Source organism: Leptodactylus fuscus, chromosome 4 (genome assembly GCF_031893055.1).
Source record: "Leptodactylus fuscus isolate aLepFus1 chromosome 4, aLepFus1.hap2, whole genome shotgun sequence".
Classification (NCBI taxonomy): Eukaryota; Metazoa; Chordata; class Amphibia; order Anura; family Leptodactylidae; genus Leptodactylus; species Leptodactylus fuscus.
The window spans coordinates 74,399,624-74,533,339 of NC_134268.1; the positions used below are offsets into that span (position 1 = coordinate 74,399,624).

Below are 133,716 nucleotides of genomic sequence, written 5' to 3' on the forward strand. Positions count from 1 at the left end.
TCAATCCAGGCCCTGACAAGAAACACGCCGACTATAGGAACGGTGAGCTACAGCGAGCCGGAGGGACAAACTTTCTGCAGCGTCCGGCGGCTATCTAGTAGCATTCATTGCTCAAGATTTACGGTGAGGCCTATTACAGGGAGAGGGTACGGGGCAGATGTAAGAAGAGCTGGGGGGCAGCACTGGAAGGAAGAGGAGGATGAGGGCATCGATCGATGTACTGCCTACTACACACAAGCACAGCCTCTATCATCGGGCCAGCATCGGCTTAGTCATGTGGCGGGGAGAGGGTACGGGGTAGATGTAAGGAGAGCTGGGGGGCAGCACTGGAAGGAGGAGGAGATGGAGGGGGGGTCATTGATGTACTGGCTACTGGGCACAAGCATCGGGCCAGCAGTCCTCGGATGTCATTGTAATTCCCGCTGCTGAACTGAACTGCTGTCCCGAAAGCTGGTGCTGAAATGCGCTGCTGCTGGCCCGATAACGGAATAGTACCTATATATATATTATAATAAAATATTCATCTCTTCTACAATTTTTGTGTGTGTCTATGGTATATATTTATGATTGAAGTTTTGCTTATATACTGTACAGTATATGTATTGGTAGCCCAATTTTTTTTATAGGTTATTCTCCAAAAAAAGGAATCAGTCAAGTTATCCCCAACTGCTCAATCGTTATCTCCCCAACATCTGCTATCTGTGGCCATTCAGGAGCGCCTCCCAATACACATTCAATAAGCGCGTATGGCCCTGTGTATTCCTGTAGTGAAATGTCATGTATGGAGTAAAGGAGGGAGTTACCAATCGGATTACATTACTCTTCTCTCCGGATTTCTATACAGTAGATTACGTGCTATGTATGCAGCACAGCTGTGCTACCAGGAGCAGACACAAGGGGGCACTGGTGTGGCAGCTGGCACACGTCAGGCTGGGTGACAGACAGCAGCGTTTGCAGATTTGCAGGAACATTAGGGCGAGGAGGTGTCAGGAAGGAGCCGGCTGAGGAGCTGATGGATACAGGGATGTTGCTTGCGGTGGATATTGTACGTGAGTGCTGAGCCGGGCTAACCGTGCGGGTGACACAGGGTGGCTGGATTAGGGGCGGGCAGAGAGTGCGGCAGGCTGGGGGCTGTGAGGAGCAGTGCATGCAGTAGAATGGTTGCAGGTGGCAGTGAGCTGCAGGAGAAGTGATGAGAAGCTGCGCTGGGACTGTGCTCGGAAGCTGTAGTGCTGTTGTTGTGGCCCAGCCAGGATAGCCAGTGGGCAGGAGGGGGTCCTGTCCTGCAGCATCATATGGAGACTGTCAACCCTGAGCCCAGGCTGCTGCAGAGCCTCGCCGAGAAGAAGCGACTGAACAGGGCACCTTCCCCGGCCAGACCCTTCCTGAAAGACTCCCACCCCAGGGCGCCCCCTGCTAAGCCGTCAGTGCTACCACCCAAGTCCCCCAGTCCTGGAATCAGGCACCACTCCTCTGGGCTCCTTGTTACCCAGAACCGCTTATCCAGGCGCAGTGCCCCGGCCAAAGACAAACCAAACCCCACGAAACCTGCCAGTGCCAAGGCATCACTGAACAGCAAAAGGGCATCCAGGCCAGGCCATGGAGCTACAGAACCAAGCAGCGGAGCAGGCAACAGGAGGGAGACCTTGGGTGCCCCATCCTCTCCTCTGACGGCCGCAGGTGGTGGGCGCAGGAGGGTGCAGAGGCTGGAGCCCCCATCACCGGGTCTTGCCAGGGTTAGCCACACGGATAGCAGTTCCGACTTGTCTGACTGTCCTTCTGAGCCCCTCTCCGATGAACAGCGCCCCCTGCCCGCGCACAGCAGTGACAACGAATCGGGATGCAGTGAGCGGGTGGTGCAGACATTGCCGGAAATCATCCTGACTGTGGAGCCCAAAAATGACTACTCGAGGAACGAGGAGCCCAAGGGAACTGGGAGCAGCACCGCAAGTAAGAGCCCTGCACCCCCAAATCCTGGACAAGATGAGGAGCTGCTCAGGGAGCTGGAGGAGCTGCGCTCAGAGAATGACTATCTCAAGGTGAGCGTGCTGGGTGACTATGGTGGTGGTGGTGTTACCTCCAACGTCCCCCACAATGCAGAGGTGGCACTAGTCAGCAATACATCTGTAGGCAGCATTACAAGGACAGGTACATTGTCTGATTATTGGGCTCCCACCCAGGGCCCTTTAGTAGACAGAATATTGACGTTCATATGTACCAGATTTGGCACTCGTAATTATTTCTATTTAGATAGTGCCAATGTATTCAACAGCACTTTACACTTCTTTTCAAAGCCCTTAGCCATGGGTACACATGTTTGCTTTGGTCCATGAATGGAGTTAGATGGATCACAATATTTTGGCTATAAATGTAGAATAAATTTAGATATCAGTATACAAAAGTCTAAAACTCAAGTGGAAATGATTGGCCAAAGAGATGAACCTCTTTATGGGTGTCAGCCATAAACTTTAGTGCATGACGTGTCCAGAATCTCATGGAGGGGCTGTGTGAGAGGGGCCTGTATTATAACAGCTCCTGAGATCTCACGTGGGCTGCACTACTGCTGCAATATTGTGAAAATATATTGGCTTCATTTACTATTTGTGATATGACCAAAAAGAGGTCAAAATGTCCCTCAATTTGGCACATGATGGATCTCACTGCTCAGAACTATTTTAGACAATGGGTAAAGCTCATTGAGAATCTAGAGGGGCAGAGCATTGAGGCCTCAGTAAGTCAGATTTACTATAACTCATTCCAGAAAAGTGCACAAATCTACCCAATTCCTGACTAATCCTAGTGCATCTATATGTCCAAGAACCACTTCAGTAATTCTGTTGCCCCTCGTGGCTGTATAGGAATGAATTAAGAATGGCATAAGAATCAGCAATCCTAATAAATTACCTCCTGTGCAAATTTAGGCAGCCTGAAAATGTGCCAGATTTATCACAGTGGCTGATGCTGGATTATACATGTGGTACATGGTTACACTGTCTAGTCTTAGTTTATACATCCTATACTTTGGGCCAGAGGTTTACAACACAATTTTGACACAAATTAATGCATTTAAGCCCCTCCCTCTTTTATCACACATCCATTTATTGAGCAAGTCAGAATAAGTGATCACACTCTAAAGGCACCAAATTGCCCCACACTTGGGGGCATTTTACATCACAGTCATGTGGTAACTACAGTAGAAATGCTGCCCCATTATGGGACCGTTCTCTACCAATTACACTATATGGGCTTTTTGGTGTGTATCACCATTGGCTTACCTTTACTGTATTAGCACTCGTGTATAGATGTACAACATAGTAAACAGGTCTATATTTTAGAGCTCTATGGCTATGTCCACACATGGCAGGCATGTTTGTGGCAGAAATTTCTGTGATTGTTCCATCAATTGATGGTGCTTGTAAACCTCAGTGTACATAATGGCAAAACAACCCCATGCAGACAAGTGGAGCTGATATTCACTCACAGGCTCCATCCACATCATGTCTTACATGCGTTTAGCAAATATGTTTAATGGATGCAAAAAAACAGACTGCAATGGCCGACCGTTTACTTATACATTACTGTTAAAAAAAAAAAAATGGATCAGTTTCGTTCTGTTCTATTAGACCAACACAAAAGTATGGTATAGTAAGTTATAGTGACATAAAAAGAAAATGGACGGAAACTGATCCGTTTTTTTAACAATGCATCCATTGGCGTCCGTTTTGTTGTCCACGCTTTTTGCATCCATTGAATAGGTCTGCTAAACAGATGTGAAAAAGGTGATCTGCAACAAGTGTGCCATGTGTGAATTTACTATGTTGTCATTATGTGATGTCATTATGGATCAGTAACATCACCGCATCATATCTGTCTGTCAGCCGGTTAGTTACAGTTTACAGTAGCAGTGACATGATGAAACCCTCTTCACTGAATCCTATCACAGCGCTGTATATTGTGTAGGGTCTGTTCTTGGTATTGCAGTTACAGAGAATGGACTGAGCTGCAAACAGGCCATGTGGTGAATGAATGTGACATCACTGGCCTGTGATGCGGAAGCAGCACTCATCTGGGGTGACCTGGGTCATTCATTATGGCAAGCCTTTCTATTCAGTATCTTCAAGATAGAAACTAGTAGGAATCGTGTAGGCATACATTTATCCCATAGAAACCTTTGTGTAGGTGTATTTGTTAGACATAAGGCCCAACATGACCTGAATAGTTCCTGAGGGTCCAGTAAGCAGTAAATCACCATAAACAATAAACCGTTCTAATCTGCGAAGATTATGGGACCATTGTACAGCAGCTGAGAGCCATAATATTAGGTAGGCCCAGTCCTAAATCGCAATTAAATGAATGTTTTACCTTGATTGAACGATTAGTTTAGAACACTCCCCTTTTTACATGACACACCCCTATTTATTTGCCATGTCATCACTGAATTTTAGTTATGTATCCGTTTTTTTGCCGCGTTTTTTTACACGTGTAAAAAATGTAAATGGAAGTCTGATTTTTACACGTGTATTCTTTACACGTGTATTATGCAAAAATGAGCGCGCGTTTACTCCGTGTGCACGGGCCCTTAGACATACAGCCCTAATATTAGTTCATATTAACACGTTCATGATAAGCTTTATTACTAAAATATATATTTGCTGGTTTCCCAGAGCCCAGATATTACATTTTGAGCTCAGCTGTGTGCTATTAGTCTGTGTGCGCTGCCATTCTGTATCTGTGACATCACTATCTCTGCTCTACTTCTGCAGCAGGTCCATAGAGTAGAGCAGAGTCAGTAATGTGACTGAGAGTTGGACCGTGTGCAGGGAAGGCAGAGGAATGAGACTTCGAGTGATCACTGGTCAGCTTTATTTTTTTTCATGCATAAACCCTATAATCATTAAATTTTTGGTGCAGTATTTCATATAGCTCATCTGTGTGTGAATCCGCATGAACTGTGGATTTTTGCAGCAGATTTCACTGAAATCCACAGAGGAGTTTGCTTTTGCAAATTCTCACCCTGGTAATACGGAATGTCCCTACATCATATTTACAAACATAATAAAATCTTTTCATTATGAGTATTATACTATAAGAGAACATACAGTACATTAAGTGATTTATTTACATTATTACAACTTAATGACTAACTCACTTACTGTCACCATAGCCAAATGACTGAGTCACATCTGACTGCAGATATTACATTAGCAATGTGAAAAGCAATATGAGGTAATGTAATGTGCATATACTCTCTTCATGTCACATGCAGAAGTCTCAGAACTGCTCCCCTAACATTGCCCTAGGTGCCCACCTCCAGATTGTATGTGCTCTTATGCCCAGAGATATTGCCCTTGACATGTGAGCAGTGTTTGGTACAGTCCCATTCTCTTGCACTATACTGTGCTTTGATACAAGTTTTAGATGTGGAATTTGCCACCAAAAACCTACAAACTATAATTGATCTTAACCCTAAACTACAGAAGTTCCTGTCCTAATACGAAAAACCAGTCAGTAGAATGAAGACACCATGTACCTAATGTTTACTGCTTGCTGTTTCCTACTACATAGCACAACCGACAAATTGCATATACGTATTCTTGGGGGCTGTGTAGGCAATGTATGTGACAGATGTCTTCACATTCGATGGAATAAATACAGTAGCATGTCAGAAACTGACATACCCCTTTCTAAGGGGTCATCTGGGTGATGTTGGAGTCTGTAGAGTCTGGTGTGCAGCTTCTGTTATCGATGAAAGCCAGAACACAGTTGTGAACAGAGTCTAAGCAAAACTAGGGAAATGTTAGAAGTACTAACTCTGTCGAAGACATGTTATGATCAGGGTTTTCTGGCACACATACATGGTGTTGATCATAGATTCCTCATCTGAAGCCAAGAGGGAAGTAAAAGTAACCTCATTACACCTAAAGCACAATGTAATGTAGGTTAAAACCACAGCAAAGCCAATGTGAAGTTGGCACATAGTGACTGATTTCAGTGGCGGATCCAGGGTTTGCGGGGCCCTGGGCAATTGACTTTGGCGGGGCCCTACTTACTGGGGGTCTCGCACTTCTAACCTGTACTTCCCAACTGTTGAAGACTAGAAAGAGGGAACAAAACGTGCGGCGCGCGCAGCGCGCCACAGCAGATTAGGCCCCGCCCACTTTTATGTTGACTCCACCCATTCTCATTCAATTTTCATGTGATTCCACACAGTATAATCCTCCTACAGTCACCCGTAAATTATATCTCCCCCCCATTTTCATATACACCCTTCATCTACCCCTAGTTTCATGTCCCCCCCTCTATCTCTGTCCCCAGTTTCATGCCATTCTCCCCCTTTATCTGCCCACAGTTTCATTTCCCCCCCGTCTCTGCCCCAGTGTCATGCCGTTCTCCCCCCTTCATCTGCCCCAGTGTCATGCCGTTCTCCCCCCTTCATCTGCCCCAGTGTCATGCCATTCCCCCCCTTCATCTGCCCTAGTGTCATGCTGTTCTCCCCCTCCATCTGCCCCAGTGTCATGCTGTTCTCCCCCCCTTCATCTGCCCCAGTGTCATGCTGTTCTCCCCCCCTCCATCTGCCCCAGTGTCATGCTGTTCTCCCCCCTCCATCTGCCCCAGTGTCATGCCGTTCTCCCCCCTCCATCTACCCCAGTGTCATGCCGTTCTCCCCCCTCCATCTGCCCCAGTGTCATGCTGTTCTTCCCCCCTTCATCTGCCCCAGTGCCATGCCATTCTCCCCCTCCATCTGCCCTAGTGTCATTCTGTTCTTCCCCCCTCCATCTGCCCCAGTGTCATGCCATTCTCCCCCCTCCATCTGCCCCAGTGTCATGCTGTTCTTCCCACCTTCATCTGCCCCAGTGTCATGCCATTCTCCCCCCTCCATCTGCCCCAGTGTCATGCTGTTCTCTCCCCCCTCCATCTGCCCCAGTGTCATGCCATTCTCCCCCCTCCATCTGCCCCAGTGTCATGCTGTTCTTCCCACCTTCATCTGCCCCAGTGTCATGCCATTCTCCCCCCTCCATCTGCCCCAGTGTCATGCTGTTCTCTCCCCCCTCCATCTGCCCCAGTGCCATGCCGTTCTCCCCCTTCATCTGCCCCAGTGTCATGCCGTTCTCCCCCTCCATCTGCCCCAGTGTCATGCCGTTCTCACGTTCTCACACACTCACACACACACTCACCATTCCTTGTTCCCTCGCAGCTCTCTCCCTCATACACATATTGTAGCCGCGATGTGATGACGTCATCACATCGGGGCTACAAATGCCGGAGGCCGGAGCTCAGCGTTAAAGCAGGAGCTGAGCTGTGACAGCTCCGGCCTTAAACGCCTATGCATTCGGCTCATCGGCGTCCTACCGCCGATGAGCCGAATACATAGGCGTTTAAAGCAGGAGCTGTGAGCTCAGCTCCTGCTTTAACGCTGAGCTCAGTTGGAGTCGGGACATGCCGACCGGGACCATTTTGTTAGGTCCCGGCTGCGCCGCGGGGCCCCGGGCGGTTGCCTGGATCGCCCTGCCCTGGATCCGCCCCTGACTGATTTATCTAGACAAGAATTTTCCATACCATTCGATAATTCCTGGCCTGCTGGTGCATACATTAAGTGCATTCTCAAGGGTCCATGCACCTAAACAGGAATCTACGCCAATTTCTTGCTGGTGCAAATTTCTGGCATCATTTTTGCCAGAAAACTGATATCAGTCTTCTAGCCGTGTTTTTGGCTGGGCCACAGCAAGAACCTCAGCATTTTTTAGTCCTTACAAAGTGGATGGGATGCTAGTGAATCCCAACCACACATTGCAAGAAAATACAAACGGTGGTAATGCTCCGATTTCCAAAACTGTTGCATTTTTGGAAATCACAGCATGTCAATTATACTTACAGAAATGCTGACAGCTTTCCTATAGGTATAACTGATGTATAAAGTCTGCAGAGGAAACCCTGTTTTGACTTTCTGTGAAAGTGCTGCAGGAAAAACCTCAATACGTTTATGCCATGGTTTTTCTTGCAGCGCTTTTTGGAGGCAGCTCACTATATGGGGCTGAAAGAAGGAGTAATGTTATCAGCAGTAACACCTAAGAGAAAGAAAGCTACATTATGAATCCCTAGTAACTACAGTTTTAGCTGCAGCCTGCTATGTGGGACTTTAGCCTTGAACACATTATTTTCCTATGACCCCATACATGTCCATGTATTATCACATGTTCATGTAGGGCCGATAAGACCAGGAGCAAAACTTTTGTCTGCTTTGTGGCTCAAGTTCATTAATTAAATTAATGGGTTTGTGGAAGGCATGTATGGCACACAGGTATCATCCATGTGCCATCTGTGCCGTGCACACTTTCACACGTAACCTAAATCTGATGATGCACATGGCCCAGCCAACCACCATGTCACACTCATTTTGAGGAAAGTGGTGTGTGGGGTGCAAAATTTAAAAAGTCACATTTTTTGCACAAAGTTGTGACTTAAACCAAAACAATTGTAACTTTTTTGGCATATATACCAATTTTCTGATGTGCAAGCCATGATGAATCAGCCCATTGGTCTTTGGGTTTCACCAAAATTCAATTCACCATCACAGAACCCTTCCATGAGTGTGATTATGATCCTAATCTATTGATGGGATTTAACATGAGACTGCCATTATGGAGGCTAGTCTGATGAATCCGGGGAAGGGAAAGCACAGGGAAGTTGGGGCCTTGCACCTCTGGTTAGGTTAGCATATAAGTGAACATTATATGGATCTGTTGACTTCATCTCACATATAATAATAATTTTACCCAGTCCCAGGTGATAGCATCCTGCAGTACATATTTGTTAAGTCTGGACTTGTACCGAGTCTGGCTTGGTTTTATTATAGCCTTATGTTAATCAGAATGAGCAAACAATTGTTGAGCTCTGTGTAATGGCAGTGACATTTATGGAGATCCCTGCTCAAGACGTGACAATGGAGAGAAATCATGTTTGTCTGTAGGATACTTGGGAGATATTTGACTTTGCTATATCAATTGACTTTTACTGTATTTGCATAAACTTATTTTGGTGTACAATCTGTGATGGGCAAAAATAGTAAATATATTTGAAAGGACCCTGACCTTTAGTGATGGAAGACCTAGCCAAACTCATAGTCTATCTAATATGTATGGGTTGTAATGATTCACCCCCAATTATTTGTTTCTATGTCATTTAAGTGGCTGTCAGAAAGGTGTGCAAAGAGGCATATGTTGCTGTGTCCTCCATAACATGGCAAGCCACAGTCCACCATAATAGACATGGTTGAATTTCTGTGGAATTTCAGTGTAATCGCTGCACCAACACTCTACAAGAAAGTATAGTACACTTCTAGTGAATGGTGTTTTACAAAACCTGAGTCACACATAGCAGAAAAAGTCAGTGCAGAATTTACAGTTACAGATTACCCAATATATGGTGGATTTCACCCTTTGACATGCTAATAACAATAAGCTGTTAATATTTAATTCCTGGAAAAACCCTCAAAGGAAACCTCAACCATGGAGAAGGTGGGATGTGGGGAAACCCTTAGGCTACATTCAGGTGAACTAGGTGCAAAATGGTTCTGAAAAACATCCGAGGGGCGCCCTTTTCCAAGGATCCCCCATGCAACTGAGTGTATGGAGGGATTTGTGAACACAGCCCAAAACAGGACATGACCTATAGTTTGACGGTCTGTGAAAATGAACCTTCAAAATAACATTCACTTGAATAATCCCCATTCACTGACATTGAATTTAATGTTGTAGAATGATATCCATTAAAAAAAATTAAAAATACATCACACCGCCATTAATCAGTTGTGTGAATGTAACTTTAGAAATAAGGGGTTATTCCAAGCAAAAGGTTTTGATGACCCATCCTTAGAATAGATCATAATAGATTGGTCAGGGTCTGACACCAAACAGCCCTATTGATGCTAATATTAGTTAAAACACAGTGCACAGAGCTGGAAGCAGAAAGCACCGTCCACTGTGTAGTGGCAGTTAGTGGTTACCGCAGCTCAACTTCTATTGATTTGAATGAGACTTGAGCAGTAGTAATCACTAAGGTTGGGTTGCCATCTGTGCCAGGTGCCTGCCTGATGCAGATCCCAAATCACCAGACAAAAAAGACTGGTCATCCAACGGACTCGATTATAGTCAATAGAGGTCTCTGTTGAGCTCCGCTATTTTAGCAGTCTGCTTCCAGCTCTGTGCACCGTGTTTTAACAGCACCACAGCTACTGATCGGTAGGGCTGCTGGGTTTCAGACTTCTACCAATTCCATATTGGTGACCTATTGTAAGGAATGAGGGGACTGAACAACTTGGGGGGTGGAGTGACGTTTCAGATCACATGACCGGCGGGTTGTGACATGGCCAGAACCCCCAGGTCCATCATCTAAAATATCTTGGGACAGGTAAGTTAAGTACCAATCCCTGGACAACTCCTTTAAGTATTAGGAAGTGAGAGTATGTTATATTTTAGAATTACAGTTACATTTAATAATTATAATTTATCCAGTCCTGAGCGACCATATCTTCCCACATCACAATAGTTTGATGCTTGACAGATTTATTTAATTTTCATACTCCTATTCCAGTATTGACAATGACCTATAGCACATTTCTACACCCACACAAAGACCATATAATGTGTAGAGTACTGCTAGCTTAATGCTGCTTCTAAAAAATACATAATATCTAAAAAGAAAACCAGTTATGGCAATCTAATAGGATTTACCTAATATTTTCACCATTGGAGGTCTGACTTGTGAGACCCCTATTTAGTTCCTTAATCCCTGTTCTCATTGAAGAGGGTGATATTTTTCATTATAATGCTTGGGAGACGTGTAAGGTGGACATGAAATAACCCCTTTAAGCCTAATACCATGGAATACCAAAATATGCCATCACTTCCTACTTTATGGGGTTTTGACTGTTCATATCGCTACTAATCCATATAGTTTACTTGCAGTGCGATACTCACACGTATCCCCGCGGCTGTACACTACAAAACAGCTTGACCCTCCTCTTTTCAGGATCAGGGGGCTTCCATGGAGTCTGACCCTACTGATCAGAATGCTAGGCCATATTCAAGCAATATGCCATATTCCTGAATAGGAATACTTCTTTCATTTGCCATGTCAGTGCTAGTTTCCAGGCTAAAATGGGTCAGGCAATCCTTTCCAGGAGCTGCATGTACTATACTGCCAGAATTACTATTATTATGCAGTTTCCAACGCCAAAAGTCAAACCTTGTCACTGAAGCAGAGCTGTGCTTCTCGATAATATTCTGCTGTGCTTGGCTACAAAGGGTTAATTTTCAACACTATATTTCCACTTTCACTGCTATAGTCCTGATGGGAGAGACAAGTCCCCTGGAGAACATCTCTTCTTTTCTGTTTTGCCTGTTTTGTGGTTCCTCCTCCCTTGTAGGGGGTTGACTTAAAAGCAATGGTTGTAGTATAATGGGCACTATGTCAGAGATAAATTGACTAACAGTAGGCTAAATCCCCATAGTGTACCTCCCCTCATTGAGGATATCCATTTCTCATCAAGCTCAGGGAGCAGCAGGGGGAGGGTCTGTCTGGATACTAGGTCATGCTTCATTCTATGTTAAAATTAAAGATTAACCCTTTACTATGGGGTGAAAGTGATATCACAAATAGGCTATGGTCGATACATGTACTGTGTGTATCCTGGCTGTATTCATGGTGCAACAGATGAACCAAATTATTGACTATGATGGAGTCTCTCCCTTTTGCTACAGCCCCACACATCTGGATGGGCTATATTCTGATAAAAAGTAGGTCACCTATTTTGTATATACGTATGCCAGAATCTATAAATAAATGTATAGTAAGGTAGTCGCACTGCATTAAAAATTGTAGTAAGGATTGATGCGGCTGCACAAATATCCAGATAATTTGTAGTAACGTATGTGTAGTCAGCAGAAATGATTATTCGGTATAGGTAACCAATCTATAGGGAGTTAACTTGTATGGATACATTTACTGTATTGACCGTGTGCTCTTACCTCCCCCGCAGGCTTTATTATCTCATTACAGCACCATTATCTTCCACCTTACTGATAGGTCTCTTCCTGTTTTCACATAGTAAATACAGTCTATGAGACAGGAAGATACTGAAATGGCCAGGCAGAAACTTTGTAATTGAATTGTTCTGTTTTCTGTTTTCTTCCTCTGCTGATCTTAGTATTTCTCTGTAAATGTATTAGCTACTAATGTGCGTGTTTATCTCTCAGTGGAAAAGCATATATATATTATCTGGTTACATTATTATATGTGACCAAGCACCATAAATGGCATATGCTGTTGTTTGCAGGGCTCCAAATGACATCATAAATGGTCATAAAGGCAACCGAACAATATCACCTGGCTCTTAAAGGCACCAAAGTGATTTTACTATTGGCTGTGAACCATGCTGTATAGACAGTGCCGCACCTCCCATGAGGCGACCTGAAGTGACCGCTTCAGGCGGCGCTATGCCAGGGCCCCAGGGAGGGCGGCATTTTTGCTGACCTAAGCCAGTCCACGACAAGCTGTCCTGGACTGGCTTAGGGTCACCGTCACTGAGCGGTGGATTGGGGAGGTCACTGGAGCAGCGCTGCTCCAGCGGCCGCCCCTTACGCTCAGGCAGAGAGCAGGTCCTCTCCGTGCCTGCTCTCTGCCTGCTAACGACGATCGCTCCGCTCGCCCCCGCCCCCTTCCGCTTGGCCCCGCCCCCTCTTCGGGGGGGGGGGGCCTTTCTGATGTCTGCTTCTGGCGGCAGAAACAAATGGTTCACTCTGTGTATAGACATAGTCTTAGGGAGCATTCACACTACCGCCACTGTCCGCCCAGAGTTTTCCATCCTAAACCCCAGGGGACCTGGAAAGGGGACGGCTTGCCGGTGGTCAGCTTTAAAACCCATTCATTTGAATGGGTTTTTAAAGGTAACTGCTGGTATCCGTATGCGGCCTCTCTACCTGGAAACCAATTTTTTGCACGGACACAAAGTGCTGCATGTACAACTGTGTCCATGCAAAAAAACTGGATGCCAGACGGAGAGGCGGCATACAGACATCAGCGGACACCTTTAAAAACCCATTCAAATGAATGGATTTTAAAGCTAACCGCCGGCAAGTTATCCCCTGTCCAGTTTCTCCAGGGTTTAAGATGGAAACCCCTGGGCGGACAGCGGTGATAGTGTGAATGCCCACTTAAAGAGGTTGACACCACAAAATATGACCAGTGAATGTCCAAATGTAAAATAAATTTACTATTGAGCTCTAATGTTTAGTATCCAAAGTATTTATTGAATGGAAACATAAATCATTTCTACAGCGTATCACAATATAGAGCGTCATTGAGTACAAAAGAGAATAGAATATAGTGTAACATTCGAGAATCACACAGTAGTCTCTATATCAGCAGAGATGCCAACGTACATGAAGAAGTTACCCACTGAACACACAGGTAAAATAAAACTAAATACACCACAGAGCAAGTGTAAAGACAAGATACAGAGAGAAGAAACTAAACCAGCAATAAACAGTTACAAATGGAGTTATACCATGGAGGGGACAGTAATAGTAAAGTTACCCATCCTGGGGGTTATAACTGCAAACAATCTGACAGGCCAGGAGCCTGTGACTTGTTAACCCATGGGGCACGCTCCCTATCGAAATGTATCAGTTATGGCAGCGTTAATCTTCTTATACAGCATAACGGTGTCATCTCTTCTGTTGACCTCTGACAGGAGAAAGGTTGAGGTCCTCTATTCCGATGTTACATAAATTCTCGCGGACATCAAAGTACATTGAAATAATTTGTCAGGAGTATATTGTAAGCACGGTGGTCTGTAGTGACTGCCAAAAGCGTCAGACGAGAGGTCATGTCCACCATATGTGGAGAGTATCCTCATTATCCTGACAACCTCTAAAGCAGGTGGAGGACATTGTAGGATATATGCATGGGTAACTTAGCCAGGACCAATGCAATATTTTGGGATAAATATAACAGTCCGTGGAGTCTCATCTTCCTCTTGTTTGGTGACAGCTGGACACGTATTAGGCAGCGATCTCCACAGTGGCCTCTTCTTCTCCCAGTAGGATGTAGAGTTTCCTCTTCTCGTCTGCAGATATGAAGTCTGGGATGTGGGCAGAGAGTCTTTGGTAGTAGACGGCCCTCACAGCTGAGTATTTGGTGCAGTGTAGCAGGAAGTGGGTCTCGTCTTCTAGGGCCCCCTGGTCACAGTGCTGGCACAGTCTGTTCTCCCGTGGCTTGTACGTCTGCCTGTATCGCCCCGTCTCTATCTCTAGGTTGTGGGCGCTCAGTCTGTACCGGCTCAGGGTCTGTCTGTGCTTGGGGTGGCGTATTCTCTCCAGGTAGGTGGTCAAGGTGTAGTCCCTTCGTAGGGATTGGTACACGGTGAGTTTCTTGGAGTTATTTATTTCGTTTCTCCATTCTTCAATGTACCGCTCTCTGTTTGCCTCTGTGGCCGCCTTTATTTCGGCCTTGGTTATCGTCTGTTGGTGTTTTTGGTTTGGTGGTTGGCTGTTGTTGTTTACGTATATAAAAAAAGTAATTTTCTGGATGTAAGGAAGTATGTGTTAGAAAACAAGACGTATGACACTTGACTCATATAACTTCTGCCCTGCAACTGTCATGATCTTTTTACTGTATATACGGTTGTTTGGTTGGTGAGTGTCTGGTTTGCTCAGGTGGCTTAGCCATGCTTGGTGGTGGTAGGAGTCGAGCTTGCTCCCCTGGATGTGTGCCTGGAAAGCTAGCGCCCTCTTCTGTATGGTGAGCCATAGGGGGAGTCTGCCTAGCTCTGCCCTGCAGGCCATGTTGGTGGTGTTGCGATGGACATGGAGCAGGTATTTGCAGAACTCCAGGTGGAAGTTCTCTGTTGGGCTGGAATCCCACTTTGACTGGTCTGGGTAGGTGGCTGGGCCCCAAACCTCACTGCCATAGAGAAGGATCGGGGAGATGACAACGTCAAATATCTTAATCCAGACCCTCACTGGTGGTTTGAGGTGGTACAGTTGTCTTCTGATGGCGTAGAAGGTTCTGCAGGCTTTTGCTTTCAGGGTTTCTATTGCTGCTTTGAAGCTTCCTGATTGGCTGAGCTCCAGCCCCAGGCAGGTGTAGCTGTTGGTTTTCTCCAGTGTGGAGCCGTTCAGTGTGAATTGTGGGGTGGTGGAGGCTTTATTGTGGCCCTTCTTCTGAAATACCATGACTTTGGTCTTCTTCTGGTTGATGGGTAGGGCCCATGTGGTGCTGAATTTTTCCAGCACTGACAGGCTTTCTTAGAGGTCTTTCTCAGTGGGGGCCAGGAGTAGGAGGTCATCGGCATACAGCAGGAACTTCACCTCTCGATTGTTCAGGGTGAGCCCTAGGGCTGTAGCCAGTTCATTGATATAGATGTTGAAGAGTGTTGGGCTCAGGCTACAGCCTTGTCTGACCCCTCGGGCCTGTTGGAAGTATGCTGTCCTTTTCCCATTCACCTTCACACTGCACTGGTTTCCGGTGTAGGAGCTCTTGATGACGTCGTACGTTCTTCCTCCTATTCCACTCTCTAGGAGTTTCAGGAGCAGGCCTGGGTGCCATACTGAGTCGAACGCCTTCTTAAAGTCCACGAAGCAGGCGAATATCTTGCTTCTTCTGGTGTTGTGGACGTGCGTCTTGATGAGGCTGTGCTGGGTGTAGATATGGTCTGTGGTGCGGTGGTTTGGCATGAACCCTGCTTGGCTCTTGCTGAGGACCCCATGTTGTGTGAGGAAGGTGAGGATTCTGTTATTGATGATACTGTTGAACAGTTTCCCCAGCATGCTGCTGACGCAGATCCCTCTGTAGTTGTTGGGGTCATAATGGTCCCCATTTTTGTAGATGGGGGTTATGAGCCCTTTGTTCCAGTCTTCGGGGAAGTGTCCAGCATTGAGCCCAAGGGTGAATAGCTTTGCCAGTGCCGCGTGTATTGCTGGAGGGCTGTATTTGATCATCTCTGGTAGGATGCCGTCAGGGCCACTGGCCTTTTTGCCTTTCAGCAGGACAATTCTTTCCTGTATATCTTTTATGGTGATTGGTGAGTCCAGAGGGTTCTGGAAGTCTTTGATGACTTTCTCCATGTCCCTCAGTTTGGTGATTATCTGTTGCTGTTCTGGAATTAGTTCTTCTTCTGGGATGTTTTTGTAGAGACCTCTGAAGTAGTTGAGCCAGATATTGCCATTTTGAATGTGGAGAGAGTTTTTCTTGGGCTTTGTGCCCATGTGGTGCCAGGTCTCCCAGAATGAGCTGTCCTGGAGGGAGTCCTCTAGTTGCTCTATTTTGTGGGAGAGGTACCTCTGTTTCTTCTCTCTGAGGGTGCCCTTGTATTGCTTGCATAGATTGTTGTAGGCTTCCCTCGACTCTCTGTTGTTGGGGTCTCTGTGTTTTTGGTTGGAGGCTGCCCTTAGAGAACGGCGTAGAGCCTTGCAGTCACTGTCAAACCATTTGTGAGACTGTTTGTTAGTCGGTCTCTTGGGCTTTGTCTGTTTCAGGCCTGCTAGTTCTGCCGTGGTGTACAGGATGTTACTGAAGTCCTTCACTGCTCGGGTGACCCCTTGTTGGTCTGGCTGGTAGGTACTCATATAGAAGTTTGTGAGCAGTTCCTTGATTTCGGGTCGGTTAGCCGCATTGGTGTATTCGGTGGCCCGGTGACTGGCCCATTTAAAGAGTGGTGGCAGGTTGTAGAGACCAATCTGGTGGGGCTGCTGTGTGAGTGGCTTGTCAGTGGATCTCATGTACAGCAGGATCTGATTGTGGTCTGACAGGTGTGTCTCAGGGGTGACTATGAGAGCATCTATGTCTGCTGGGTCTGCGTCTGTGATGACATAGTCCACCATGCTGTTGCCCACATGGGAGTTTAGTGTGAAGCGTCCCTGAGTGTCCCCTCTGGTACGCCCGTTCATTATGTACAGTCCCAGACTCCGGCACAGGTTCAGCAGCTGTCTCCCGCTCTTGTTGACGACTATGTCATAGCTATTTCTTCTTCTCTGTGCAGACTCCAGGTGGTGGACCTCGCCTACCGGGATGTGCAGGTTTCCATCAGAGGACAGGTAGTCTATCTCTGTTCCAGTCCTGGCGTTTAGGTCGCCGCAGATCAGCACTCTGCCTTGGGACTGGAACTGGGCAGATTCCCTTTGTAGGACCTCATAGATGTCTGGGTTGTGGTAGGTGGACTCAGATGGGGGGATGTATACTGCACAGAGATAGATGTCGTGTTGGCCGTTGAGGATGGAGTTGCTTATTTTTATCCACATGTGGTTGTCACCGCGTTTGATGGCTTTCACGGGTTCTTTGAGCTCCTCCTTGAACCATATTAGTATGCCTCCTGAGTGGCGGCCATGTTTGGTGGTCTTGCTTTTCCAGGCAGCGACAGAGAATTCCTTGTAGCCCATGGGTGTTAGGGATTCATCTTCTGCCCGGGTCCATGTCTCTAGGAGGATTTGGATGTCTATGTTTTTTAGTCTGTCTATAAATTCTGGATCGTTTGGTTTGGATCCAAAGGCTGAGGCGTTCAGCCCTTGGATATTCCAGCTACTGATAGTCAGTGGTGTCATCTTTGGTGGGTATACCTTGTAATGAGCTGTCCTGCAGAGGACGGGCTGGGTTCCTGATTGGTGGCTATGTTGTGGATTCCAGTCTGGAGCAGTGTGTTGCACAGGGTGCTGAACATGGTTCTTATCTCCTCCATGTCTGTGCTCTGCCTTTTCTGTATGGCACAGGTGGCTTCCGCCCTGGCTTATAGTAGTCCCCATTTCCAGTTTTTTGGGGGAGACGTTGTGTTTGAGATATTTTCCAGCCAGGCAACCCTGTCACACAAGCATGCACATTCATGCCCCTGTCACACAAGCTTTTTTTTTATGTTCCTTGTACTTCCCATTGATTGCTGTCTGTCAATATTAAACACCATTGACCTTTTTGTATATAATTTTGCAGATATCTTTGTGTATTATGTTTCTATTTATTGCTGTATTTTTCATGTGTGGCCTGATAAAAATGCAGATTGAACTTTAAGAATACAGCCTTATCTTAATACAATATTAATAATAAAACAATTTTACAGATTTCTGTAATTTCTGGTATTTGCTGTACAGGAGGCACAGTGGTCCAGATATACTAATCATTAGACAGCGTAAACTTAATCTGAAAGTTTGCTAGATTTATGATAGTGGCTGATTCTGGGTGTGAATTCTGGCTTATCTTTAGACTGTCTAGTATGGCCTACCTTTAAAGAGGACCTTTCATGGTTTGGGGCACAAGCAGTTCCATGTACTGCTGGAAAGATGACAGTGTGCTGAATTCAGTGCACTGTTGGCTTTCCCGATCTGTGCCCTGGGTAAAGAGCTATCAGTGCCGATACCGTAGCTGTTTACAGTCAGAAGGGCGTTCCTAACAGTCAGTCAGGTACGTCCTTCTTTAAAGCAGCGCCTATCCTGCTGTACAGTGTGAGCCGGGAGGAACGCCCCCTCCCTCTGCTCACAGTGCTCATCCATAGACGAGTATTATCAGGAGGGGAGGGGGCATTCCTCTCCACTCACACAGCACAGCACGATAGGCGCTGCTTTGAAGAAGGACCTACCTGACTGACTGCCAGGAAAGCCCTTCTGACTGTAAAGAGCCACGGTACCGGGACCGAAAGCGCTTTACCCGGGGCACAGATCGGGAAAGCTAACAGTGCGCTGAATTCACTGTCGGCTTTCCAGCTGTATATAGAACTGCCTGTGCCCCAAATCATGAAAGGTCCTCTTTAAGTGAGAATTTTACTACACTATCTTGGCACACTTTTGCCACATTTAAACCAAGCCCCCTTTTTCTGAGCACCAGCATCCACATTTTTAGCAATGTGAGCTATTTTAACCTGAACTAGATGTGTCACATTGCACCAAAGATGTGCTACGTTTTTGTCAGTGTCTAGCAGTAACCACAATTGGAAATCTGGGGCATTGTCTATATTCTTATTTAGATTTATCCACTAATCCACTATGCAGAGTTGACTTCATTGGACCAGGTCAACATGGCCTTTTGATAAAAAGACCTGCAATAAAAATTGTTTAAGGCTAAGGCCCCATGTAGTAGGTTGCAGCAAAAAAGCAATGCGGGAAAATCTGTGGTGACAACTCATTGCGTTTTTTTTCCGCAGCGCTTTTCACACAAAGTCCACAGAGGTTTCCTCTGCAGACTTTCTGCTTCCATTATACCTATAGGGAAACTGCCGGCGTTTCCGTCGGTATAATTGGCATGCTGCGATTTCCAAAACTGCGATGGTTATGGAAGTTGCAGCGTGTCTGCTGCACATAGTTTTCTGCACTTGCTGGGACTGTAAAACGCAGCGGGTTTTCTGTGAAGTTTTCACCACATTAAAACTGCAGTGTTAATACCACGTGGGGTCCTGGGCCTCAAATGAAATTTCATGCACATTAAAAATATAAAAACTGTAATATCTTAATACTATAATGATATAGGACTACCTGAAGAAATGGGCTGAGAGCCTGAGGCTGCACTGCAGAATCTCATAAAAGAAAAATGAGACCTTTGGTGGATCAACATCCGACTTGGCATGAATTATGGAAAATGTGTGTTTAGGTTTAGATATTGTAGTGGATAATCATTTGAATATATATAATGTCTCGCTGACAACACTGATTGAATCAAGACAAGGAAACGTGGTCATCTAAATATCTCAGTAGTGCAGCCACAGGCTTTGTACCTCTCACTTCAAGCCGTCATTTTTTAGCATACACAACAGATGATAGTTTTGCTAGAAGGAGATACAAAGCATATGTTATTATTATAATAGTAATTGTAATCATAATTGTACTAGTAGTAGAAATGGCATGTGCTATTATATATGAACAGCATGATAATAGCTAGTAGTACATATAATGTTATAAGTAAACTTGTCTCCTGTTTTCTTTATTTATACTTTAAGAGGACCTTTCATGTCCTCATGAACTTTGAGCTATATACCTCTAGAAAGCTGACAGTACGCCGAATTCAGCGCAATGATGGCTTTCCCAGTATGTGACCCGGTGGTGGATATATTGGTTCTGTCAGTTTTGGCACCGATCTCTCACCATTGTCAGAAGGGCATTCCTCATAGCTTAGCGTCATCACTGAGCAGTAAGGAACAGCCCCTCTGACAGTACAGGGCTACGTTAGAATATAGGTGGCGTCCCTCCCAGCCCAGCGATGACACCAGGCTGTGAGGAAAGCCCTTATGACAGTGGGGAAATATAGGTGCTGAAACCGGGCACATAACAGGAAAGCTGACAGCTTTCTTGTGGTATGTAAGGGCTAGTTCACACGTGAACAAAGGGGCGGATTTTGACAGCGGATTTCGCTTCAAAATCCGCTCCTTTACAATGGTGGTCTATGTAGACCACCGGGCTTTTTTTTTCATGTCCTTTCTTCATGTCCTTTCTTCAGGCGGAAGCCACGCGGGCTCAGCCGCGCGGCTTCCGCCCCCGGCAGCTCCCTCCTATGTCGGCTCATTCATTTGAGCCGACAGCGGAGGGGAAAGCCGCGACTGTGATGGTCGCGGCAGGCGGGTTTTGACAAGAGAGAGACGCGGCTCACCGCGTCTCTTTCCGTGTCAAAACCCGCGCGGGCAGTTCACGTGTGAATTGACCCTAAAACCGCACATTCATGAGGACATGAAGGGTCTTTTAATGAGTTTCCAGCTTCAGATAAATATTGAGAGAGTAATGTTATTGTTTGTATGACAAAAAGTTGTACAAGTTCCCAATATACTTTCTTTATCTATTCCTCACAGTTTTCTAGATCTCTGCTTGCTGTCGTTCACTCTGCTTACAGACGGTGGATAAAAATCAGTCCAAGGTCATGTGATATACAGTATTACCAGGCAGATGTACAGTCCTATGAAAATGTTTGGGCACCCCTATTAATCTTAATCATTTTTAGTTCTAAATATTTTGGTGTTTGCAACAGCCATTTCATTTTGATATATCTAATAACTGATGGACACTGTAATATTTCTGGATTGAAATGAGGTTTATTGTACTAACAGAAAATGTGCAATATGCATTAAACCAAAATTTGACTGGTGCAAAAGTATAGGCACCTCAACAGAAAAGTGACATTAATATTTAGTAGATCCTCCTTTTGCAAAGATAACAGCCTCTAGTCGCTTCCTGTAGCTTTCAATCAGTTTCTGGATGAAGGTATTTTGGACCATTCCTCTTTACAAAACAATTCAAGTTCAGTTAAGTTTGATGGTCACCGAGCATGGACAGCCCGCTCTCAAATGATCTGAAAACAAAGATTGTTCAACATAGTTGTTCAGGGGAAGGATACAAAAAGTTGTCTCAGAGATTTAACCTGTCAGTTTCCACTGTGAGGAACATAGTAAGGAAATGGAAGACCACAGGGACCGTTCTTGTTAAGCCCAGAAGTGGCAGGCCAAGAAAAATATCAGAAAGACAGAGAAGAAGAATGGTGAGAACAGTCAAGGACAATCCACAGACCACCTCCAAAGAGCTGCAGCATCATCTTGCTGCAGATGGTGTCACTGTGCATCGGTAACAATACAGCTCACTTTGCACAAGGAGAAGCTGTATGGGAGATTGATGAGAAAGAAGCCGTTTCTGCAAGCACACCACAAACAGTCGCCTGAGGTTTGCAAAAGCACATTTGGACAAGCCAGCTTCATTTTGGAAGATTTTGTGGACTGATGAAACAAAGATTGAGTTGTTTGGTCATACAAAAAGGTGTTATGCATGGCGTCCAAAAAAAACAGCATTCCAAGAAAAACACTTGCTACCCACTGTAAAATTTGGTGGAGGTTCCATCATGCTTTGGGGCTGTGTGGCCAATGCTGGCACCGGGAATCTTCTTAAAGTTGAGGGTCGCATGGATTCCACTCAGTATCAGCAGATTCTTGAGAATAATGTTCAAGAATCAGTGACGAAGTTGAAGTTACGCCGGGGATGGATATTTCAGCAAGACAATGATCCAAAACACTGCTCCAAATCGACTCAGGCATTCATGCAGAGGAACAATTATAATGTTCTGGAATGGCCATCCCAGTCCCCAGACCTGAATATCATTGAACATCTGTTGGATGATTTGAAGCGGACTGTCCATGCTCGGCCACCATCAAACTTAACTGAACTTGAATTGTTTTGTAAAGAGGAATGGTCCAAAATCCCTTCATCCAGGATCCAGGAACTGATTAAAAGCTACAGGAAGCGACTAGAGGCTGTTATCTTTGCAAAAGGAGGATCTACTAAATATTAATGTCACTTTTCTGTTGAGGTGCCCATACTTTTGCACCGGTTAAATTTTGGTTTAATGCATATTGCACATTTTAAGTTAGTACAATAAACTTCATTTCAATCCTGAAATATTACTGTGTCCATCAGTTATTAGATATATCAAACTGAAATGGCTGGTGCAAACACCAAAATATTTAGAACTAAAAATGATTAAGATTAATAGGGGTGCCCAAACTTTTTCATAGGACTGTAATATTACGGTGCTGTGGGTATAAATAGCTGTATACCTGTGTACATCACATGACCATGGACTGATTTTTAGCCACTGTCAGTAAGCAGAGTGAACGACTGCAAGCAGAGATCTAGAAAACTGTGAGAAATTGTTGCTGAAAGTATATTGGAAAATAGATTTTTATTATACAAGCAAAAATATTTAGCTCTCAATATTTGTCTGAAACTGCTTGCTTCAATTGCTTGAAGAAAACCAAGACTTATTTGGTAGTGAAAGCCTCCAGTCTGCCCTTTACCTGTTAATACCCTGTACAAGAGATCGGGAGACAGATGGGAGGAGAGAAATAAAAGACTGGTTAGTCTTTTATTCTGAGAACATAATGGGGGAGGGTATGCTCTCTTTCTTTATTTCAGCCTTCCAAACAAGACAAAAGAGGATTCCTTTGTGAAAGGCATATTGCTGTTTTATTTCTTTTTTTTTTTTATATAGGTTAGGTAGGGGCAGTGGAACACTTTGGGTAGGGGGTAGACATTGTGTGAAACAATCCCTGGGCTGGAAGGGGTGGTCTTCACCAGCTGTACATCTGTTTGTTTATACCACCCCCAACCATCATCACAGGGTTCTTGTGTCACCACATAAAGTAGGCTTAGGTTTTGTTACTGCAGCTCCAATTTATTTGTTAATTTGCTTTGTCATTTCTGACCAGAAAACATTCTGAAGAGGATTTTACTATTATTTTCAATTAGATCCTGCTTTTCAATAAAATTGAGTCTCGGCCTCTCCTGTGACTGTATGGTGCAAAGAACTGTAATATACAACTGCAGTCACTATGCACTATACAAAAGAAAAAGCTATGGGGGAACTCCTTCAAAGGCTCCGTCATAGTGCTACAACCTGTGTTCATACCTTATATAGGTTTACTATCTCCACCAAGCATATTCAACTCCTGCCACCACTATACAGAGCACATTACAGTGATAAGAACTTTCCTTCGTTGAGAATGTCACTTATGGAGATTTGGAGAAAAACAACTTTCTTATCCCTGGAGATTCCTACCATCTTCTGCCTGTACCACCCCTTGCAATGACAGTTGATTATGATATCACCCATCTTACTTGAGCAGCAAGAGCCAAGCTCCAATTGCCTAAGCCAATGATGGTGAACCTTTTAGAGACAGAGTGCCCAAACTGCAACCCAAAACCCACTAATTTATCACAAAGTGCCAACACGCCAATTTAACTTTAATAGAGATGAGCGAGTACTGTTCGGATCAGCCAATCCGAACAGCACGCTCCATAGAAATGAATTGATGCACCTGGTACTTACGCTTGGACGTAGCCGGCGCACTTAACCCCCCGCGTGCCGGCTACGTTCATTCATTTCTATGTGAGTGTGCTGTTCGGATTGGCTGATCCGAACAGTACTCGCTCATCTCTAAACTTTAATATTGTGTGGATCCACAATTGTGGGCAGTTATGGACTCGCAAAATACGGTCGTTTGAATGGGACTTTACAGAGATAATGATACAAAAAAATGATACAAAAAACTTTGTACTGCATTTGGTATAATTTAGAACAATTAATGTTCACTATCTACATCGCACAGATATGTTTTATAGTGACCATGCAATGTTGTTATGATCTATAATATTGACACATGTCTGCTATAAAAGAGATACTGTGTGATATAAATAGTGAAAGGGCCTCGACACAGTCCAATCTGCTCCACAGTGGCCCCCACACAGTACAATCTGCCCCACAGTGACACCCATGCAGTACAATATGCCCCACAGTGGCCCCCACAAAGTACAATCTTCCCCACAGTGTCCCCCACACAGTACAATCTGCTCTACAATGGACCCAATGCAGTACAATCTGCTCCACAGTGTACAATCTGCCCACACACAGTATAAAATGTTCCACAGATGGGTGCCCACAGAGATGGCTCTGAGTGCCACCTCTGGCACCCGTGCCATAGGTTAGCCATCACGGGCCTAAGCTCTGCTCCCTTTTAACCAATAACCTTATTTGCTTAGGATTTCAAAGCTGTTTCACTTCAAATCTACAAATGTGACATATCTGACAAAGATATGATGTTTATCACTGTAATGTGCTTTGTAATGCATTAAAATACTTGTTCTGGGTTAAGCTTTTTATGGCCTATCCTGGAAAGCCCTTTTAGGCTAAAGGTCCAATGTAGCAAAACGCAACAGAAAACAATGCTGGGAAGAAATGCAGTGGACGTGACCGTGTTTTTTTTTCCACAGAGTTTTCACTGCGTTTGCACAGAGTTTTTTTCTGCAGACTTTATGCCCATATTATACCTATAGGGAATACGCCAGTGTTTCTGCTGACCTGCTGCAATTTTCAAAAACGAAGCTTTTCTGCTGCATAATCTTTTCTGCATGGGATGTGATTAGCCAGGATCCCATTCACTTTGCAGGTACTGTAAAACACAACTGTATCTTTGCAATGTTGGGCTTCAGCCTTAAACTCCTTATTCTAAACGTATTTGAAGATTATTGTTTTTACTAGACAACCCCTCAGAATATTGCATTGAATTGAAGTTAAGAATGTTAAGTAATTATATCAAATCCTACATTACCCAAATACAGGTAGAATTAGCGCCAGTTTTGGAAATCACAGCGTGTCTTTGGGTTGGAAATGGATGGCTTCCCTTTGTAGGACCTCGTAAGTGTCGGGGTCGTGGTAGGGGGACCCTGGTGGGGGCATATATACTGCACAGAGATAGTAGTCCTGCTGGCCGCTGAGGATGGAGCTACTTATTTTTATCCATATGTGATTGGTTCCACGTTTGGTAGCTTTTACGTGTTCTTTGAGCTCCTCCTTGTACCATATTAGTATGCCTCCTGAGTGGCGGCCATGTTTGGTGGTCTTATTTTTCTGGGCGGGCACTGAGAATTCCTTGTAGCCCATGGGCGTTAGGGACTCGTCATCTGCCCGGGTCCATGTCTCTAGGAGGATTTGAATGTCTATGTTTTTTAGTCTGTCTATAAAGTCTGGATCTTTTGATTTAGATCCAAAGGCTGAGGCGTTCAGCCCTTGTATGTTCCAACTACTAATAGTTAGTGATTTCATCTTCAGTGGGTAAACCTTGTAATGAGCTGTCCTGCAGAGGACGGGCTGGGTTCTTGGTTGGTTGCAGTGTGGCCAGGTATTGGTTTATGTGCATTGCTGTTGTGGCCATTGTAGTGACTGCATGCTCTATTCTCTTTATTGTCTCTATGTCGGTGCTCTGGGTTGCTCTGGTTGGCTTTTTCTTGATAGGTGGCATCTTTGGGGGGTTCTGTCTTGGATATTGGCGGTTGTCGGGTATTATTTCCATAACTCTTTGTCTTGTTTGGTGTCTAGGCCCGGGGTCTCTGTTGAGCACTAAGTCTTTGAATTCCTTCGCTAGGAGGCTGACTCCATGTTTATTGAGGTGTTTGTCATCATATAGGTGACGCTTATCTATGGAGGGGTGTTGTGCCAGGGTGATGCCTGGTGTTTGTCTGATTCTGGTCGCCAGCTCTTTGTTGATCCCCATGATGATATCTTCAGAGATGTCTTCTTGTGGGAGCAGAGATGACAGGATGATACTACAGTCTGGGAACTGTTGCTTTGCTTTCTCTGCTAGTTGGACCAGTTGATTTGATTTGATTTGATTTGATTTGATTTGAAAGACATTGCATATGTGTTGCAGGGAAAGACAGGAGCTTATTCAATGACTCCAGTGTCTTATACTTTTAACCACCCAGATTGTGATTGCTACTGAATATGGGATCTAAAGGGTAAAGATGCTGGAGTCTGTGCCATGACAGCCCTACACTATTATGGGGTTTAATGCTAACTATATGCTAATAGCATGGCACTGAGTGTTAATAGGGTTGACCAAGGTCTGAAGCTATTTGGTACTGATGACCCAGCCGCAGTATAGATTGGTTTAGTTCCAACATCTGAACCAAACTGCTGATGTGACCGCCATAAGCCATATACCATGTGTACAGCTGGAATGAGCCCTACTCCTATTTAAGGGAATTGTAGTGGGGCTGCAGTTCCCAAGTGCTACCGCTACATTGTACTGTATGTGGCTTCTCCCGGCAGCACCAACTGATTGTTTCAGTCGTTGGACCCAGACAGATCTATATGTGAATAGGACATCAGCGTCAAATATCTTCAGATCCTGGACAACCCCTTTGACTATAGGCCATATATCTTAAAGAGGACCTTTCTCCAGTAATCTCTGAAAAGGCCTCCTTCACACATCTACAATTGCAGATCAAAGTACGGACACATGCATTTCTATGGACCCAGACACACAACCGCATTTTTTGCGTCCGTGTGTCTGTGCCTTATCCAAGGACTGTAAATTTTGAGGCATGTCCTATTTTTGCACATACAAGTGTAGAGGATCGTACAGGCCTTTTTGCAGATCGAAGGTTGTGCATGACATGTGGGCATACTTTTTGCAGAGTGCGGATCAGTGTTTGCAGACAGTAAAACCCACTACAGTTGTGTGAAGGAAGACTAAGTGTTTGCCCCACTAATTCTAGCACAGGGGAATTTTTTTCTCTATCCGCTACTTTTCCTGGGTGCTGAAACTAATAGAAATGATTGCTGGGAAACACTGGGGGCTAGAGAAAAATACCAACTTCAGCAAGATGGAGAAAGGTCCTCTTTAAAAAAAAGTGGATTGCCCCGGATTCACCAGATTTATCATATATCATGTACCATGTTAATCAAGCTCTTCTGTCTTGTCCATGTATTTTAGAGATTAGTAAATCTGCTCTGTGATTTTTTTTATTTTCCAGTATATATTTATTTCTGTGAATTTATTCTGTGTGCACATGTCCACACACAAGAGGATTTCCCAAACTACTTTTGTTTATTGTGGATCATTTGCCATCTTGGTGCTAAATGATATTAAGTTGTACATCAGGCATCAGAATGGGTATAAGATGTGATGTACCGGCCAAAGTCATTCTAATTGACAAAGAATCGTTCTACATGTTTCTTGTGAGCTTCATTTCCACGCTGTCACAGCTCTTTAGTATCTTGTGTGGCTCTCAGGATGCTGTGATACCAGGCAGCACTTGGAGTGTTACAATGGACTCTTGTGTCAGACATCTCACTTTACATTTATACAAATTGAACATTACAGGTTTTGATCCTTGGCGATGTTTGTGCTTTTGTTGCACAGTTATAGGTAAAAAATCACATAACTACCCCCTTCTGAACTGTCATGGCACCAATGTTTGGAATTGAGAGTTATGGTTACAACCTACACAGTAAGGGTATGTTCACATGTAGTGGTGCAGCATGAATCAGCACTGCTATGGCATCTGAAAACATCCAATATGGTGTCTTTTTCACGGGCAAAATGATTGGTGATGTCTTGATAATGAGAACTACACGTTATCATCTCCAATGTCCCTAGACCTTCTTTCTTTATCCTTATTACTAATAATATCACATTATGATATAGCACAGCCAGCTGCAAAAACACTCTAGCACCGACATAATATAACTAGTACATAGAAATTACATGGGATTATTATTATTATTGTTTATTATTATTGTTTATTTATATAGCACCATTAATTCCATGGTGCTTTACATTTGGGGGTTTACATACAGTGCACAAAATATACAGGTAGATATAATACTAAGGGGGCGTTCACACTACCGTCGGTGTCCGACATGTAGTGTCCGCTCCTAGTGTCCGCTCAAAATCTGTCACGGACACTAGGAGCGGACACTAGATGTGTCCGTGACACCTGTCATTCAAATGAATGGGCATCGGGTGCGTTCTTTTGCACTCCGTGCCCGTCCTTCCCTGTCCGCAAGAGAAGATGTCCGACTTCTCAAGCGGACAGAAAAGCCCTGCATGCAGGGTTCCTCTGTCCGCTTGAGAAGTCGGACATCTTCTCTTGCGGACAGGGAAGGACGGGCACGGAGTGCAAAAGAACGCACCCGATGCCCATTCATTTGAATGACAGGTGTCACGGACACATCTAGTGTCCACTCCTAGTGTCCGTGACAGATTTTGAGCGGACACTAGGAGCGGACACTACATGTCGGACACCGACGGTAGTGTGAACGCTCCCTAACAGTGACCGACTGGCACGGCGGGGTAGAGGGCCCTGCCCGCGAGGGCTTACAATCTATGGGGATAATAAGCATTCAGGCATATAGATATCAGAGTCTTACACAATAAATATAAGTGCCATCTCACTTTTGTTTTTCTATGGCATTCAGAGGGGGATTTTGATGGATATTTTTGTAAAATACTTTATTATCCAATTCTGCTTTCCTATAGTAGAAAACAGGCCCTAAAGTTCTCCCAAACAGCACTCTATATAAGCTTTGCCAGTGTGAATCCCTGCACACTGTATATTACCAGTATGTACAGTATAGTAGGGGGTGTCGTTTCCAGTAGCTGTATCTCCACTATGTAGAGCGGTTCTATCTGAGGGTCTAGCCTTTTATATGGTACCAAGTGCTAGCTTTAAAAAACAAAACAAATACCATCAGAAATGTGATATTTTTTTATTTTTTTTTCGTATGCAGCATGAACTGCTACATAAAAAATTTGCAATCCCAACTGTGGGGGAATTTTATCACGCTAGTGGAGGGTATGTTTACTTCATGAGGAGGGGAGTTACGCACATCCTCCAGGCCACCCACTGGTGTTTTTGCTGTCTGATCAAAAACACGACAGTCATATGTCAAAAGGTTACATGTAAAGATAACAATGAGAAAATAAAAACATAAAAATCAATCTGAATCAGGAGAAAAAGGGAGGAATAAGTAGTGCTACAGTAAACTCAGGCAGCAAGGTGACAACTAAGGGTCTGCCTGAGGGAGGGGTGAGGGAAGTGGGGGCTCATTCCAATCGCTAAAGCTGGAGACAGTATGGAAGACCCCGGATGTGAGCTCTGTGGACCCAAGGTGCACAGACATTATCAAAAATTGGTTGGGTATCAGATATAATGTAATTGATCTTCTCATGGAACATAATGGTATCAGCCTGTTGCATTACTTCAGCTACTGAGAGAAATAATTTTCTCCAGTTGAGGCGATGTGAATCCGGGCAGCTATGAATCACTATTAAGGAGGACTCCATGAGGGTGAGCAGCCACTTCCTTCGCTAATCGATGTACAGTCAATCCATTGGGCCAGTGTCAAGGTTTCGCTCCCAAGCCATCATAAAGTCACGCTTGCTGTCAAGGGGTTGGGGCGTTGAGCAAGCCATATATAAAAGAACGGAAGCCCTTATCATCCGCTCTAAACAAGCACAATCTCTCAAAGCTAGTGGGCAAGACCTCTCGATTGAGTAAGGGGAGAAAGCACAAAAAGTGTAATACCTGTGCAGTCAGAAAAGCCTCTGAAAGGGTGTGGGGGCTATTAAAGCATCAATGTTTTCAAAGGTATACTAGCTGTGTATCTTTACACATACCTATATAAAGCAGATGAATGGATGCACACATTTCATGAAATACTCTCAGTTTGTCTGAAACTCCTCATTTAGATCCATTGTTTGGGGTTTTAGGCTGTGACTTTCCCTGCACAAGTCTTATTAATCTCTAATACAAGCTGTGACATGACTGGAGCCCACCAGATGGTATAACAAAAGATATTACAGGTCATTGTCCTGCCATTACTTCTAACTGATTCTCATTACCATGGATGACTCCTGCTCTGTACCTAAATGCTGAATGCGACTTCCTCAATTACAGTTACTAAATACCTAAATATCACTTCTTCGAAACTTTTACTATTTTTACATGATAGGTTTGTTTGGATAAACTTGCCCCTCTCCGCAGAATCAATGGCCCAGATTTACTATTAGACAGTGCAAACTAGATCAGTCAGAAAATACACCAGATTTCTCAAAGTGAGTGGTGCTGGATGATAAATCTGACATATCTTTAGATTGACTACATTTATACCACCCTTTAGTTGGCTTACTTTGTGCCAGATTTTTTCGGCACTATTTTGGCACATCATGGCTTACTTAAGCCTTGCCCCTTTTTTATAGGATTTCACACCACATGTCGAGCATGTTGAAAAGTTTTATTCCAACCTAGATTCACCAAGATGCACTACATTGCTCCAGAGATATGCTACACTGCGCCAAAGATGCTCCATGTTTACGCCAGTGCCTAGTTGTGTCTCTAATAGCAATTGAGGGCCTTGTCTATAAATTATCCCACAGTTCACTGTAGCATGTTCACATTTTCTGTCCGTTTAGAGCTGTGGGTTACAAAATATCGTCTTTGTAGAGTATATACAGACACACATATGTATATAATGTGAGCGAAGGATAAGTTGCGCATAGGTGTGCGCCGTTGAGTGCCATGCAGTATGTACAGACTTATCCCCTCCTACCATAGAAATAATGCTTATAGTGGAGAATAGATTGATAAATATAAGGAGTCTGAACATGACAAGATTATTTTACTGAATTTGTACAGACACCTACAGAATAACCTTCCATAAACCCTCTATATGAAATTACTGGTGTAGTAGATGCCCCATAAATCCCTTTTATGGCTGGATTAGCCCTTTCCAACCGAAAAATTCTGCTTATTGCCCACAAGAAATGAGTGTAGGCAACAACTGTTGCCTGAGAAATTGTCTAAAATGTGTCCACAAATTTGCAACATTTGTCATCTCATTCCAGTGCTCTTCGTTTTAATCGGGGCTGTGGGGTCAGGAAAGCAAACCGACTCTGACTTCTTTATTGTTCCACAGGCCAACACTGACTCCTACTCCAAGTCCTTCATAAAATGCTGTCATTGTCACAAAGAAACAATTAAAGTTCCTCTATTTCAGGAATAAAGATAGTGATTGAATTCCGATTAAAGTAAATATGCAAAAAACAATGAATCTAATTAATTATACCACATGAATAATTGTGTATTATAACTAAAAATAATAAATAATCATTTTATGAAGTCAGGGTTGCAAACGTCAAATTTTTCTAATTCTGACTCAACAACCGTGGATTTGACTGCGAGCAGTGTGTGTTATCCTGCCACTGAATATGAATAGACTTATATATTTTCTCCAGTGAACAAAACGTATATCATGCGGCAAACCATCTGTAACAATGGAAGTGGACTAGCGGTTTCAGGCCTGGTTCACATCACCAGCACTTTTCTCTGCACGTTTCGTGCGGAAACCACACGGACCCCATTATGGTCTATTGTTAGGCAATGACTTTTTAATATAGGTTTCTCTTCACGGGGTCCCAAAACGGAAACCTGAACGCTGATGTGAACCGGGCCTATGCCACTATATATCTATACAGTGGCATATATTGCAGCCTTCCATCAGGAAGGTAAAGGTGTATGTGCAGTGTAAATAGTCTTATTTCCTTAGCTCCAGTCTTGGAGGAGCTCTTTGAGACACTTTTAAACACTTGTCTGATAAGCTTGTTAACTGTAATGTAAGTATAATATAAGCTGCCATCTCCCTACATCCTGTTACAGATCTTTTCTTATGGTCCATTTCCTTTGCTAAGAGCCCATCTGTGATCCTCCATCTGTCTTCCACCTGCACTTGATGGTTAATCTCCTGACACTTGTTTTTCATTTGTTGTATGGTTGTTTGTTAAGGCCAATTATTGCTGTACCATTTATACAGTTGTCGGCTGACAATGGAGGTGGCTGATGTTTGTCCGTATTACATCTTACCTATAATGCGCAGTCACCATTCTCCAAACTGTAACAGCAAATATTCAGTGAAAAGAATATTTAATAGTAATTTCGGACAAGTACTACTAATAAACATTTGCATAGGTATAAAAGAGCATATAAAGAGCAAGCTCCATACAGATAGCTGAACGTATCAGTTCTAGGTGGACTCAGATCACGAGAGCCCCTCAGGGCCCCAGTCACATAAAATTTAGGGATTTCTGAGTTGTAAAGGATAACCCCGCACTCATACAATTGATTTTCATCCGTGTAGTTGGTATGGGACAGTATATTGTTGGTAGACAGGGACTCCTAACATTATAGATAACTATTATCCTAGGAGACGCTCCTGTAGACTCTCCGGGCCAACACACAGACAGTTTCACAGATGAAACTTGGACGTATGAATCTAGGGATTGTCTGTCAAAGCGGACATAGATAGTGCCATGTGACTAGACCCATTCTACACACCCAGTATGGAGGGACAGTTTGGCCCTACTGAGCATGTGATACAGTTACCAGGAAGATTTATAACCCTGAATTCAGCTAAACCACACAAAATGTGATACTTTAGAGCAACATTTCAGGGAGTTGTGGTTTCCGTTGTTTCTTCCGTTCCGCATTGATCCCAGCACAGTTTGATTTCATTGTTCAATGACAAAAAATCAAATACTTGATTGCAGAATTCTTATATATTATATGATATTTCATATAAGGATGGAGACTCTGCCGCAGAGACAAACAAAATCGACAGAAAGAAAATTCATGCACATGAGACTTTTCTCTCCACGGATTATCTCTGGCCCCTTCCTATACATTTTTGGCTCAATAGTGAGAGGGGAAGATGCCGCTGTCTGACACCATTGGTGGTGATTTTTATCCCGTCTGATCTAAAAGATATGGCTAGTTGAAATTTTACAAGCCTTAGGGCTTATTCACATGATCGTGAAAAATGGGTGTTTACGAGCCGTTTTCGCAGCATATTGAACGCATTGTATGAATTCCCATAGTTATTTTGTGACAGCCCGTTTTTCATGTCCTTAAAGGGATTCTATCATTAGAACTCAATTTTTGTGACTAACATGTAGGAATAGCCTTAAGAAAGGCTATTCTTCTCCTACCTTTAGATGTCTTCTCCATGCAAATGAGTTTTCTCGCAGCACTGGGGGCGGTCCCCAGCGCCCAAACAGCACTGGGGATGTCCCCAATGCTGCGAGAGAACTCTCCAGCACCGCTTCCATCTTCTTCAGGAACGGCCTCTCTTTGCGTCTTCTTCCGACGGTCGCTTCAAACTTCTAGGCCTAGGGCAAAGCCGACTGCGCATGCCCGCCGGCTAAAAGATAATGGCTGCTTACACAGTATTGTAAGTGGCCATTTTCTTGTGGCTTTCCATCTTTCGAGTCACTTGGGGATCCCAACAATGGGAGGCAGTGACACACAGAGCCCGGCGAACCCCATTATCTATAATGAGTCTGTTGGGTGTCCCTGTTTTTTAAACTGAAAGTGATGAAGAAAAAAGTTCTCTATGCAGGACTTTTTTTCTGCCTGTTCTCCTAAGAAGATGTGAACTTTGCCTTATAGGGAGATGGATTTGACTCGCTTATTCTGCAACAACTGTAAGGGCCCGTGCACACGGAGTAAATGCGTGCTCATTTTTGCATAATACACATGTAAAGAATACACGTGTAAAAGTCAGACTCCCATTAACTCCAATGACATTTTTTACACGTGTAAAAAAGCGCCAAAAACGAACAGTTTTTTTGCACGTTTTTTGGTGCGTTTTTTTACACGTGTAAAAAATGTCATTGAAGTCAATGGGAGTCTTATTTTTATACATGTATTCTTTACACGTGTATTATGCAAAAATGAGCATGCATTTACACCGTGTGCATGGGCCCTTAATGCAAATAAGATGTAGTGCAGACATTTTTGTATCAGCCCTGCATCTCCTATACCTTTACATGGCTTTTATAAATGTAGTATTTCCCAAATGCTTTCGGAATGGGCAGATCCTCCCTGGGGTGTTTGCCCTGTTTGTTTTGGCTTTTGTTTGAAGCTCTTGTGTTCTTGTTGTTTATTCTTATCTTTGTTTGTTTATCTTCTTTGTTACTTTCTCATTCATTTTTGTCTTTGTTAATTGTCTGTTTGTTAACCTTCAGGTTAAATAGGTTAATGAGTATTGTGATGCTTTTTATGTCAGTTACTTGTAAATAAATTGGAACGTTACCATGGTGATGAGGGATAGAGGTTTTGGCGTTGAGCCTGTTTATCAACCATGAATGGTTTAAAAAAAATAAATAAAGTTTTTCCCTTATTTTGTTGTAGTTACTGGCTAGCCACACATCTCATAGTGCTGGGCACAAAACTGAGATATCTCCCCACTCCTGATCCCCTTTCTGCTTCTCCACAATGTATGTTTGCATAGAAACACTGTGGGACATAGTTATCAAAGAAAATGCACTTAAGTGATGTAATGTATTAAAAAATGTATTTCTAATAGTGCTTTCCAACATGTGCAACTTTGAAGGATTATTGAAAGAGAATGGATCAAATGTTTTGGTCTAATAATACAAACACACATACATATGGCGTGAATGTAGTCTTATCTACGTTTTCCAGGACACCCCCCACTTACCTATTTTTATCAAATAAAACATTACATTTTTGTCTATTTGCAATTGATCAGTTTTTAAACGAATGCCCCCGTAGCGAAACACAGCAAAAAACACTGTGGAAAAAAGTTTTTTTTGCATTTTTGCAGTCTCTGAGGACTTTCTACCATTATTATACTTGTACATGAAAAGCCAGCATTTGTGCAAGTATACTTAACATGCTGCGAGTTACTAAAATGTCGGTGTTTTTGAAAGCGCAGCTTTTCTGCTGCTGATATTTTTCTGCAATGTGTGGATGTTATTAGCCAGAATCCCTTTCACTATGCAGTTACTGTAAAACGCTGAATTGTTTGACGCAACGTTTCCACTGCGACAAAAAATGCTGTATTTTTGCAACGTAGGGCCTCAGCCTTAATGTGTCTCTCCATATTACGGCTATTAAAAACGGATTAGTGGGATGGGTAAAAAAAAATGCTGCCACTGCCATATTGGTATAATAGGGGCAGAAAATCAGCAGAAGAAAAACGTCATGCATTTCCACAACAGTCTATTCTGTAGCAATTTTTGGCTGTGGCTTGCTACATGGGGCCTTAGCCTCAATGTCTGATTTATCATGTGCATGTAGCCTCAGAACTTATTCTCATGGTTCATGTTTGGTCAGTGATTTTGTGAGCCAAAATCAGTTTAGGGTAGAAAATCCAGAACAGGGGCAAATCTTATCACTATGCTATATCTCTGTATTGTCTCCACTACTGATTTTGTCTCACAATCACTAATGCAAATCACTGACTAAATACTGCCCATGTGAATAAGGCCTCAGAATTCAGTTTAGCCTACCTTGCATTTTAGAATTGATACTTTATTATTTCATTTCTTATTATTACACAGCATTCCATTTTTTATGTTACGTTCCTTGTAATATCTAAAAGACAGTCTTTGTTATCCATAGCAACCAATCTCAGCACAGCTGCCTTTCTCAAAGGCAAAATGCAGAATACAAGCTGTGATTGGTTGCTACAGGCCACAAAGACAGTTATGCTTTTTCTAGACATGAATGAATTATTTGGAAATTGAAGGCAAGAAGATGGTGTTGCTGCTTTAGAATTTCCATGACTTTCCTTTACTCTTGATTATCTTATATCTGTTGTATACCTTGCCTCGGTTCCTTTCCCGCATGTAATGTGGCACTCCAAATTCTATTTAAAGTGGTCTTTATTTTATTTTTATTTGTCTTTCTATTGTTTTGCTAATAGGATACGGTGTCTATGTAAATACAGAGGAGTGAAACTGAAGCTTTTCCTTCTGTGAATTTGCCTTGGCATACTGTACTGTACCTCCTTCCTGCCTTAAATTGAGCGCAAACCTAATAATAGTGTCTTCATATCCCAAGGGCAGCAGGCTGGTAATGGAATGAGTGGTTCTCTGAGACACAGTTCTATCTTAGGAGATACATTTGAAACTTTATATTCTCACTTAGTTGCCATCAACATAACTGTAAATATTATTATTCTGCAAATTTCCTAACCCCTATTATAGATGTGTGGCCTTGCATTACAGAGACAAATGTAGCAGTGATTGTTGTTCTCTGCATTGGAGATTAGATTGTATTAACAGTACTGATGTGTATAGTACAAAGAATCTTTAGGAAGATACACAGTGTAGTGAATATCCATGGTTGAGTATATAGAACAGTACTAGCCACCTATTTTACCTCCTTATGCCTAGATTAAATCAATTAGGTTATGGATTTACTGAGAAGTGATACAAAACTAATAGCAGGAATATCGCGTCATGGGGTCAATTTCTTAATCCTTTCCTCCAATGGCACATCTCACGAGGTTCCATGTGCCGGAACTGAAATCTGCACCAACCAGGGACTGATGTAGATTTCAGCTAATCTCTTCTAGGTATCCCCCCGACCCAACTTGATTCCTGCCCACTTCCACTCACTTTTTACAAAATGCCCAAAAGTTTTACATTTTGCACAGAAATAGTGTGATCTTAAAAAATGACTTTTTTTGTGCTTTGTAAACCAGAAAACTAGTGTACAAAACATGATAAATCAGACTCGTGCTTTTTACTTTTGCTTCCATACACATTCTTATCCCCAGATTTCCCAGACTCTGCTACAAATCCTCAGGTTTCTTGATGAAATCCCAGCACAGAGCGTTAGCAGTCTGGAAAGCTCATAGGTAGTGTTCCTAAAACCAAAATTGCTCAGAATAACTTGTAGCCTTGCACATTGTATTATAACAGCTCAGTTAAAGAGAACTTGTTAGGTGCTTTTCCACCATAAACTGTCCTGTTACATGCAAGATGAAGTACTTCTGCCTTAGGCTAAAGCCCCATGTTGTGAAAATGCAGCTTTTTTTCTTGCAGATTTTGCTGCATTTTTTTGAGTCAAAGCCAGGAGTGGATTGAGCAGAAGGAAGAAGTATAAGAGTTTCATATATACTGTATTTACCATTCTTATTGTAGCCATTCTTGGCTTTGGCTCAAAAAACCACAGCACAATCTGCAACAAAAAAAAAAAGCTGCGTTTCCGCAACAAGGGGCCTCAGCCTTACAGTTCGTCACATCATGAGGTTAATGTCAATCATGTCCAGGGAGTGTAAAGTCTGTAACTGCTCCCCGCCCCTGTGACTACCTCAGTTAATTTGGATATAACTTTTTATGCTTTCCGACATTAAAATGTTACTTTATTACAACTGAGAGATAACAGAGGGGTGCCAATAGAGGCGAAATAATGGGACTAGTTTATGGTGGAAAACCACCAACCAAGCCACCTTTTCTTACAAGGACAGTCATTCTGAAAGGCTACCATGTAGTACTGCATTTACTTTCAGGATGCTACAGTGACCACATATTGTAAGGACATCACTGATGACACAATGCTGACATAATAAGTAGATATGTAATCAGCTCCCCCTAGAGGTGACTGTCAAATAATGCTATTTTTACTTTGAAGTTAAAATGCATATTAATCCCTAACAATCTGATTTAGTATTGGTTATGTTACATTTTGCACACTTTGATTTCAGGATGTATGCCTTTATCATAAGCCTTGCTATGATTTTCAACAGGATGAGCTGGATGAGCTGCGGGCTGAAATGGAGGAGATGCGTGACAGCTATCTAGAAGAAGATGTTTACCAGTTGCAGGAGCTCCGAAGGGAGCTTGACCGAGCCAATAAGAACTGCCGTATATTGCAATACCGCCTCAGGAAAGCAGAGCAAAAAAGCTTAAAAGTTGCACAGACAGGTCAAGTGGATGGAGAGCTGATCAGGAGTCTGGAGCAAGACTTAAAGGTAAAAGCACTATTGTAAAGTATTGGCCTTATTCATGTTGAAGAAGAATATTTAGAGTTCTCTTTCAGCCTTTTACTAAATAAGTCCAAAATTGTATCCAGTAATTCTTCTTGGTTAAGTACAAACGTATGAAGTGACCTCTCACTGCTGCTTATGTAAGTCGCTTTCTCAGAAAGAATCTTTCTTTACTAAATAAAGAAAATGAGAATAGATTTTTATTAACCCCTTAATAGGGGGGCATGAAAAACATATTTGGAATATTTTGGCTAGGTGATGAAAGGGGCTCACCATTGTATGGTTCTTCTGAATTTCCCTTTTCATTACAGTCATTTACTCTTCTATTAATTAAAATGGCAACTGAAAAATTCCCACAGCTAAACAAAGGCGTGCGTTCTGGCCTAGGCTGACCATGTTAGGATCCTGTACTGGATGCTTAATTACTTTAGTAAGGACTCTCCAGCATAGAAACACTGGAGTGCGAACTGTCCGCTTCTTAGGAACTGGTGGCATATTGTACAGCATTGTATGTCAGTAGGCACTGCTTCCAGAATTAGGCTCAAGTGCTAAGACCTTGACTATGCAGAAAATTATTTTATGTGAAAGTTCAATATACCCTCATTTTGGTCTGAAATCATATACTATCGTACTGATGGGCAGAAATAAAATACACCGCATTGGGGTGTTCATTGCACATAAGACCAGAGACTGCTGAATATGCTGTAGGCATTTCATTCCTTTACTTATCACCTCTGTATCTGTCTAAACAGGTAGCCAAAGATGTATCTGTCAGATTGCACCACGAGCTGGAAAATGTGGAAGAGAAGCGAATTAAAGCAGAAGATGAAAATGAAATGTTGCGCCAGCAAATCATTGAAATGGAGGTGACCAAGCAGGCATTACACAATGAGCTGGAGAGGGCAAAAGAGGTAAGAGCTCCAGTGCTGAGACCAGGTGCTGTACTGGACGCCACAACTAGAATTATTCCTAGGTGGCTGGAGAGCATTGGAAAGGACAAAAATATAAAAACGAAATTATATTAGTGAAAAAGAAGAGCAAACGCAAATACAAATAGAGATTCTCCATTTCTTTCATTCAGCTTTGACGGCCATTTTTGCTTTATTGACAGCTGCCATACTGGTTCTCATCTTGCAGCTTTGGTGCTCCCAACAATGATCTCACATACAGTATATAGTTCATGGGATATCCATGTGCTATTCATGAAGGTATCGCTGCCTAAACCAGTGTCGCTACAGCTTTTCTGGTGACTGATATATGTGATGCAATCACTATAGGACTGTCAGGGACCACCAGAAGAATTCACTAAGTAATGGTTATTTTTTTTATCTTATACCATTACCTGCTCTTTAGCAATTCTATTCCCAGACGACCCCCTATTAGGGGATTACTGAATTTTGCCCATTCCTTCTCCTGCCAGTCAGCATGAGGTTATTATGTAGCAGTGCCAGATTGCAACCACACAAAGTAGGTGACAGGAGGTTATCAATGGTTGTATCTTGCAGCTGCTGCTATACCAAATGTCCATGAGAAAGTGCTGTAGCCAGACCTTGAATACAGCACAGTAGGTGGAATTGATCAACATGTATTAATGACATGGATCCTAATGGGAAACATTAAATGAAGCGAGTTGGTCACTTCTACAAATCATTCTTTATTGTAAAAAATATTATTATCTATTTTCTAGAATAGTTGGAATAAATGGCCTCAATTAACTCTTAAATGGTATCTTTATCATGGCAAAATGGAAAAAAAAAGTCACATTTCATCTCAGATCGCTTTGGATTTTTACAATCACCTGCATCTATCTTTTCCACAAGGGAACTTTGATAATAAAGAGTATTACTAAAGACCTTGTGTACTAATATTATTAATATGGTAAAAGAATTAATCTCTTAAGTGATATGACTTATAATATCAGGAGTGATTGTTAGTATCTGTTCACATTTCTGTTTAGAGTCAGAAGTCCCATCGTATCTGATGGGAAACCTTTGGAGTCATTTATGATTTGGGCTTTTTGCTCCTTTTATTGGCATGCACCTAATTTACTAAAAAGGTGAAATTGCGTCATAAATCTTGCGCAAGTCACTTAATGAAAATTGTGATTCCAGTGCTGTCAGATATTTCAGTGGGTTTTTTGCGTTACCAATGTATTGGAGCTGAGGAATAAAAAAGAGGGACAGGTCACAAGTGCATCGTATAAGGTCACCCCACAAAAAAGCAAAGTGACGCACCTTGGTTAAAAGCCTTCAATGTAGGCACGAATACATGATAAATCTTATTTACGGAGCATAAAACTTAAATAGGGGCAGAATTAGAAGAAAATAGGGGCAATAAGCTTATATAACGTTCCCCATGGAGTTCCATTGCCAGCGTGCTGGAACATTTTCATTATGACTTGGTTTATACAGAATAACTATCATTATGTCTGTGCCTACATACAGAGAAGATAAAGCAAGCATTCAGCCACTGCATTATATCAAAGAGTTGTCTGGTTATCAATAGGAAGTAGAGAAAATTTATAGCCCAGACTTTTCCTAGCAAGACATTAAAAAATAGTATTATCTTCCAGTGATCCGCAGCTGCTAGAAGTTACTCTGTGTCTTTTGTGTAGGCCTCATGCTGTTTATACTGCTAAGAAAGCTTCAGACAGTTGCCTGGCTGGGCTTCACATGGTGTTGGGGTAACCCTGCTGAAGAGCACAAAGCTCCCGCAGGATTAGATGCAGGGTAGCAGCTGCACAGGGATTTCTTATGAATAGTTTAAATGGTTTTGTTAAAAGAGTGAATGGATCAGGGCTGCCTTGAAGAGAAAGGGAGAAGAGGGTGTTGTCTGTGCTCCAGCCGCACTCCACAGCTGACGGCCCTCATTATATAGAATGAAAACAGAAGGCCATGCTGACTTGACATGCCATGAGATTTCATGGCACGATAAACTAACCAGCAATTTTTACCAATTTCCCACAGTATGTATGTTTTTAAAATTACACAATGTTATTTCAATGACACATCATGGCTTAGAAAAACATTCCCACAAGTGTCTGTACTGCTGTACACTTTTGTTTTTAGACAAGGGCCCTACAGTGTTTAAGCATGTATGATATTGTACATGCATGTTACATTGCATTGTGATTTAGCATGCAGTATTAGCATATGGAATTTCACGATATTGCATGTGTAGATGCATCTATGATTGCAAAAAACTGCAGACATTACTATTAAGACTTCTGCTAAGGTTACAATGTATCACCTATGCACATTGAGGTAAGTCACTGATCATGAGGGAATAACCATGGGGGCCCCTCACCAAATACAAGAATTGTCTGCCACGCTACCCGATTCTGTGTCTCTGCCAGAGATAGCAGTAACTAGCAAAAACTGGGTCCCCAACAAACTTTTGACTTGGGGGCATAGCGCCCCCCCCCCCACACACACACACACACACAGTATACACACACTAAAATGTCCCAAATTGGCCTCCAGACAGTATAATGGCAATAGCGCCCCTCCACACAGTATAATTTCCCACCATGGCCCCTACACACAGTATTATTATTGTTATTATTTATTTATATAGCACCATTAATTCCATGGTGCTTTACATTTGTGGGTTACATACAGTACACAAAATATACAGGTAGATATAATACTAACAATGACCGACTGGCACAGTGGGATAGAGGGCCCTGCCCGCGAGGGCTTACAATCTATGAGGGAAGGGGGGGTAGAGAAGAAGGAGAGGAGGAGACTGTACAGATGGCGGTGAGGTGATAGTGTTATTGGAGGTTGTAGGCCTTCCTGAATAGGTGAGTCTTCAGGGCCTTCTTGAATCCTGTGATTGCATGGGTCAGTCTTATGTGTCTTGGTAAGGAGTTCCAGAGTATGGGGGAAGCACAGGAGAAATCTTGGAGATGGTTGTGTGAGGAGCGGATGAGAGTAGAGCGGAGTAGGAGGTCTTTGGAGGATCTGAGGTTACGTGTGGGCAGGTAGCGGGAGATTAGGTCAGAGATATATGGAGGGGACAGGTTGTAAATGGGTTTGTATGTTAACGTTAGTAGCTTGAACTCAATATGCTGGGCAATGGGTAGCCAGTGAAGGGATTGGCAGAGGGGAGCAGCTGATGAAGAACAGGGGGCTGAGGTGAATGCCCCATAGTGGCCCCTGCGCACACACTATAATGCCCCATAGTGGCCCCTGCACACACTATTTTCCTCCATAGTGACACCTGCAATCACTATTATGCCTCATAGTGGCCCCTACACACAGTATTATGCCCCAGGGTAGTCCCTGCACACAGTATTATGCCTCATAGTGGCCCCTACACACTATTATGCCCCATAGTGACCACTACACACACTATTATGCCCCATAGTGGACCAACCATAAACAATTATCATACTCTGGGATCTTTTCAGACCCCAAAGTATAATGATCGGAGACCCAGGGGAGGATACAAACATAAACACTGTTACTTACCTCTCCCTGGCTCCTGTGCACTCCCTGTTACTTTCGGCCCTCTTCAATGTTGGATCAGATGTTACGTGAGTGAGTCTGGCATCTTTTCAGTTCCCCAAGTGCCAGCATAGAGAATGCACAGAATATATGTGAATTTGTGTTGTAATTGTGCATGAAATTGTAGCACAAGCCAGCATAGGCAGTATGTCGCCAAGATGCACCAACTTTAGATTGTGATTTTATGGTTAAACAGTAGTTATGGTAATAGACTGCAAACAAGTCCTATGTAGTCTGTTACTGCAATCATATTACACCGCTCTGCTTCTTCTAACCTACTGAATGTGTGTCAGTAAAAATTAGAGACCATATGTAAGGAATTGTGTGATGTCTATTACCATGGAAACACAGAAATGGTGGTGACGGTGGACGAAGGCTTTAAACTTACTACAGATTGTAGACTACAGCATCCATAGCCTGATGGTGAGCTCAAATCATTTGATATTTTATTTTGTCTAACTGGAAAAGGACTTTGTGGAACTCAACTTATTTTTGAATGGGGTTGTCTGAGGGCATGTGACCATGGGACTCAATTACTGCAGCAGAAAATACATCAAATTGTGCATTTATTAACAGATTTATTAGAATGTGATTCACTGCTATTACTGTAATACCCTAAAGATTTTCCACCTGCCAAGTGATCATGCCCTTCAGGAGTATTCCAGTGGAAATATTTCTCCAGTGTCTTTGTGATATGTGCTAATCATATGTCAGATTGATGGAAGTTGTCCTGCTGAGACTGTAAGCGTAACATCTTTGCCTGTTTGGGCCTCGGCACCATCCTCTGGTCCTCCGCTTTGGTGCAGAAGGCATGTTCAGTTGTGACCCTTTTCACTTGTTGGAGCACAGCTGAGGATTCGTTGCTGTGTGTGAGTCCAGCCAGTGCTTTACTTTCTTTGGTTACTATGAAGTTAATTTAGTTGCTTTTTATTGACATTCTTCCTTGCCAATCAAGTCTAGGGTGGATTCCTGTATATACTTTTCCAGGCCACTCCCTGATGTTTGCTATTGCCTTGTGCGTGCTGGCTCTATACTGTTGCTATCTATATTCATATTTCTGACTACTCTTTTTGGATTCTGATTCTGTACCTCGTTGCTTGACTGGTTCCGACCCCTTGGTTAGCTGACCACCCTTTTGTTGTAGTTTGTCTTGTCTACATTCTGTGTTGTCACTTGCATCTTAGAAAGGAACTGTTGCCCAGTTGTCCTCCGCTTAGGGTAGTTGAGGCAAATAGGCAGGGACTGCGGGCAGGTTCAGCATTAGGACACACTGTCTTGTTGTTCCCTTCTTCACAGGTTTCACCAGCAGCTACCCAGGAATTGCTCATCTAGCAATTCCCTAACAGTAAGATTGGGAGATGAGTATCCTGTTTACCTATTTCCATGACCTCAAAAAGGAGGTGATTGTATGGACTAGACTGTATGGATTGATCATGTGAACTAACACTACATATGTACAGATTAATGGGAGTCATGGAAACAGTGTATCAACTAGATGCTCCTTGTAAAATGATGACAGATACACTTTAAGAGCTGTTTACTAGGTAATTGTGATTTTTCTTTTGCTGTACTTAAAAAATAAAAATATGTTTATTTCTCTTTGACATAATTTCCATTATTATGACATGTTCACTTGTCTATGTGTTACAGCCTTGTCTGGTTGATGTAGACAGGATATTTATCCCATAGTTTACAGCCTGCTCTTTCTTGTATCATTTTGCATTTTTCACGTTGAGCACAAAACTGGAAGGTCTTGTCATTTCACATTATCAGCATCTAATGCAATATGCCAGGGAGCTGGCTGAGCAGGAGGTACAGTAGAATTCCACTGTAGTTTTCTTGGCAGGAGCAGATTGTGTTGCCTTTCCAAGTTGCTGAATGGAATTTGGGATCAGTAGGAGGACTATCAGTGGAGAAATGTCTCACAGCGCTATAATGCACTTTAATAACATTTACACACATAAAGAGGTAACATAAAACCTTCATTCATCATCGATAGTCTGCTTATTGAGAATGAATGGGTATGAATAAATATCTCTGTCCTGTACCATGCTTCACTTATACAAGAATGCACTCCAATGTACTGTGATTTATATGTGAAGGGAAAGTGATGTCATAGCTACTGAGATTTCAGGTTTATCTGCTTATTGCTTCTGTGAGATCCAGTCTGTGCACTGTCCTAATGGAAGGCTTTTCTTGTGGGACTAGGAGTTTGTATGTGAAATGCTGAGTATCAAGCAACACAGTTTAGAGATTTTTTTACTTCCAAAAATCTTGACTCTTCAGGACAGCAGTGTCATGATTCATCCAGTCATCTGTATAAAGATATTCTGCCCTTTTATGAATCCTGTCTTCTCAGATGACTGGCTCCACTTGCACTTCTGCATTCTTACTGGAGCCCTGACTGTATCAATATATATTATATTTAAAATAATTACATAGTAAATTATAATGATGTCACGCTATTATGTAAACGCTTAGCGTTCGATGATAATACATAACATGCAAATCACCAATGATGTCACATATCAGGTTTCCCATACAAAGCAAGTTGTCAGTGATGTCACAAGATAAATGTCAGTGTTACACAAGCTAACCTCTAGTAATGCCACAGACCATGCTGATTGCTGATGGTGTTAACTAGCATACTAACCAACATTGTTATCACATGCCAAGGTAAGGGCTCGTTCATATCTGCGCCCGGTCTCCATTCTGCAGGTTTCCGTTTCCTGCACAAAACAGAGCAGGAGACGGAAACCTGCAGGCATCTTTCAAACCCATTCATTTGAATGGGTTTGAAAGATGTCCGGCCGTGAGCGTTTTATGCTCTCTGCCGCAAAACCGTGTTTTTTAAACCGGATACAGAGTCGGACATGCAGTACTCTGTGTCCGATTTAAAAAAAACGGTTTTGCAGCGGAGAGCATAAAAAACCACTGCTCACGTCCGGACCCGATCTGCATGCAGAAGACGGAAACCACAGAACGGACTGCCTGACTCTAGTGTGAACCTAGCGTCAGTGTCAGTAATGTAACATGACAAAACTAAACAGCACTGCCTATGATGATATATGTAAACGTATTAGTGATGTCAGATTTTAAGGTAACTGTCAGACTGCTTATGATGTCATTTAGAAAGATAACTGTAAGGCAGTTCACACACTAAGCTAACTGTGATGTTAAATATCAATCTAACCACTAGTGATGACTGTTCATGATGTCACATAACAAGCTAAGTTCCTCTGATGTCACATATATAGCTAAACAGTGATGTCACATACTGAGCTGACAATTTCTTTAGTGACATAACTATTGTGATGAAATATTTGTGTAACCCATAAGCTCAACTTATATGTCAAGAAATTGACTGTTCAGCAATTCCCCAGTAGCTGATGCTGAAACCAGGAAGGAAGAGAATGACAGAGACAGTGCGTCCTAAATTTGACTCAGCCCTTGTCCCTGCCTGCCTGCCTCAACTACACTAGGTGATAGCAGGCAACTAGGCGGCAATCCTTTCTATGGATAAGTATTTACACAGATCAGGACAAGACAAAACAACACAGAAGCAGAGTCAGCAAGCCAAGGTGAAACCAGAGAGACGAACAGTACCAAATCGAAATCCAAAAGAGTAGTAACAAGGAGTGCCAAAGGTCAGAAGTCAGTGAATTCAATACAATAGCAAGAGAACCGCTTAGCATGGACAGAGTCACAATAGCCAGCCAGCATGTGTGAGCTGATGACCTATTTAAGGAAGTCCAGAACCCGCCCCAAGCTTGATAGACATATAGGCTGTCAATCACACAGGTAAGGCCAGGATTAACTATTTGAGGACCAGAGGAAAACAAAAGTGTAAGAGATGGATGTGGTGGAAAATCAATATAGGGATGAGAAAATAGAGCAGAGTTCAGACAGAGCAACAAGAACCAAAATAAAGGAATCATAACTGAACGCGCCTCCTGCGCCGCAGAAAGCAGAGGGTGGTGCATAGACCCGCAAAAGCAAAGATGTTACAATATATTTGTTCCTTATGACAAAGTCAAACCTTTGGTCCCTTATACGTAAAGAGCCATGTTACAACCTTATTGCCCGCTGTTATTAATGATTCTGCGGTTATCATCATGTTTATCCTCGGGGCTAATATGATCTCTGCGGTATTTCTTCAACCTCTTGCTACATTCTTCCTTGCTTCAGATAAATGTAATTCACCTGAAAAGACATCTTATGGATTCTTTTCCCCACAGTGAGTAACTGTCTGTGACAGAGTAACTAGGACAAAGGAAAGGGCACTGCATTTTGTATAATGTATATTTTCAAGGTAAAAATAGCAAATAATATTTCATGTTTCCCAACCAGAGGTGTAGCTAGGGGTTGAGCACAGGGGGTCCGAACGTGTCCAAGTTGGCCCCCAATTTAGGTATACCCATATTATCACTATATAGGGACCATATGGTGGTACAGATCGGCTCTACACAGGGCTCTGCAGACCATTTAGGTAAATACAGTGCAGTATCATTTAGTGACTTACAGGTGACGTCTCTGATTAATCATTCACATTTCTATTCCATTTCTCTTCCATTAGGACCGCCATGACCACTTCTTTCAATCTCTGTAACATTTGCAGCACAGACATCTTTGGCGCCTCACTTTTCCAGGCACCTGACCCATATTGTCCTTACCTGCAGACCGATCTTGCTGCTATTCCAATTATAAAATATATAATATAGCCCCCCCCCCATAATGAATAATACTCCCAAGTGCATCTTTAAAATAATAGCTTCCCTGTGTACGCCCTATAAATAATGTGCCCCTTATTATTAATGCCCCAAGCATTTACTTATCAAAAAGGAAAAAAAAAATAGCGAGGTTCCAATATCTGGGACCCACAGGATTAGCTGTTTGAATGAACTGTGGTATCTGCGTAAGCGCTGTGACTTCTTCTCTTTTTATATAATGGGAAGAATATGCAAATCTGTCTTCCTTGATGTAAATAGGAAGACAGTGCCTCAGTCATGTAGCCCAATAGAGGGTGCTCCCTTTAACATCATTCCTGACCTTCCCAGAGGCCTTTGCTGCAAATGATGTGGGATTTTACCAAGCCAGTCTTCTCAGCCGAGGACAGCTGTTTCGATTTGATTGAATCTCATCAGACCGGCGCAGAGAAGACTTGACTTTACATCATGGAAGTCAGATTTGCGTATTCTTCCCATGAGCCTCTTCACAGTGGAGCGTCTATGGCTTAATAAGACTCCACACACCTAAATGGTGGTCTCTCCCTAAGGAGTGACAATATCCCCTTAACCCTTTTTATATAGTGTCATTCATGTCAGTGTCATTCATCTCATAGTGGCCATGTAACTACAGCCTCGTCCTATACACGTCTATGTGACAAGACTGGAATTAAATCACAAGGTCACTATAAACAGTGTGTGATATAAACATACTCCATAGCCCCTTCATACAGCTGATCAGCGGGGTTTCACTGATCTCTTATTGATGTTTTAGTATGAGGATAGATCATGAATAAATATAAGCTGGAAAACTCTTTAAGGCCGGGCCTCACGTAGCATAAATGCCGTGGTGTGGCCAAGTTGTAAACGTCGCGGAGAAAATGCAGCATTTTACCGTTCCTGCAAAGGATTCTAGTGAATTCCATTCACACGTTATGGCAAAATACACGCATTGAAAATGCTGAGATTTCTAAGGGGGAATTCACACGGAGTAAAGTGGTGCGCAATCTGGCACGTATATGCATGTCAGAAGTTTGTGCGCTCAAAAAAGATCCCATTGATTTCAATGGGAGTTACGATCGTATACGGCGCATAATTTTGCGCATTATATGATCGTAATCCCGATTGAAATCAATGGGATCTTTTTTGAGCGCGCAAACTCTGACACATGTATATGTGCCAGATTGTGCGCCAGTTTACTCCGTGTGAATTCAGCCTAAAACTATTGCAGTTTTGCAGCATGTCAGTTACACCTATGGAAACTCTGGTGGTTTTCCTATAGGTATAATGGTATCAGAAAGTCCCCAGAGGAAACCTCTGCGGACTTTCTGTGAAAAGCACTGCAGGAAAAACCGTGATTCGTTAACGCCGTGATTTTTCCTGCAGCGCTTTTTTGCTGTGACCCACTAATTGGGGCCTTAGCCTTAATAAAGCCCAAGTGCTACCTTAATTAAATGAGTTGCTCTTTTATTATTATGCCCCTGATTCCCCCTCACACAAATACTGTGCCCCTAATGACCCCTTACATAAATAATACCCACCAATGACTCCTGATATAAATGATCTCCCTCACTTGTAAGGCCCCCTAATGGCGCTTATATAAATGAACCCCCTATCATCATAATGTCCCCTAATGAATCCTCCCTTATAATTCCCCCTCCTAACAACCCCTTAGGCTGCATTCACACGGAGTAAACGCTGGCGTTTTTTGTGTGTTTTTTGCACATAGCGCCGCGTTTACGCCGCGTAGCGCCGCGTTAACGCCGCGTATACGCCGCGTTAACGCCGGGCAACGCCACCGCTAAATAGCGCGGCGTTAACGCGGCGTATACGCGGCGTTAACGCGACGCTACGCGGCGTAAACGCGGCGCTATGTGCAAAAAACACACAAAAAACGCCAGCGTTTACTCCGTGTGAATGCAGCCTTATACTGTTAAAACACCCACAACTGTGCTAAAAAAAAATAAGTTATACTCACCTACCTGCAATCCTTTGGTGAATGGAGCCGCTGCTTCCTCCTCTTCTTGACCCACACTCTGTTGTCATGGTCCACACATAGGACGTCTGCGTCTCGGTGCAGGAGACATGAGGCTATGACGTAATCCCGCGGCTTGTGCCAATAGAGTAGGTGAGCCGGGGCCGCCGTCCTTTCTGCCCCCCTACTAGCTACCTGTCTTTACCCAACTATTGTAATGCTATGTAAAGTATGTGTATAATAGCAATAGTATACAAGAGGGAACAGTTCTCTGCAAATTATTTAGCTGTTGGTGTACAAATACTGATTTATTGGTGTGCTCTATATAAATGCTGCCATTGCTTCCTGACATATTTATGACATCAGATCATGAGCGTGCTTCTGTGCTGCCAGCTCCCCCATCTACAGGACGTGCTCGTAAATCAGCGTGCCCAGGGGGTCAGTGCACTGATGAGATTTGTCTAGCCAGGTCAGTTAGGTCTTGCTGTAAGAAATCCTTGTGCATATGTGTACAGATAATCACAGAAGTGCCCGGAGAGGCTCAGCCTAATCCAGAGATCAGAACACAGTAATGTGCTGCTCTGTCGTCTTTGCAGAAATACGTCAAGACTTAAGAAGATGAAACAGGTCAGAAGACGTATAGTTTTAGTTGTGAGACATTTGATAAAATTTTAGACTCTAGGTTTCCTGCGGATGAAATCAGGGGTATAACAAGTAACCACGGGGTCCCATAGCAAAGCCTGTAATAGGGCAACAGCCATGAACGCCTTATCCAGCAAGTTCAGAAAATATAAAATTATTTTGTTCTACTATGTATTCAGGGATAATGCACACAGTAATGCCACAGTATCGGAATGATGATAATAGTGATATTACAGAACAGAGATAATACACACAGTGATGACACAGTATAGAGATAATGCACATAGTAATATCACAGTACAGAGATAATGAACCCAGTGATGTTACAGCAATAATGTCAGAGTCATGTTTATGACTAATTGACCAATAATTCTGGGTAACTGTCGTCCTCCTAATTAATTAGACTGAGTGCCAGGCGGTAAAGAAATCATACCACTCTATATGTTGGTATTAGTTCCTTTCTCAGCTTAAGGAATGTGTGCTAATGCACTTTTATTAAAGCAATGTGGGGTTAAATAGTAGCAGAGAAAGGTAGAGACAATGTAAATTTTCATATTCATTCCTGATTAGTATGGTACATCTCAATCAAACAGAAAAAGTTTAAGCAGTGCCATATATAGCCAGCTACTCCTGGTCCTGCATGGTAACCTTGGGGAGCTGTCTTCTGTTAGCAAGCCAGGAATTTGTTTTTCTTGCACCCATCCTGGATGCAGGCGCCATCTTATCATATAACATTATATCAGTTTCAAGCATAAGCAACTACACTCACCGGCCACTTTATTAGGTACACCATGCTAGTAACGGGTTGGACCCCCTTTTGCCTTCAGAACTGCCTCAATTCTTCGTGGCATAGATTCAACAAGGTGCTGGAAGCATTCCTCAGAGATTTTGGTCCATATTGACATGATGGCATCACACAGTTGCCGCAGATTTGTCGGCTGCACATCCATGATGCGAATCTCCCGTTCCACCACATCCCAAAGATGCTCTATTGGATTGAGATCTGGTGACTGTGGAGGCCATTGGAGTACAGTGAACTCATTGTCATGTTCAAGAAACCAGTCTGAGATGATTCCAGCTTTATGACATGGTGCATTATCCTGCTGAAAGTAGCCATCAGATGTTGGGTACATTGTGGTCATAAAGGGATGGACATGGTCAGCAACAATACTCAGGTAGGCTTTGGCGTTGCAACGATGCTCAATTGGTGCCAAGGGGCCCAAAGAGTGCCAAGAAAATATTCCCCACACCATGACACCACCACCACCAGCCTGAACCGTTGATACAAGGCAGGATGGATCCATGCTTTCATGTTGTTGACGCCAAATTCTGACCCTACCATCCGAATGTCGCAGCAGAAATCGAGACTCATCAGACCAGGCAACGTTTTTCCAATCTTCAATTGTCCAATTTCGATGAGCTTGTGCAAATTGTAGCCTCAGTTTCCTGTTCTTAGCTGAAAGGAGTGGCACCCGGTGTGGTCTTCTGCTGCTGTAGCCCATCTGCCTCAAAGTTCGACGTACTGTGCGTTCAGAGATGCTCTTCTGGCTACCTTGGTTGTAACGGGTGGCTATTTGAGTCACTGTTGCCTTTCTATCAGCTCGAACCAGTCTGGCCATTCTCCTCTGACCTCTGGCATCAACAACGCATTTCCGCCCACAGAACTGCCGCTCACTGGATGTTTTTTCTTTTTCGGACCATTCTCTGTAAACCCTAGAGATGGTTGTGCGTGAAAATCCCAGTAGATCAGCAGTTTCTGAAATACTCAGACCAGCCCTTCTGGCACCAACAACCATGCCACATTCAAAGGCACTCAAATCACCTTTCTTCCTCATACTGATGCTCGGTTTGAACTGCAGGAGATTGTCTTGACCATGTCTACATGCCTAAATGCACTGAGTTGCCGCCATGTGATTGGCTGATAAGAAATTAAGTGTTAACGAGCAGTTGGACAGGTGTACCCAATAAAGTGGCCGGTGAGTGTATATCTAGCATTCAGCTTTAAAGGATAACAATGTTTTTCATACATTACTTGATTATAACCTTCACAACAGTACAGAGATAATGCATATAGTGATATCACAGTACAGTGATAATACATACAATGATGTCACAGCGTGAGATACTGCACACAGTGATATCACAGTACAGAGATATTGCGCACAATGATGTCACAGTACAGAGATAATGAACCCAGTGATGTCAGAGTACAGAGATAATGCATATAGTGATTTCATAGTACAGAAATAATACATACAATGATGTCGCAGTACAGAGATAATACACAAAGTGATGACACAGTATCAGGATTAATACACACAGTTTTAGCACAGTAAAGACATAATAAAGACAGTGAGGTAGATTTATTATGCCTTGTACACCAGTGTTCATAAATCTGCTCCAGTGATGTCACAGTAACAAAACACACAGTCATGTCACATTATGATGACTTTGTAAAGTAGTGGAAGTGCATTCAGTTTTCCACATAATCTTCCATCATTCTTGGTATCATTTATTGCACCCTAGGTCTCAGTGGAAATAGGCCTCATTATTGTTCGGCACCATGGCAGCTTCTATGTATGTTACCCTGTTAGTTACGTCCTTGGATGAAATTTAACTCCAATCCCCTAATTGTTTTTGGCTGGCTCCTGCTTGACTTTTAAGTCAAGTACCCAACAGTTTAGCCCAAACAGGACACAGGCAGTGAAGCTGCAGAGAGAACAGTTACATAGTTATATAGCTAGTATGGTTGAAAAAAGACATATTTCCATCAAGTTCAACCAGGGGATGGGAAAAGTCATGACAGTCTATACATTTTCATAACTGAACTCTGAGGTACAACACTTATAACAGGGGATCCAGCACTGAAACCTGGGGTACACCACTTATAACAGAGCACCCAGCACTGAACCCTGGGGTACACCACTTATAACAGAGCACCCAGCACTGAACCCTGGGGTACACCACTTATAACAGGGGATCCAGCACTGAAACCTGGTGTACACCACTTATAACAGAGGACCTAGCATTGGACCCTGGGGTACACCACTTATAACAGAGGACCCAGCACTGAACCCTGGGGTACACCACTTGTAACAAAGGACCCAGCACTGAACCCTGGGGTACACCACTTATAACAGAGGACCCAGCACTGAACCCTGGAGTACACCACTTATAACACATGGACACAGCACTGAACCCTGGGGCACACCACTTATAACAGAGGACCCAGCACTGAACCCTGGGGTACACCACTTATAACAGAGGACCCAGCACTGAACCCTGGGGTATACCACTTATAACAGAGGACCCAGCACTGAACCCTGTTGTACACCACTTATAACAGAGGACCCAGCACTGAACCCTGGGGTACACCACTTATAACAGAGGACCCAACACTGAACACTAGAGTACACCACTTATAACAGAGGACCAGCCTCAGCTCTTACCACTGCCAAGCCTGGCTAAGCCACAGAGCCCTGAACAAACCCGACGCCCCCCAACCAAGCATCAGCCGTCTGCCAAGCCAAAACCCCCAACATGCCCTGAACTCCAAGAAATTCACCGTGTACCAGTCACTGCAAAGGGACTACACCATGGCCACCTACCTGGAGAAAATACACCACCCCAAACACAGACAGACTCTGAGCCTGTACAGACTGAGTGCCCACAGCCTGGAGAAGGAAACAGGGTGACACAGGCACAAGCCATGGGAGAACAGACTGTGCCAACCCTGTGACCAGGGGGCCCTAGAAGACGAGGCCCACTTCCTGCGACACTGCACCAAATACTCAGCTTTGAGGGCTGTCTACTTCCAAAGACTCTCTGCCCACATCCCAGACTTCACATCAGCAGACGAGAAGAGGAAACTCTACATCCTACTGGGAGAAGAGGAGTCCACTGTGGAGATCGCCGCCCAATATGTGTCCAGCTGTCACCAAATGAGGGGAAGATGAAACCCCATGGATTGCTATACCCCATTACCACCCCCTATAATCACCCATTCACCCCCGGAAGTCCCATTTCTGCCCCCTCTAATTACCCACCCCCACATGTCCCAACCCAACACCCCCTCCCCGCCATACCAACCATTCCCTCTGGCTCCAATAAAGCTCTTCTGACTTGTTTTAATTTGATTGGATGAGAAGAGGAAATCCTACATCCTACCGGCAGAAGAGGAGTCGACTGTGGAGATTGCTGCCCAATATGTGTCCACCTGCTACTAAGGGGAAGATGAGACCCCAAAGACTATTAGACCCCAAATCACACACCCCATATGTTATGTTTACAATATGGAAATAGTACATAATCTTATATATATGTATGAATGCACACATGAGTTGTTGTATACATTATATTGCAACTTATCCAGTCTCTGCATGTGCAACCACTTTTCTGAATTGTAAAAAGCTAGAAAAAGGCTGACTGATCACGTTAGAAACATAAAAGTGTAATGTGCACAGGAATCAATAAGGGGGATTGCAGTTAATTATTGTCTCCTACTGTTCTGTATAATTGTAGCGCACTGATAGACTTCAGCATAGAAGGAGCTCATTACATCGTCTACCGCTAGGTTTGTCTGTGCCAGTGAAAACAAGGCGTAACATGTAATTATAGGTTTTTTTTTATTATGACGTTAAAAGCATTGCAAAATTCTTCCAGGGCATACTAGCAGTAATATGGTTTGTTGGATTCAATATTCTGACAATTGTTGATTATGGCGTCCGGTGCATACAGGGGTTACGTAATGTTATGTAACACTTCTGTCTGTGAGATAGGTCTAATATTCCAATTTTTTAGTGATTATATAAGCCTGGTGGATCATTGGGTTTAGCATAAAGGGGGTGAACCTTAAGATGCAATGCTGTGTGCCAAAAGATTATGCCCAAATATTGGCACATTTATTGTTAGTAACAAAACCATCATACAGGTGGTGTAAAGTTAGACTAGACATTATAAAGATGTACCAAATTTATTATATAGCAGCAGCAGCACTGACACAGACTGTCTAATCTATGTTTACTTCAGCTAAGGCCCCTTGCAGACAACCATGGTGTGTGTCAGTGTGCTATCTGTGTATTTCACGGATAGCAGACTGACCCATTCTTTTCTATGGGCCATAGAGATGACAATGACTTTCATGGTTCCGTGTGCCTGCCGACAGTCTGAGCCGCATCACATAGCACATGTCCTATTCCTGTACTATTTTGTGGCCTACGCTTCTGTGGCTCCTATTCATTTAATGAAAGGACCCACAGAAGTATGGCCCATGGATGGGCGGCACATGGGGACATCCTCTTGTCCACCATGTGCATGCAGTGCTTTTAATTCATGGCAGGTCCATTGCAGCTTAGTCGTCTGCAACCGGCCTTACTAACAGACAGTATTACGTTCGGTTCACACCTGCGCCTGGGTCTCTGATGTTTGGGTCCGCTTGCGGACCCGAAGAACGGAAACCTAATCCATTTAAAAAGCGGTCTAGATTTCTTTTCTGGTTTCTAACTTTTTGGTTCCTAGACAGGTGTAACTGACTCCTAAAAAGTTTTATACCTTATTCCCCCTTTGATGAAAGGGCAATGTCAAGTCATGAAAAGCATAGGGTAAATGGCATAACTGCATCCTGTTATTAAACTTGCTAATATTAGTCTGTAGCCATCAATATAATGATTCAGGTTCTTATTGTTGTATGTCATTAAAAGTTGGGCTATTGTTAGGGTTTAGCCGATCTTGAGATTTCAGGATTGTTTTTAAAATCCGATTTCCGATCATTTTCCATTCGAACCTGATCCCGATCCCAATTCCAATCCTAATGCAAGTCAATGGGATTTTTTTTAATAATCAAAGATCGGATTTAAAAAATGATCCTATTTACTACACAGCATGGAGTCCAAAAATTCTGAGTTGGTACCAATGTTGCTGGGATATCACTGCTTTAGTTAATTTGCATATTGTCAAAAACAGCAATATCTGAGCAATGGAGGCGAGGATTCACAAGGGGAAAAACTGTTTGATTCAGATGCCCCTAACCCATCTGCCAGGCTAGTTTGGTATGCTAGGTTCTGGTGACAAACCTCCTTTTAAGCCTGTTGGGAGCAGAATCCATGGAAGAAATCTGTAGTTTGAGTAACAGATCTAAAACAAGAAATCCATATTTTTATCCCATTCAAGCTTGCGCTTCTACCCTGGATATATTTGAAGAATGCATAGAAAGAGAGCTGCTAGCTCTAAATCGCAAGCTGAATAAAAAAAACGCACCAAAACCGGTAAACAGAGATTTTGTAATGAGTCCTGTTGATAAAGGTGGGGAGTGACGGTATTAAATGTAAGCTTATACCACAAGATGTAATGTAAACTGAACGGAGATCCAAAGAAAGAATTCCAGAATGCAAACAAACAAAACTGTGAAAATAAAGAATAATCAGCAATAACACCTAAGATAAAGAAACCTAAATTCTGAGGCCCCAACTACAATTTATTATTCTTTACCTTATAAATTTAATTGAATCTGATAGAAACCTCTCTATGTCTCGGCACACAGAGGCACAGTAGACGCCTCATGAGCTTCTATGGAAGCCCAGATATGACCTGTATACTATATAAAATATAGTAAATACACATGGAGAAATGTATTAAGACTGACACTGTCTTCTTAAGGTTGCATTCACACGGAGGAAAATGGTGCTGAATTTGGTGTGGAATCCGCGTCAGATTCAGCGCTGAAAAAAAAGCCTCCCATTGACTTCAATAGGCTCCCTTGTCTGCTAGGCTTTTTTTCAGCGCTGAATTTGACGCGGATTCCACACTAAATACAGCGCCATTTTCCTCCGTGTGAATGCACCCAAATACATGCTCCTGTGAGCCAAAAAGGAGCCAGTCAGTAACAGATGTACATTTCCTATATCACTCAAACCAGTTTTCTTCCCAATCTGACCACTTTGGTGAGGTGCAGCTCAAAGGATGTGATACATCTTTAACACACAAAAAAAGGCTGTGTGCCGAAGATGCCATAGAATTACACCCATTTATGCCATAAAACTGGTGTATAAGGGTTAATAAATTCCCCCCATTGGGTTTTCAGGATCTGACTTGCAGAACAATCTTCTCTGGGGGGTATTAATAGTCTGAGTCACTGCACTGAATAAAGAGTAAGTTGGCAGCCATGCAGACCTAGAGGGGGGATTTAGCTCATAAGAGAATTGTCTTATTCATAATTCATTACACACTTTTGGTTTTCTCTTCCAGCTCAGTATAAGATAGATTCATATTATATAGAAGATTGAGGATTGAGTTGCCTTTACTTCCTTAGACATCATCTGAGGTCATCCCTAATGAACAATGATCAATAATCCTATGTACAGTAAAGTGTCTACTGCAGACTCGGGAAGAATATGGCTCTTTATTGTCTATTTGTACATGGTGAAGTTTTCTAATCTACGGCTGAATTTGCTTTGATTTCATCCTGAAATCCTTTGTGGCAATTGCAGGGTGTATATATTGATCCACTAGCATGAGAAATTCAAGTTGACTAATTTTCATATGGGTTTGGTTTTGTTATTATTGGTAGTAGATGATGCTGAATTCTATTTAGAAGTGTAAACTTTCACAATTTTTGCTGAAATGTAGTAATGTGCATGGCATTTGTCAGCAGAAATGTTTAGCATTATGCTTGGCAAGATGTATTTAGTAAGATAATGTCTAATAATAATACTATGGTCCACGCTGTCCTCCAGCCATCACCATCTCGCAGACTTTTAGTGCAGTACTCCTCTCTTTGACTGTCACTGGATGCTTTTGTTATCAGGGCGTTGTTGGAAGTTGGTTTTGTCATGCTGGCATTGTTGCATGTGCACTGTTGTAGGTTCATTCTGTTCTGGAGACAGTGTTGCAGGTTTAGGCCATATTCATATGATGGCACATTGCAGACCTGTGATGTCCTTAGTATTCACAAACTGCACTCTAACCTATGTGCTATCTGTGGTTGATCCCTTTTGCCCGCGGCAGGTGCTGCTAAAAAATACAAACTTTGGTGTTGAATGATTTGTGTAACCACATAGAGCAGCGACAAAGGCTCATGTATATGCAGAGACAGAGTGACCAGTGATTGAACATTCATCTTTCTAGAAATGTCCAATCCGGATCATTTGGACCCATACGTATGAACCCTTGTGGCTGCCTTGTTAGGTATCCTACATCACTTCAGATACTAAACATAATTCATCCTTTTGCTATCAGTTTCCAGTAGAAGCAGCCCAGCATACTATAGTATGATATCATTTGAACCCTTGAACTTGGAGATATTTGGGTAATATTTTGCTGTTCATGGGCACATATCTAAGATGGGCGGTACGCTATTATTCTGTGACTACTGTACCTCCTTGCAAGACATCTATAAAATTTTAATGATATAGTATTTATTATGCCCAGTTAATTGCAGTCGTGTTGTATGAGACCGCTCCTTGATTCTGTCTTGTATTACAATTAAACCAACATATACACTCACCGGCCACTTTATTAGGTACACCATGCTAGTAACGGGTTGGACCCCCTTTTGCCTTCAGAACTGCCTCAATTCTTCGTGGCATAGATTTAACAAGGTGCTGGAAGCATTCCTCAGAGATTTTGGTCCATATTGACATGATGGCATCACACAGTTGCCGCAGATTTGTCAGCTGCACATCCATGATGCGAATCTCCCGTTCCACCACATCCCAAAGATGCTCTATTGGATTGAGATCTGGTGACTGTGGAGGCCATTGGAGTACAGTGAACTCATTGTCATGTTCAAGAAACCAGTCTGAGATGATTCCAGCTTTATGACATGGCGCATTATCCTGCTGAAAGTAGCCATCAGATGTTGGGTACATTGTGGTCATAAAGAGATGGACATGGTCAGCAACAATACTCAGGTAGGCTTTGGCGTTGCAACGATGCTCAATTGGTACCAAGGGGCCCAAAGAGTGCCAAGAAAATATTCCCCACACCATGACACCACCACCACCAGCCTGAACCGTTGATACAAGGCAGGATGGATCCATGCTTTCATGTTGTTGACGCCAAATTCTGACTCTACCATCCGAATGTCGCAGCAGAAATCGAGACTCATCAGACCAGGAAACGTTTTTCCAATCTTCAATTGTCCAATTTTGATGAGCTTGTGCAAATTGTAGCCTCAGTTTCCTGTTCTTAGCTGAAAGGAGTGGCACCCGGTGTGGTCTTCTGCTGCTGTAGCCCATCTGCCTCAAAGTTCGACGTACTGTGCGTTCAGAGATGCTCTTCTGGCTACCTTGGTTGTAACGGGTGGCTATTTGAGTCACTGTTGCCTTTCTATCAGCTCAAACCAGTCTGGCCATTCTCCTCTGACCTCTGGCATCAACAACGCATTTCCGCCCACAGAACTGCCGCTCACTGGATGTTTTTTCTTTTTCGGACCATTCTCTGTAAACCCTAGAGATGGTTGTGCGTGAAAATCCCAGTAGATCAGCAGTTTCTGAAATACTCAGACCAGTCCTTCTGGCACCAACAACCATGCCACGTTCAAAGGCACTCAAATCACCTTTCTTCCCCATACTGATGCTCGGTTTGAACTGCAGGAGATTGTCTTGACCATGTCTACATGCCTAAATGCACTGAGTTGCCGCCATGTGATTGGCTGATTAGAAATTAAGTGTTAACGAGCAGTTGGACAGGTGTACCTAATAAAGTGGCCGGTGAGTGTATATATATATATATATGTTCTTCAGTTTCTGCTACAAAGTGTAACGTAAACCCAGTGATTGACATTTATCTTTATGGAAAAATGTAAGTAAACTCCACAGTACATGGATGGCTTTGTACTGCCATTAATGTTACTTTGGGTATGAAATGGAAGACTGGTCTGTACTGCTGAATTACGTGCACATTGCTACACTACGTATTATATAAGTGTCTGTTATATAAAGAGATTTTTAAATTATTTTCTTCTGCAGACTTTCTGCTCCATTATACCTATACTGAGCATTGTTGAAATCACAGCAGATTTTTTTCTGCAATGTGTGGATGTGATTAGCCATGTAATGGAAAATGAAATTTTTATGAAACATTGTGGCAAAAAAAATCACAACATGTCAGTTAAACCTAAAGAAACACTGGCGTTTTCCATGTAAGTAAAATAGGGGCAGAAAATCTGAAGAGGGGCGCCACACGGTGGCTCAGTGGTTAGCACTGCAGCCTTGCAGCGCTGGAGTCCTAGGCTCAGATCCTGCCAAGGGCAAAAATAAACTATCTGCAAGGAGTTTGTATGTTCTTCCCGTGTTTGCATGGATTTCCATCCCATACTCCAAAGACATACTGATAGGGAAAAAATGTACATTGTGAGTCCTATGTGGGGCTCACAATCTACATTTAAAAAAAAAAAAAAAAAAGAAAATCCGAAGGGGAAAATTCGTCGAACTGAGAAAAACATTGGGGAAAAAACGTGATGCATTTCCACCGTGGTCTTTTCTGCTGTGTTTTTTGGCTACGGCTTGTTATGTGCGGCTTTAGCCTATAACAGGATATGTTGTGAATGTCTAATGTGTGCAGATCCCATCCTGACTCCTTTGCTCAAGCTAGGTGTGGGTCCCAGAGGAGGATCAAGACGCTTATATAATATGTACTGCTGTGCAGACATACTTTAGCAATGCATCCCAATGAATAAGAACACGAGTAAGTTGAATACAAGTGTCATGCTGATAAAGGAAAGACATTCATCCATTGATTTTGTGGAAAGAGAGGTCACGAGTAGTGCCCATGATGCAGTGCCTTAGGGGACCGTAATGAAATAAATGTATATGTGATGTTTATCTCACCTTTGGTTTGGCTGTATATTATTAGATGTAACACTTAGATATATAAATCAAACTAAGTAGTTTGTACTTGGATTTATGTTGTCCAAGGTCCAAGTCCTCACTATTTCCATACACCAAAAGTAGAATCAGAATATATTGAATTGAGCGCTGACTTTTTTGAAGGAAAAGGAGCAAAGTCCAAGCCACTACACGTCCATTTGACTCTGTCCTTTTTCGCCAACCAAAGCTTTGCTCTGTTATCCTTATCCCTACACCAATCCACTACTCACTGTGTTCTGCCTTTTGCGTGTTTTAGCTTGAAAACCTTTTGGACACAGCTCCTATTCTCTATGGGGCTCCTTTAGGAGCAAAAATAAATTCTATAAACCATCAAAGCAGAGTTAGTCTGCCGGCAGGCTGAAGATCACTGTGAAGTTTGCTCCGAGTCTTGCTGATGTCCATAAATGGAAACATTAAATTCTGCTTTAAAGAGAAAAAAAAGCTAAATGCAAGAAGTGGAAAGGTTTCAAGCCTTCCATAACACTGGGTGAACGCTGTGTATCCCGGTTACTTCTGCAATGACTCTGCTGCTGGATTGAGTTTCTTGAGCTTGTGTCCACATCATACTTCTAAGTAACAAAGCAGCCTGAACTTGTTTAAATAAGATGTTTTTGTTGTATGGTTACATTGTGTCGCTGGTAATGTTCCCTTAAATGGCATTGGAATAATACACTTAATACAAGCAGATGAGCTGCAGATTGTCAGCATTTGTATTATAGCAAATCTGCCCTATTAAAAATAAAGTGAATTCAGAGCATAGATGGATTGATGTGTGGGAAGAGAATCCATAGAACTTGTAATGTATTCTTTTATAGTTCCTCTTTCTTGCTTAAAGCCCCAGTGCTTGGTGATTGGCAACCTGTGCTATATGACCACACATACACTATATACAGTATACATACATAACTATACAGTAACACATACACTATACAGTATACATACATAACTATCAGTCACTAAGTAGGACTGCCTTCTATATGACCACACATACACTATATACAGTATACATATATAACCATGAGTCACTAAGTAGGACTGCCTGCTATATGACCACACATACACTATATACAGTATACATATATAACTATCAGTCACTAAGTAGGACCACCTGTTATATGACCACACATACACTATATACAGTATACATATGTAACTATCAGTAACTAAGTAGGACCGCCTGCTATATGACCACAAATATACTATATACAGTATACATATATATCCATGAGTCACTAAGTAGGTCCGCCTGCTATATGACCACACATACACTATATACAGTATATATATATATAACTATCAGTCACTGAGTAGGACCGCCTGCTATATGACCACACATACACTATATACAGTATACATATATAACTATCAGTCACTGAGTAGGACCGCCTGCTATATGACCACACATACACTATATACAGTATACAGAGATAACTGTCAGTCACTAAGTAGGACCGCCTGCTATATGACCACCCATACACTATATACAGTATACATATATAACCATGAGTCACTAAGTAGGACTGCCTGCTATATGACCACACATACACTATATACAGTATACATATATAACTATCAGTAACTAAGTAGGACAGCCTGCTATATGACCACACATACACTATACAGTATACATATATAACCGTCAGTCACTAAGTAGGTCCGCCTGCTATGTGACCACACATACACTATATACAGTATACAGAGATAACTGTCAGTCACGAAGTAGGACCGCTTGCTATATGACCACACATACACTATATACAGTATACATATATAACTATCAGTAACTAATTAGGACAGCCTGCTATATGACCACACATACACTATACAGTATACATATATAACCGTCAGTCACTAAGTAGGTCCGCCTGCTATGTGACCACACATACACTATATACAGTATACATATATATCCATGAGTCACTAAGTAGGACTGCCTGCTATATGACCACACATACACTATATACAGTATACATATATAACTATCAGTAACTAAGTAGGTCCGCCTGCTATATGACCACACATACACTATACAGTATACAGAGATAACCGTCAGTCACTAAGTAGGTCCGCCTGCTATATGACCACTCATACACTATATACAGTATACATATATAACCATGAGTCACTAAGTAGGACTGCCTGCTATATGACCACACATACACTATATACAGTATACATATATAACTATCAGTAACTAAGTAGGACAGCCTGCTATATGACCACACATACACTATACAGTATACAGAGATAACCGTCAGTCACTAAGTAGGTCCGCCTGCTATGTGACCACACATACACTATATACAGTATACAGAGATAACTGTCAGTCACGAAGTAGGACTGCCTGCTATATGACCACACATACACTATATACAGTATACATATATAACTATCAGTAACTAAGTAGGACAGCCTGCTATATGACCACACATACACTATATACAGTATACAGAGATAACGTCAGTCACTAAGTAGGATAGCCTTTGCATAGTTGTTTGCTTGCATGTCTTGTTCACAAAATTTTTGTCTAACATGACAATGAGTGTTCCTCCTGGTTCACCAAAAACTATTCCAAACAGATTTGGATATTTTTTTATTATGGGTTTTGGGTTTAATTTGTGAACACCTACATGTGGTAAAACACCTACATGCTCTGGGGATTACAAAGTTTCACATGCGTCATACAGTGCTAAAATATATGATACACACAATGATATGAAAAATGTATTCTCAAACATCAAAATCCACACCAGGCATCCTATTGCCCAAGGAAGCAGAGTAGGAACTCACAACCAGTGGCTTAGGAGATGGTGTTTGGCAGATAACATGGATGATTTATTATCCGTCGATCTTCTGTGTGGGCTGCTTTTAGCTACATTTCAGCAGAGCTGTGATTTTTGACTACAGATTAAGTATAGTGTCTATGGGGAATCTGAAGTAGTGCGAACACACCTCTAGTGTCATTAAAGGTTCAGACTACTGCTCTCAACCTCCCTATGCAGCTCTGGCCGCTGTGTGGGAACACAAGTCTTTCATAGGCTCAGCAGGATGGCAGTGCATGAGAACAGATTTCTGTTAAATCAAGGACACAATGGTTATAACGCAGACAAAATACATTCAGTTATTAGGTAACGGCTGACCATACTGTGAGGCTTAGTAGAAGGTGCCTGGAGTGTCATTTTAAGTACGAGTATGAAATCTCTGAAGTATATAACAGTATAGAGTGAGTCCTGGACAGCCTGTTAATTTTCATTAACATAGGGCTTGTTTATTGCAGGATGAGTTGTATTTTTCAATAGCACTGTTGTGGTGTACATAATACTACTGATTACTTTATATTTTGTTCACTGTGGTATACACTATACCCATAGTGGTAAACCTATGGCTCGCGTGCCAGAAGTGGCACTAAGAGCCCTCTCTGTGGGCACCCATCTGTGGAACAGATTATACTGTGTGGGGGACACTTTGCAGAAGATTGTACTGTGTGTGGGCCATTGTGAAACAGATTGTACTGTGTGTGTATCACTGTGGAACATATAGTACTGTGTGGAGGCGATTGTGGAGTAAATTGTACTGTGTGGGGGCCATTTTTCTTGTGGCCGTGGGCATGTGCAGTCAGCTCTGCCCATGGCCCAAGGCCTACAAGTTTGTCCGCCTGTGCTGGTAGAAGATGAAAGAAGAGGACTTTCCTGAAGAAGATGGAGGCGGCGCTGAAGAGTTCTCTCGCAGCATTGGGGATGCCCCCAGTGTTGTTTGAGCACTGGGGCCCGCCCCCAGTGCTGCAAGAGAGCTCATTTGCATACCGACGAAAACCGGTATTTCTACAGAAATACACCGACGTCGTTTTTATTCACTTTGTTTTCACACTTTTTTGTTTGTATCACGGACATGGTTATGGATTTTTAAAAAGTTAAATTAAAAGCTAAATTTTAACTGAACCAAAGTACTGCGGACCATTTATATCTTCTACTTTCATATAAAATCTAAGACTATATCTGTACTTGTCATATGGTGGAATGTATGCATAGGACCATATACAGTAGTACAATAGGTTACATAACAACATGGGTACAATTCAGTGCAGCTACAATGTGGCAACTTCCTATGTATATAGAGGATGCAGGACGTTCCACTATATGAAAGTGAGGTTCTAGAGAGGACTTTCGGGGACCATTCAGCACACTTACTAGGGTACCTTTTCCATGTGATGGCTCTTAAGATTACAGATTGTGCAGGGAAAATATACTGTAGCTGTAATAACCCATATCTTATGATTACAGTAAATTGCTTTAATATGACTATATGGCTGCCATTATAAATCCTTGACCTATTGATTTTGTCTGCTCTATGAACCTCCTTGGGGGTTGTTGAATTTCAGGATGCTTGTAAATGGTTAAGCATTTGATCCTGGCAGCCATTAGGCATCTCTGCCTTTTATAGCACAGAAGAGCACTCAGTAGACCTGCGGATACAGCACTTTTCTGTATACCAAGGGAATGATTAATTCCCACATTGTATATCCATTTCCATGTTTTCTACATGTCTATAAATCATTCGAGGAGAAGGCCGGGTCTGATCTATGTTCATGTGCTTACATCAGTGCATGTGCGGTGGGTGCTCATGTTTAGAGTAATTCGGCCAGTATCCGGCACATTGCCGCTAGTCTAAGAGTCTAATGGCAAAGTGTGCATTTGTGAGTCATTGATCGCTCATCCCAACCACAGGTAACCTTGAATGAACATTGCAAGGTCACAATATGGAAGCCTCTATTTTTAGATAAGTGACAGATGAGATGTGAGTTGTAAGGTTTGTGATATTTATTGGATGTTAATGGATCCTTTGACTTTTATGAATGACATACGTATGAACAGTGATGAAAAAAATCGTTTTCTTTCTATTGGCATTGTGCAAAAGAAGGCCATGTCTATAATAAGAAATATGTGATATGACATTATAGTGTCAATTTTAAGCTGGATTCTCCGGTAAATGGGAACAACCAGGGTTTTCCAGGTACCAACTCACCTAGAATTTTGCTGCTAGTGCCTTTATATCTTTTCTCTGTTGTCTGTGGAAGTTTTTGGAGTTTGATCTTGCATTTGCCTAACTGGCTCCCTCAATATAGTCTAGACACATTTAAAGGGGTTATTCAGTTTCTGATATTAGATCTGCCAGGGTATGAAAGAAAACTGGCGTAGATGAGTTGATAAATTCCTCCATTAACTTTAGTAAATTTGTATCCATGTGTAGTATACAGCATGCTATACATAATTATGGATGTATCTGTTTATAGATGTGCAGCGATTGTTATTTTGTAAAAACACTTCAAACACAGCATGTGTGAATGCAGCCTTGAGATGTATTCACACTCACACTAAAACCATATCATAAGTGTACCCAAAAGAGATGCACACAGTTTACAGGTGAAACACCAAGAAGACATGCTTATTTTTTCAGATGCCGTTTTTATGTGGTTTAAGGGGGATATGGCACAAAACATATTTGTCTTCTATCCACAGAATAGACAGTAAATTGCTTATCAGTGGAGGTCTGACTGCAAGGACCCTCATGGACCCTGAGGATGGATAAAAAACAGCAAAGACAGATAAGCCATAAAAACCTAAATCAATATATACAGTTTTTGTGGCTTTTTTTTTTCCAAGAAAAAAGCTGCTATGAAAAAACTTTGTGTGAAGGGTCCATTTGCACAGCGCAAGAATTGCCTCATACAAACATTGACCAATGATATAGGAAAGTCGTCTGTACTAATTGACTTTGATTTTCACATGGAAGTTATAGGGTGGTGTTTGATGTGAATAATCCCCTCCTATCATAGATATACGCAGTTTATCAGCAAGACACCCCCACTTATCATTTATATGTCTACATAATAGATACCAGCAGCTAAAAAGCTAGCCTTGCTTGTCTGTCAGCTGATCACAGAACATGGTCACACTGGGCACTGGGTATATTTGATTAAATTCACTTTTTCCATGTAAGATTAGAAGATCTTCATAAAAGAGAGTAAAACTGATACAATTCATAGAGATGATTTACATTGTTATTGGTGTAGTATTATTATTATTATTATTATTATTATTATTTTCCCAACTATGGCTGAGCGTTATTCAGGGTGCTGACCTTTTATAGATCATATACAGTAGATGCTTTTGCTCTTTACATGTATTAGGTTTTTAATAATCCTGCCTTGATCTTGCCTGGAGGAGGTTTAATCCAGCATTCCTACTTTCCTACAAAAAGAGGATTCTTGGCGCCTAGACATGTATTTGCCATTTTCCTATGTAAATAGTGTATGTCTCTGTATTGTAAAGCCGCTCTTCCTTGCGTGCTTCCAGTCTCCTTATTAGTGTCATGCCCTTGGCTTGTCTATCTATTTTCATCTACTCAGTCTTCTTGGGGAATTTGATTCTCTTATTGAGTGGCTTCTTGGGATACAATTGCAGTCATTTTACCACCTCTCAAGGGCCAATCCAGTAAACCATTTAAAGCTTTATTGATCGAGTGTTCTGTATACCTTCCCACTACTTTCTTCTTTTAGAACTTATCTAGGTAATACGTATTCCGAGGGCATTGTACTAAGGCACCGCCATGATGTGTGGGAAAACCAATGCTGGCGGTGAATGTCATCCTGACCTTTACAATAGCTGTTCATCTGATCATATTATGACGCTGCTTCTTTTTTTTTTTTTTTTTTTTTTTAATGTAGATTGTGAGCCCCATATAGAGCTCACAATGTACATTTTTTTCCCTATCAGTATGTCTTTTTGGAATATGGGATGGAAATCCATGCAGACACGGGGAGAACATACAAACTCCTTGCAGATGGTTTTTTGCCCTTGGTGGGATTTGAACACCAGGACTCCAGCGCTGCAAGGCTGCAGTGCTAACCACTGAGCCACCGTGTGGCCCCTGTTATGATGCTGCTTCTGACCTGTTTGCCACACTCCAATTTGTTCCCCGAAATTGAAAATAAAGTAATATGTTTTTTTGTGACCGAAATTGTATAAAATATTGAAGTGAGATTAGTCTTTGCATCTTGATTTTGACCGTAAAATAAATGTGGTCAGTATGGTATTAATGGCTGCGGAGACGGGGCATTCTGCAGCGCACCCCCATATTTGTGCTATTTGCCCCCCATCATTTTAAACCTCACTGGTATACTTTGCTTTGAATGGGACAAGTGCTGGGCGATTCATTGAAAAATAACCGAAACCAGCATGATTTGTTCATGTTGGTTATTTCAGTCGGTCATTTGAAGTTGCGTTTGGTCAGAACACGTCCACTCCAAACTGTTATTAGCCTCGTAATGAAGGCTGTAGATGGAGGACCTTCCATTTGCATTGCTCACCATTCAATCTAATCTTAAAAAGAGGGCAGAAGCTTTCTTCCGTATTCATTATTAGTGTTTTAAGCAGAAGATAAGGTCCTGCTGCTTTAGCATTACATTGAATGGTGACAGTCGCAAACGAAGGGTGATCCACCTACATCTTCATTCTATCAGTTTTTGATTCCATTGTTCTGATCCTATGATGTATCAGAACAAAGGACAGAGTGATGGCAGTGTGAACGGAGCCTAATCCAGTGTATGTAATTACTTCACACCAAAGGTAATAATTAGATCAAGGGAAATGGAAAGTCGTAACTGATGGTGAAACTTGTCATAGGAACAGAAACATTATTCACTGCTCAACATTGCTTTGAATAAGAAAAATGACGGCAATTATTGTAATAATCTGTTAAATGAAATGTGTTGTTAGTCTAATGACAGGCAGAGATAGAAATGCCAAAACAAGTGTGTGTATAGGCTGCCAGGGTGGCAGATGGCAGTGAAAAATATTGTACTGAGTTTGGCAATTTCTCCAGTCTCATTGCTGAGCATATGATAAATAACTTGTGGGAACGTGCTGCATATAAGGGAAGCGGAGTGTCATTTGTGTGACGCTGATATACTGGCCTGTTATTCTGATAATACATGAGTCATATTAAAGGGAAACTGTCACACTGACTATGCAGCCGAATCTTCAGGAGGGATAAGCAGATCCCCTTATCCAAACCAGGACATCCAGTACATGTACATACGCACCTGACTAACTATGGCATCAGCTCAGAAGCAGAGGAGTCACCAGGTCTCTATTGTTTAACACTACAGTGGACACCACACTAGTCCTTTGACCTTCATTTAAGGTGCAGCTCTCCTCTGGCACAATCCTTGAAAAAGCCATTTTTGTGACTATTCAAATGAGACTCAAGTACAATGGGGGCATTTCGGAGCATCCAAGTGCTCTATACTCAGATTTGTAAACCTAAGACTCTGACATGGCGCCTCCGTGAGGCCTTACTCTCATGGCAGTTTTTCAACATTTTGTGAATGTCAAACAGCTGTTTTAAAATGAATGGCAGTGAATGACTGTATTCACATGTCCACTTTTTTAATGGACAATAAAAACTCACATGCTCTACCTTTGTCTGTTTTGGCGGAGACATGGACCAAATAAAAATCAATGGATCCATTTTTCACAGATGTAAAATAGACTGACATCCAAGTTACATCTGTTAAAAATGGATAGAAGATTGGGTCAAAAAGCAATACCAACGAAGTCATCCATTTTTTTTAATGGCCCATTAAAAACAGAGGCAAAACAGATGACGATTAAACAATATGACATCAAAACCAGAAAAACATAAGGGATGAAACAATGGCAAAAGTGGACTTATACAGCTGTTTTACATTTTAAAATGCATTAGGCTCTATTCACATCATACTTTAGGTTTTTACATTTGGCTCCAGTATACATGCCTATGGAATTACGCTAGCTAGGACATATAACAGAAGTGTCTTTCTTGAGCCAATATACATTAATATACCTTTTAGATATCAAAAAAGGCAGAATGTAGCAAACATGTGGCGGCGTCAGTGTTCAAATGTGTTCTCCGAAAGTAGAGACTAAACATGATGTACACAGAGGCTTATAGTGGCTCATACTATTTACTATGTTCACAGTGAGGACGTACAGTACATTATGACCGCATGGAGCAGGCATACAGCTGACGCCGCTGCTTACAGTATAAGGGATATGGGAGAACAGCTGTGACTATTAAGTAGATTTGGGTTTCCATGCATTTATTTGAGCTGCTTACTCTTTATTAGCACCACTTAGCGTAACCTTATAACACTGGTGTAATGTCTGCAGCCATGACATCTGTATTTATAGTTGAATATAGACCAAGCCAAGGCGGACTCTGCGAGTCATAGATCCTGTATGTTGTCGCTACCACAGAGCAAAGTATCAGCTTTTATAAGAGCCGCTTTTACCCAGCGTGAACCCACAGTCAGACAGGATTCTACTGTATCATTGGCAATAATTGTACCGTCTTACTATGTAATACTGCACAGCCACTGTATGCCTCAATGAAAGCTCAGGAGTATGTGTCCTGTTCATGCTATAATACATGGATTTTATTATAGTGGTAATACATGTTCTGAATGATACACTCCAAACAGAGTCTTCAATGTAATTGTAGATAACACTCAATATATAAAAACACAACATAAAACTTATGACAACAAAAGTCACCGACATGACAGCATTTCTTATCTTTTGTCAAGGAACACACACATGAAGTCAGCATAAAATGTACACCGTTGTCTTCTCTGTGCAATTGTATATAGAAGGTATGATTTGCTGTTAAATTAGGACTCTCAGGGCTGACATATTGGAAAAGTTAAACCATATATGTGCCTATGGCAGCGTAATCCAGGTATGTGGCATGTGATTTTTAATAATTTATGTTGCCTAATTGAAGTCGCCTCTTTGATTTTTATTACCTAGCACATGGGTTTAATGATAATTCTGTTCCCTAGTGTTTTTAGTATTCCTGAATAACCAGAGGCTTTATCTTTTTTTCAGACCACATTAAAACGAAGAGGAAGCCGAGAGATGCACAAAGATAAAAAGACTTCCATTCAGGTATTGGAATTTTGGCATAATAATACAATTTTACAAGATTGTATGATGAGAAAATAATTTGTGTTGGGCGAGATCACTGCTTACTGGTTTATTATTGAGTAGGCTGTATACATTTCCAGCCAGTGCACCCCCTAGTGGTGGCTCTGGGCAGACACAATGTTTTCATGTAAGACTGCAAATCTATCAATAACAGCAGGCAAAATTTAGACCAAATCCATTAATCCTACTTTCTCCAGGATTAACCCCTTTACAATCTGAAAACATCTAATAATCTAAGCCTAAGCTCACATCTGCATCCAAGTCTCCTTTTGGAGCACCTATCACAGAATTTGTTAAAATTTGTGAATAAAGTCTGGCATGCATTGGTAGCCATCAATTTAAAGGGATTCTATCATTAGAATCCTTTTCTAACTAATTCCACGTAGGGGAGGAATAGCCTTAAGAAAGGCTATTCCTCCCCTACCTTTAGAATTCTTCTCCGCGCCGCCGTTCCGTAGATATCCTGGTTTTTCTCGGTATGTTAATGAGTCTCCGGACAGCACAGGCAGCATTCCCCTGTGGTCAAACAGCACTGGGGGCGTCCCCTGTGCTGCTTGAAAACTCTCCAGTGTTGCCTACATCTTCTAAAGACGCGCCTCTCCGCATTGTCCTATGCGTTGTCTTCTTCCGGCGATCCTGTCTTCGAGATGTAAATCCAGCGCATGCGCAGTTGGCTCTGCCATCGTGCTTCGGGCAGAGCTGACTGTGTCATGTCTGTTTGGCCATTTTACTGTGGCCGCTTACAGGAACAGTATACTCTCTACCTACTTATCTTCACCCAATCTGTTTTTTTTTCTTATAGTCAGTATCTGTATCCAGCTTAAACACAGGAGTCTATGGAGAGTGGAGTGGGTGAAGGAGACTATTAATTGATTTATTGCTTCTCTCTGTGCAGTGGTAGAATCTTATCTTGAAACATAGCAGTGTCAGAAGGGCTTGCTCATTCACAAAGTACCCTGTTTCCCCGAAAATAAGACATCCCCCAAAAGTAAGGCATGTGGGGGAGATTTTGTTAAATTGCCTAATATAAGGCACCCCCCGAAAATAAGACATCCCCAAAAACACTGCAGCCGGCAGAACACTGTGCACGATGTTCCGTGTGCACAGGTATGCCGGCTGCTGCCTCTGTTGTGATACCACTGTTCCTGCTGTTGTAAGATGAGCTGGGAAAGCATCGTATGCTGCAGGGAGTCCACTCTCCCAGCTCATCCCACAGTAGCCGGAACAGTGGTATCACAGCAGAGGAGGCAGCCAGCTTTCCTGTGCACACGGAGCACAGAAGCCTCGCTAATCTCCGCTAAGCCCCGCCAACCACTTCCACCACCGTGACCAACAGCAGCACCAGCGTTGCTATGAAGATGGGGAAGGTAACTAGCATACCTCCCCCACCACCACATACAACCGGCAGTCATGCCGGCACTCCGTTAAGGAAGCGCCGGCATGACTGCCCATTGTCCCCCGCTCCAGCCGCTCCATAAGACACCCCCCGAAAATAAGATAGGTCATATATTTCGTAAGAGACTTTAATATAAGACACTGTCTTATTTTCGGGGAAACAGGGTAGCAGCACTGTAGGAATTGCAGCTATTATTCCGCCTCTCTCTCCTCTACATAGACTAGTATGTAAAAAGTACCTCAATCTGATAAATGGAAAAGAAAGCAATTTTCTTTAATAAGATAAATTGCAAATTTAAACCTGTAATATTCATTTATGAAATGTTGTTTTATAACTGGAGGTACCCTTTAAGTAAATCTGGACATATTGACATATTAGATATTTATATATAACCATAATGAATATCGTTATTTGCCCCATTGTCTCCATAGACCTCCAGGCAGAAAATGTATTAACCACTGAGCTATTTCAGACAGCCTATAATATTAAAGAAATGCTATCGCTTATTCATAAACTGTACTTTATGCAAAATGTGTATTTCATGTACAAAGATAGCATGAAGTGAGTAGAATTGAGAGGAGAGGCAAAGGTGTGAAATGTGCTTTTACATTTCTTTATCATGGACATTAATGTATTAGAAACCTTTACCATAGCCAAAGGATTTTCATCTCATTTTTCATTTGGCAATCTTTGCCTCTGTGCTCACTGGACTTGAAAGTTGGAGAGAGAATCATTTCCCCTGCTGGTATACACCGTGTGACTTTAGTGATGGGCGCAGTTATTCATTCTTTCTTATGTTATGTTCAGAGTTCAGGTAGGAGACGCCATAACAGATCACATACTGAGTAGTTATTAAAATATCAATTGTGAAAAATTTTAAGGGCCATAAAGCATATAAGGTGTAGAGCGTAAAAAATGACTGCTTCGTTTTACCTATGTTTTGTCATCTATGTAAATGTGGCATGGCATTGATTCCGAATAGTTATACATTAACATGGATGTATATTTCCTAATGTGCAGGAGGACAGCGCAGATTTAAAGTGTCAGCTACAGTTTGCAAAGGAGGAAGCAGCATTGATGAGAAAGAAAATGGCAAAACTTGGGAAAGAGAAAGATGAATTTGAGCAAGAACTAGAGAAATATAAGTCCATTTACGGAGATGTGGAAAGTCCTCTTCCAACAGGGGAAACTGGAGGTCCACCCAGCACAAGAGAAGCTGAACTTAAACTACGGCTGAAATTGGTGGAAGAGGAGGCAAATATCCTCGGCAGAAAAATAGTTGAGCTGGAGGTGGAAAATAGGGGCATTAAAGCAGAAATGGAAGACCTCAGGTGTCAGTATGAAAAAGAATTTCTAAGCAGGGAGTATGTTTCAAGCATTCCTACCTCACCATACGGTGATTCCATGGAATCTGCCACAGAGCTGCGGCGCCATCTCCAATTTGTGGAGGAGGAAGCAGACCTCTTGAGGAGATCCATTTCAGAAATAGAGGATCACAATAAACAACTTACAACAGAGCTAAATAGATTCAAGTTTGGACCAGTTCAGGATCTTGTCTGGATTGATGACAGTTCTTCCAAATGCAATGGTTCTATACAGGAGGAGCTCAAGTCTGCTCGAATCCAGATAAGTGATCTAAGTGCTAAGGTTATGAAACTTCAATACGAAAATAGGGTTTTACTGTCAAATGTACAACGTTACGATCTTGTTTCACACCTGGGTATGCGAACAGCAAGTCCACGGGATAGTGATGCAGAAAGTGATGCAGGGAAAAAAGAAAGTGACAGTGAAGATGGGCGGCCTGTTCAACCAAAGAGGGAAGGACCTATTGGTGGGGAAAGTGATTCCGAAGATGCCTATGAGAAAACTTCTGGCTTTGAAAGTGCAAAACTGTCAGAAGTTGGTGACTTGTACAGTGTGGAACTGGCTAAAAAGCAAGAGGATGCACAATATTTTCTGAGCATAAGAAGTGAAGCCGATCGACTGGGGAAGACTGTAGACCGCCTTATTTCAGACACAGATAGCCTAATCTATGACGCCAAGTTGCAGATGACAAGTGGCTCTGTGGAGGAGGTGCTGAAGAGTTGTCAGGAAAAAGAAGACACTACGGGCTCAGATGTTTTAAACAGCATCAATAATAAAATGAAATTGTTCAGGAAAGAATTGAATAGTTTTGTAGACATGATTGAGAACACAGGTGAAGGTCTCAAGGAGCGTGTAGAAGACCTCTCTCCAATGCCACATCTCACTGAATCCTCAAGTTTCTTGTCCAACTTGACTTCAGCGTCTCGAGATTCTCCTATTGGAAATCTTGGAAAAGATCTGATAACTGACTTTCAGGTAAATAGATGTTGCACATTTACATAATCTTTTTTGCTTTTTGCCATTAACACATGGATACTGTTTTTTCCCCAGCAAATGAGTGTATTAAGAATATTAAAATATCAAATTGCACCTTTGAACACAGTTTTGCAGTTTATATGTAGATTTAATCTCCTTGGACTAATCCCGAGTTACATCTTGTATTTTCACCTAGAGTAGTTTAACAGTTTGATGGTTGGTAATGGAAACAGTCAACAAGCTTGTCAACAGATGCATCCTTGACAGCTTAGTTGATCTCCTATAATGTAGCAGATTCCTGTACAGTAATTGATGTAAAAAAATATACTTTACAGCACACAATCTGTGTGTAGTTATTGAACAACCAGGAAATGTGGGAGATTACAGGAATATGAATGCATCTCAAAAAGTAATATAGGATCAGTAAGGGGGTGTTCACACTATCGCCACTGTCTGCCCTGGGGTTTCCATCCTAACCCCCAGGATAACTGGACAGGGGACGTCTTGCCGGCGGTCAGCTTTAAAACCCATTCATTTGAATGGATTTTTAACAGTAACTTCCAGTGTCCGTATGCGGCCTCTCAGTCTTGAAACTGTCTTTTTTGCATGGACACAGTAGAACATGCAAGACTTTGTGTCTGTGCAAACAAAAAACAAAAAAAAAACGGTTTCCAGGCAGAGAGGCCGCATACAGACACCAGTGGTTACCTTTAAAAACCTATTCAAATGAATTGGTTTTAAAGATCACCGCTGGCAAGACGTTCCCTGTTCAGTTTGCCCGGAGTTTAGAATGGAAATCCAAGGGTGGTCAGTGATGGTAGTGTGAATGCCCTCTAACTGAGAAGCAGCCCAAGCTAATAAAGAATAGTATGTTTAGTAGATTATATGGGTATATAAACTGTAATATCATGTTCAAAGGTAAACAACAAATGCATTTATCAAAATCTTTGCAATAACAGTAGTTATAAGATTTCAATATTCTAGGAGTTGTCAAAGGCTTGATGCTGAAGACCTCTCCCAAAGATCACCTGCTGTGGCCAATAGATATTGAGAACCAGGAAAAGTCAGCTCCATACTCTGTTTAATAGCTTTCCTATGTTACTGCTGATCATCTCCTGTTTTAGGGAGCATTCACACGGAGTAAAGTGGCACGCTATTTGGAGCGTTTGCGCCGCGTTTCCGCCGCGTGTTTGACGGTGCGTGTTTGCGGTCGCGTTAACGCCGCGTTTACGCCGCTTTGCGCGGCGTTAACGCGACCGCAAACACGCACCGTCAAACACGTGGCGCAAACGCGGCACAAACGCGCCAAATAGCGTGCCACTTTACTCCGTGTGAATGCTCCCTAAGGGAACAAAAACTAAAGTGCAATACCATGGAATGGCCAGTACACAGTGTATGGCGCTGTCTGCTTCCTGCTCTCTAAGGCTCCATTCACACGGAGTAACGCCAGGCGTTTTTTGTGTGCTTTTTGCACATAGCGCCGCGTTAACACCACGTATACTCTGAGTTAACGCCGAGCAACGCCACCGCTACGCGGCGTTAATGCGGCGCTATGTGCAAAAAGCACACAAAAAACGCCTGGCGTTACTCCGTGTGAATACAGCCTAACACTGTGCAGATTTAGCAGCCCCAGCAACTGATCGGTCGGGGTGCTAGTCGTTGGGCTCCTACTGATCTGATACTAATAACCTATCCTAAAGATAAGCCATAAATACCAAGTCTTTGGCAGCCCCTTTAAGCTAGAGCCTGTCTACTATTTGCATTATGGCAAGCCAGTTATCTAGTCCTATTGTAATGCATGATGAATCTGCACTGTAGTCTAAGCCATTTGGCTTTCAATTGGGGAAGAAACTTGGTGCACTGATGCCTTCATTGCTTGCTTGCTTGCTGTTGGTATGACACATGCATCTCTCATTGCATGCGCGTCTCATAACTGGTGTTTGCGTTCTTTTTTCCCCTTGTTTTTTCTCTTTTTGCTTTGCAGATATTTCAGCCCATCATTTTGCTCATCCTATGTTTGGTTTTGTTTTCATCACTCTCTTACACCACCATTTTTAAGTTAGTTTTCCTGTTCACGCTTTTCTTTGTTTTGTAGTGTTTTTTTCCTTACCCGTTCTGTTATGTATACGTCTGTTTATTTTCTTTTTTCTTTATTCCCCCACATTGGTCTTTTTTATTTTATGTTTATAAACTGCCCATGCACTTAGCAGCCCAAGCTGAGGGAACAAATGGAATGGCAACTCCATCATGAGCATGAAGAAGATGCCCACCGTCTCCATGTTACTCATGAGTCACATCGCAGAGCAGATGGAGACAGTAAACACTGCAGGCCAGGAGACAAGGGCGCTTTCAGTCTAGAGGTCAGCAATATTATATAACCCCTTCCAACTAGATTGAATCACTTTTTGTTGTTTCTAAGTAAAGATATGTTTGAGACTCAATAGCGTCCCCCATTCCACTTAAAATAGGCAGAGAGAAAATTCCTGCAAACATCATAGTCTATGGGGTCTGCGGGTTTTTGTGATTATCCGCTTTTCAAGCATATAAGGTTTCCATTTTTTGGGTCCCCAAGTGGACCCGGAAGACAGAAACCCGAACGACAGTGTGAACCTAGCGATAGATACATAGATAGATAGAGTTTTGTGATTAGGACAAGACATATGATTCCCATTTAAGCACGAAGTTTAATCCCTTCCTGACATCCACTGTACTAATACGGCGGATGCAGGGTGTTTAAAGATGACGGCCCTCCATAGCTGTGCATTAACCCCTCTGGCACCTCTGTCAAAGCTAACCAAGGCACCATTTTATCGGCAGTGCATGGGCGCCGCCATTTTCTCGTGGTTTGCCGGCACCCGGAGCGAGCTTCAGGGCCAGCATTCAGTTGTCATGAAAGCCGGGAGCCTTGTGAAGGCTATTCTATTGACTGTTTTATGCAATACATTGCAATGCATTTTATTAGTGATCAGACCCCCTGAGGTTCAAGACCCCTAGGGGGTCTAAAAAAATGCACGAAAAAATTGAAAAAAAAATATAAAAAAATAAAAATGAATAAATGTTCAAATCACTCCACTAGAACACATATACTGTAAAAGTACTTCAGTACTGTGAAACACATACACATTAGGTATCCCTGTGTCCGAAAATGCCTGCTCTACAAATCTATAAAAATATTTTTCCCTTATGGTAAACGCTGTAGCGGGGAAAAAAAATCAATAGTGCCAAACCGCCGTCTTTTCACTGTTTTGCCTCTGATAAAAAAGGTGAATAAAAAGTGATCAAAGCAATAATAATTCCCAAAAATGGTATAACTGAAACGTACACCTGGTCCTGTAAAAAAGGACACACTATGCATCTCCATACACAGAAGTATAACAAGTTATGGCTGTCAGAATATGGCGACTTTTAGAAAAAAAAAAATTGGCACAGTTTTAGATTTTTGCTCAGGGGTTAAAATGTAAATGAAACCATGTAAATTAGGTATCCCCAGAATCTTACCGAAACATAGAATACAGATGACTTCTCATTTTGGCTGCACATTGAACGCCGTAAAAATGAAGCCCGAAAGAAAGGCACACAAACATTTTTTCTTCAAATGTACTTTTTTCCAGCTTCCCAGTACATTGTACAGAATAATTAATGGTAGCATCATGAATAAAGATTTGTCCCGCAAACATTAAGATCTCATATGGCTCTGAGAGCAGAAAAATAACGAGGTTATGGGGTTTGGAAGGGGAAACACCGAAAAACGAAAATCGAAAAATGCCCTTGGCAGGAAGAGGAGTGAAAGAGAAATTCCTGTGAAAATTTGTTTACTATTGTAGGCTATTAACTGAGCGACTTCACCCACTTGACTCATAAGCCAACAATGAGAAGAGATTTTAGTCAGGAAAATGACAATGACAATTCCAGTCTTCAGGTCTCTAGGCTGTTTGTGCCAGATGACTACTGTAGTCATCTCAGCCTCAGCATATGACTGCTGGGACATGCCATTTGTAAAGAGGTCACTGCTGAGGCCTGTGATTGGTCCCTTCACGCTAGTGATGTCAGCTGGGGGTCCTGCCGCCACTGGAAACGGAGTTCTGGGGAGAGGTGAGTAATGGTTTTTAACTTTATGACCCCATCAGCAGCCCTATTAAATAATAAAAAAGAGTCACAACACCCCTTTAAATTTTACCTTTATAAAGCACAATTTGTCCCACAGAAATAAGCCCCCATAAGATTTTGTGAATGGCTGAAGGACAAAGTTAAGGCTTTTAGAAGGTGCGGAATAAAAAACAAGCATGCAAAATGGCTGTGGCAGGAAGCAGTTAATATACGGTACCTGCTAGCGTATAAAAACTTCTACTCCAGATAAATGTGCCGCGGAGTCTTTGGTGAGAATTGTAAGAAGTCGAATCAATGGAAAGTTTATTCCTCCAGCAGAGTGTGGCGGGTCATTAGCTTCAGCCCAATCGATTTTACTACATGACTCCAGCTAAATACTTTGCTATCATATATAGCTCTGACTATAGCCTTTAACAGTTCTGCGTGCAGACCATCAAATTTGAACTATGTTGTTAAAATCGAACACCACTGGGCTTTAATTTATACAATATATGCAAATGTCAGCACCAACATCATTCCTTTATTCATCCTGGCTTATTCTATATAAATATCTCCTACCAATGTTGAACCACATTTGTGTTTTAAGTTTTTTGTTGACCTACTTTCTACCATATTTTCAGACTCCATTGCATATAAATGACTATAAATGGCCATATCACAAAGTGGATTTAGCAATGAGGCCATTCACGCAAAATCCACCCCAGAAATTTACCATCCATCAGTAGAAAAATTTCCCATTGACTGGGAGGTTCAGGTGGAATCTGTTCAAAGATAGGGCAGGTTGCTGCTCTTTAGCCGCTGGTTGATTTATTTTTTTCTTTTAGCTAGCTAAAAGATTCTGCTTCCCATTAAAATTAATGAGAGGCAGATTTTTTTTTTATTTGTGGCGGATCAGCTGCAAAAATTCCTCTGTGTGAACTTACCCTCTGGGTTCTGCCACATGTTCATATACTGCATATAGAATGAGTTGGTAAGGAATACTACAGGAAAAGCTGATTCATTGTGTTATACCTGGTAATGTTATGATGTGAATGGTCACAATCAGATGATTAAGTCTATGTTCACATCTTGCTGTCTGTTGTTCTGGTCCGTTGAGTGTTTTTTATTTTATCAATGACATCACCAGACGATAAAGTCGGACATGCCTTATTTCATTTTAATGCAGCATGAATTGGTTTTGTGTTGAATAGTGTTACTAGCAGGATGTTTACTTTGCTTATGTCATAGAGTCTGATTTTGTATAATTTTGCTTGTATGGTGCTGTATTATCTATAAGTAACATTGTCATTGTTCTCTAATAATCAGCTCAGCAATCATGTGTCACCGGAAAAGAATTCAGCTTTACGTGAACTACAGGCTATTCTGGAACAGGAAAGGAGACTTCACCAAGAAGAGCATGACAAGGTGACAGACAGACTCATTCAGGTATTGTACATCCCTAATCCACACTGTGCTCACCAAAGAAACAGAACACTGGGAAGTAGGAAAAAGTCTCCATTATGGCTTTGCTTTGCTTTTCCATTTTCTTCTTTGTATGTCAGCCGTACAGTACAACAAATTCTACAATAGGTGACTTATATTGTTGTGGCCCGCACCATAATACTAGTGATGACCACTTTTATGACATTTATGCCATTCTCTCTTCATCTATATGGCTGGGAGTTTTTTTAAATCCTTGCGTCTAGACTATATTGTTACAGTTTACATATACGGTTATATAATAACGGTAATGGCTATTGTTATACTAGAGACATGTACTTAAACATTGTATGTATATGTATCATGAAGGATGACAAGATAAAATTGCCCTCAAATAAAACAATTTATTTACATTTTATGGGGCATAATACTGTGTGCAGGCCAGGGGCCACTATGGGGGGGCATAATACTGTGTGCAGCGGACACTATGGGGCATAATACTATGTGCAGGGGCCACTATGGGACATAATACTGTGTGTAGGGACCACTATGGGACATAATACTGTGTGCAGGGGCCACTGTGGGACATAATACTGTGTGCAGGGGCCACTATGGGGCATAATACTGTGTGCAGGGGCCACTATGGGACATAATACTGTGTGCAGCGGACACTATGAGGCATAATACTATGTGTAGGGACCACTATGGGACATAATACTGTGTGTAGGGACCACTATGGGACATAATACTGTGTGCAGGGGCCACTATGGGACATAATACTGTGTGCAGGGGCCACTATGGGACATAATACTGTGTGCAGGGGCCACTATGGGGCATAATACTGTGTGCAGGGGCCACTAGTGGTATAGTGGTGGCATAGTGGTCCCTGCACACAGTATCATTTCCAATAGTGGCCCTGAACACAGCATTATTCCTCATAGTAGCCCCTGCACACAGTATTATTCCTCGTAGTGGCCCCTGCACACAGTATTGTGCCCCATTGTGGACCACCCATGAACAATTATTATACTCTGGGGTCTATTCAGACCCCAGAGTATAATAATTAAGAGACCCAAGGGAGGATACAAACATAAAAAACACTGTTACTTACCTCTCCCTGACTCCGGCACACTTCCTGGTGATGTCAGCCATTTTCAATGATGGAAGAGACATCACTTGAGCCAGGGCTTGTGTCTCACGCATAAGGACGCAGGCCTCAGCCTATGTGACGTCACCAAGTAGGCTCGAAAGCCTGCTGGAGCCAGGAGAGGTAAGTAACAGTGTTTTTTTATGTTCTCTCACCTCCCTTAGCCCTCTGATCATTATACTCGCGGGGGGTCTAAAAAGTATGTATATATGGCTGGATATGTGTCAGTCAAGATTAGAACCTGTTAGCATTGGCTGGATAGTAGTTTACAGCAGGTGTTCCTGACTGGGCTGATATTCATTATTAGTTAGGTGCTTTGGTAATATGAAGTCTTTTATATGTAAATGATCACTTATCACAAGCTGGTGATAGATTTGGGTGTGCTCAGCTCGACTATGACAAATCCATACATGTTATCTGCAGTTACGGAGTGATGTTTGGCATTTCTTCTATGTGCTGCTTATGGTAATTATATCCATTTAGTAGGGCACCCCATATTTACAGTTTGTGCTGATACGGACTATGTACATTATACAACTGAAGTAGCTAAACAAAATCAAATCTGTAGGTATTTTTGTAGCTTTTTTTTTCCGCATTGTGTGGATCAAATTAACCAGAATCTCATTCACTTTGCCGGTACTGTAAAACGTGTTTTTTTTATTGGTGCGTTACTGCAACGTGGGACCTTAACCTTAGGCTGAAGCCACATTTTGTGGAAATGCAGCTTTTTTTGTTGCAGATTTTGTTGTAGTTGTTTGAGCCAAAGTCAGGAGTGGATTGAGAAGAAGGAAGAAATATAAGGGTATGTTCACACGGCGGAATCCTTTTTCGTGTGGCTAGCCACGATGACATGCTGATGCAATGCATCAGAATCCCGCTGCGGCATCCCGCTCCTGATTAGGCCTGGATGAATGGGCCTAAACAGGAGGGTGTCTCAAGCCACGGATGCTGTCGCTGACTCAGTCGCGGAATCCACGTGAAGATAGGACAATCCGCATGAAGATAGGGCATGTCACTTTTTTTTCCGCTAGCTGAAAAAAATCATTAGCAGAAAAATACTCCCTTTGAAATGAATAGGAGGCATTTTTTAGGTGAATTTTGAGGCGGATATCGTGTCAAAATCCACCTGCAAAAACCTCTGTGTGAAAATACCCTAAGAGCTTCCTATATATTCCCCATTCCTTTTGTAGTCATTGTTGGCTCTGACTCAAAAAAACTCAGCAAAATCTGCAATAAAAAAAGCTGCGTTTCGGCAATGTGGGGCCTTAGCCTAAAGGGGTTATGCCACAAAAATTCTTTATTTCCTATCAATAGGAAAAGGGATAAATTGCTGATCGGTGGGGATGTGATGCCTAAGACAACCACCATCCTTGAGAGGGGGTTATTTTTCCCCAATTGTGAATGTAGCAGTGGATGCAGAATGCACACCCCTGTTCCATTTACTTCAATAAGAGCCCGAAAAATTGCCAAAATACAGCGCTCAACTATATCTGGCACTTCCACTGAAGTGAATGGAGCAGCAGTTCACATTCTGTGTCCACCACTGCATTCATAGTCCTCATTTTTGGTACAGCTTGGGCTGTCAACCCATGAATGCATATCCTACAAATACAATACATGTCTTGGATATGTAGCTTTCAGTATATTGTAAAAACTTTTGTTAATAACCAAATGGTCATTTGTTTTACATTACTTAGCTAGAGGAAGAACATCTGAAGAACATCCGGAGGAAAGATTTAGAAGTCCAGAGCCTCACACTGCAGAACAAATTGGAGGAGAAGACATGGGGTCAGGAAAAGAACCTTCTCCAGCATGAACTGAGGAACTTCAAGCAAAATGTCTTTGTTCTCTATGTCAAGTTGAAGTGGCTGTTGGCGCACTGGCGTCAGTGCAAAAGGGTGGAAGAAGAGGAAGTTGGAGATGAGTTACTACAGGTAGATCTCTAATATGTATAGAGCATCTCTATATGTTCGGTTTCTAGGGTTTTTAGTTAGGGTTTGTTCACACTACTGTTATTTGTCTGTTGCTGTTATCTGACACAAGATGAAAAAAACGGATATTAAACAACATCCAGTCCTGTGTAAAAAAAAAAAAAAAAAAAAAAAAAACTAGATGGAAGCTTTCTTCAATTGTTTTTTACTTTTCTAATGGAACAAAAAAATTATGCCAGACCTTTTCCTCCATTACACAAGTAAACTTGACCGAAAAAAGCGTTCATCATGGTTTTCACATTACATTATAGTCAATAAAAATGAAAACAGACAGAGGGTGATCCATCTGCATCAGTCACTACTGTTAATGTCCATTGCTCTCATCCTATGACCGATGAGAACAATGGACAGCAATAATTGTAGTGTGAACATGCCTTTACTGTTTGGTGCCATCTTTGTGCTGTTGTATGTTACCAGTGCACCCAGGAGAGCAAAATCTCTGTAATACGATATCCAGTGGAACGTGACTAAGGCTGAGTTTCAGACTGAGTTTTTTGGTCGGGAATTTGACGCGGAGGCCGCCTCAGATTCTGGACCAAAAAACCAAATGGGCCTAGTCAGGAGAGAGTCTCTTCAGGCCGACGTCCGCAGCTGAATCAGAGGCGGAATCCGCCTGAAGAAAGAGCATGTCGCTTCTTTTTTTCACGAGCAGGAACAAACTGCTCGCGGTAAAAAGAAGTGACCAGCTCCCATTGATTTCAATGGGAGGCGTTTTTTTGTCATGATTTTGACACGAATTCCACGTCAAAATCCCGACCAAGAAACTCTGTTTAAACTCAGCCTTAGGTTGAGCCTTAGGCTTAGGACGTCCCGCAACAATAAGGCGCTACAGGAAAAACCATGGCGGGAACACATCGCTTTAAACAGAAAGTTTGTGTAGTTTTCCTACGGAGATTTTCTGTTACAATTGTACTTATGGGGAAACCGCATGTCAATTATATCCGTAAATATAATTGACATGCTGCGATTTCCAAAACTGCTCCGGTTATGGAAAACACAGTGTGTCCACCCGGCGGTTTTACCATTCGCTAGAATCCCATGCCCACTTTGCCTGTATTGTAAAATGCTGATATTTTTCCCGTGGCATTTCCACCGCAGGCAAATCATGGCGTTTCCGTCCCGTGGGGCCCCGACCTAAAAGGGTTTTCTCTTATTCAACATTTACCAGTCCAGTGTGTTTTAAGGTTCTGTGGTAAGCAAGGTTTAGTTCCACATAGCCAAGAGCTGAGCAATACATCCATATTATGAACATTTATACGTCCCTCCAATTGATTTTTCCTGTTTGCTCTGACTTCATACATTGAGACTAGCAGTCAAAAATAAGTTTTAATATGACATGCCGCAATTGCAAATGCCATCCGGGCAGGCATTGGCGTTGCCCCTCTCCTTTGCTCATGGGCGATGGTTTTCGGTTTGAGTTCTAGAACTGTCACTAGAGATAAAAAGGGAGAGTTTGGAAACATTAAGGCTAAAACCCCCCATGGAATCCCGCAGCATCCCAAAACGATGCAGAAAAAAATGCAGTGCCAACGCATTGCAGTTCTTCCCACAGCGCTTTTGACAGAAAGTTTGCAGAGGTTTCCTCTTCATATTTTCTATTTAAATTATACTTATAGGGAAACCGCCAAAGTTTCTATAGATATAATTGAGAAGCTGCGATTTCCAGAACTGCGATGGTTTTGGAAATCGCCACATGTATGCAGTATGTACTTTAGCACAAAGTGGGGATGAAATTCACAATTTTTTCTGCAGCGTTTCTGCCAAGTGGGACCTCGTCCTAAATGCAGAAACCTGGGGCATTGCAAATACAGAACACTTTCACTGCTCCAGTGCAGGACTCTCCTTGTTTTGAATGTTTGCCTCAGTATGCACCCAGTGCCTCGCCGTTACTGATGGCAAATCAGTCAAGAAAATTGTCTTGCGTGGAGAATTTAAGGCTAAAGCCCAACGTTGCGGAAACGCAGCGTTTTTTGTTGCATATTTTGTTGCAGTTTTTTGATCCAAAGCCAGGAGTGGATTGAGTAGAGGATAGAAGTATAAGCACTACTTATATATTTCCCCTTCCTTTTGTAGCCATTCTTGGGTTTGGCTCAAAAAACCACAACAAAATCTACAACAAAAAAAAAGCTGCGTTTCTGCAACGTGGGGCCTCAGCCTAACTCTCAGTGCCATACACCGATCTGCAGGAAACATAACAATGAGCCGTCAACTCTTTCATAGAATTTTTTTTTTTTTTTTTTTAAACTGTGTATAGATTAAATATGTTTGTAGATGGATTATTAGTTGTATAATTATATTACTAATTTATCTGGTACCTTAAAACCAACTTTATATTATATTCATGTTAGACAGTTGTTTACTTTGTCCTTCTAGACAGTCATTTACCATGTCCTTACGCAAATAACTATTGCTGTATATTTGCGCTGTGTACAATGTGGTTACAGAAATACTTCTCAGAATCTCATCATTGCAGCTGTAGGCGACTATTCTTACCTAAAACATTACATTCCTTGATATGGAGATTTATTTCACAAGTGTTATGTTGACTCCTTGCAGATTGACCAGCTGAACACTCTTCCTGAATTTGCTGCCCACTTTGACTTCAGAGAAGGAGATCCTGACATAAAAGATGTGGAGGAAGAGGATGAAGATGATGATGGAGTGTTTGCCTTAACAGATTATCCCCAACATTCCACAGCAGAGCACAGCCGAGACCTCAGCCCTCAGCTCCAGACAGCTGAGATACTCCAGCATCAGAAGCAGGTACTGTAGTGCCTGTAGTGTAGTATATTCAGAGGACATCAGATTATAATTTCTTCAGTAATGTAACACTTATTGAGGAAGGTAGTGCTCACTATTAGTGGCGATATATCATATAGCATGTCAATAGGCGCCTGTTAGCTGCCATTCCCATTCCATAATCATCATTACTATGGGGATGAATGATTCTGGTGGAAAGGGCAGACTAATCTATAGGGCTTTGTGTATATGTACAGTGGTATATCTTGAGCCTTCTCTTGTAGATATACTTTGAGACGTTTACCCAGTGTTTACTTCTAACCAAGGGTCTGATGCAATGTTAAGAGAGTTGAGGTCATGTTGAATCACATTTATATTACCACAATGCCATTGAGTTCACAAGGATCGGTTGCATGATTCACTGGACTTCTTTTCTGTTGACATTGAAAACCCACTCCATTTATAGGTTATCAGCTCATGTCGAGATTTTTTCTTACAAGAACTTTCTGTTTTTAAACAATGGTTTCACCTCTAGGGTGTAATAAATGAGTCCTCTTATAATTTAGGGGTTAACATAATTCCTTTCCTTCCGTGATAGGCAGCTTTATCATAATACTATAAACTGTGCTTGGTCAATAGGTAGGACAAGTCTCAAGGGGTTAAAACGTGAATGGGGTAGTAAAGGCGAATTACTGAATGAAATGAGCTCATTTCTGGCTGCTAAGAGCTTGTTCACTTCTTACAATTCTCTCTTGTTATAAGGTTTCTTCCAAAACAAGTTGTTTTTCATCTTCAGCAATCAGCTGAAATCTGCTGGGACATTGATAAGAAGTGTTCCCTGCAGCGCCATCACAGGTCAAATATATAATTACAAGATTCAATGTTCTGCCCTTGTTATACATGGACATAATGGGTCCTTCAGAGAAAGAAGATCTCTTTTTACCCACTCACTGCTGCAATAATGTATTTAAGGCTAAGGCCCAAGGTAGTGGGCTTTCCACTTCCATTATACCAATAGGGAAACCGCCAGCGTTTCTGTAGGTATAATTGACATGCTGCGATTTTCTGCAATGTGTGGTTAGGATTTGCTAGAATTGCATCCACTTTGTAGTGACTGTAAAATGCCACGGCGCTTACGCCACGTGAGGCCCCCAGGCCTAAAAATAGGTTTCATAAATTGAACACCCCCTTTAAATGAGGTTGTCATCACTTACTGTCTTTAACCCTGTTACCGAGGTTGTCATCACATCCTTCATGGTTCTCAAGATCATAAAATCACAGTATGACCAATTTCATAGAAAGTCAGTGAACCTCAGTATGTTTTTGGAGTGTGAAAGAAAATCAAAGTACCTAAACAATAAGCACAAAAACTATATGCACTAGGTTTTTCCAGCCTCTGCAGCCAATATACAGGTGTATAAAATCAATTTCTAGACTGAGCAATGAAATGTATTCCTGTGGTTTCAGATAAGGCACAAACCATTGGCATTAAAGGCAGAGTTCTACCATATTGTTCAGTCAGCAGGTAGAACTGCTGATCCCTGTACAACTAGATCTAAAAAGTCTTTAGTATATCTAGTGCTCCCATCTATTTAGTGAAGCCAGGTACAATATGTATAATCTAACATTCAGATTTATATACAGTTGGTGATCAAATATCCTTATATCTTGTCAGAATAAGAACTACATCAGATATTGACTTCTCCATGCTCACTTTTCAATTGTTTAATTGTATTATGTGCAGAAGTAAAAATGACCTTTGTGTCTTATAGTCGTATTAGTGTCAAGAAGATCCGTTCATGACATCCTAAAATGTGGTTGGATGATGGCTGCCAACATCTCTTTGGGGACCATTAAAATGGACATCTTCCAACCACAACATCCATTCAGTTGTCTGGGCCATTCATCCCTCCCAGATAAAAGGCCAAACTTCAACCCTTGGGGATAAAGAGGAATTCATTATTAATGTAATAGCTGAGATGTGATGAACAATGGAACACTGAAGGTTATATAGTTGATATTTTATATTACTTAAAGGATCTCGTCAATTGGAAGGCCACTTTTCATAAAAGAATAATAATACTAATAATATAATAGTACTAGTAATAATATAGTATAATAAATTATTACTAGTAATAAATTAATAATATTGCTTTTAATAAACGTTGCACTCCAGTACTGTACTACTTTGTGTACCTTGTAATACTATATATCTCATGAAAGAAACGTTTCCTTCTTCACTTATCAGGCTGAGCTAATTTTTACATATAAATCTATGGAGAGGGGAAGATAGGAGAAAATGACACACAAACACTATAGCTGCAGCTGCTAAACTCTTCTACACTGAATCAGGGAGCCCTTCTGACACTGTAGAGAACAAGGCCATAAAGCAAATAACCGCCTTCTCCCCACTCCCCTCTCCATAGACTTCTGCGTGTCTGTTGAATACAGAGATTGACTGTATATAGATAAAGAGTCTGAGTGAAGATGAGGAGTGGAACTAGCTATTAGGGCCCCTTCACATGGCGTAAGCGCTCGGCTCATTCCGAGCCGTACACGCAAGTGCTTCAAAACACTTCCCATACACTTCAATGGGAGCGTGCGTAAAGCCGGCTTTACGAGGAGAAGGAAACTGGTTTCTTTAATAAGACATATTATAAAGTTTCTTATATTCACACGTAAGGTTCTTTTATGAAATTATATTTTACTAGATACTAAAGGCTAAAGTTGCACACATAAATGGGGGTTCTCAACTCAATGATGGAAAAATACAAAATGATTTTAGTCACACAGATAATGTTTTAAAACCCTTAAAAATAAAAATACTTGCCATATATAAAGTTAATCATAATATTTATCCATATACGATTGCTGTCCTAGAAGGTATATTTTACAACAGATATGTGAAACAGGATATTTTGAGTTCTAGACTGTTTTTGGGGTGCACAGTTCTTCATGCTTAAATTTATTGTATAAGAAATTAGAGCGCTATCTCTCTGAGAGTGCCATGAATAGTGCTAACCCTAGAAGCTACCCCTTTACCCTTACATCTCTTTAATCTGTCCCTGTTATTTGTGAAATAAATATACACCCAAGTGAAACCCTGCAATAATAGAGCAAAGAGGAAATAATAAATGCATGGATAAGTCAATACTTATTGCACAACACCAATGAAGCTGTAAATGACCCACTATGATTTAAATAGCCAAACATACTGTAGAGAACAATCCTAAAACGGGATATTCAGGGCTGAATTTGCCCATATCTCACCTATAAAAGCTCATTCCCACACTCCTGATGCGTGTCACCATTGACCTGGGACCATCAGGGGAATTGTTGTTAACATTTTCATCTATCTATCTATCTATCTATCTATCTATCTATCTATCTATCTATCTAGCACTGTGAGGTGGACCCTAGTTTTTGGAGAGACACAGCAGAGAAGGCAGTTATATGAAGGCGCTTATATGTTGCGTAGGCTTTGGGTGCATTGACTATTAGTTTGTCAACAATGACAATTTTAATGCTCTTCAGTCTTTAAGACAAAAACTTTTAAGATAAGCTAATGTAATGAAAGAAAATTGGTATGGGCTACCAGTGACAAGGCCCAGGAATAACCCTTTTCTAGCTGGTATAAAGAGTGAAGAACCATGCTCTATACTACTACCAATCCTATTACTCTAACAGTTTATGATGACCTATCAGTGTATGAAGTGTAGTGCATGCTATTCTCAGGCTCTGGATTCATTCAGTAACAACGTCTTAAAGTAGACTTTTCACCTCCTCCACCAACTCAAACTCTTTGCATCCTTTAATAGACGCTGCTCCACTGATTCTAGTGCTGTTAGAATTTTCGTAGTCCTCCCCATTCCCAAGCAATCACCGCACTTCATGTTTTGCCTGATATGCTTATTACACTCTGTGCTAGCTTTCTAAGACAGGAACAGCCATAGGGCACGATTCAGAGCTCTTTGTCCTTGTCCAATCAGAGGTGACCAGTGTCAGAGCTCAGAATCACGCCCACTTGTCTGCTGCTGTCTGACACCACCCACTTGACAGTACAGAGTCTAATTAGTAAATCAGTCATCACAGCTAACAACATTGATTGTTCAGGGATGGTGGGGGCTAGAGAGAAAAGTCCAATCAGTGCAGCGGCTGTGGTAATCAAAGATACAAAGAACTCAGGTTGGTGGAGGAGGTGAAAGGTCCTCTTCACAAATATGAGTGTGAATAAATAAAAAAATACTCTGTTTCCTTGCTCAATTATATTTTAAGCTAGATCTATACTATATTGCTAGGGGCCAAAGGTGAGATCATTCTCCTTTGTATTTATATAGTATACTAGCCTCTGCCCGCGACTTTGTCTGCGGGTTGTTGGCGTCAATGATCCGCCTATATTTAGCAAATTGCTGCTGTCGATGGCTTGCCTGCTACAGCATTTCGGCAGCTGTTAAGAAGTCCTGCTGCTGAACTTGTTCCTCACACCTTGCCTGTGATTGTTCCAGCATCTCAGGAGCTCGGGGGGAAACCATATTAATGAGCGTGTTCTTGGTGTTGATGGTTGGTTCATGTTGATGATCCACATGCTCCAGCGTTTCGGCAGCTCTCAAGCTGGCCTGCTGCTGAACTTGGTTCTTGCACTGTGCCTGGGATTGTTCCGGCATCTCAGCACCTCGCTGGGACGCCATATAATGAGCATGTTGTTGATGTCGATGATCCCTCTCAGCTGCGCTTGAGAAGAACTCTGTTGACTTCTGGCTTCCTTCATAACTCTCGTTGTTTACAACAAATTAGATTCTCTTTTTCCAGGCATGTTAATATTTGGCAAACTGTCAATTTGGATTAAAGGTGTTTGCCCATGTTTGTCAGCACTGCCTGGAGTAGATCAGATAATATGCAAAGTTATCTACACACTGAGGGTTAAGTGTGTTTACACAGAGAGATAACAGCCCTGGCTCAGATAAGGCTGCTGCTAAGAGCTGTTTAATATAGTATGTGAACCTAAATTCATAACAGTCGTGAAGCCATGTCATTTACTGGGATAAAAAGTAGCCTATATTTTAATCGAGGTTACAATCTATCTATGTGCCAAATTTCATTCAAATCCGTTCAGCCATTTTTGCGTGATTGAGGAACAAACACACAAACATACAGACATCCAAACTTTCACATTTATAATATTAGTAGGATAATTAGATAGAGGTATACTTTAATGTATTAGTAATAGTTTATTGTTAAGGCTTTATTTACACAGGCTGCTTTGTTGCATTTTGAGATGGTTTATTTCTATCTCTATGTCCCTATAGGCAAGTGAAAATCGTCGTCTTCTCGCTGCATTTAAGGGCTTATTGGATGATTTCCGCTCTGAACTGCGGGATGAAGAAACAGACCGACATGAAGTCCAACAGCGGTATGCTGAGGACAAAGCTACTTGGGAAGTGGAAAAATCAGAACTTAGATGTCGTCTGGATCAGGTATGGAAACCCTTAATATACAGAGAAAGCTATCAAATACATTGGAACAAAAGGCTTACTTCAGTCTTATAGTAGGATTTGATAATCTAACTGTATCATTATAGTGACGGGATGCCTAACTTATGATAGAAACATACTGTAACCATAGATGACCATATACCCTGGACATATGTTCAGTTTATTAGATTAATTCCATATTAGACATATATTCTTTGGATAATTTTATGTGAATCAGGGACACACACGGGTTTGATCATCTGCTATATTATGTGTTTAGCCAGTATTGAATTCACCAAGTGTTTAATGAAATGTCATCTATCTAAAGGTGACCACAATCATGAGACATGTGTAGGGACAGTCTATCTTTATGGTGTGCATAGACTCATTCATACATAGTTGGAAGACCTATAGTGTCTCACTTTATGGCAGCTTTAAGCATTGGTAGATTGGTGCACATTGACCACCTGCATGGGCAATGAACACACAATTTTGGTGAAGGTAATACCTCAGTTTTGCCTGCAAAATTGTCAATGGCCATCGTGAGCGGACTGAGTTTCGGGCACATATGGCAGCTGGAATGTGTGTCCTTACACTTAAAGGAGTATTCCCATGACACTTGTTCACTAGCCTGCAGGCTGTTGTGCTCTCGTCACTTCCTGCTTCTCTCGGCACATAGGTGGGCGGGGTTTCACTTGCACGGGATTGGTTGTAAATGAATTACCACAGTGTGAAGCTGATGTAGCAGAGCTGGATTTGAGTCACTTTGCATTACATACAGAGGTAACGGACTCCCTATCTCAGCCCTTATCAGCCAAATTCAATTAAACCAACTGATAAGTGGTAGAGCTGAAGATAGAGTTCAGAAATCCCGGAGCTCTCACCTCCCCCTCCCTTATCTGAGGAGCTCTGTTATTTGTCAGACATACACAGCTCAGAGCTACTGCTGAGCACTCAGCCCCCCCCTCCTGAGAGCAGGGAGCTCTCTCCGACTGATAAGAGCTCAGAAATCCCGGAGCTCTCCTTCCCCTATCTGTGTCATTTAAGTAGCGGTGCTTCTCAAACAGCTCAGAGCTGCTCCTAGCCCCTCCCTCCCCCCTGAGAGCAGGCAGCTACATCACTTGACAAATGAGTAGATAATCCCAAGGGCCATAGAAACGGTGTGTAAACAATGAAGTGAATAAATTAAGATAGCCGCCAAACAAAGCATTTTTGATAAAGCAATGCATTTAGGAAAAGTCTTAAATCCACATAAACTAGCAGTATAGATAGGATCCTTGTGATGGGACAACCCCTTTAAGAACAGGTATCAGACTGTTTACTTGCTGTAAACTATTCCTGAGATTTAGCAAATAAGAAATGGATATGTTAGGACCTGAAAACCGAACAGTTCTTACGGAAAAATAAGGATGTGGCTGCCTGCTCAGATGTGCCTACAGGGAAAAGATTAGTGAGACAGAGCAAGATTAAGTGGAGATTACAATTGAGATTAACCTCATTTCTCTGCTACGAACCAAAGTGCACTATACTAGAAAATAAATCCTTCCAGAAAGCTTGTACACGGTTCCGTGGAATCTCCAGCCTGTAATTCTATGACTTCTAAGGTGATAGCTACATCTATCCACCGCTCTTGTGTCTTAATTTATCACTTTTCTGACAAGAGTGCCAGACTTCATTCTACATCTCATAAAGTGATAACAAATCGCTAGAATAAGCTATCTCTTTCTGATCGGTGGTGGTCCAGCCGCCAGAATCCATCAGATCCTGAGAATGTAGGGACCACCGCACTCGCAATTCTAGGACCCAGAAAGTGGTGAAATCAACTGAAAAGCGGTGAAAGTCATGTAATATAATTTATCCAAATTTTTCATGTAAGCAAAGCAGCATCTGTAACCTCTTGAAACTTCAAGGGCTCTTAGAGTCGCTGTTTAATAACAATGCTTCACATTCTTTTTCATCTTTATCTAGTGAAATTGATTATTCTTACTAAAATCCTGATCAATAGAATACAAAATTGACATGTTTTTACTTATTCAAAATAAAAATATTTTTATAAGGCAGTGGGAAAGGGTTTTTTGTAGAATGAGTTTTCAATAGGAACCATTTTGGGGTATATTGGTCTTTTTTTCTGGAATGCAAAGTATAACAGTCACAATTTTTGCACAAGTTAGTTTTTCTGCCCCCCAAAAATTGTGACTTGTTCATTTCTGCAGCACCCTTGCCACTTTCTGAATAAGTGACATGGCAAAGGCTTGCAAGAATTTGGCGACAATTATGAAGGAAATTTATGCCGGCTATGAGCTAGCACATGTTTTGCTCTAGGCAGACAGCTTGGAGAAGGGTCCGCCTTATTTCTGAGGTGGTGTGTGTCTGCTATGAATGTAATTTCTCATGTAATACTGTAGTACTTCTGTATTGCACTGTGTTATGCCTGTCCGTGTGACTGGCATCCTGATATATGGGAGCCAGTATTATGCCTCTGGCTGCAGTAGCAACCCATCAATACCCCAATGATTGGGCCACGGCAGAATGGGTCTGATAGCCTGATTAATTTGACCTAAAAGTGTTTCATGATTCTGTTTTTTCTTTCGATTCTTACTACCTTAATGTAAAATGTACTGTAGTAATATGGCAGACGCTGGGTCTATGAATATGGTGCTGAGGAGTTCAGAAGCTGAGTGGACGCCGTAGACCTGGCGGCAATGCCGGCGATCAGAGACCTCTCTGATTGTAGACATTTAAATGAGTTATTCGAGATTAGAAAACATGGCTGCTTTCTTTTAGGAAAAGCTCCACTTCCTTTTCTCAGGAAGTGACATCATGTCTGTTGATCACATGACCACAGATCGCACAGACCACAAATCAGTCCTATTTAGTTTAGAAGTCACAGCCTTTATTGACCATGATATCTAGGGGTAAACTTCCAGAATTAGAGTTCTCCCCACTCCAAGCACCTCGAGCAGATCCACTCCTGCTATGGATCTCATGGCTGCCAGTGAATATACATCATATACTAGGAACAAAGAGTCGTTCCTAGCGTACATTTCTTTTGTTACACAATAAATAATTTTCTGAAGATGCATTCCTATTAAGGAAATTTTTTTTCTTTCTGGACTATAAGAGGCTGCATGTATAAAGCAGTCCCTCGAGCGGGGAGAAGCTCATCATGAATGCTATTGGATCATTGTGTTGCACTTCGATTTCTTTGTGGATTGATAGACTGTGTTGTCATCAATAGTTGATCAGCCTAACTGCTGACTGTGTATACATAGCGGTAAATCTTTCTATGCTTTATCTGGTGCATGTGTATGTTTATTGCCAGTGGCTGCCGGGAATATTGATTTACAATCTAGGACTTACTTTCTTCTGCACTGTGGTGACAAGTGATAGCCTTTCCTTTTGCAGTAGACTGTTGTTGCTTTGGTAACATGGCCGTGTATTTGCCGCTTTAGAGCGCCGTGATCATGTATTTATCAGACGTTTCGGATGTATACAAGTTGTTTGTTCCCAGTAGCAGGTGGTTTAGTAATCGGGACACTGCACTAAGGATTTTACAATTGCTCCTGGCAACCACTTCTAGTAACAGGTTGGAATATGTCTGTGTGGAAGAAAGATTAGCAGGATGACGGCAATATCTGGAACAAGATCATTCAATGCAGAGAGGAGACGCTGGCCACTAATGAGATGTTTGGCGTATAAATCACTGCTTTTTCTACCTAAATCTGGGTGTTTCCCGAGACAGACATTGCGTCTGCTCATAATATGAGATCCTATTTCCTGAATTTTACCATGTGCTGTATCCCGTCTGACCTAACTTTCAATTGGGGAAATATGTGTCATCAGCATGTGTCTTAGGTTTCTTAAAATATAAAGGAATATTAACCAGATAAGGTCCAGCATATTTGTGGGAGTTTAGGACTAATTACAATAATTTAAAAAAAAGTTATATAGCTTATTATCCCCTCCAAATATGATAAAAATGTATGATGGTGCAACTTGTCTCGCAAAAAAAAGAAAAAAAAAAATCGTAGGAATATGATGATGGATAAATAAAAACAGGATATGACACTGGAAAAGACAACCAATTGACTTTATATTTGCAGGCCGACATCAATCAACTCTGCAAGGATGTCATTGCAGAGTTAGCAGCTGCATAATCTCAAGCGGGAGATGGCTGTTAGCGCCAACTGAACCCTTTACCCCGCACCGGTTTTGGAAATTGCAGCGTGTCCGCGCTGCAGTTTTTACCGCAAGGTGGGCATGGGATTTGCATGAATCCCATCCACTTTGCAATTACTGTAAAATGCCGTGATTTCTCCCCCAGCGTTTCCGCCACAGACAAATCACGGTGTTTCCGACCTGTGGGGCCTAAGGCTAATGCTCTACATAGCGAAATACAGCAGAAAAGGCTTTTTTTTGCAGCGTTTTCGCTGAGTTTTTATCTGTGAATTTTCTTCCCTTATCAATCAAAAAGGGAACTGTTCACTAACCGAGGAAAATAGCCTGGACATTAAGTAATTAAAAGGGCATTCCCATCAATATATTTATGGCTATTTCCATAGAATGTGCTATAAATATATGTAATAGATGTGGATCCCACCTCTGGGACCTGAATCCATCTCGAGAATCCACAACTGCGCATGTGCTTGTCTTTCCATTTACTTGGACAAGAGTTTCGATAGTAGCCAAAGCTGTCTGCTCAATTATTTCTGTAACTCCTGTACAAGTCAGTGGAATAACAGGTGCATGCGCATGCACTTGTGGACACAAATGAGGGCCCGGTATTCTGTCAGTTAATGGCTATGTATATATCACTAGGTTAATCAGTGTAAAGGATTGTCCCAAGATTGATATTTCTGTCATCTATTCCTAGGATTAGTGATAGGTAGGTGATGGTTGATGGTATCCTGGCCCAAAAAAACGGAAAAGGGGGTCTAACGTCTCTGGCATCCCCTTACGTTTAATAGACCACAATTACAAAAGTGCTCCTGGTGCTAGTTGGGACAACTAAATAACGTGATACCATTGTGTATAGAAACCTTATAGAATTATTTTTAGAGGCAGCATTTTGTACTTAGATCCCCATATCATATGTGAATAAGGGTATCTGACAACTATCCAGAATGAGGTTCTGCAGTCATAGTTAATTCACTGTAGAAGAGTAGAAAGCTCAGATGGGGTTTAATATAGAAGTGAAGGTCTCAGCAACCTTGCTCTGCGCACAGGCATCCTTTACCCCAGTGACAGCAGAGGTGCCGCCACTAACACTTAGACTGTATGCATTCTAAGAGCAAGCGATAAAAAGCAAATGAGAATTTAACGCGTATGGCAAGCACGCTATATTTAAACGGTGTCTACCACTACGAAAATCACTTCCACACCATTTATATGCTGTTGTAGAGGTGGTTAGTGACATAGTAAACATATTTTTTTAAAGTGTGAAGTTGTTGCCAAGAAAATCTACTTTTAATCTCTATGCAGATGATCTTCTTGGTGCACTCGGGCCTGGACACATCTCCCAGAACATATTTTTTTCATGAGATCACCAAACATCAGGACCTTTTAAGCTTTCTGTTAATAGGTGGCACTGATTGACAACCACAAGCGACAACGCGTGGTCTGGCAGGTGCGACCATGCCCTGGGTGCAGCCAGAAGATCACTTGTACACAGATTAAAAATTGATTTTCTTGGCAGCAAGGTTGCACTTTGACACAAAGAAGGCATGTGCACTATGCTGTTAACTGCCTCTATGATAGTATATAAGTGGTTTGGAAGCGATTACGGTGGTGATAGAAACCCTTTAAGGTTAATAAATGTACAATCTCCTATTTTTTTCTACTCTGTCACATCCAGAAATTTTAAATATTCTTACTGTCCTCATACAGTTTGAAACGAGAAAGCCAAGAGCGGCAGGAGATTTAAGCCCTACTGAGAAGAAGGCGTCCTTCAGTCATGAGCGCGATGAGTACAAGAAGCTGCTAGCTGAGAGCCACAGGTTAGTGATGGACCTCCGAAGACAAGTCCAGCAAAGTGATAAGAACTGGAACCGCGAGAGAACAGAGATTCTGGATCGCGTGGACAGAGAGAGGCAAGAGTGGGAGCAGCAAAGAAAAGAACTGCTGAGAAGAATAGAACAGGTAGAGTGCTAGAAATAAAACATAAGAAACCACCAAATCTTATCCTAAAATTGTGACAAAACATTCAATATTTGGTGGGGATTTCAGTAGGATATACGATATTACCAACAATTGTGTTGTGTTTAATCACTGGATTTTGCTTCTTTTATGTCCAAAATCCTGGCTGAAGTCCCATCCAAAACTTCCTGCTTTTATATTTGAATTGCTGTTGCTATGAGAAATGTATACACCATGTGTACGGACTATGTACAGGGAGGAGAAAGGGAGCTGACTGCACGGTAGGCATGCTAGGCAATGCTCTGAATGCTGTTGTGCATTCACTTATTCTCTGTCTTGGGAGCATGCATGCTGAGCAGCATTGGTGTAACTAGGAATGGTGGGGCCCCGTGGCGAACTTTTGACTTTTGTCGTGACGCATAAGAATGCAAGCAAGTAGGCCTGAGCCAGGAGAGGTAAGTAACAATGTTTTTTATGTTCCCTTACCTCCCCTGGGCCTCCGATCATTATACTTGGCGAACTTTTGACATGTCGAACAATTACTAATCTCAAATTAATGTCCTATCCTAATGATGTGTCATTAATTTTCAGTCTTGTATAACCCTTTAAGACTAGTCAGGCAGAACTGTATGCTCTTCTTGAATATAGGTCGCTGAGTCTTCCATGTGTTGGAAACTTTTATATCTTTCAAGCATTAATCGTCTAACCAATCTTGGCATCGAGCTCTCTGGGGTTTCTTAAAAGCAGCTTATACAAAAGCAAATACCAGCAAGTAAAGCATTTTATACCCAGAAAGCTGTGGGAGAATAGATGTGACCTGATACACTTTTAACATTGCTAAAGACATAGCGACTGCTTTCTCCATTTTTAGCCCTAAGGGTCTGCAGGTTCAAGTGTTCTTCTTAGACTTGTCTAGCTTAAACTGGAATAACATTTAGATCTTGTCCCCACAGTAAAGGTTTTATTCAATTGTTAATGTATTTTTAGGCCAAAGTCAGGAGTAGATTCAAAAAGAGGGATAAATATAAACGACTGACTTACATTACTCTTCTGCTTTCGGTTGGATTTGACAAAAAAAAAACTCTGAAATGCACAAACAAATGAACAAAGCTTTGTCAGAAACCATCCATGGTGTCACCTTCACCAGGAAACTCAATAGCAAACCAGCCACAACACATTGAAGGGGACATTAAGCTGACCAGGGTCATGTCTTTACATAATCCAATAGATGCACCAAAAGATGCAAATGAAGATCAACTGCAATGGATGCAGTGCTTTATAACCTGAATAGAGTCCTTAGAGGACTCGCACATCTTCATTGTACTTGGGCCTTATTTGCGCATTGGTAAAAACGTCATTTTCAAAGACATAATAGATGTATTGGACCATCTAAAGGTATGATGGTGCTCGGCACATGTCCCCCGTACACTGCACTATGTCTGGTTTGATTTTGAGATTCCCAGTGACAGACAACAACATATGTCAAAATCCTCACATAAAATGTTTCCCTAAATGGTGCTTAGTTTGTAAGTGGTTCAGTAGAACAGAATGTAATCTGCCATATGGTATGTTCAGAAGGAAAATTTATACAGTGTTGAGGGTTTACAATTTTCTATCCTATAAATATCAAAAAATTTGCGTAGTAGTACTACAAATAAAGAATCATTGTCACTAAAGACTAATGTATATACGTACCTAAATTCCATGAAAAAATATGAAAAAAAAATTGTTTATATGTGTATGTATGTGTATGATACTGTATATAGAAAAGAGAGAAGTAGTGATATATAAGGCTTGATTCACATCTGCGTTCAGTATTCCTTTCAGGTAGTTTGTTTGGGGACCCCTTGAACGGAATACCGAACGCATTAAGCAGTGAGCAATGAAAACACACGAACCCCATAGACTGTAATGGGGTCATGAGTCATGCGGAGAGAAAAGTACTTCAAGCAGCACTTTTCTCTCCGCATGATTCGGGCAGACAATGTGCGGAAAACACATGGACCCCATTATAGTCTATGGGGTCTGTGTGGTTGCATTGTTCACCGCTTTTTAATGCGTTCGGTATTACGTTCAGGGGGTCCCCAAGTGGACTCCCTGAACGGAATACTGAATGCAGATGTGAGCTAGGCGTTAAGGGGTTTTCTGGTTTTATGCAAATAGTACTTAAGGCAGATCTGACAGTAGAATATGCCCTACTTAGTGCAACCCCCTTGTTTTATAGTAAAAGCTTATATTGTTGGGTAATGTTTAGTAAATTTACTTAGTGGCTGCCTTTTGATTTATAATGCTGCAGATTCCCAGATCTCTGATCTATCACCTACAATGGCCGACAGCATCTCAGACTTGCCCTGTGCACAGAGTATAATTTGAGAAACACAGTTACCTTATTGTCAGCACTGACACAACTGAGAGGGGGTATCTCAGACTGGTCTCTGTTAGGGCATTTTATGGTTCAAGCAATTAAAAATAGTTGAAATCCAAATTCCAATCAATTAATCAATGTGAATTTGATCACATTGATTATTCCTATTATTTTTCCTCCATGCCACCCTGTCTCACTCTGCCATTGGCTGCAGGATATATCACTAACTGTGCGCAGAATAGATGAAACCAAAATTCAGCTCTCCCATTTTCTCTCTTCGTTCCCCAGCTCCACAGAATTTGACAGGGCTCTTACGAGTTTTGAGAAGGCTTGTTATGGCTCTGGGCTGATCCGGCATTCTCTCTCAGAGTTCTACCTGCTCTTGGTCTACTCTCCTCCGTGCCACAGACCCTCCTACTTTTCTAAGTGGGAGGCAGACCTGGATCTGTCTTTCATGGATTCGTAGTGTGCTAGAATTCTAGAGTTAGGTTGCATAGGTTTTTCCCATCCTCCTCCTTTCTCTGTTGGCGCTGTGGCTCAGAGGAGGGAACACTCCTTCACGTCTTTTGGAACTGTCCTGTTGAGGGAATTTTGGGACGGTGTTTACAGACTTCTCGGTCAGTTCTTTCAGATCTTTCTCTTGCACGCCTGCCTTCTTCCTGCTCCACCTTTTGGATTTCTCTTTCAAGGCCTACCTTAGATCCTCCATACGGCATATGGTCAATGCCGTCAGAGCCTGTATTCCGGCGCTCTGAAAATTGGTACATCCTCCCTCTCTCTCCGCCATTGGATCTGTAGGGTGGAGGATATCCAAATCATGGAGGACCTCACAGTGTCCCTTTGGGACGCTCAAGGGGCTTTCATGGATTCTTGGACTCCGTGGATACTCTTCCAGGCTTCGCAGGCCTACCATGACGTGATCTGTTGAAGCCGGCTAGTCGTGTCCTCATCTCTGGCTGCCGGAGTTGCTCACCTTCCTCCCTAACACCCCCCCCCCTTTTTTTTTTTTTTGTCTGTCTACCCTGCTGTTGTTTGGTCCTCCCTCCTTCTCCTTCCCTCTTTCTCTGCCAGGGATGCCCTGGTTTCTTTTCTTTTTACTTTGGTGCATGATTTACCCTGCATTGTCTTCGTGTGTTGTGGTTTTATTTTCGTGGACCCTCTTTTGGTGGGTTCTGTCCTGTTAATGACCATATCTTGTTTTTCTGCTTACTTTTGTTATAAATAAAGAATTTATAATATAAAAAACAAAACAAAATTCATTAAATAAAAAGGGGACCTGGTATGTAAAAATGGCTAAAATAATTGCTCATTAATCATAATCAAGGTAAAAAGTTCAATTAATTCTGATTTTGATTTTAGAGTATAATAAAAGTATATCTGTACACAACAATGCAAGAATAATAGGTACAAAACCCATACAATATGACATGGGGTGGAGGACCAACAACTCAGATCCGGTTAGAATCTAGTAGTAAGATTCTAACCGGATCTGAGTTGTTGGTCCTCCACCCCTATCATTTACACCTACGAGGTGTCAGGAACATTGCTGCCTCGACCTTGGAGAAGCATTTTGTGACCTAATATTTGCAAACAGTGTTGTGGCTTAGACCCATAACCCTCCAAGGTGAGCTCCTTAGCTTAATTAAGATCACACCTAATCTAAGAAATACTGCACTACGGTTTGCTCGGTGTTTTGTCATTTTTTATTTTTGAGAATACAATATGACATGGCACATAACATTATTCTCTCAACAATACATGTAAAAGACAACCCATAGAAGCATACCAGGCCATACTAATGTATTTCGATTAATTTTCTAGCTCCAGAAAGAATCCAGCCCTCGAAAACCAGACCTTTTTCTTGCTGACCAAAGTGATGGTGCTGTTACCCAGTATTTATCGCAGGCCACATTGCCTCGGTCCCAGTCACATACGGCCAGGTCATTTTCTGATTCTGATGAAATGCCATTTGAAGACCAGTTACTTCCCAAGCTAAAAGGAACTGACCGATGTTCGGGCTCTGAGAACCTCTTCCTTGATGCACTTTCTCTGGATTCTGCTGATGAGGCCGATTTGCCTCAGCCCCGCAAACTGGAGCGTGATAAGTTCTCCGCTGAGGTAATGCATCTTTTCTCTTGCTGCTCCATTTTTGGCCACAGAATGTAGATGGATTTACCTCACAATACTGCCCTGAAATGCTTCAGTCATCCATGGTTCTCGTGATCCTTGAACTTTGCAGCCTTCCTGAGTGATGTCTTTAATCCATGTACTGTACTTTTATACTCCTTACATTTTCATCCTTTTATAGTCTTTTTAGAAATTGGAGTGTCTTTATGATGAAATAAACTAGTTAGTATTGTTATATTGTTTTCTAGAGGTGAGTTTGTTCTTCTTTTATGCGGGATTGGTGCCAGTCTAAAATCACTTAAAGGAGTAGTCTAGGCCAAAATGTTATCTTTTAAATAGGTTGGGGGAGATGAGAAAAAAAAAAGTCATACTCCCCTTACTCCAGCGCCTCCCAGCGTGGTCCAGTCGTGCCGATCTATTGTTATCTGCCAGCAGGTGTCCCAGCCGCACGTGACTGTTGAGACCAATCCAGTGGAAGTTCCCACCAAAGGTAACCAAAGAGGTCAATCACCTGCCTAAAAAAGGACACGGGGCGTCACTCATGGATGTCACATGTGACGCCTAGTTCCTTTTCTTAGGAACTGGAGTGTTCAGGATTTAGCACACTGATTGGCTTCAGCGGTCACGTGCAGCAGAAACTTCTGCTGGAAAAGCCCTGGGGCGGCCTTGTTCACTGGATCACAGGTATGTTTTTTTATTTTTCCCCTTCCCCGGCCTACTTCTACAATAATGAAATATCATGGACAATCCCTTGAAGCAATGTCCCTTTGATCAGTAAGACTTCTCTCATTTAGGTATGGTGCTTATAGTGGCTTGAGGGGGTATCTCTTCTCAAAAAATGGAAACCAGCACTGTAAATGATATATTATAGTTGGGGGTCTTGGTACAGATTTTGCACTTAGGACCATGTTATGATACTGTCCATAAGATGTCAAATTGAGGACACATCTCATGCAACCTCTTCCATTTAAATACACTGAGCCTGTCACCTGCACATATGCAGATCATGAATGTTCAGGATTTAGCACAAGCATGACATATCTAGCAGAACAAGGGGATTAACCAAACTAAAATCAACAATCACAGATAAGTGAAGTAAGGGGTACATTCCCTTTAAACTATCCAACCGTTGTCAACATTGGTCGAATATATGTATATGATTGACTTGTCACAATTACATCGACTCTTCCTTCTACTTTACTTGCATGTCCTTCTCAAGGACATGCAATTCAGCCATGTACATAATGTTGATTTACTGTGTTGTAGTAAAAACACCCAGTGGGAAATAGGGTGCCTGTTGCTAAAGATCTAATGCTAAGTGTACTGAAAGAGCAAGCAATCCCTAAAGGTAAAAGAATAGCAATCCATTCTGACGCCATACTTTATTGATACAATTTTCATTTTTCTGCCCATTAGTCCTGGGCATCATGTTATTTAATGCAGGGTGACTTCCCTCACTTTATGCCTCCTCCTTCAGCTACAACTGCTGAATGGGTCCCCTGTACCGTTATTTGATCAAGTGACCTGATGATCTCTTTTTTGGTGAGAGCTTTGAAGCCATATTTAAATTATGTATCCCTATCAGTAAACGCTAAAATTATTTTCTATTTATTGCACCCACAAAACAACAGGAATAAAAAGATATCAAAAAGTGCTGCTGACCCCGAAATGTTACAAATTAAAACTACAAGTTGTCTTACAGAAAACAAACCGTCGGTGGTATTGGTGATGGAAAGTGGCAACACAAAAACTAATACTTTTCTGGCAAAGTGTTTTTATTGTGCAAAAATATTAAAATATAACAAAATCTATAGAAATTTGGTATCGCTGTGATCTGACCTGCAGTGTACATTTAATATATTATTTACACTGCAGGTTGAACACCATAAAAATAAAGGTTGGCCCCTCAAAAAAGATAATAAAAGTTATTCAACACAATATATGTACACGAAAATGATTCCTGTAAAAATATCAACATGTAGGGAGAAAACTTTTACGTTTTCTTAAAGAGGAGCTTTCATGTCTTCAGGCACATGCGGTTTTATATACCTCTAGAAAACCAACAGTACACTGAATTCAGCGTATGAATGAATACGCATGTGCCCGAGGACATGAAAGGTCCTCTTTAAAGGGAACATGCGACCCGAAAAATGCAGACTAATCATGTTACAAAGCAGGAAGAGTTGAGTTAGGTTTATGGGAAAAGATTTAATATAACTTATCATTTATTAATTTAATTTAGTCCAGCGAGTGGTCATAACAGTGACTGACAGCTATTTCTGTAGGCACAGTCATAGAGGAGGCTGTCAATCACTGTTAGGACCGCCCACTGGACTCCATTACTCCTTCTAAGCATAGAAAGGTTAGAGAAATAAATGGATAAACGACAGGGTATACTGAATCTTATCCCACAAAACTATAGATCAGTTTGCTCAGATCTTCTTGCTCTGTGCCTGCAGATTACACAGCATTTTCATGGTGACAGGATCCCTTTAAGGCTAAAATTAGTTTTGCCACTAAGGCCTTAAAATGCACTTCATACACCAGAGTTATGTGACAACTGTTTTTGCTTAAGACAAAGGTTCAAAATCTACAATAAAATGTTTTTCCAATTTTTATGTGAGGGCCTAACTCTTGTTTTTTTTCTATGTATACCCAGCCCCAAAACTTAGGGTGAACTTTTAAGCCATAATAAAACATAATTTCTAAATCTGAGTTTCTAAGTGTATAAGTGGACAATGCTAGGAATAAATGTGTAATATGATATGTATTTGGCCAGAGGAATAAGCCTATAACAATGTTGCTTGTTATTGCAGGAAGATATGCAAAAAGGAGGATTGCAGAGGTAAGTATTATTATTGAATATGTGAGATATTCATAATATTTGTAAATCAATCTGCATGAATTTACGTTACCCATGGCCCTCTGTTTTGTCGATTTAGAAGTGCCATCACTGTTCTTTTCCCATCAGCATACATTTTAATGGCCATGCATGTTTTCCTGTTTTGTGTATTGTTTTTTTTTTATTGATGGATGGACCAACATTTCTTAATGACTACATGCCCTTTGTCTTATAGGGTCATGTCTGTTTCCTCCATGTCTGAATTTCATCGATTAATGGAGAGCTCTCCTTTCCTTCCTGACAAAAGTCTAGATCTTTCTGGTGACAAGGATGAATTAACTCCCCCCTTGTCCCCTGATGATCTTAAGTACATTGAAGAGTTTAACAAGAATTGGGACTATAGTAGTGTGGGCCAGGGTGATAAACTCAAGAGAGTAGGTGTCGAAAGAGCAGGGAATGGGAAATTGGAGTCAAAATCGCCTTCTGAAACATTCCAGTCTTCTTCATGGTTCCTTACCACTAGTGTTACTATGACAACAAACACAATGACCAGTCCTGAACACTGCCTAAAGCAGTCTCCTCGAAGCCACGTTGTCGCAGAAAGGATGGGGGTCAGGGTCTTCCACAGTCCACCTGTGGTTCGTCGGTTTGAAAAATCTGTCATAAATGGCAGTGAAGAGATAAAACACATAGAACCAGAATTAATTTTCTCTACAGCGAAGGCGAATGGAAATGTTTCAGAATCCAAAAATGGCAGCACTGAAGTATTTGGGAGATGGCCATGTGAGCTTAATAATCAACATAAAGACTTTTTAGAAAGTGGATTACGCCCAATGGATCGACCTGTTTGCACTACTGTCGGTTTTGCGTCTTCATTGCACAATATAGAGTTGTCAAGAAACATGAGTGACGACATGAAAGAAGTTGCCAATTCTGTTAGAAACGCTATCCGAACAACCCCAGTAGAATCTCAGTTCAGAGACATTGCTTGTCAGACCAATGGTTTAAAGAGTACAGGAACACAAACCACTCAAACCATTAGTGTTGGCTTGCAAACTGAAGCTTTACGAAGCATTACCAGCAGTCCACACAAATGTCTGACTCCAAAAGGAGGTTCTACTCCTATTTCTTCACCTTCTCGTAGTTTGAGGAACAGGCAAGTTTCTCCAGCTATTGAAAAGGTGCAAGCAAAGTTTGAGCGTAGTTGTTGTTCTCCAAAATATGGTTCCCCAAAGCTGCAGAAGAAACCTCTACCCAAAGTAGATCAACCAGCTAATCGTGTCACTTCAGGTACACCACAGAAAGGATTCAATGAGTCTGCCTGGGCAAGATCAACAACAACAAGAGAGAGCCCAGTTCATACTACGATCAATGATGGTCTTTCAAGTCTATTCAATATTATTGATCACAGCCCAATAACTTGTGACCATTCACAAAAACCATCAAGGCCAAGTAGCAGATCTCGGTCAGCAGAAGCCAGACCAGAGTTTGGGACCATATCTGACATTTGCATTGATGGGAGGGGAAGGTCGCCAAGCCCTATTCGCATAACTATAGACCTCCAAAGGGATCAGTACACTGATGTCAGCTATAGCAGACAAGACCTCTCTGCTCCTCCAGGTTACTCACTGACAGAAAATGCTGCCCGAATACTTAGCAAGAAAATATTAGAAGATCAAAAGCAACCCCCAGATAGTCCAACCAGTGGATACAAGAACACCAATGCTGCAGAACTGTTAAAAATTGAGCAAGCATCCATTGAGGTAAGAGCTTAAAGCATGCAATATTGTTGTTTTCAGAAAAATATTTTATGAATCCCGTTAGTTTTTATTCAATGATATTCCAACAGGAAAATTAATATTAAAATGATTGACACCATCTTGTTAGTCGAACCGAAAAAGTACTTTAGTCTATTTAAAAGCATCACCTGAAAAGTACTAAGAGTCATACAAAGCTGTCCTAAAAGATAATGGGCCAAAGCCTTGCCTGGTTCCTTACAATTCTTCATTATTTTCTCTGTAATGGAAGAAAGCTGCAGTACTATTCCAGGTCAGTTCACAGTGTACAGAGTTGTGCTAGTTCAATCAGTGGATTGGTGGAGGTGTCGAGAGTTGGACCCCAACCATAGAACAGCTCTCTGATACTTCTGATTTTGGACCCCGACCAGTCTAATATTGATGACCTATCTTAAGAAAAGATCATCAATATTAAATCAGTATTGCATCTGGGAAAGGGGAGAATCGCCCATTAGGTTAGGGTCATTCTTACTGATTTTTGGTGGAGTTTTTGATGCCAAAACTAGTAGTGGATTGAAAGAGAAGTACCATCTGTCCTTTATAGAGTTTCACCCTGCATGATCTACACCAGGTTTTGGTTTCAAATATTGCATTAACCAAAGCTGAACATGTGTCCTTCCCTTTTAAAGATTACCAAATAGGCAAGATTTGCTTTCAGATTTATACATGAATCTTAGTAGGTTAATCTCTCTCTTATTGGCTATATTACCAAAGTTTCTGCTGGTCTAAAATAAATTCTAGAATAAAATACACCAAAGACTCTGTATTCTTACATAGAGTACAACAAGCAACATTGTCACGTTGTGGCCCATAGCCAAAAGCATCTTGGTGGCCCCAGGTTCAGTGTAGGTGTGACACATTGGTTGTAGGCCATTTCACCTTAGGAAGGTAAAAGTTGTCTTTGAGAGTTGATCATTGGCAATTTCTTTATGTTGTGTATATAAGATAAGATATATAAGAGATTACTTTGGGTAGGTCTTAGGTATAGCACAGTCTATGTCATTGCAATTTACTAACAATATTACTGATATTTCTTTTTCTGATAACTCTTCTTGCACAATTCTATAGCAACCTGGATATGTCCATCTTCTGGAAAAGGCAACTAATACTGATTTTTGCTTTATCGCACTCTTCAATCTGTTGCTTTCTTTCTGTCTATCTTGTCTAGAATCAAACTGTCTTACTAACTGCCCCCTGGGGACTCTAACTATGCCTGCTACACAGCTGTAAGTTTTCATTTATTCTTCGTTTCCACTTTATGTCTTACTCTCAAACTTTTGTATAGTGTTTCGAAGCAGAGCCAAAAATAAATGGATTTGGACACATAGGTGCAGCCATCTAACTAAGCAATCCCTAGCTGCTTTTGGCTTTCTCAGTGTTCACTTTATAAGTCACGACTTTAAATATAGATACAACTGGCAACTGTTATTTATACACCCATCCTAGGACCGCATGGAAGAACATTTATGAGCCTTACTAGGATCAAACCACACCAGGCTAGACAGCATTTTGTAGCCTGATACAGACCCCATATACATCTAATTTTACAACACCAACAAAGTGTTAAATCTTCTTGTAAAGAACAAACAGCCCTTCTGTCTACAGCAGTAGGAAAGGCGTAAAATGTGCTGACCTGATACAATATAAAGCAAATTATGTTCCAGTACGTCCTAATTCCAAGTTATTTATATTTCTCTTATGGAATACTTAGAGGAAACCCACACAGAGTGGAGAACATCCCACTCACCCATTTATAGCACCCCTTTAAAGATTCATTTTCACTATTATTCATTATTTAAAGTACAAAGACAATCCTACAAATTGTATCAGAATGACCATTTTGATACAATTAATACATTTCTTATTAATGTTCTGCAAACTGTTACATGGCATAGTGTACATTATACAAAACTTCTATAATTCTCTTTACTTAGGCTGGTTCACATCTGCGTTCGGTATTCTGTTTGGGGGAGTCTGCTTAGGGACCCCTCAAACAGAATACCGAACGCAAGCGGTGAGCAGTTATAGCACACGGACCCCATAGACTGTAATGGGGTCCATGTGTTTTCTGCACGAATCATACGGAGAGAAAAGTAGTTCATGAAGTACTTTTCTCTCCGCATGACTCGTGCGGACACCGCGCAGAAAACACACAGACCCCATTATAGTCTATGGGATCCGTGTGCTTTCACTGCTCACCGCTTGTCAATGCGTTCGGTATTCCGTTCAGGGGGTTCCCTTACAGATTCCCCGAATGGAATACCGAACGCAGATGTGAACCAGGAGCCAGATAACCAAATGCATTTAGACATTTCGTGCTAGTCTTTTTGAGTAACTTTCTATTGATTTCTACAAAAGAATTAGTTGGCCGGCTTCCTGAAGATCACAGTGCCTACTATGTCTCTAGTGATTTGTAAATTCCAGTACCATAATGTACTATTCCATCACTTCCCCCAAGTACCACCTCTCACTGTACTACACTACAATTCTACCTACATTGTCTGGATAGTGCAACATAGCAGACATGCCTTATTGTAGCTGCAGTGAATGGAAATAATTCTTCAGAAATGTGTCAATAGACAAAAACCTAGAAGATATATAGTTACTGTATGTCCAAGTGTGTGGTGTTACCATTATACTTTATTAGGCTTTGACAGTCTTACAATAATAGGCTCATTCTGTCCCAGTCTACATAGTAAACCTGGCAAGTTAGCTACAGAGAAAAGGATGTGACAGTGGCCAGTGTGAAAATCTTATTTACATAGTATGCGAATTTCAAATGATACATTAAAACATTATATTATACTATATCATTAATTACGATAGATTATAACTATACAAACCTGAATGTTGTCTTTGAAATTTCAATAATAGGTTGACACTATCTTCCTCATATCTCTGAATACATTTCTTTGCCCACTAGTACTAATTCCATAGACATATTTCTAGAATTTCTGCCTTTCTAGCCAAAAAAAAAAAGCCATTGCACAATAGTATATGGTATATTCTACTTCTTGTTTTGGCTTCCTGCTATTCTGCATGCATGCTTGTGTTTCGATTTCTTGTCTTTCTTCCCTGATTTCAGTAATCTTTAGATAATATAACATTACCCCTTCAGCTTTTTTCTTTTTACATTTTTGCATTAACCAGTAATTGCAGCAATTTATAAAAAGAGAGGGTGCCCAAAAATACAGATTGTAGCACCCTTGTGATATAACATTGTCATATTAATGGGTGTATCTGACATGAGAAGTAACTTGTATTTGTATCTTTACTGCCCTCATTCCATATGGAATACTAATACCAAATGTAATCTATATTCTACCCAGATGGATAGGGTGAATGGATGGAGAGCTTATGAGTAGCCACTTTTAAATAACCAAATATGCATTCACTTAAAGTCTGGTGATACGGCTTGTACCTCAGTGTATAAGCAGAAGATTTTAATATAGAAATAAAACATAATTCCTTTATACTGTTTAGGGGGCGTTCATACTTGCGCCCCTGTCCACCCAACAGGTTTTCATCCTAAGCCCTGGAGAAAGTTTTTTTTTTGGCCAGACACAAAGTCCTGCATGTCCGACTTTGTGTCCGGCCAAAAAAAAACAGTTTCCCTGCAGAGAGGCTGCATATGGACACCGGTGATTTGCTTTTAAAACCCATTCAAATGAATGGGTTGTATAACTGACCGCCGGGAAGCCGTCCCCTATGCAGTTTCTCTGGGGAATAAGACAGAGACCGGAATGACACAAGGCGCACAGGGGCACTAGTGTGAACACCCCCTTACTAGCGTCATTCACATACAGACAGCATACTTCATTTCAATAAGGTAGAGAATAGGAAGAGATTTCAATTATTGCAACTCTTTATTTCCTCCACTGTAGAGAGACATAGAGGGATGGCTATAATAAATATGGGAAAGGAAATTAAAAGCACTTTGTGTGTCTTTGGAGAAAACTTGCTAAGTAATAAAGTACTGTAATTACAGCAGCATTGGCGTTCTGTTCTGTTTCTGTGCGGTAAGAGAGGGATGGAAGGGAAGGGCCTATGTTTGAGAATAAGAGAGCAATGTGAGGCCTTCATTTGTCGCCAGCCGTACACTTTATATCTGTCTCTCATTCAGCATTTCCCCGATTGACAACTTTCTGATCATCACAAGCATTGTCTTTTGTCTTTCTCCTTTCACTTGCAATTTTTCTTTTTCACATTATTCAGCCCAACAACTCACTTGACTGTTGTGGACGCCTGTGCGACTGTCTAACTGCATTTTCCAAAACTAACGCCATAACAATCTTTCTTTCTCTTTCTTGTTGCTCAGAGTTTATCTGTGACTTTTGTAATCTCCCTGGTGCCTGTGATCATTTGTAAATGTTTGGTGTTTGATATGTGTCCTTCATGGAGATTATATCTCAAGCTGTTCTGCACATTTCGAGGTTTTATTTAATTTTACTCATTTATTGTGAAATTGCATAACAGCAAGTCCCTAATATATTATGTGGATGTGACTTTGGGGGCACCAGTGGGTACGTGTTCCCAGGGATTTTCTACTACATTACATTTTTAAAGGGATGGTGTTAATAGTAGTATTGCTGTTCATGTAATTCCCCATTAGATGTTGCAATAGGTGACAAACAAAACTTAGGGTAAGTTCACACGATGTAACGTTAAGCGTGATCTGGCACGTATACACGTGCCGGCAGATGACGCGCTCAAAATGCTCCCATTGATTTCAATGGGAGTTAGGAGCGTATACGCCACGTTATTTTGCGCCCGTGATTTTCCGGCCGCAAAATCATGGGCGCAAACTATTGCGGCATATACGCTCCTAACTCCCTTTGAAATCAATGGGATCTTTTATGGCGCGCAAACTCTGACACACCGTATACGTGCCAGATCACACTCAACGTTACATCGTGTGAACTTACCCTTAGGCTGCCTTCACACGATGTAAATGCGAGCTGATTTTGTCAAAATACACTTGTAAAAATCAGACTCCCATTGACTTCAGTACAATTTTTTACACGTGTAAAAACGCACAAAAAACGCATGTTTTTTGGCACGTTTTTAGCGCGTTTTTTTTTGTTGTAAAAAATGGCATTGATGTCAATGGGAGTCTGATTTTTACACGTGTATTTTGACAAAATCAGCTCGCGTTTACATTGTGTGAAAGCAGCCAAAAACTGAATTTGTAGGATAATAAGAATGAGATGTATAAACCTAATGTTTATCAGCTTGATATATAATTTGCCTTGGGAATCCCAATTGTTTAGTACTATGTTCCTGTCTTGGTGTTTCATTCATACCCGGAATGTCAGAGAATGCAACTTCACTGGTTTTATGTGTTTATTGTTAAATTGTTTTATTCAGTGAAAATTGATTTTATTCATTCACGAATAATATTTTACTCTGGGGCAGATTTACTGATCCTGTCTAATAGTTAGACGATGTAAATTTTGTCAAGTTGGTCTGAAAATGCACCAAATTTATCTCAGTAACGTGCTGGATGAAATTGTACATTTTAGACATTTTGTCTAACATTACACCACCTATTGGTTGACTTACTTTGGCATCATCCACATCACTTTACTGCTAAACCACGTCCCCTGGATGAGTGATAACAAGTGTCTAAAACGCATGATATATAATACATTTGGTAAAAATCGTGTATACCAGTTTTCGGAGCACATTAGGCCAGAATTATGGAACATTTCTCTCAGTGAACCTACCCCATGGTATGCTCATATATTTGCCATCATCTGTAATCCTTATGTTTTATTGCTTAGTATCTAGGCAGTGATTGAACTTTCTATACATACATTATTTTACTGTTATTTCCACCAATCCATTTAAAGGGAATGTTTGATTTGTTTGATTTTAGTTTCATTAATTAAACATATATTAGTAAATATACAGATAACAAATTGTCCATTTGTTTATATTTTTAAATGCTGCAACTATTTATTTTTTACTTAGAAATGACTTCTCTAGAGGTGTCCATATTGGAGACACTTTCTTCCTGTATTTTCTGTATAGGGAGTACATTGGGTTGCTGAGGGCGTTATAGAAGCTGCAATAAATAGGATTGAATTGATATAAAGTACAGGCCCCTCCAGATGTATATAGAGTTTTAGGCATGTTATTAGTGTTACTAGAGCAATTCATTAAAGTTGTCTTTAAAGATGACCTGTCACCACTTCTGAAGCATCTTATAACGGTGTGTTGTACCAGTCAAATATAGGGTTTAAAAAAAAAAAGTTTAAGCGTTCCTATATTATAGAGTGTTTTTTTCTTAAACCACAGTGGTTAGGAGAGCTGACAGGTCTGCTTTAAATCTCCTGCTATTTAATTATAATGATATGATTAAGCGCATTCTGTCCCAATCTATACAGCAAAGCGGGCTGCAGGAAACAAGAAGTGTTACTATTGTGTCTATTCCAGATAACAGCCCCAAATTAAACATAGAGTAAAAATAAAATAGAAACTTATTTCTTGTTGCTTTATGTGCCTTCTGTTCCAGTGGTAAGCTTTTTTAGCCTGGAACAACTCTATTCTGGTGTATAGGTGTGGTCCTGAGCCCCTTTCTCTGTACAGTGGAACAACTCTATTCTGGTGTATAGGTGTGGTCCTGAGCCCCTTCCTCTGTACAGTATATTATCCATATGCCATAACTGAGCATTGACAATAAAGCTCTCTAATTTGTGCAGCCCCTTTTTGCTAAGGGCTGGTTCACATCTGCGTTTGGAATTACGTTCAAGGATTCCGCTTGGGAACACCCTGAACGGAATACCAAACGCATTGATAAGCGGTGAGCTTATGAAAGCACACGGACCCCATAGACTATAATGGGGTCCATGTGTTTTCCGTACGTTGTCTGCACAGAACATGCGGAGAGAAAAGTACTTCATGAACTACTTTCCTCTCCGCATGACTCGTGTGGACACCACGCGGAAAACACATGGACTCCATTATAATTTATGGAGTCCGTGTGCTTTCATAAGCTCACCGCTTGTCAATGCGTTCGGTATTCCATCCGGGGTGTCCCCAAGCGGACTTCCCGAACGGAATACTGAACACAGATGTGAATCAGGCCTAAACTGGTATTCTACTGCCATTTCTACATTGTAGTTTATTTTTGTTTAGTTATATAAATAGTTTGGTCATAGATTTTAGAAATGTCATATTTACATGGACTACTTGTTTACAATTTCTATTTGTTTTGTTGCAAAGGAACTGCCTTGTGCTGCGTTAGCTCCGTCCTTAGAATCTAGCTTCTCCAGACCAGAGAGACCAGCGAACCGGCGCCTGCCTTCCAGATGGGCCTCACATTCCCCGACTGCCTCCCGAGCTCCCTCTAGTAACAATCTACACGAGGAGCAAGGAAACCAGGAAACCTGAGCAGAGGGAAGCGAGAACTGATGCCATCTTGCATGAACTTCTAGTCATACAACCCAGTATGTGTTGGGTTCACACGGCTCAGTGTGTGCCAGTAGACACCAGAGGAGGAATGATACATGCAATTGCTGAATGTTTGCTCTGTTATACATGTGGTTGTGTTTCTATTATGGAACAAATGACGTGCCTGTATGAAATGATCATGATGAAATTCCCATCTTCTTTATTTCCTCAACGACAAGTAAACAGCAGAATCACCGTTTTAGGAAGAAAAATGTTCTTTTCCTCAGTGCTGGCTGCCTTTAGGTTGTTTTCTTTTATTTTGGCACAGTCTACTTTGTTTTTATATGTTCTCTTATGTTTTTTTACTATCTGTTGTTGTAGCCACTTGTTATTATTTATACGATCAGTGTTATCATAGGAAGACGACAAGGCTTCGTATTATCTGAAGCTGTAGTGAAAGCAACAAAATCAATCAGCTGAATTCAGATATATTTTAGGGATTGAGGAAATATCAGCAAAAAACAAACTGTATGCAAACCTAGATGTATCACTGGATAGATGATACAGGCACTTAAGTGCATGTACATAACTTCTACCCTGTACTGTACCATCCTTCATAAGAATGAATCCGAGTTTTACTGTAATATTGTTGTGGATTTATGTACTGTAATTTTATTGTTAGTTTTTCTTGCACTGATGACACAGGAAATGAATTTTTAAATTACTGTCCACCAGCTGTGTATGTACAAATCTCTGTGAAGTTTCATCTAGAAAAGCCGAGGCGTAATGAAATGTAACAGATTGTACTGAGAGGTATGTACCAGGCCATGCTGAGATGAAAAATAAAATATATAACATTCAGAGAGCTTGGATTTGCTGTTTTCTTTTCTTTCTTATTGTTGCTAAGAATACGTCAAGGTGTACACTATAATATACATCCGGGGTACTGAACTAGTTTTAGGAAAGGTCCTGTTGATCGTGTTCTACCATCAAGTAAAGGTCCTGGCCGTACAGCAGCTGAAATGGTCTCCTTGGACAAAGAGATGTGTCTGACTATAAGGTGCACAAGAGAAGTTAAGAAAATATATTTTCTGATTCTACTATGTGACAGGGGCATTAACGTAACATTATATTGTTCAGGGGATGACTAATATGGCATTATACTTTACAGGGGGTAACTGATGTGACATTTTACCATGTAGGGGGCATTAAACTGTGCAGGGGCACTTACATGGCATTATATTTTGTGTGGGAGCACTAAGGAGCATTATACTATGCCTGGGGGAACTGAGGAGCATTAGGCTAAGGCCCCACTTTGCAGAAATGCAGCTTTTTTTGTTGCAGATTTTGTTGCAGTTTTTTGAGCCAAAGCCAAGAATGGCTACAAAAGGAATGGGAAATATATAGGAAGTTCTTATACTTCTACCTTCTGCATAATCCACTCCTGGCTTTGGCTCAAAAAACTGCAGCAAAATCTACAACAAAAAAAGCTGCATTTCCGAATATGGGGCCTTAGCCTTATGCTGTGGGTGGATGCACATAAGACCATTATATTGTGGGTGGGGGCACTTAGGAGCATTATTCTATGGGGGGCACTAATGGGCCTCCTGCCCACAGTCTCCAATCCCATAAACATAGTAGAAGCAGCGATCAGTAATTGTGCCACACATGTCAAGGCAGCAGGGGTGATTACTGATCTATGCTGCCGCTAGTGCATGATAGTAGAGAAGACAGCGGGTGGGAGATGAAGGTTTCTACCGGCCACTATCATAATGAAAGAGCCAGGAGACAGGGTCCGGACAGCTGACAGACGCGGTCGGGGTTTGGACTGAGATCTGCCAGTCGAGTATCCCTGATATACATTAATCCGTTATTGTTTACTGCCTATATTTCTATATTTTCAATTTAAGCCTTTGGTCAAATATACCACAGTGGTACACACTGGATCCGGGGTTACCAATTGTCTACAAAAATTACAAAAAGGGGTACCCCTTTTTGCAAATATACCACAGTGCTCTTAAAGGGGTTGTCTGGGATTATTGAAAAAAAGTCTGCATTCTTGTATGTAGGATTCACTTATTACACCTCATTCCTGTTCTACTGAATGGGATTAAGCTGCAATAACAGACACAGCCCATATTTTTCATAATTCCTAATTATTGTAAATACAGACAAAGATATATATTACTATGAGATCCAACATGACTAAGAGAAACGAATGGGTATTTTTTAGCTGCAGGGGGTTCTCCGCTATTAATTGAAGTGTTATTAATGTCTTACTGCATGCTGGAAATCTACTCATGGCAAAGCTGCTTGAATAAATGATGCTGTTTGGATTTAATATTATTAAAAGCAACAGAATCTTTGCTTAGAATTATCATATTATTGAATAAAATATTAATTCCATATGAAATTAAAGAGAATGTTTCGCCACTGCAAAGTCAAGCTCTTTGCATCATTTAATAGCTGCATTTTCATTGATTTTTGCACAGTTGGAATTTTTACTTTAGCCCGCACCGTTCCTGAGCAATCAGTCCTGTTAGTTTTGGTGCCCAATATGCTATTTAGACTGCCAGGAGGGTGCTGTTAGGCAGGCGCAGGTAAGGTGTGTGATTCTGAGCTCTGACACTGGCTGCCTCTGATTGAAGATCGGAATCACACCACCTGCCTGACACCGCCCTTCTGACATTACAGGGCTTAAATAGCACATCAGACACCAAAACTAACTGCATTTGTTGCTTGATAATGGTGAGGGCTAGAGAGAAAATGCCAACTGTTGGAATTTTCTCTCTAGCCCTCACCATTCCTGAGAAACAACTGCAGTTAGTTTTTGTGTCTGATGTGCTATTTAAGCTCTGTAATGTCAGAAGGCTGGTTTCAAGCATGGGGGGGGGGGGTATTCGGATCTCTAATCAGAGGCAGCCAGTGTCAGAGATCAGAACAGTACAGAGACTAAATAACATATCAGACACCACAACTAATAGCATTGATTGCTTGGGAATGGTAGGGGCTAGAGGAAAGATTCCAACTGTACCAGATCAATGGAGCAGCAGCTATTAAATGATGCAAAGAGCTGGACTTGTTGGAGGTGACGAAAGGGTTTTTCCAATATTGGACAACTGTTTTTCTTTAAACTGAACCCTTGATAAACCGCAGAGTCAGCAATATAAGTCTGCTGTTTGCTTGATATATTTCAAACCCATTTTGAAATTTTGCAGACTCCATTGGAAGACATTCTGAAGGGCATACAGATGCCAAGAGCTGTACAGATATGGCTAAATGGATCGGTACCTGACCTTAACACTGTAATGCCCAATTTGTACAAGATTTAAAAAGGTATTTTTTAGCAAATCAGCTTCCTTGATTCTCGTGATGGAACTGAGAGACAACCTATAGATATGAGTGGTGCTATATCTGGAAAAAAAAACCTAATATAAATAATAAAAGTTTTTTGACATCTCTTAAAACTATCTAAACAGAAACCAAACCAAAAAAGTTAGTAGTCACTAAGGAAATGATAGCTCATGTGTCAACCAAAGGGTCAATATCACTGGAAGTATAAATGAACTCATATGCCAACACCCTGCTCCTTTATCTAAATGTTGTTGATGGCTAAATTGGTAATATAGACTATAATTGTTTTCATCCCACTTAAAATATGACAGCTGTGGCCATGGCAGCTGGCCGCTAGCCTCAGAACTTTATTAAAGTCAGAATAACAGAGAATTTTACAGGGTAATGTGAAACCAGCTAATGTTCGAGTTTGCCTTGTCTGCCCTCAGTATGATATATCTAATACCAGTAGATGAGATTATAATTGGCTCTACTCGCTGCAATCCAAATCACAGACGTGATGTCAGTGGGTGAGGCTGGCACTAGAAAGGCCAAGGCAGCTGCGCTTGTAGCATAGAGTGGGTCACCAGCAAAGTGACAGAGAGAGAGATGAGTGTAATGACACTATAAGAGCTGATCAGCGAGAGTGCATGTGAGGTCACCGGGTAATTCCCAGTGTAATATCTCTACTTCTCTCTAGTCACACTCCAATATCTGTGCTAATATACTGCAGCCACGATCAATGTTTAGTGGGAAAAACACTAAGCCTTGTAAACAAAATGACCAGACTCTCACCCTATTATTCTAGAAATTGTTCAGCTTATTATACTATAATATGTGTCTGTATGTGCAGTCTTGGGAAACATTTATATGTTATTGCGGTCAGTTATGTGTACAGTTAATGTAAAAAAAAAGTTGCAGATTTTTACTAATCCTGTCTGACAGATAAAAGCTAGTCATTCAAAAAAAAAAAAGAAAAAGCACCAATTTTTTACAGGGTTTTATTTAGGATAAATTTAGAGTGTCGTGGACATTTGGCTTACTTGAAAACACCTCGAGGCTGGGCACTCAGCAGTGCTCAGAAGGGAAGGAACATCACATGGGCTACTGGAGCACGGACATAGGACCTGGAATGCTTCTCATGTATGCAGAACCCCCAGTTGAGACCCCCAAGAAGTGACCCCATTTTAAAATTTCACCACTTGGGGGGGGGGGGCATGTTGCATAAACGCAGCATTTTGGCCGCGGCATTTCAGCTGCATTATAAATTACCTGCAAAGTGGATGGGATTCTGACTAGAAAATGCTGCTATTTTAAAATGTTTGTGTTTGCAGGATATCATACCTACGCTGGCATTTTCCATATCAGGGCCCGTTCACATGGCGGAAACCTTTTCCACCATGTGAGTTCTCCGCATGATTAGCCGCAATGGAATGCCGATGCACTGCATCGGCATCCCTTCACGGCATCCCGAATGAATGGGCCTTATCGGGAGTGAGTCTCGAGCCGTGGATGCCGTGGCTGAGTCAGCTGTAGAATCCGCGAGAAGATAAGGCATATTGCTTCTTTATCCTGCTAGCTGAAAAAAATCGCTAGCAGGAAAAAAAAACAAAAACAAGAACTCCCATTGAAATGAATGGGAGCCTTTTTTGTAGGTGGATTTTGAGGTGGATTCCACGTCAAAATACGCTGTCAAAAAACTCCGTAGATGCAGAAAGTTAGCAGAGGAAAACACTTTCTTTGGCTCATTACATGGGGCCTTAGCCTTACGCTAGGTTCACACTAGCGTCCGGACTCCGTTCTGAGCTTACCGTCTTCTGTATGCAGAAGACGGAAAGCTGTCAGACCGGGTCTGGCCGTGAGCGCTGGTGAGCATTTTATGCTCTCCGCCGCAAAATCGTTTTTTTTTTAAACCGGACACAGAGTACTGCATGTCCGACTCTGTGTCCGGTTTAAAAAAAAACGGTTTCGCAGCGGAGAGCATAAAACGCTAACCGGCGCTCACGGCCGGACACCTTTCAAACCCATTCAAATGAATGGGTATGAAAGAGTCCTGCAGCTTTCCGTCTCCTGCTCTGTTTTGTGCAGGAAACGGAAACCTGTATGAACGGAGACCGGGGGCAGATGTGAACGAGCCCTTAGGCATTCATCTATGGGTGTATTGAGCTTTTTGACAAAACAGGTTTTTAAAAAAGGTAATGCTCAGGAGATGATGCAGAGTTAGAATTGCAATTTTCTAAACATATATGCCATCTCAGTGGCCAATATATAGTGCCCAGCATATGCTCCTAGAGACATAACCCCCAATAATTGTGATGTGGGTTCTCTAATGCCCTACATGTATCTGTTGTGTGTTCTGTTCTTTCCATGATTTGTGCTCTAATGTTTTAAATCCAAGCTAATAACACAGGTTGTTTGTTTTTCATGTTTTTTTTTCCATATAGAAAACTGAGTTTCAAGGGAGGAAAGGTATAAATAAAAAGCTTTCCCTTTTTTTATCCATTCTTGCATTCAACCAAAAACTACATAAAAACTGAAGGAAATATGTATGTGTAAAGAAGGCCTAGTAAAAGTTATTGATAGTTTTAATGTGAAATATTAGAGGAAGAATAGTGACTGGATCCAATAACCACAGTGTTTCTAATGCTAGGTTCATACTATTATGTGAGGACTGTACCGCTGCATCTGCATAATCCTGTAAGGAGGACTTTTCTCATAATGGGGATAGTATACCGTATATACTCGAGTATAATCCGACCCGAATACAAGCCGAGGCCCCTAATTGTACCACATAAAAACTGGGAAAACATATTGACTCGAGTATAAGCCGAGGGGGGGAAATGCAGCAGCTACTGGAAAATTTTAAAAATTAAAATGGTCGGAGTTTTTGGGTGTAGTAGTTGCTGGGGAAGGGGAGGGGGTGTTTTGGTTGTCTGTCTGCCCCTTCCCTGAGCTTGAGGACTGAGGTTTATTTCCCCCACTTGGAATTCAGCCTGGCTGAATATAGGGGATCTGCAGTGCTTCTATTAACCCCTTCCCGATGGAACAGGAGCACTGCAGATCCCCTATATTCAGTAGACCGGGCACTGTCAGACACAGGGATACCTAATGTGTATGTGTTTCACAGTCATTTCCTACTTTTATATGTATTCTAGGGAAAGGAGTAATTTATTAACTTTATTTTTATTTTATTTTTATTTATTTTTTTAAACAAGCTTCTTTTTTTCCCCACTATTTTATGGGAGATTCTATACATTACTATTGCGGCTGGTCATAACCCATAAGCCAAGGGGGGCTTTTTCAGTACAAAAACTGTGCTGAAAAATTTGGCTTATACTTGAGTATACACGGTAATTGTATGAATATATCCATAAATAAGGAAGCCAGGTAGATGATGTATAAAACATGTCACAGCTATGTTGCTATATTTGCATTATTTTCTTAGGAATGTAAAGGGCTTGTCTGGAGAATTTAGATTCAATTACCTTAACTTATGGACTTCTGATGATGGACTTGGCGGTTCCCATCCTGATCCCAACCCTCGGGTCATGACAGCCCCCATAGCACAGGTAATAAGGAAGGATGGAGCAACCCGGAGGCTTCTGACAGGGCTGTTGGCGATATGTCTGTGGTATGATAAACTAACCACCACAATCTTAAGACTACACTGTATACTATTCACACTGTCCCATAACAAGACCCCCAAATGCTACCATGGAGTCTACATAACATCAGAGGCTTGGGATGCTACAAGCTACTGATCTTGCGGCAGAGTTTACAGTACTAGGAGCTCCTATGCATCCAGATCCCGGTAAGTGTACACCCCGCCACACCAACTAACATAGCTCCTCTAGTAAACTCTGCCGCAAGATCAGTAGCTTGTAGTATCCCAAGACTCTGATGTTATGTAGACTCCATGGTAGTATTTGGGGGTCTTGTTATGGCACAGTGTGAATAGTATACAGCATAGTCTTAAGATTGTGTTGGTTAGTTTATCATACCACAGACATATCGCCAACAGCCCTGTCCTTTTCACACAGTCAATCTGCACTATAATATCTTGGAATCTTTTAAATTGTATTTATTAAAAGCTATGTTTTAGTTACTCCTTATGGGTCCATACAGTTTACATTTCATGGTTTTACCCATATTTTACCAATTCGTAAAACCATATGTTCTCTGCTTTTGTGTCTGTGCTGCTCCTTGATAAAAGAAGATCCAATTCCTATCGCTGGTTATTTGCATATTGCAATGTCTTAGTAAATACACCAAAGTTGGGTTTATAGAATCTCAGTGTGTGGTTAAGATTAGATTGTGTCATTCGATTAGACTACTGAAATAGGGGATTTGCACAGACAGTTTGGGGATTTTATCCAGGCGGGAGTCATCAGACCTGTTTTTTACTTTTCATTGTCAGAAAGCCTTTTCTTATGAAACCATTACGTGTTTGCATTTGTAATTTAATACTTGAGGTCATGGACTGACTAAGATGTATGTGGGAGTTATAGTACTTGGTTCTATTTTGTTCAAATGTATCTTTTTGTGTAAATAACACATACCATAACATATACCAAAATATATCAGTGAAAATGCTTAGCACGACCAGGAACATCAGTTATTTTAACAAGAAAGCATCATTTTACATGTTCAGTGCATTATGGGTAAAAATGGGGGGATAGCATACTTAAAGGGGCCATCATTTTTAGAGGTCATCAAGATCTGATCTGTGGAAGCCCAACCCCTGAACCCCGCACAGATCTGCCTGTTTGGCTCCTCCGGGTGATAGAAGCTACAGCAATGGATTGGGGCAGAAGCAGTGTGCTCCTCGTCTAGTAGGCTTGTGGAGCTGCAGTCCTGTCCACTGTATGGTGGTGGCATGAATAAGAGCAGACCGCTTCTGCTCCCTGTCCCTTGCTGTGGTACCAATGTTACTACTACTGCTAAATAGTAGCATGTCTCCTGGATGTTCCAGTTGTAAAGAGGTGAAGCTTAACTGCCTTAGTTAAAGGGTTTGTTCGAGATAAAATGCAATTCTTACACTAATCTGAACACCTTCCCTGCCTAATTTCTAAATTACTTACTTTAGCAAAAATGTATATTAACCCATATACCTGGGGCTGTCACGTGACCACACCAGGCACATCTTCTGATTATCCAATGACGTTCCGTTTCCCATTTCCAGAAACGGAATGTCACCAATACTCCTCCCCTCCATCCCATCATACTTACCTGTCTTCCTGTCCAGACTTCCTTCTGTATGGATACCTCCTCCTCTTCTTTGACTCTGTGGGAACGCAGAGAGGGATAAAAAGTTATTGGTCTAAGGCTAAAATGTGTTAAGTCACTAAAGGGTTAAAATACACATTACGGCACGGAGTTATGTGTCAGGAATATTGATTTCAACCAGAAATTCAAAATCTGCAATTAAAAAAGTGACAATTTCAGGAGGGTTTTTGCAATTTTAATGTGATTATTAGGGGGTTAAGGTGAGGGGATATTCAAGTGATGTCCAATGGATAGCTGATAACTACTAAATTGATAGGGACATGACCTTCAATGGAGCAGTGGTCGTACATACACGTTGTCACTCCATCTAACTCTATGGAATTGATGGAGACTTACAAGAGCTATACTCAGCAGCAGTGCAGTGGCCGCTCCATCCAGCATCTCCTGGTAGCAGGTCCTACTGATGGAGGGAGCAGGGGACTGTATAGCAGAGGAGAAAATAAACTCAGCTGCCATCTTCTATAAAAAAAAATATAGACAATGGCATCTGGGTTTTTTTTTTTTTGTTTTTTTTTTTTTTGGGGGGGGGGTTATGACCAGCCGCAATAGTAATGTATAGCATCTCCCATAGAATAGTGAAAAAAAAGAGAAGCTTTAAAAAATATAATTCAAAAATAAAGTAAATAAAAGTTATAAATCCCTCCTTTCCCTAGAATACATATAAAAGTAGAAAATGACTGTGAACCATATACACATTAGGTATCTCTGTGTCTGAAAGCGCCTGGTCTACTAAACATAGGGCATCTGCAGTGCTCCTGCTCCATCGGGAAGGGGTTAATAGGAGCACTGCAGATTCCCTATATTCAGCCAGACTGAATTCCAAGTGTGTGTGGGGGGGGGAACAGTCCTCAAGCTCAGGGAAGGGGCAGACAGACAACCAAAACACCCCCTCCCCTTCCCCAGCATCTACTGCACCCAAAAACTCCGGCCATTTTAATTTTTGAAATTTTCCAGTAGCTGCTGCATTTCCTCCCCCCTTGGCTTATAATCGAGTCAATAAGTTTTAACAGTTTTTTGTGGTAAAATTAGGGGCCTCGGCTTTTATTCAGGTCGGCTTATACTCGAGTATATACGGTAAGTAATATTGTAATGATTAATATTCCTAAACCCTACATTGATCCTGACTGTTACATACATTTCATCACTTTGTCCTTGAAGATGCCATTCTTAAAATAATGAATATTTTCGGATATTTCTTTTAATATGGCAGCTTCAATACTCAGTCCAACACGATCTTTGTCTGCCGGCTAACACGAATAAGCCTGTTAGCATAATAGCATTACTGAAATTCATTTACATAACCACTTTCCATTGTTCGTAGATTCTGAAATCTTATTTTCTGTGTCTTATCCGATTATAAGCAGTTCTTTGTTGACTTTATGTATGCAGATCCTACTAACATCTTGTATAAGTCTGCATGTAAAATGAACCATTTGCGTCCTTCCTAAAACCCTTCCTGAATTCTACTTTTATGTATGTGTCTTCAATTCTTTATTGCCTCTGTATTCTTTCTTCGGACAGGAGGGAGGTGAGCTTCAGCAAATGCTTATAAGGGTTTTACGGGACTTGAGGTCATCAAATGAAGCTCTGTGGGGGTCCGACACTTGGAGCTCCAATGGAACAGCTATTTCAAACGGCAGCAACGGCCATGACATCACTTTCATTAGTCACTTGGCCTTATTGCAGCTCAGTCCCATTCAAGTGAATGGCTGGGCTGTGATACCAAGTACAGTTGCTGTACAAATGTACAGTACTGTGCTTGGGAAGTACTGAAGAGTCCACAGCACTCACTTCAAATAGCTGATTGGCCGGGGTCCAGGTGTTGCAACCCTGCCAAGCTTTATTTGATGACTTGCACTAAGGGATTTATTAAACCATGCGTATCCTGCTAGGAATTCTGGGTAAGAAATATGTAAATAAGACCTCCTTGGCAGAAAAGAGAATATTTCTCTAGCACCACCTTTTGGAAGTTAGCTCTCTATAGATTAATGCATGACTTTCAAAAAAAATAATAATAAAATAATAGCCTACTCTAGGAATAATAGCCAAACCCGAATAATTTTATTAGCCCATGGCCTGCTAAGAATTCTCAGCAAGGAATATGCAAATAAGACCTTTTTAATCTATAAGAATTTTCTCTAGCACCACCTATTGGAAGGTAATTTCCTACAGATCAGGGGTGTGCAACCATTTTTGTATGTTGTGCCAACTTAAATTAAAATATTAAAGATGAGGTCCTCAGAGTGCCCCGCTATAATTGTAAGACTAACGACCCCTATACCAAAGTCATATACCATAAACCATAACACAGAAGTGCTGCCATGAGATGCTTCTGGACACATACATTTACTACTATTTCCCAGGATGCACCTGTACTTTCCCATTAGAAGCAATGAAAGAAAGTACACATACAGCTCCCAATTAATGGTAAATATATACCTCCAGGAGCACGGCGTGGCAGCACCTTTAGTGACACTATATACCTAAATGCAGCTATATTTTTTATTGGAAAACTGCTGCATTTTTTGTGCAAAAACACACCATCATACAGGATAATGTCCCACAGTGGCCCCTACACACAGTATAATGTCCCGCAGTGGCCCCTCCACAAAGTATAATGTCCCATAGCGACCCCTCCTCATGGTATAATGTTCCATAGCAGATGTCCCGTTAAGCCGAATCCAACATTTTTAGGGTTTGCTACTCATGAGCTATTTTTATACTCTGGGGTCTTTGCAGACCCCAGAAAATAATAAGTAGAGGCCCATTAGAGGTGATCAAACATAAAAAATAATCTTACTCACCTCCCCTGGACACGGCTCCCTGTTCGCCTCTGCGCTTCTGCCTGATATCAGAGACCGCTGATAAGACCTCGAGGGTTACATCGGCGACACCATGCATAATGACGCTGACATGACCCCTGAGACCCAATGAGGCAGAAGCGCTGAAGAGAACAGGGGGCCACACCTGAGTCCAGGGAAGGTGAGTTACACAGTGGTTTATGTTTGATCACTTCTCCTGGGCCTCTGCTTATTATACTCTCTGGTCTGAAGAGATTCAGCGCAAACAAAATTCTGAAAGTCTTTACGTAAAAGAAAAAAAATATTTATTTGAAAAAGATTGTGCAAGGTAGTCATTCTCTTTTCCCTGCTGAGAAAATATAGGTGTGATAAGCAGTGTATGTATGCTGGTGATGGTGATTCATAAAGTAGCCGCAGGGAATCTGACTTTTCTGTGCCTGCTTTCCCTTTTTTTTGTAAGTATATTTTTATTACAAATTCTTCTAAAAAATAAAAAAACGTACAGTTGCAAGAAAAAGTAAGTGGACTCAACTAGATGTCCACATTATCTACCAAAAAGTGTGGTCAGAATGATGTCTAGGTCACAATTGTAGACAAACAGAATATAACTTAGACTAGGTTCACACTTTCGTTGGGTTTTATGTTGTTCGGATCCTCTGTATTTTATTGAGTAAATATCTACAGTGCATGGAGAAAAAGTAAATGAACCTTGATAATAGGTCCCTGAAGAGTTAACTGGTGAAAGATATTTTAATTAAGAGGAGAGATTGGATTTGCGGGTTTCACTGATTCCTGCCCATTGAATACAGGTACACAGGGCTTACATGTACATGAAACCATGGTTAGACAATTTGGAAAATTAAGGGCTGCTGCTACACTCCTGGGGAGTGGGAATCCTGTTAAATAGAGTTTTAAGTTCCTATTGCATGTTTTGCACTGATGACACATCCACAGAAATGGTTTTGTTTAATGCAGAGGATCATGGCAAGCAGAGACTATGTGTGAGGCAAGCAGTGGAGGACTGGTTGCCGGAATTGCTGCAACTGAGAGAAGACGATAATAGGAGAGAGTAAAAACTAGTGGTGGATGAGTGGAGAGCCACTAAAGACTATGCCAGAGAGACCTGCTAAAGGACCATAGAATGTCATTTTAACCTTCACCAACTGCAGTGCTTTGCATCTTTTAATAGATGCCTCTCCACACAGCAGAGTTGGAATTTTCGCTCTAGCCTCCACCATTCCTGAGTAATCAGTGCAGTTAGTTTTGGTGCATTACATAAATATCTGTACTGTCAAATCGGTGGTCTCAGGTAGAAGCAGACAAGGGGATGTGATTCTGAGCTGTGTCAAAGAGAAAAACTTCCAACTTGCTGGAATAAATTTTGCAGTGCTCAGTGGTTCCTTCCTAACATGTGCCATAAAAGAACGGCGGATGTTAAAACATGGTGCCCTCTCAGGAGCCGACTGGATGCTGTAATTGCTGGATCTTGCTGTCCATCACATGACCATGGACTGATTTTCCACTAGAAGTAAGCAGAATGAATGACTCAAAAACATTTGTCTGAAACCAGACAACCCCTTTATAGGATGCAAAGAACTAGAGTTGTTGGAGGTAGTGAAAGGCCCTCTTAACAGTTGCTATCGCACATAGACCCAACTATAAAACAACCATTGAACTACTTTGTAACTATTGCAAATTTGTGCCAATTGTGGAACCATTACGTATTGGTTAAAAGGTGCAGAAACTGACAGATGCCAAAGAGCAGTAGAACAAGCTAGCTAAATCTCACACTGCGCTGAGAGATAGGACTAAGATAACCCAAACGTCTTTACCAGAGCCTGCTGCAAAGCCAGTTGGACTTGAGCTGGATTTGAAGAAAACTATTTCTATTTTATTTGAAAAAGTAGATGCTCTACAATCTGAAAATCAATCTAGGGCCTACACCAATAAGAACAATGCAGATCAAAGCCAGAGATCAAAATCAAAAGAATAAACATATTCAAACCAAGGTAAAATCCAAGAGAATAAGTCGGGTCAGATCACAAAACAAGTGAATATCCAGTGAATAAGCTTAGGTCCGAAGTTCTACAATCCAACAATAATAATAAGAGGAGCCTCATTAGTAAGTAACAACTTATAGTAGGCACATGGGGAGTTCAAAACAGACTTTAAATATCCCTCCTCAGATGCTGATAAGTTCAATATCTCAGAGCTCTCTGAAAGCTTCATATATTGGTATAGCAATCTTAGGCTGAGTTCATACGGAGTTTTTTGACGCGGAAACCGCCTCAAAATCCGACTCCAAAAAAGCCTCCCAATTGACTTCTATAGGATCCGCTAGCTTTTTTTTGCTGCTAGCGTTTTTTCTTCCACTAGCAAAAAAAAGAAGTGCACTGACCTTTCTTCAGGTGGATTCTGCCTGAAAGAAACAGAGTCAATAGGAGGCGGAAAAACCGTGTTGTGGTATTTGACATGGTTTCTGATGCGGTTTCTGCTGGAGGAAAAAAATCAAAAACTAAAAGCGCCTCAAAAAACACTTAAAAAAACGCTTCTAAAATCCATTTCCTAATTCCTGAAGCAGATTTTTTCTTCTCCAAAATCCTCGCTAAAAAACTCTGTGTGAACATGGAGCAGTGTTGTACATTGAGATTCCTAACACTACGAAGCTTGAGTTGTATCCTCAAAGTAAAAATTAAAGGGGTTATCCTGGAATTTCAATTTATAGTCCATCCTCTGTTTTATACCTGCATTATCCATCCTACAGCAATATCACCCCTCACTTTAATTTCCAGTTCAAGGACTTTACATGACCATCCATGTCAAGACCAATTCTTTATCCTATGAAGGGAAGACGGGTAGAGAAGGCACAGGGCATATGGACTAGATATGTATTGTAATAATAAAATTAATCTGCAATGGTTAATTTTTTAAATGGTGACCCTTGTTCAGTCTGTGAACTATCCTGTCACTTGGACTAGCTACTAGCAATTTAGCACTAAGCAGGCTAAGCATAATGTAATTCACTGTAAAATCCATCAAGTATTTGCAGAGGAGTGGAGAGTGGGGGCAGAATTTCGTGACTCATCCTTACTTCATCCACTTAGTGTCTCTACTACAACAATATTTCTTTGTGAGTTTTAAATCTGCGGCTCAGCAGTTTTCAATGCAATATTAACTAGTTCATAGGGAAAGTGAATAAAGCAAGTATTTGGCTGAACTTATTTCCTGCGCAACATCTTAAAGCTGCAGAGGGAATATCATTGCTGATTCATTCCACCTTACACATCTAAAAGGGAGTCTACCACAACCAAATCTATTTGTAACCCACTGCCATGCTGTTGTAGAGGCTGTTAGTGGAATAGTGAACATATCCTTATTAAAGTGCAACTTTTAATCCTTGTGAATTTGATATGTTTGGTGTGTCCAGGCCACGGCTGCATTTGTCAGGGTACCCATTCTCACCTGTAGTTGCTATCCTGCACCTGCTTAACATAAAGATTGAGGTCTGGTATAGGGAAAACCGTGTTCCTTGCAGCAGTTTAGCACCTCTCTCATGCTCGCTTGCTTTATATGGCCAAACAGAAGAAAACTGCACCCACATTTATTCTACAGTTAGTATACTTCCCCTATATTAAACCCACTTCACTAGTTGGGGAGATAAAACATAAATTATATTAAAGCATTAATAAATGTCAGTAATGTGCAGTCTGTCCCCTTACACTCCCTCCTTTCCCTCTCTCCCCTCCCCTCCTTATTAGCAATAAGTTTTCTCTTCTTTTTTGTTGCTTTCAGTGCCGTTTGCTCTATTTAGAGATCTGGTGGGTGACTTTCAGTGCTCTCACTTTCAGGAAAGTGGGGTGTAGATTCACATTGCCTATTTGTTCTTGACACTTTGCTGGAAGGCTGTACCAGCGTTACAATCCCTCCTCCCAATGCACCGCTCTAGCCCCACTTATCCATGTCCCCCATATCCCAGACTTGTCTCCACTTCCAAGGAAGCATTTTCCATTTTTGCTATGTTTAACCCAAATATATTGATGACCATTGTGAGATACCTCGATGCTTGTTCTTGAATTCTAAGGGGGCATTCATACTTGCGTCCTTGTGTCAGTCCGCTGGGTTTCCGTCCTAAGCCCGTGAAAAACTGCACTGGGGACGGTTTAACGACGGACAGTTTTAAAACCCATTCATTTGAATGAATTTTAAAAGCAAACCACTGGTGTCCATATGCAGCCTTTCCACCAGAAAACCGTTTTTTGGCCACACACAAAGTCCTGCATGTCCAACTTTGTGTCCATGCAAAAAAAAAAAAAAAAAAAAATTCCCATGGAAAGGCTGCATATGGACACCGGCGGTTTACTTTTAAAACCCATTCAAATGAATGGGTTTTAAAACTGACCGTCGGTAAACCGTCCCCTGTGCAGTTTCATCAGGGCTTAGGACGGTGACACAGAGCGTACAGGGGCACAAGTGTGAAGTCCCCTAAGGGCTGCTGCATGACCTACACCGGAATTCATTGTTGTTATTGCCATTGTTATTTTATTGAAAATGTTAATAAAAACATTTAAACATAAAGTCTCAAGAAAAGCAGCAGATCAAATCTACATCTGTGTGAATTCCCATGAGGGAAAAACTAATAGAAAGATCATAAATTGTCACCTACAAGCTGCATAAATGATATGAAGCTTAGAGGGAAAGAGTGCAACTGAAGACCCAGTGCACAGCCTATATACAAGGCATCAACCAACACCACACTGCTTGTTCCCAAGCTCCAGGCTACACCGTACTCCACTGGTCCCTAATCTCATTGTCCTCTGGTCCCTAATCTCATTGTCCACTATACCATGACCCTACATGTCAGGCCCCAGTAAGAAGGAGATAATTGGAGATACAAGAAACTCGCATGAAGAGATGTTCAATTGTAGGTTAGAGAGACTTCACAGATAGAGATATTATTTAGGTGCATTCCTTTCACATAGTACTAAAACTCTATATGTAGCATAAAAAATTGACTTCATATTCATATATAGGGGTTTTTTTTACCCATGTGAATATTAGTGCCATGTAGGGTGTATAATAGCATTTTATTATGCTTCCTATAGAGCTTTAGGACTATATATTCCCAGATTGTTCACACGGTTATGTGAATAGATCTGTTTTAGACTATGGGGCCGTGTTCTGGCCATTAATACCACGACTAGCACACAGCCCTTGAGCCCTGTCATGTGAACGAGCTCTTAGACTGTGCTGGGACTTCAGTAATGCAGATAACCTGGCACAGGGACTGTGAGTGTCTGCCACTGGTTGGCCACACGACCCTGGATAGGCATGATAAACATGGAGGTTCAGCACAAGCATCTTTGACTGGCCATTAATGTCTGTGTACTGGCCATTAGTACAAGCTAGATCATGGCTGGTGAACCCTGTTGTGTGAATGAGCCCTTAGACAGAGCAGTGGAGTAAGGGGTCGCCTGAATTTTAGGAATAAGTATTTATGAGACAGTCATACAAGCACAGCTTGTATGAGGCAATTCATGAATATGAGCTGTGTTTTAACACTATCTTTCTATTAGTTTTTCACACATGGGAATTCACACAGATGTGATTTTTATTTGTAGCTTTTATTGGGACTTGAATAAACATTATGATTTATCTCCCCTACTAGTCAGTGAAGACAGAAGAGACGAGGCAGAAGACTATCCACATTGTAGGCATCTCTCCCTGACTGTAGCGCAAACAGCAGCTATTGACCCCCAGTGACCGGGTATTGATTATGTATTCTCAGGAAAGGTCATCAATATTCTGAACCCAAAAACATTGAACACAAACCTTTTATCAGGCTTTATATTGCTGGGACTGAAGGAGCTTTTGGTTATGTGATGTGGTCATGTGACCTGTGTAAAGGCCCTCCAGTCAGATGGGAGGCTCTAGTATACATCTATGTATGTGAGGTTCATTGTACTGTATATTCCAGTTGTCACAATATTCTCCATGAACACAGAGGAGTACAGGGTAGTAGGTTAAATTGGTGCCCTATTCAGCCTTGAAACAGTGCTGTTTAAAAAAGGACCTTTCATCAAATTGGGCACAGGCAGTTCTATATACTGCTGGAAAGCTGACAGTGCGCTGAATTCCAAACTTGGACCAGTTCAAACTTCCACCAACAGTGTAGGGAAAATGAAAGAAATCCGCGCTTACCGACTATATTCTTGCCAATAGACCTTTATTAAAACCTTCCACTCACACAACGCGTTTCGAAACCTATAGCCGGTTTCTTCCTCAGGTGTACATAAGGGTAGTTTCTGATAGTTAGCCAGGGATGCCCAGCAGCACCTATCGCGCTGTACTGTGGAGCGGGGAGGAATGCCCCCTCCCCTCCTGATAATACTTGTCTATGGACGAGCACTGTGAGCAGAGGGAGGGGGCGTTCCTCCCCGCTCCACAGTACAGCGCGATAGGTGCTGCTGGGCAGAAGGGCGTCCCTGGCTAACTGTCAGAAACGCCCTTCTGACTGTAAAGCGCTACGGTACTGGGACCGATAGCGCTTTAACCGGGGCATAGATCGGGAAAGCCGACAGTGCGCTGAATTCAGCGCACTGTCAGCTTTCCAGCAGTATATAGAACTGCCTGTGCCCAAATCGGTGAAAGGTCCTCTTTAAGGTGCGATACTCAATTTGCCTCCTGGACGTTGTAATCCTGACTACGCCTCCCCCCTTCTTGCTGTGAAGTGGAATCCTATGTAGTTGGGTGTCTCTGCCTATCCTTGACCTGCCTCTGTATACAATGTATATAAAGGGAACATTGGAGTTGCAGGTTTATATCAGGCTCATATTGCAGGGCTATTGTGCATATCTGTGTGCACAGTAAGAATTATTTTTATTCAGAATGAATATGTATGTCAGAACAATTAGGACATAATGAAACATCGGCATGCCAAAGAATTCAATTTCAGATGGGTTATGGAATGAAAATGAAATCTAACTGCATTGTGCGAGTTTGCTGATCTACATTCATTTAATTCTTTATGTGTTCATACATTCTTAATTCTTTTTAATTTCTGATGTGATCAAGTTATTCAGTCTGAAGGCCTGTATAATGTCAGGACATGTCGCTATTGTAAGTCAGTGAAACACTGCCCTCTACAGGCCAGCTGTATTAAAACTTGATGCAAGTGAAGTTTCTAAAGCATATTAACCCCTTAAGATCCCGGCCATTTTTTGTTTTTGCATTTTCGTTTTTCCCTCCCCACATTTCAAGAGCCGTAAGTTTTTCACTCCTCAGTTCAGAGTCACACGATGGCTTATTGTTTGTGAAACAAATCATACTTTGTAATGGCACCATTTAATACTGGGAAGCTGGAAAAAAAAATTCTGAATGAGGTGCAATTGGAGAAAAAATGCATTTGCGCCAATTTCATATGGATTTAATTTTTAGAACATTCACTGTGTGGCAAAATTGACATGTTACCTGTATTCTGCGGGTCAGTACGAACATGGCGATACTAAATTTATGTAGTATTTGTAATGTTTTGATAAGTTTTAAAAAATGAAAAACTTTGCCATATTGTGACACCTGTAACTTTTTCATATTTACATATATGGAACTGGGTAAGGTGTCTTTTTATGCAGGACAAGATGACGTTTTTATTGATACCATTTGGGGAAACAGCCGATGGTTTGATCATTTTCAATTCAATTTTGTATAGAAGACAAAGTGTTGAAAAAAATGCTCTTTGGCTATTTTGATTTTTTTTCACTGCTATGCTGTTCACTGTATGGAATAAATATTTTAATATTTTTAATATAAGGAAAATGTTGTTTTTGTACCGTGTTAGCCAGTGGGTAGGAAGTATAAAAAACAAAAACGATTATGACGCTTCGAAGCTCTCACCTTCTTCAGATACAACTTCAGATATAACTAAAAACAATTTCTGAAGGCTGCATATTTATGTACAACAGGACACATAGGGATAGAATTTTAGGAGGGAGGGGGGAAGAGGGGAAGAAATTGGTATGTACACGTAAACAAATCCAGTTCCCAGGTTCTTATCAGTTCTTATTTTTTAATAGTTCGGGTATTTTGGGTATTATGTTTACTTTTATATCCGATCTAGGGAAAGGGGGATGATTTTAACTTTTTGGG

At 41.5% G+C, this 133,716-nt stretch overlaps 1 protein-coding gene across 4 annotated transcripts; it reads left to right on the top strand.

Annotated features, from left to right (window-relative positions):
* Positions 1–919: 919 nt before the first annotated feature.
* On the top strand, positions 920–115,019 carry MTCL1 (microtubule crosslinking factor 1). 4 transcript variants are annotated; one of them, XM_075270672.1, is made up of 16 exons: positions 920–2,039; positions 37,903–38,127; positions 38,895–39,053; positions 70,786–70,845; positions 73,301–74,620; positions 76,828–76,980; positions 80,033–80,152; positions 82,991–83,227; positions 85,841–86,047; positions 91,330–91,497; positions 97,381–97,632; positions 101,816–102,112; positions 104,938–104,966; positions 105,199–106,726; positions 107,928–107,985; positions 113,987–114,124. In XM_075270672.1, exons 1-15 carry the CDS (start codon positions 1,296–1,298, stop codon positions 107,964–107,966), a joined length of 5,538 nt encoding a protein of 1,845 aa, XP_075126773.1. In that variant the 5' UTR covers positions 920–1,295; the 3' UTR covers positions 107,967–107,985; positions 113,987–114,124. The 4 variants fall into 4 exon arrangements, with proteins under 4 accessions (XP_075126773.1, XP_075126771.1, XP_075126772.1 ...); XM_075270670.1 differs by lacking the exon at positions 107,928–107,985 and having other exon boundaries at positions 113,987–115,019; XM_075270671.1 differs by lacking the exon at positions 107,928–107,985 and having other exon boundaries at positions 76,831–76,980; positions 113,987–115,019.
* Positions 115,020–133,716: the final 18,697 nt, after the last annotated feature.

Bases quoted from the DNA above. Each gene is read 5' to 3' on its own strand.
- MTCL1 (XM_075270670.1), top strand. From the start codon at position 1,296: ATGGAGACTGTCAACCCTGAGCCCAGGCTGCTGCAGAGCCTCGCCGAG. The intron at 38,128-38,894 runs GTAAAAGCACTA...CTGTCTAAACAG, and splicing joins GTCTGGAGCAAGACTTAAAG to GTAGCCAAAGATGTATCTGT. The intron at 86,048-91,329 runs GTACTGTAGTGC...ATGTCCCTATAG, and splicing joins TACTCCAGCATCAGAAGCAG to GCAAGTGAAAATCGTCGTCT.